Source organism: Mauremys mutica, chromosome 12 (genome assembly GCF_020497125.1).
Source record: "Mauremys mutica isolate MM-2020 ecotype Southern chromosome 12, ASM2049712v1, whole genome shotgun sequence".
Lineage (NCBI taxonomy): Eukaryota > Metazoa > Chordata > Testudines > Geoemydidae > Mauremys > Mauremys mutica.
In genome coordinates this window covers 76725125-76844523 of record NC_059083.1, presented here as the reverse complement: position 1 = coordinate 76844523, position 119399 = coordinate 76725125, and the positions used below count along the sequence as shown (strand labels likewise).

The following is a 119399-nucleotide window of genomic DNA, read 5'->3' as shown; positions in this document are numbered from 1 at the left end:
CAACTGAATGTAAGAGGCTTTAATCTATTAGTAATTTAACCATTTTATAAAAGCAAGTGATGTTTTTTCTTTAAGACCTTCTTTAGAAATAATTTATTGCCAATTCTGAACTAAAGCAAGGAGAGCAATGTACAATATAAAGATGCTGTTAGCCCCTGGAAAGTTATAAAAGATACACATATAAAAACTGTAAGCCACAAACATTTATACAAAGCTAATACAAATCTTGATTGTTAGATAAAGGATCTATGAGGTTGTTACAAAATATTTTTTCATAAGGCTTCATGGAAGGTAAGCTCTCTCTGCTATTGAAAGCACAGGAAAGCAGTTTTAAATATTCTGCAATTTAATTATTTGTTGTCAAGTTCAAGGCAAAGAAAATTGCAAATGGCACTGTATTGCAATGCTGTGTAATTTAAAAAAAACACCTTAGATTCATCTACATCATGGTACCATCAAATACAGAGAGACCCAAAAAGTCATCTTGTGACTATTTTAGCATGAAACACTGATTATTCTGAAACAGGAAATGCTGCTGTTGGAAAACAACTTCTGCAACCATCTTTAAAGATAAATGCCTAGAGATTCTTGACTAGCTTGGCAACCAGCAGGAAAGTTGAAGACTGTGATAGTTGTGCACCCCTTTAAGTGGCAACTTGCTTATAAACTCATAGGGCCATATCCCAAACAGTGCTGTGTTCAGAACAATCAGGTGAGGGTTTTTTTTTTGTTTTTTTTAAAAGTTTTACTTACATTAGCAGCAGGATGGAATAAAAGCCCATTAGTTAAAAAGTTTCTGCTGAAGTTATGCGGAGTTTAAAATACTGACTCAGTATTAGCCAAGAGTCAGGAATACTACAGACATGCTCAAAGCCTTTTAGGTTTGCTAGAATCCTGGATGGCAGGATTAAAAACCCTTTACCAAACGTTTATTAGCCGAAGGACTAAGCCTATTAGCCAGAGGCCTCTCTGGAAAGATGAGAGGGGCCAGAATTTTCTTTTTAAAAATGAGAGTTTACATTGGGCAGGAACTGATGGCCTATTCCTCCTGAGAAATGTGGGGACCTACTCTATTGGTAAGTGGATTTTTTCGTGACCTGGTGAACAGCCATCATTTATTTTCAGGTATCAAACAAATTTAAACTATGCAACAAGGAACGTTTGCTAAAATGCCATTTTCACCTTCAAGTACAGACTGTACAAGATAGTGGTATATAGAAATCATAGCTCAATGCAGTTACTGATCATTCAGTGCAGCAGTGTCTAGCAAATGATCCTTGGAAAATTAGTCCTGTTAAAAGTAGCTTTTTTTTAATTAAAGTCTTAGGATTTTTCCTGCATTTCCACTTCTACTGGAAATTTAAGTCCTGACTTTGTACCATACTTACTGGTTTACACTCAGTCTTCACTTTTATTAGTTTGATTTTGATCACACATTTGCTTTAGCTTCAGTACATATATGGACAATCTCTGTTCAGCAATATTAAATTACTACACCTTGCATCCAAATTATACATTTCAAAAAAAATACATCCAGTAACAAATCCCAAAAGAAATAAAGCAGCCTAACTGGTGCTTTCTTTCAGTGTGTCTGCAAGTAATAGGTACAAAGAAGATGGAAATGCCCAGTAGTTTTGAGCCAGTCTGTCACATAGGAACAAATATATGTTTCAAGGTTAGTTTTCGGGGGGGGGGGAGATACCAATGATTTACCTCAATACAATTGTCTTAGATGGAATTAGTCTGAGTGCAAGTTTCAGATGGAGAGAAAAGTTTCACACACTAAATTTCCTACCCTGTCTTGATGTCAAAGTTCAAGGCTGAGTGATCCAAGGAGAGAGAGTGGCTAGAACTCTAGTTAAGAAAACAAGACCTTTCTGGGAAGAACAGACATGACACTTAACCAAAACAAAGTAACATGTATTTTGGATTAGTCCAAGGTGCATGGAAGCATTTTGAAAAGCAGATTTACTCATTGTTAGGGACTCTTCAGAAACATTTACTTAATCAAGCCCTTGGACTTCACTTTATCCTTAACATTCACCTCCCATTGACTTCAGCCGGACTTGTGGGTGCCTGACACTACTGAGAGACAGGTGCTGTTCCTGCATGGGTATCAATTTTTACAAACAGATCCTGTGATGTGAAATTCAGTGTTTCAAATTTTTTTAATAAGTGAATTTTGGTTTAGACTGACAGAAATCCTTGGCATAAGAGTATTTTGCATTTCTTTAGCACTGCATCCACAGATTTCTAAGCACTTTACAGTGGTGGGTAAGCACTATTCTCATTTTACTGATGAGAGAATGAGGTACAGAGAAGTTTAAATGACAGTCACAGGAAGTCAGAGGCAGAGTTGGGAACAGAGCCCAAGCTTCCTCGACTCCTACCAAAATGATCCCATCTTCAATGCAGACTGTTTTAAACAATTAGAACGTGTCAAACCATTGCCACACATGCAGTGCATCTATGATAAAACCCACCTTAAAAAATTGCTCTTCCGCCACAAGAATTAACCTGTTCTATGGGCCAAGTAGCAAAACAGAACACTGGCAGGGGTAAACAGAACTACTTGATTTGTGCAGTAGTGACCTGGACTTATTTCTTTAAAACACCAATTGGCCAAGCTTTATTTCATAACATGCTCTTTGGCATACAAAGTTTCAGCCAAAAGTATATTTTGCCCCGCAACCAAAGTGAAACCCCACAAGAGTTAGTTGTAATGGAACTTGGGGCAGTATAAAACTGGTGACAAACGGCATCTCTAGAAAACCTTATGTAGCATGTTTGGCTCAAGTATTCTTATGATAAAAAAATACTAAGAGGATCAAAAAATGCCACCATGGCTAAACAGAATAAGTAAGGCAGTTGGATAAAAAGGCATCCTTTAAAAATTGGAGTCATACCCTACTGAGGACAATAGAAAGGAACACAAACTTTGGCAAGTCTAGTGGACAAGTATAACTAGGCAGGCCAATAAAGAATTTAAAAAGCACCTAGCAAAAGACAAACTAACAGCAAACATTTTTTCATTACATCAGCAGCAGGAAGTCTGCCAAACAATCAGGAGGGGCCACTGCACAGTCGAGGTGCTAAAGGCACATTCAAGGAAGACAAGGCCATTGCAGAGAAACTAAATGCATCTGTCTTCACTGCAGAGGATGAGAGAGATTTCCACACCTGAGCCATTCTTTTTAGGTGACAAATCTGAGCAACTATCAGAGACTGAAGTGTCATTAGAGGCGGCTTTGGAACAAACTGATAAGCTAAACAGTAATAAGTCACCAGGACCAGATGGTATTCACCCAAGAGTTGTGAAAGAACTCGAATATGAAATAGATGTACCAGTAACTGTGGTACATAACCAACTGCTTAAATCAGCCTTTGTATCATATGACTGGTGAATAACTAATGTAATGCTGATTTTTTTATTTTTTATTTTTAAAAGGATCCATAAGCATTCCTGGCAATTACAGGCCTGCCAGCCTAACCTCAGTACCAGGCAAACTAGTTGAAATTACAGTAAAGAACAGAATTATCAAATGCATAGATGAACGTATGTTGGGGAAGAGTCACTGTTTTTGTAAAGGGAAATCATGCTTCACCAATCTATTAGAATTCTTTGAGGTGGTGAAACATATGGACAAGGCTGATTAAATAGATACGGTATACTTGGACTTTTAGAAAGTCTTTGACAAGGTCCCACGCCAAAGGCTCTTAAGCAAAGTAAGCAGTCATACTTTGGGATAAGATGGAAGCTCCTCTCATGGATCAGGAAACAAAGGGTAGGAATAAATGTTCAGTTTTCAGAGTGGAGAGAGGTAAATAGCAGGGTCCCTTAAGGACCTGTGCTGTTTAATATATTCAAGTAATCTGGAAAAAGAGGTAAACAGAGGGGTGACAGTTTGCAGATGCTACAAATTTACTCAAGATAATTAAGTCCAAAGCTGACTGCTAAGATAATACAAAATTACTCAAGATAGCACTCAGCTTTGGACTTAACTAAGAGTTATAAAGGGATCTCTCAAAACTGGGTGATTGTGCAACAAAATGACAGATGCAAAGTAATGGACACTGGAAAACAATGACAAATATACACATAAAATGAGAGGTTCTACATTAACTGTTACTACTCATGAAAGATCTTGGAGTCACTGTGGGTAGTTTTCTGAAAACATCAGCTCAATGTGCAGTGGCAGTCGAACCAGTAGGAAGGGGACAGAAGACAGAAAATATCAATGCTACTACGTAAATCATGGTAAGACCACATCTTGAATAGTATGTCCATTCTGGTTGTCTCATCTCCAAAAAGATTAGATTTGGAAAAAGTACAAAGAAGGGCAACAAAAATGACTGGGGTATGGAACAGCTTCCATATGAGGAGAGATTAAAGACAGACTGTTCAGCTTCAAAAGGAGACAATGGGGGAGGGGGAGAAAAGGGAATGATAGAGCTCTATAAAATCATGAACAAGGTGGAGAAAGTGAACAGGGAAGTGTTATTTACACAATACAAGAACCAGGCGTCACCCAATGAAATTACAGGCAGCAGGTTTTAAACAAACATAAGGAAGTACTTCTTCACACAACCCAGTCAACCTGTAGAACTTGTTGCCACTGGATGTTGTGAAGGCCAAAAGTATAACTGCTTTAAAAAAAGAATTGGGTAAGGTCCTGGAGTACAGGTCCATCAATGGCTATTAGCCAAGACTATCAGGGATGTTCCTAAACCTCTGACTGCCAGAAGCTGGGACTGGACAACAGTGGATGAATCGCTCAATAAATTGCGCTGTTCTGTTCATCCCCTATGAAGCATGTGGTACCGGCCACTGCAAAAAGACTGGATACTGGTCTAGATGGACAATTGGTCTGACCCAGTATGGCCATTCTTATGGTTCTTAGGGATTTCTAGACCTGATTCTGACAGATTCTCTGAAGTTTTCAGACTTTAGCATTTACTATTGTGACAGGTTATGCTCATCTTACTGTACAGACTTTTGGCTTAGTGGTGTTTGGCCTATTTACCCATATCTGCATAAGGCCACTGTCTGGGGAATTTGTCTTCATGTAAGGCCACTGAAAACACTGCAGAAGGAAAGACGACCGGAGGCACTTACGTTTGCAAATACTTCTGTGCATTAGTGAATGCTTGTTGATGTAAGGACTAGGCACACTAAAAGTTATGGTGAAAAGATACAAAAGCACTTCAGATCAGCCTAAACTCTGGGGCAAGCTACCTGGATGTAAGCTATTCAGCACAATGACAAAGTGAGAATACAGACTCTAAAGCGTAGTTTGCTTCTTCCCACATAACATTTCAGATCATAGTGCTCTGTTATAGCTCTAACAAGCAGAGTACTTAAAATATGCAATAAAAAGTGAAGTTTAGACTGAACTGTGCCATTTACTAGTTCTTGAACATATTAGTCTTTACACATTTCTGGCAGAAGGTATTAATGCTGACCGTTCCCAGCTTTTCTGTATTTCCTGACCTAAAGCATACCCTACGCTCAAAAACCCATGCAAAACTTTATATTTAAGGCAGGAAAGGCTTTATTACCAAGTATCCTAGCTTCTAAAATGGATTCCAACAAGAAATTTATGGAATATCTATCCAATGAAGGACCTGAGAAATCAAAGTCAGCTATATTATCACAGTCTTCATTATAGTTTTAAGGAAGAGGTGAAAAGGAACAGTTTTCAAAAACTACTACTATAAGTCTAATGTAATTCTGATGAATGTTACACTGAAGTCTGGACTTGGAATTTTGATGGTGGAGTGTGTTTTCTAGATAGACTTTTTGCAACATACAAGCACTAGAGGTCAAGTTTAGTCACCTTACAGGTTATTTGGACTTAGGTTTGCTATAAAATTATAACTGAGTCAACTCAAAGCTACAGTGGAAGAGATTAAAGCCTCAATTTCAGCAGAAATTGGCAATAATGTGCTCAGCAGCAGCTTTCAGCCACACATCAAGAAGTCTGACAGGACCTGGATTTTTCTTCCTTTGTTGTAAACCACAATTTAAAAAACACAAAAGGTATTCAAATAAAAATGTCTTTTTGCACATCACTGTAGCATAAGCTGCTTGAGGTTGTCGTGAAGAATGGTATCCTTGACGTCACGGAAAACCAGCCGGATGTTTTCTGTGTTAATAGCAGTGGTGAAGTGGTGGTATAGGGGCTTCTGCTGTTGGTCCCGACGTTTGGTACGAAAACAATCCACCAGGAATTTTTGGACGTCTGTTAAGCAGTGGGGATCCCCTTCGAACTCTGGGAAATAGTTTTTGATGCTCACTTTTTGTACTTTTTCCTCAAGCAAGTCTGTCTTATTTAGAAATAGAATGATGGAGACGTTGCTGAAAACCCGGTTGTTGACTATTGTTTCAAAAATGTTCAGTGATTCTGTAAGGCGATTTGTTAGCCGATCCTCCATGAGCACCTGGTCGAATTCACTTGAGGAGACCAGGAAAAGTATCGATGTGACACTGTCGAAGCACTCAAACCAACGTTTCCTTTCTGATCTTTGGCCTCCTACATCAACCATCTTGAAGGGAACATTTTTTATTTCGAAGTCGTACTCATGAATCCCTTTCGTGGGTCTTCGTGCCAGCAGAATATCTTGCTGTGTTGGAAGATAATCCTAAAAAATAAAGCAAAGTTTGCCAGTTAGGGAACAACGAGCATAGTGGCTTTAGCAGGCTTCTGACCTAGAAAAGCTGGAAGGAAAGTTATTTTTGAACAGAGTCTTCATGCACTATTCCATTTTTAAAAGATTTCAGTTGCTAAAGCTGGGATTAACACACCCAATCCTAAAATGAGAATCCCTCTAGAGCAGTGTTTCTCAACAACCGGTCCGTGGACTGGCATCAGTCCCTGAGATCTCCCTGATACAGTTTAAGGTGGCAGCAAGCTGGTCCTTGGTATCAAAAAGGTTGAGAAACACTGCTTTAGAGAACTGAAACTTTCCCTCTGCTACATATCAAGTGACCTTGGTAAACAATATTGGAAGGAGCATTACCCGTTTCTCATGCCATCAGCTTCTTTTATTCCCTCACTACAGAATCTTGTAACAAGTCCCCTTCCCCCATCTGTTATACAATATGCATTTGTTGGCTGCCAACCTTTACCCCAAAGGGCTGCATTAGAATAATTCTACCAATTCTAACAGTAAGCACTCATTCACTAACTTTCCGCTCTTTGGCATATTGCTCAGTTGATCATGATTCATAATTAAAGAACAGAACCACTGTCTGACAAGGTATTGAGACTACCTAAGTTTTTATTGAATCCACAGATGCCATCACAAAGAAGCCAAACACAAGGAACTCCTTGATGCCTGCACAGCAACCTGTTGCCTCTCTCCCTCATGGGTAACAGGCAGCATGAGAAAGCTTCTAGGCGTTCCATTATGAGTAGTGACATCCAATGGAATGAAAATATTCAGTGCAAGAAAGAGTTATGTTTCCAAAGTGTAGGAATTTAAACAGATGAATCCAAAAGGCCAAAGTTGTGGGCCCTGATCTCTAAAGAAAGCTAATGCATTTTTGGCTTCTCCATTTTCACAGGAGTCATTTTGCTGATTTGTGCATTTAGCAGTTTGCTAAATTTTATGTTCACAGCTTTGTTCTCCAGGTATATATAAATCCTTTGTTATACTTCACTGTTCAGACATGTCATGCTTTGGTATTCATGGCAGTTTTGGGAAACAAGCTATGTTTGAAACCTTGAGAAGTTTAAAAGCAAGTCTCTCTTCACTTAATCTATTCAAAGATCTTTTCCTAATAATCCTAGTCAATGAAGGGCTCACTGCTCAACATGAGACCTTTGGAAAAACTTCTGAAGCAATGTCAAGAGAACTGATTCAACCAACTTCTACTGGGGATAGAAAGAAACCCCTGGATAAACATAGTTAAATAAACAAAACTAGAATTTAACAGTAGTACAGTTCAGATTCTGAAATGCCCAAACATGCCTGTTTTGCTTTAAATTACAGCTATACAAAACCTGAATGTTTAAATCTTTTCAATAAGGAACTGTTATAAAATTTCAGACAAACTATTTAAAAACAATTCACGAGAAGATATATCATTGCAAGCTTTTACAGACAGGGAATTATGGGATTCTATTTTAATAGACATTTGTTAAAATGAATATTTAAAAGGGTTTAAGCTCAACTTAAAACAAAAGCATTGATAAAAAATTACAAATTAGGTTAAAAATGGGTTTGAGGATTTTAAGGAGCACTTTGTTTTAAAGCATGAAAATCAGAAAGTGAAACTAATGAGGAAACAGCAACCGTTTTGTCTAAACTCTTGATTCTTTTATTCAAGCTGGCCACAACTGAGATGTATGGGTGATTCTGATAAAAACCAGTTACCAAGAAACTTTCTGATCCACCACAAGGCTCCCCTCTTTGCTCTCATCTTTAGGTTCTGACGTACATCCATGACGGTGCGACCTAGTTTCTCAGAAGGAAAGCTGAAGCCTTTACAACTCCACCTACTGTCTTAAAAGTGACCCATGGAAGAAAAAGCTGGGCTTTTGCCCTTTTTTGCCTCTTTCTCATGGATAAAAGCAGCCTGAACGGTTAATAAGTTTTCCTGCTTGCTTTACAACATTAAATTCAGGTCTTGTCTGCCAGGAAAAGACTAACACGGGAAAATCTGAGAAATTATAACATCACAGAGACTGAAACTAAGAAACTGAGAAAGGATTTTTAGTTAGATTTTAAACACACACTTAACTGCAGTGCCTAATGAACATTCGGGAGAGCGGCTGTCATTGCTGCAGAGTGACCACCACCACCCTTTCTCTGAAGGAGCAAAAGATCAAACACATTCCTGAGATCAACTCCCTCTCAAAGAGGTCCTCCATCAAAGCCAGGGAAGACCAGACATTCCTGATATTTCTAAGGTAAAAGACAAGCAGACTTTTTAAACACATATTTCAAATACACAAAACAGGGCACAAAGCATATTTCTACAATTCCTTTCCAGCAGATAAAATGCAAGACCTTGACCTCCTTGCTCCCAAGATACATGTGCCTGCAAGAGCACCACCAGTGACCAGGACACCTGGGTTAAGCTCACAACCGGGCATTAACGTTCCGCTTAAAATTTCTATCACAAAGTGTTTCACTTCCCCTCTTAAAGGCTGTTTAGCATTACTGGCACATGAAAGCCACCACATTTTACTTCACAATTGGCTACATTTATTCAACTGTACACAGTCTGTAAAGGGCAATGTGAATGTCAAGTAGTCTGTGCACAGCTGAAAGCACCACCGACTGAGAAGATTCCCATCAATTCCCATCTCCTCATAGGTTTCCTAATGCCTGAGCATGGGGAAAAAGCTGAATTTCACCTCCTTCCAATTCCTTTCTCCATCCCCACAGTCTGATCCACTCTTCCCTGTCATACATGCAACCACAGGGCACCAATTCCTTCCTTTCTATTTCACTTTTAGACTTGTGAGGCCTTCTTGCTCCTGTACAATTTCTTAAGTCATCCCCCCCTTTCAATCCTCACTGCCAACATTCTGGATCACACCATTGTTCTTTTAGCCAGTACAAACGACACTCCATCACAGGCCTCCCTGAAACATCCCATGTCATCTCCTCAGCCTGCATCTCACCTCCTGTCACTCTCAACCTAGTCCTTAGGACTCCACCCTCTTTCTCAGCTTTGCCATTTCCTTTTCTCCTGCTCTCCCACACTTAGACAAAACAAGCGAGGTCGGAATAGGTAATATCATTCCAAGGAGCCAAGCATCTTCAGCTCCTCCAAATGCCTCCTCAAAACCCACTACTTTGGCCTTATTTTCCACCCTCTACCTCCACTTCTGAACTGTCTGCTCTCCCAGCCTACTTAGAAATATCAGAATGTGTCACTTGCTAGTGTGACTCACTGTGTCTGCCTAATCTGGATTGGAATCTGTTCAAGGCAGGGACCATGTCTCTGAGGATATGTCCATGCTGAGGTAGGGATATGATTCCCCTGCTCATGCACACATGCTTGTGACAGATCAATGACAGCTAGAATGAGTACAAATAGCGGTATAGCTGAGGTAACACAGGAAGCAGAGAGACGACTGAGCTGTGCTGAATACGTACCTGCCAGCTTGGCTGTGCCTCTGCTGTTGTTGCCTGTGCTACCTGGCTACGCTGCTATTTATACTTGCATTAGTTCTCATCAAGCTGCTACATGTGTGTGTACATGAGCAGGGGAATCATACCTCTATATTGTAGTGCTGACCATAGCCATAATCTAACGTGCTAGGCAAAGCCAAGGTCCTATATAAAATGTTTACAATTAATATTCTACTTGACCGATAGTGAGAAAGATACGGAAAAATAGATAAAATTACAATTCAGCTTTGAAATAAACATGCCTGGTTATAATCATGTATGTAAACAAGAACAGATTTCCTTATTCTGTTGACCTGGTCAAGCAATCTAACGAGCAGGTTTTAGACATGCTGATCTCTCTAGCTTCCTTATGTTAAAGGAGAAAAGACCATAGTCGTGTCTGTCCACTAACAATGTAACTTCAAATCATCGGTTTGCATGAGACAGGAGTAGTGAGTGCTTCTACCCATAAACTACTACAGTGCCAAAGTACAAAAATAATCTTTAACCGCCAGCAAAAAGCTGTGCTCTAATACAAATGGGAAATAAACCAAAAGCTATATTTACACAAAATTACCTAGCATTTGCCTGAATATATCTAGTCATTTCTGTCAAAAGATAATGATTTTGAAGAAAACTACACCTCTTAACATTTGTGATTTACAATTAAATACTATTATTCAACTTTAAAAGTCACCATTCTGATAAGTGACTAAAATCATTTTAGTTCAAGATGCAATTGCTAAAGAAATGAAGTCATTTATTGTATTTATAGCTAGAGACTCTAAGGCAGAGTTAACTGGAATTTCTTATATTGCTATCATTCCTTTTTATAGTTCTGATTAAGAACTTTAAGGTGGCTGCAAAACAGAAGCAGCCCTCAAAGTGATGGTTTTAAATGTAATGTGTGGACAGGCATAACAATGGGTGTGAAAAATCTGAACAGAAAGTTAAAAAAGCCACCTGGCTGGTTACTAGAGACAAACAATTAGTACTCCTTTGATTGCTTCAGACAGATGCCATAAGGCAAAAGGCAAACAAGCAGCACTGATGTTGGAACTTCTAAATGAGACTCGATAAGTGATATGTGAGATCTAACCTGATAATCAAGTTAGGAAAGGTTTTGTTTTGGTTCCTCATATAGTTTAAGTTTAGATGATAGCTTAGACTCTCCTCACTCAAAATCATTGCAAAAAAAGAAAAGAATTAGGTGCATGCTGTTCTGATCACCCCATCTGAAAAAAGTATATTTGAATTCTAAAAGATACAGAGAAAGGCAACAAAAATGACTGAGGTATGGAACAGCTTCTGTATGAGGAGAAATTAAAAAGACTGGGACTGGTTCAGTTTCAGAGAGAAACGACTAAAGAAGGGGGAAATAATAGAGGTCTATAAAATCATGAACGGCATGGAGGAAGTGAACAGGGAAGTGTTATTTACTCAATCACATAACACAAGAACCTGGAGTCACCCAATGAAATTAATAGGCAGCAGGCTTAAAAAAAAACGAACAAAAAGGAAGTACTTCTTCACACAATGCAAAGTCAACTGGTGGAACTTGTTGCCAGGGGACGTTATGAAGGCCAAAACTATCACAGGGTTCAAAAAAGAATTAGATAAGTTCATGGAGGATAGGACCATCAATGGCCATTAGTCAAAAGGGTCAGGGATGTAACCCCATGCTCTGGGTATCCCTAGCCTCTTGACTGTCAGGAGCTGGGAGCAGACAGGGAATGGATCACTCAGTGATTGCCTGTTCTGTTCATTCCTTCTGAAGCACCTGACACTGGCCACTATTGGAAGACAGGATACTGGACTAGATGAACCAATGGTCTGACCCAGTATGGCCGTTCTTAGGTATTGGGTGGTATTAGGCTTCAAAGCATTTGTTGAGAACAGAGGTGCTGACTTTGTTTTTCCCCTATGGGTGCTGCACCAAGGCCCGCCCTCGCTCCCCCCCCAATGCCCTGCCCTCGCTCTGCCTCTTCCAGCCCCCAGTCCACCCCCTCCGAGTTCTGAGCCTGCCCATGACTCTCCGCCCTCCCCCCAAGATGTCAAACAGCTGATCAGAGGCGGCACTGAACAGCAGTGGCTGGTGGGTGCTGAGCACCCCCCCCCCCCGGGGTGTGTGCGCGCTCCAGCGCCAGAGCACCCCCAGAGCTGGCACCTATGGCTGGGAATATAACAGAGATGCAGTGTCTCCGCAGTTAGGTTTCATGTTAGCATCCCATTGTCAGGCCAATTTTCATGAATAAGTTCTGCAAAACAAGACCGCTGGATATGAATATACAAACTGACTATACACACAAGCTCATGAGGCAAAAATTACAATCAAAATGGCTGTCATTATTAGGAAGCAATACAATCCCATGGAAAATGGAATGCTGAAACATTTTCCAGAGCAGACACAAAGATTCCATCCCATATTAAATTTATATTAACAGTGTTATATGCCAGGCACATTACAAAATGTAACAGTGATCTGTACAGTCACAATTTCTTGTTCTAGAGGTTTCTTACATAAAAGCACAACGTTTTCTAGCAAGAGGCATCTTTGAGTATCAATAATTAGATCTGTACTGCCCCAGAGCCATCCTGATCAATGGACATACAGTGTTACCAGCAAATTCAGGACACCAAAATACACAATCTGGATAACCACTTTGTAAAGAGCAAATTTTTTTTCTTCTTTAATGTACATTTATGGTCATAAGAATGACTAAAATAAAACCACCCTATTTAACAGATCTGCTCCAGGTGTGCATGGTAATAAACTTACCACTTCTCAATCTGTTAGTAGTGTCAGAAGAAGCTGAGCTGGATTTAAACATGGCTTATGCATCATCCGAGTAGTTAGCTACTCTCTAACATCAGAATCTTTACTGAAAGTGATATGTGAACCCAGTAAACCCAGCTTGACTTTTAGATCCCAGTGGAAACTTGTTAGAAAAAGCCACATTTTTTTCTTTGTAAAAAGAGCATATATGATTTTCAAAATTAAATAGCACTGTTTCCATATTTGTTGTATTTTCACAGACATTTTCAGAACACAGCAGCACCATGTGCTTTCTATGGAAAAATTACTGACTTCATATATTCTGTAAAGTTCAGTGGTGATTGCTTGACTCTGCAATTTATATTCACAGACTTCTCCTGGCCACTATCATACTGTTTTCTGAGGGTTTTACCAGACAGGACAATCACCCTATTCTACTCCATACCTAGAGCCCTACCAAATTCACAGCCATGAAAAACTTGTCACGGATCATGACATCTGGTCTTGTGTGTGCTTTTACCCTATACTATACAGATTTCATGGAGGAGACCAGTGTTTCTCAAATTGGGGGTCCTGGCCAAAAAGGGAGTGGGGTGTGTGTGTGTGTGGGGGGGGGCAAGGTTATTTTAGGGGTGTCACAGTACTGCCACCCTTACTTCTGTGCTGCTGCTGGCAGGGTGCTGCCTTCAGAGCTGGATGCCTGGTCAACAGCTGCTGCTCTTTGGCCACCCAACTCTGAAGGCAGCACCTTGCCAGCAGCAGCACAGAAGTAAGGGTGGCAATACCATACCATGGCACCCTTACTTCTGTGCTGCTGCCTTCAGAGCTGGGTGGCCAGAGAGTGGCCACTGCTGACTGAAGGCCCAGGTCTCCAGGCAGCAGCTCTGCCTTCGGAGCTGGGCTTCCAGCCAGCATCTGCCGCTCTCAGCTCTAAAAGCAGTGATGCCATCAGCAGCAGCACAGAAGGGTAGCAGTACTGTAACCCCTCCTACAGTAGCACTGCCTGTCCACCCCCCACCCCAACTCCTTTTTGGATCAGGACCGCTATAATTACAATAACGTGAAATTTTGGGTTTAAATAGCTGAAATCATGAAATTTAGGATTTTTTAAATCCTATGATCGTGAAGTTGGCCAAAACAGACTGAATTTGGTAGGACCCTATCCATACCCACAGCCACTCATGTTTGGATGTTTTACCAGTCAACCTGTAGGTCATGTAAATTACTAAACCAAGATGAAAGCACTACTCCCCAGTTACCACATACAAGTTACATATTTAAACTGAATCAACAAAATCCCTAATGATATCCAAGACTAACTTGATTTAAACTTCCCAACTAAATTAAACTTACCGATTCTCCAAGTTTATCCAAGTTGTCCAGGAAATATTTTACAGATTCCCCCTAAAAAACAAAATAAACCGATCAGTGTTTTTCACAGATAGCATACTTGGTCACAGCAGTTTGTATTCTGAAGTCCAGTTACTGAAACCAAATATACTTGGTATAAAAGCTTTAGTCGCCGACTTTTATAAATTCTGTATGCAACTATGTAGAGAAGTTTAGTGAGCTTGATACTCATGGAAATTAATATTCAACCATTTAAAAAAGCAGGGACAGTCTAATTTAAAATAGTTCTTTTAACGATTACAAAGTTTAGGATGGTCAGATTTTTATTAGTGCTGTTCATTTGGGTAATCACTGTACAAACGTCAGACAACTTCAGCATAAAATATTGCATTTAATATTTTTTGCTATTCCTGAGTAGTCTGTATATAGGTGCCTGGGTACATAAAGGTCAACTGAGATGAATTCATTTAAACTGCACGATGAATCAGCTCCCATTTCTACAGGCCCTGCTAGCTGTTGAGCATAGCAAGTAGCAGTAGACGGAAAGGTAAAACCATAATGAATGGATGAATCTAAAACATTGGAATAAGCCTTCTTGCCAAAGACCACTCTGGATAAGCACAACTTGTTTAGGAAGCTACGAATAGTGCTCCAAGCTGCAATTCTGTACAATATTTCTTCTACTGAACAGACTTTCAAGTTCAATACAATACCAAACCTTGCATGTGGCAATTGCAATTCTGAACACCCTCAGATGCAAAAACTAAAATTTATAGAAGCTTGAATAATTCTATTTTTGGTCGATGCCAAATGACAAACTTAGAGCACAATAACTGAAAGGCCTTGTTGAGATATTCAGTGTCATAACAAGAGGGCAAAGTTGTAAGTTACACTTCAATTCTTAACTACAAAGCAATCCAAATATGGCTTACTTGGCCATCAATTCAATTAGAGAGCAGTCTATACTACTCTGCCAGTGAAGGGAAGCGCAGGAAGTCAATTAGATTTTGCAGTACATACAATTAATCTGTGCATCAAGAGACTTTAAATTACATAAAATATTCAAGATTAGGAGGTACTACATTTAGTCATAACAGAACTAAAGATAAGGGAGCAGAGTTATCTCTCTGATAAGGTCCCTCACTTAAGAATTAATATTTAAAAAATGATCAAGGTCAGTCTTTTCCAGAGGAGACAGCATTAAAATGTGAAGTCTGAGCAGGCATTAGGACATTAGAGTAACCAAGACACCAGAAACTTCTGGCCAGTTTAACAAGATCAGAAGTTAAATCTCTTTGCCAGCTTTTTCATTTGTAGGTCTAGAGGTCACCTGGTGTAAGTATACACCATACTCACAGTAAAACTGCAGTTTTAAAACCCAAGCCTTTAATTAGACAAGGCTGGGACTTCAGTGTGAGTCATCTTGTGCTTGTTGTACTTAAAGGGACAGACACTGAGGCAAGTATTTAAAGAACCTCTATCATATATTATATCTGGTTTAATGTCACATTTTTCATAAACTGACAAACTACAGTATTGGAAAACAGTAACAGATTTCAAAGTTTGCTGGAGGAAGGCAATGGTTGTTCAGTATGACTACAAGACTTCACACTTGCAATGCCATCTACTACAGAAGCTCACAGTGCTTCATAAATTACAGATACAACCTCACCTCACCTCTGTGAGGGAGAGGTGGGTGGACATTCCTATTAGACAGATGAGGAAACATAGAAAAGTGACTTGCTCGAACACAGGAAGTTTGCAGCCGAACCAGGAAATGCCAGGTCTCCTGACTCCATCTTTTCTTAATCCAAAGCACCTTTTCTACCTTAAAGATTTAGGACAAGATTTTTTTAAAAAGCATGTTTAAAGTTAAGTTCCTAAATCCTTATTTAGGCTCTAACAGGACCTGTTGGGTGCTCAACATCTTTGGAAAAAAAAATCAGACTATTTAGGTACCTAAATATGGATTTAGATAGTCTAATGTTGTCCCAAGAACCTTCAAAGAGAACTTTTAAATCAGACTGCACTATTCTGTTTAAGGAATCTACATTGCTCTAATGAGGCCCTAACTCTTCTGCATTTAAACAAATTTGTTACTACCTTTTCATTTAAGTCCTGAGAGCTTATTGCCACACTAGTGATTGTTCTGTTAACGCACACAACCAAAACCACAACATATAAAGGTCATAGAGCAGCACCAAAAGCTGCTTTCCAGAAGAGGGGATTTCCTGATACCATGAATGCAAAATACATTAGCACACAGTAATGGCAATGCTCTATAGCTACGCATTTGACAGTAAGCTTACAAACTAATGCTCAAAAGCTTCAACAGATGCATTGAGAAAGCTACTTCTACTTGGGTTTTTAGCTTGTTTGCTGCTGTGTCCTGAATATGGCCATTTTGAGAGAGTCAGAAAAAGCCATGAAAAAAAAAACAAAGGGAAATAAATATTCCAGTTACAAGGATGCTTAGATTTTCCTCCCCCACTTCTTTAACCTGAGGGCTTGTCTACACTGGCACTTTACAGCACTGCAGCTTTCTCACGCAGGGGTGTGAAAAAACATTCCCCCCTTCCCCCGAGCGCTGCAAGTTTCAGTGCTGTAAAGTGCCAGTGTAGACAGTGCTCCCAGTGCTGGCAGCTATTCCCCTCATGGGGGTCATTATTTATTTATTTATTTTACTAGTGCCATGGCGACTACACAAGCCATGTTAAAGTGCTGCTGTGGCAGTGCTTTAGCATGGCTAGTGAAGACGTGCCCTGAGAGTCCATTCTCTGGGCTGGAATGACAGCCACCGTATCTACCCAAATCCATTCTCACAACCAGTGTGACAGCAATGGGGCAAATTTCCTGACAATATGCTTCAACCTTATATTACCTCTAAGAAGGTAAGAGTCTTTCAGCTCTTGTGGACTTCAATTCACATTTTCCAACTTGTGTCTCTAGCCTTGGAGTCGTTTCTGTACATTACACAGCTCAAAGTTAGAGTCTTGACTACTGATCATTTCAGCCTCACTTACACCCCTTCAATTTTACTGGACTAAGCACTGCTCTGACTACAGCCCCACCATTGTTCACTTAGTCGTCCATGCTGAATGGGCTAATAGGAAAGAGTTTGTGTAGATTTAAGGATTGCTCAAACACACTATTCCCAATCAGGTGAAGATGGAATTCAGACAACTGCATATTCTATCAAGGCACATTTTCATGGCTTAAAAGTTGGAAATCTATAAATACTTCAGCTGAGTAAAGGGCAAGATGCAAAGCCATTAAATATCACTTTCATGAAAAAATAGAATATCTAGTCCCCACAGAGCACTTGGAATGTACAGGTAAGATACAAGGACAATATGGCATATTTAATAATTCCTTTCAGGGCTACCCTTGTGTATATATATATTGGTATAATAACTGGATATGAGGAGACCTAACGAGGCCAAAAAGACGACAGTATTCTTCACTAATACACTTTTTTTTGTAGTAATACAGAGAATAGAAAAGTCTTATGCATATTATGTGGATTAAAGGACAAGTGTGCCCTAATTGAAGAGGACTAAGACAGCAACTGTTACAATTCTATTTAAAGGAAGACAGTCACATCTCTGTCTCTGTCTAATTTTTTTCTTTACTAGTGTTACTTGTAATACCCAGGATGGCTAAGTGAAAAATTAGGAATTTTTCCCCCCAGTTTAGTTTGCATTTGAGAGAACTTTAGTATTTATATCAGTTTGCATCTAAAGACCCCAAACAATCTTTTTTCCAGTGACATGATGTAAGAATAAGAGTCACCCCATCTAAGCAAGTGCTCTCAGTACTGCTAGAGCTGCACCAGTGATACTAAGAATTAGAAAATAAGAACAAAGTAGAGGGTACACCAAGTCTATGGTAACTGGAAAACTAGTGAAGTGTCATCATGAAAGACCAATCCAAGTGACTGAAAGGGGAACAGACTTTAACACTCATTTAAACTCTAGTGCCTACTGAGCACTTGTGAGATAGGAAACCTTTGTTAAAAATTCAATACCTCTATTTCCTAAACTAAGCTGAAAGCTCATCTATCCTGAGATCCGCTACTTGGTGTCTATCGACAGCTACATGAACATGCAGCTTGCAAACACGGAAGAATACATAGATGGTGCGTTGTCAGGACACCTTGGTGAAGTTTTGATAAGCTGTAACAACGTCCTGTACATCAGAGGAGAAGAAGAAGAAGATGGAGAAATGAGAGAATAAGTTTGTATATTTCTGGAAAATAAAGTTCAGTTAAAAAAACCCCCACACAAGTCCATGAGCAAAAGTCAACAAAAACAAGACATGGATTTCTGATATTTTTAAGGTTAACACAAACTTTCAGGACTTACTTTTTTAAAATCAAAGTTGAAAAACAACCCCCCCCCACCAAAAAAAAACACACAACCCCAACACAAACCAAATTTTCAAGTTTTGCTTCAGGGAACTGTTACAAAACTGAGGTAGGGATCAACTTTGCAGAATCAGGGATGTAATGAGTTGGAAGATTCGCATTCTAGCATGGTTCCCTTAACTTGGGAAATGTCTACACTACAGGCACTAGACCAGCATAGCTATGGCATTGTACCTATGATGGCATAACCACATAGTGCAGACTCAGCCTACACCAATGGACAGGGTTTTTCTGTTGGTATAGGAACACCACCTCCTTGAGCAATGGTAGTTAGGTCGATAGATGCATTTTCTTGTCCACCTAGCTGCATCTATAATGGAGGATTATATGTCAGCATAGATACATTACTCTACAGTGTGGATTTTTCAGCCCCCTGACTAATGTAGCTATGTCAACCTACATTTTAAGTGTAAAGTAGGCATTGGTTTGGTCATACATATGAAAGCAAAATCAAATCATCATCACATGGCTAAGGCAGAACTGTGTTAAGTGGGAGCCTCAATGTACTTGAAATTGAAGTGAAAGCTACTAACTTTGTTCTGACATTTGAAAATATGGAAATTTCAAGCAGTGATCTCCAAAAGCGTGGTTTACATAAAAAAACAATGTGTATATATAATGTATGTATGTATGTACGTACGTACGTACGTACACACACAGCTTGAAAGATGCTGTTAAGCTTTATTTTCACAGTTCAAGGATCTCGCATAGTGAAGGAATGGTTAAGTATAAACATGAAGATGCTAATATCAGTGAAGAGGTAAAACAACTTGATCCAAGGGCAGAATTCTGCATGACAACTTATGTGCTGAAGTGTTTCACTTTGGTGACAAATGTGCTCAAGCAACAAGTGGTGTGATAAAGCAGTATTTTAAAATACACTCACTATGATACAGCAAGATGCATGGCTTTCTGGAGATTAGTTTGCAGGGTGGCCTTACAAGATCTTCCTCTGTTCGAACATCAGCCTTTGCACCTTTGGTACAAAACTAAAATAGACCTCTATCATTCTCTTGGATTTCAGCCAATTGCTCTGAATGCTCATGGATGTGTTCTTTTGTTTAACTGGAATCAAAGTTGTCCAGGGCTCTGCTCAGCTGCAGACCTCAATCCTCCCTCTGATTCAGAAGTCTGTGTAAACCACAGGAAGCTCACTGTTAAATAACTTGATTCATAACTGTCAAATATTCCATTTTCAGAAAGGTTTGATTCAGACAGCTTGTGTGCCTCCTGAAGTCTTGTGATCTCTACTGAAGAAAGTCAAAGCAAACTATTTTTAGTGCAATCACACAAGTCATGTTTCAAACAAATTATGAGGAAAACACCTAATGTTCTTGTGAAGACAGACATTCTAACCACCAGCTTTCCTTTCAGCGTTGTATTAGTTTTTACAAATCCAGCCTGTTTCTATCCAAGTCATAAAGGCACAGTCCAATTTTCCTTCACCAAAAGACAGCAGCAATAACTCGATGTGCTTTCAGTCATTCTTCTTACATGAGAGACTAGTGGGTTATAAAAACTATTAGCAGGCTCCCAAAGTCTAATACACTTCTTAGTTTTAGCTTTTAAGAGGAGTTCCCTTCAACAACAAGAAAACTGCTAACGGCCCAAGTATACGGCTAGCATTTAAAGGAAAGTAACCTTTTTTTTTTTTTAAACCAAAAAATATGTACTAGCTGAAACGCACAGCAAATGAATGAATGCTCCCTTTAAATCAGAATAGTTACTGGGTGGCACCAATTCACTGACAAAAACAAAGTGAGTTAATTTACATGCAAACCAAGTAATCAAAAATTAAAACCAGGCCAAGTTGTTCTCACAATTAAATTGTAAAGGAGTTTGGTAAAGCATGTGTGTTTTGCTATTTGCTCATTAGAGATAGCCCTTAAAGAGCCCTAAGACTTTGAAGTGTAACAGCTTGAAGACACGTCTTCACTGGCAACGTTAAAGCGCTGCCATGCTTGTGCAGTTGTGGCATGGCGCTGGGAGAGAGCTCTCCCAGCAGTCTAAAAAAAACCCACCTCCACAAGGGGAATAGGTCCCAGTGTTGGTGAATGGTCTACACTGGCACTTTAGAGTGCTGAAATTTGCAGTGCTCGAGGGGGGAGGAAGGGGTTGGGTTCACATCCCCCGAGTGAGAAAGTTGTAGTGCTGTGAGGTGCCAGTGTAGACAAGCCCAGAGGCATTATCTGCATTGGAACCTGAAGGACTTCAGCGGTCTGAAACCCTTCTCCCCCCAAATGACAAAAGTTTTGCTGACAAAAAGCAGAGGTGTGAGCAGGGCTTTGTCAGAAGAGTTCTCCTGCCCACAAAGCTACTGGTCGCTTGTTTGGGGGTCAGGGGGAGGAGTTTTTTGGGGACAGCAGAGCTCTCTCCTGCAGACGAACAGCAGCTACACGGTGTGCGTTTTAGTGGCATGGCTGTAGAGGCACAGCTGTGTCGCTAAAAGGTACATAGTGTAGACATAGCCTAAGTGTTCACATTTTTATTCACCTGTCCCAGTTTGGATGCAGATCCAACAGAACAACATTGGACTGATAAGTCTACTTTAAACATTTGGAAGAGGGAAATCATGTCTTACTAATCTATTAGAGTTCTTTGAAGGGGTGGTCAAGCATGTGGACAAGGGGGATCCAGTGGACATACTGTACTTAGATTTCCAGAAAGCCTTTGACAAGGTCCCTCGCCAAAGGCTCTTACATAAATTAAGTTGTCATGGGATAAGAGGGAAGATCCTTTCATGGATTGAGAACTGGTTAAAACACAGAGAACACAGGGTAGGAATAAATGGTAAGTTTTCAGAATAGAGAGGGGTAACTAGTGGTGGTCCCCAAGGGTCAGTCCTAGGACAAATCCTATTCAACTTATTCATAAATTATCTGGAGAAAGGGGTAAACAGTGAGGTGGCAAAGTTTGCAGATGATACTAAACTGCTCAAGATAGTTAAGACCAAAGCAGACTGTGAAGAACTTCAAAAAGACCTCACAAAACTAAGTGATTGGGCAACAAAATGGCAAATGAAATTTAATGTGGATAAATGTAAAGTAATGCACATTGGAAAAAATAAACCAAACTATACGTACAATCTGATGGGGGCTAATTTAGCTACAACTAATGAGGAAAGAGATCTTGGAGTCATCGTGGATAGTTCTCTGAAGACGTCCACACAAAGTGCAGCAGCAGTCAAAAAAGCAAGCAGGATGTTAGGAATCATTCAAAAAGAGAGAGAATAAAATGGAGAATATCTTATTGCCCTTATATAAATCCATGGTACGCCCATGTCTTGAATACTGCGTACAGATGTGGTGTCCTCATCTCAAAAAAGATACACTGGCATTAAAAAAGGTTCAGAGAAGGGCAACTAAAATGATTAGGGTTTTGGAACAGGTCCCATATGAGGAGAGATTAAAAAGGCTAGGACTTTTCAGCTTGGAAAAAGAGGGGGGGGGGGAATATGACAGAGGAATATAAAATCATGAGTGGTGTGGAGAAAGTGAATAAGGAAAAGTTGTTTACTTGGTCCCATAATATAAGAATTAGGGGCCAACAAATGAAATTAATGGGCAGGTTTAAAACAAATAAAAGGAAGTTCTTCATACAGTGCACAGTCAATCTGTGGAACTCCTTGACTGAGGAGGTTGTGAAGGCTAGGACTATAACAGTGTTTAAACGAGAACTAGATAAATTCATGGAGGTTAAGTCCATTAATGGTTATTAGTCAGGATGGGTAAGGAATGGTGTCCCTAGCCTGTTTGTCAAGAGTGTGGAAATGGATGACAAGAGAGAGATCACTTGATCATTACCTGTTAGGTTCACTCCCTCTGGGGCACCTGGCATTGGTCACTGTTGGTAGCCAGGATACTGGGCTGGATGGACCTTTGGTCTGACCCAGTATGGCCATTCTTATGTTATGTTAAGAGGAAACCTTCAGGTTTCCTCCAAGGATCTGGATTATCCTTGAGTAGAGCAAGAAAGAGAAATCAAGGACATTTCTAACTGCAAGTGGTCTTGGATTTAAGGAACTCACTCAGTATCAATTTCTTCACTATCAGTGTTTCCTGTTCCCCTACGTTATTTGTACTTTGAAGAGGAGAAAAGGCTAAGTAAGTAGTCAAAAGCCCTATCCAGCGCTAAGAGCAACAGGTAAACCACAATGTTGATACTATTGGAGGGTGTGTCTGGGGTGCAGATAGTGCACAAACCATGAAAACTAACACAGGAAAATGCAGGTAGCCTGGTTATGAAAACAGGGTTGGGGGTAAGTTAGTCAAGATCCTTAATTCTGTAGCATGCCAACACCTTAATAAACCTCAAAACTATAGTTTAAGTGTGCATGCTTTTGGTTACTGTTTTATCCAAATACATAGATGTGTGGGTTTAGCAAAGCAAGGAGCCTTTAGTTTTCATTTCCCCAAACTCATACAGCTCATTTCAAAGTGGGTTGATCATGAAGCAACACTGCTGCCATCAATGTTAAGTAACATTTGCAGTATTTTGGAATCTTAGCAATAAATATAGTTCAGTTATTGCTGAGTTAGACATTCACCTTAACTCTGAATTTCCTTGGTTTTGTGTTTGTTAGACCAATAAAACTAGGCCAGATTAAAGTCCTTTGTCCCAGCTGTGATCCTGCTACATTTGTCCTTAATTGAATCACTCAATCTTGATGAGAGTTTGCCCTTGAACACCTGATCCTGCATCCACTGAAAGTCATATTCATATACAGCCACAGCTATGCCAATTCCAGCCTCATGGCCTCCTGAAGCCATGTGAACTTTAGAATGTCTAACATCATAGGTAGGCTACTCTGCAGACACTGGTAGGACCATCACTCTCTGGCTTCCTAGTTCAGCCAAGAATCCATTAACAACTTCCCACTGAATTTTCAGGGATTCTATGGAGTAATCCCCCCGCCTCCATACCTCATACCCAACTATTCTCACTCTATTCACTCCTCCCACCTCTCCACAGTTCAGTAGTGGGTTCCTCATGTATACAATCTTTGCCTATTTTTATTAAATTTGTACTGCTTCCCATGTGGAGACTGCTAGAAGTGCCTTTCACCCAACGAATGCAGAGCCTCAGGTGAATATTCCGTTTTATAGATAGGGAAACTGAGGCACTGGAAAGTTAAGCAACTTGCCCAACATCTCACAAGTCAGTGGAAGAAGGGAAACAAGTTGTGTCCCAACTACCACTATTATCCTCTAGCCTCTGAAGAGGCTGTCCCTTCTTTAAACACTGATTTTTTTTTAAAAAGTTAGAAAAAAGTGCTAGCAAGTCAAAGAGTAGTGTTAGTAAAAGCTCCAGTCACATCTGATCAAAATAGCGTGAAAGCCATTCAAGAATACAGTGTGTCAAAACATGGTTACTGCTTGTATAGTTTTAAATGTAGACGTGTCAAGGCCTGAAACTGTAAAAAAATTTGTCTAATGTAATTTAGAAGTAGCTAAAGCACTGATACTGTATATAGAGATCAGATACAAAAAAAATACATCGCTTGTCCCAATTCCTGAATACGTTAGTATGATATTCAGTTTTTAAGTCTGTTATATGCAGTTTAGGGTGAATTGATTTTGACTAAGTGTTAAGACTGGTTGTGTAGCTCCCTAGACAGATAGGAGAATTTCAGTCACAGATTTTTCTCTGTGAAAACAGATTCACCAAAATACTTTTTCTGGGGTAAGCATGTCAGTAACAAGCACATAACAGCTCATCCCACCTCTGCTCAAAACATTATTTTCTTTTCTAGCACTTTCTGTGCACAACATTAGATGCTTCGAAAAAAAGCCAAACCCCAATCAGAACTCCGTTGCGGAAGAGAAGGCTTCACTTCTAGACTGCTTTAACACAACTCCTATCTCAGTATCTGCCCTGAAAGAACAAGGTAAACTTTAGCCTCAAAACAGAATGAAATGTGAATGTTTTGCTTGTTACTGCTCACTGTTCAGTCAGCAGAAAGGAATCAACTCTACTGTTAAAGAGACACTATCATGTAGATTACGCCTCACATTTATTATTTGTTGAAAGGATTTCACAAGAAATAAGCAATGACACTATTTTCCAAAACTCAAACTGTAATTTGGATTTTTTTTTTTAAAAAGAGACCGCCGCAGGATTTGTGACACAACCATTACACTAACTTGATACTACACGAAAACTAAAAAGTTAAACTAAAATATGAGTTAAAGTGCAACTGACAAGGAAAACAAAGAGGTCAAACAAGTCATTGGTAAAACAAATTTAACATTTTCAGTTTGAACACTTAACCATGTTAACAGAAACAAGGGGAAAGAAGTTTTTAAAAAGGAGGTTGTAAACCAGTAATACCTGTTTAATTTCCCATCCACCATTTACTGCGGAATCAGATTAATCTAGGGGTTCCCAAAGCATGGTCCCATGGAGAACAAAAGCTGTTCTATTCTCTTTTGAGCTTTTACGCTACATAAAATATACTAAAAATACACCAAATACTTTCTGGATATTACTCTTCTACAGAAACATCTGCTGTAGTTGCCATAAAGCAATCCAAATTGTTGCAAATAGGAGTAGAAGCAGGGATGGACAGATAGAGACAAGACAGTGATTCTAACCCAGGGATCTGCAACCTTTGACACGCAGCCCGGGCCGGTTTGTTTACCTGCTGCGTCCGCAGGTTCGAGTGATCATGGCTCCCACTGGCGGTGGTTCGCCACTCCAGGCCAATGGAGGCTGCGGGAAGCGGCACGGGCCAAGGGATGTGCTGGCCGCCACTTTCCGCAGCCCCCATTGGCCAGTGGGAGCCACGATCAGCCGAACCCTCGGACATGGCAGGTAAACAAACCAGCCCGGGCTATGTGCCAAAGATTGCCGATCCCTGTTCTAACCTAACATGCATTCCAAAAAAGCACTTCATTAATCCAAGGTGTCAATTTGTTATTTTAAATCCTAAAACTGATTTTGCACTGGTCATTCAAAACTCACTAATTTGAATTTAGTAAACATCTCCTGTAATTAGTCTCAGATTTGCTCCAATTAACACTTTCATTATTTCAGAGTTCACTGAATACTATTCTAATTAACCCCATATAACGCTGTTCAAAGAAATATGATCAAGTTAAGATTTTAAGTACCAGAGATACCATAGCCACAGCTCAGTTTACAATAAAGCAAGCTGTTCCAGTTTTTAATTAGCCTCTCCCCAAAAGACGATCAATAAAGGTTTTCCATTTTCTCTAAAATGCACAAAAAAGAAACCTGCCAGGCGGTGTACAAACAAGCTGTGTTGGTGTGCACTTTGGCAGGGGAGAGGAGGGGGAAGGGGAAAGCTATTTTATTTAAACACAACTTGCAAATTCACTCATTACTGCTTCAGAGTGAGAACAAGCACAATTTTTCTATGAACCAGATGCAAAACTCCAGCTTGTTTTGCAAACTGCCATCATAAAACAGCTTTCAGTCACGAACAACTGAACCAAGGGAGGTCAATGCAGAGTGCCAGTGGGTCTCCATAGGTGCGGGAAGCAGTGGAGGGGCGGGGGAGGAGAAGGGGGGAGAGCTGTTGCACCCATAGGCTTTGCGCCCAGCATGGTCCCCCGCCTGGGGTCCCAGCCACCAGCCTCAGGTCCTCTCCCTCTCTCCCTGAGCTTGAATGCTGAGAATCAGCTGTTCACAGGGCTTCGGAAGTGCTGGGAGGGAGGAGGAGGAGTTAGTAAGCATGGGGCTGCTGGCGCGGGAGAGGAGGGGGGAGCTTGGCACCGGTGGATGCTCCGCACCCACTAAGTTTTCCCCATGGGTGCTCCAGCCCTGGAGCACCCACAGAGTCGACGCCTATGCCGGACCACAGATGTTGCCGGACCAGGGAGTGCCAGATTAGAGAGGTTCAACCTGTACTTTCAAGCCAGAGACCCAGACAGCAAGATGCATATCACATTAGAATCACCCAACCAATCTAAGGCTTCAACAAACGTTTCCACAGCTCAGAGCTGTGGAGAGATTTGTACATGCACACAGAGTTTAGAGACAAAATCCAAAGCCTAATGTCTGTTGAGCCTGGAGCAAGTTTTTTCTCTAACAAAAACTTAAGGGATGTAGGACACCACTTGAGCTCACCCTTTTGCCACAGCACTCCTTCAAACTGTGAGGATGACCTCCTTAAGACCATTCCAACCTCTTCCACAGAAGTTCAAATCAGCACAAGGAATATGAAAAAAAATGAGGAATATGCTGGGTATGAGGTGAAGGACTTGCAAGTGCCAGGATACCAAATGATCTATACTAAGCACTCAGCTGTTAGTTTGCCAGATCCAAAACAGAAACTAACCCATGAAAGTAAAGGAATGGAATGTTCTGTCCAATTATTGTTGCACTTCCTTAGTGCAGAAGTTTGTTCATCTTCTCCCTCCATATAAAATCTTAGAGCCATTTATGGAATAAATACCAATATATCATATATGAGATGTACCTAACTCATAGAACTGGAAGGGACCCCGAAAGGTCATTGAGTCCATCCCCCTGCCTTCACTAGCAGGTACTATTTTGCCCCAGATCCCTAAGTGGCCCCCTCAAGGATTGAATTCACAACCCTGGGTTTAGGCGGCCAGTGCTCAAATCACTGAGCTATCCCTCCCCCCAGTACTTGCCTGCAGCGGGTGGGAGGATGGGGCATGGCACACAGGTATTTTTGAACTATGACTATTTGGAATCTCATTCTACAATGATTTGACACATTTCAGGCCAGGGCATCCTGTAACTACTACAGAAATCAACTGGAAACCATGTACTGACCAGGGAGCACGTACTATCCAAGACCAAACTGCCACCTCCCAATTACTATTTATACTCTGGAAGCATCTATAAACTTTGGATGTTTTATGTGCAAAACAGACTGGAACCAGACTGTAAACATTTTTCTTCCCTCAGTGCTCTGACCCACTGGCTCCATGACTTCATGTATTTGCAACTCAAACTGCTTTTAATCTAACCCTGAAGCAGCAGTGAGTCTGCAAGTCTGTCACTCATCATTCAGAACTATGCTCCTTTCCAAAAGCAGCTAGTTTGCAGAGCTTGGCAAGGACTCTCTCAAGTGTGCCAAAAGCATGAGAAGCACTAACCTGACATATGGAAACATGCTAACACTTGCATTAGTATACAAGTTACAAAGGTTAGAATAGTAATAGTGTGTTAAATCACCTTCCCATATTATGAACTGCCAATCTTAAACTAGAAATTGTTACATTTAGTGCTGTGTATACTATGCAGAAGACAACTGCACTAGGAAAGGAGAGCTTCATAAGAATACAGACCTACTCATGCAGTTGGGGTAAGTATCCTTTATGAGGATTCTATTTTATAGCATGAATTCACTCCCCCATTCAGTCTCTTAGGAGAAAAAACGCAGACCAAATACTTTTCATCAGTCACTTTGACTACATCTAGCAGAATCTATTTGAACTGAGTAAGGGAAAGTTCTAATTACTTTGTTCAACAAAGAACCTTAAACCAAAGTAATTAAACATTTTGTGCAACAAGTGTGTTGACTACTTGTCATGAACCTTTTGATTACATTTAAGGATGTGAAATCACTATGGCTTGCAAAATGCACAACAAATCACTATAATTTTGTGCATTAACCATTTAAAAATTGACATAAGAGCTGTGACTACAAAATCCCTGAAATAAAAAGCTAAATATCGAAGTCAAAACGTTCAGAAAATCCTATGCACAGCACCCATATGCCACATAAGGCAACCAACATTTTACATTCTGTTGTGAAATCCCATAACTAAATTAATATACTAAGGCAGTGGCTTTCAACCTTTCCAGGCTACTGTACCCTTTTCAGGGCTCTGATGCGTCTTGTATATCCTCAAGTTTCACTTCACTTAAAAACTACTTGTTTACAAAGTCAGACATTGAAAATATAAAATTGGCACAAGCATACAATTACTGAAAAATTGTTTACTTTCTCATTTTTACCATACAGTTAGAAAATCACTTGGAATATAGATATTGTACATACATTTCAGTGTATAGTATATAGAGCAGTATAAACAAGTCATTGCCTGTGTGAAATTTTAGTTTGTATTAACTTCACTAGTGCTTTTTATGTAACTGGTTTTAAAATTAGGCAAATATCTAGATGAGTTGATGTACCCCCTGGAAGACCTCTGCGTATGCCTAGTTGAGAACCATTGTACTAGGCAAGAATTCATCTGTGCTTTTGGAATGAAAGGTTTAAACAATCCTTATTAAAAAAATCTGAAACCCAGTGTGAGATAGTCAAATAGAGCATAATTCTGTTCATGTTTTATCTGATGTTAATTTGCCAGAGGGCTTCTCACTTTCTTAGCTGGAATTTCTGCATCCACTCCCCTTCAACAGTCAGCAGTAGATGACTATATCTGCGCTCTGACAAGCAGTGTTTTCCTAATCAATTTCAAACTGCAGAGATTCTAGTCACTTTCAAAGTATTGCTGTGGCACTACTAGGGAAGGGATACAATACAGAAGTTCAGGTGTGTTTATGCAAATATGATTAGACTATCACTTTGCTGTATATCATTTCTGATACTGTAGCAGCCCATTAAGGAGATTTTTGAGTCTTTCCAGTTTCTTAGCGACGCCTTAGTTAAGTGATGTTTCCAGCTCTATTTTCCACACTCCCTCAAATAATTCCTTTTCCATTGAAATTTATCATGCTTAGTCTCAGCCACAGATGAATTCAGGGAAAACATTTGAAGAAAGTATGGTACACTGGGTTAAGAGGCTGTGAAAGTGGGTGTTTTATTTGGATGGGTTCACTATCTTTTAGAGTTCAAGACTGCTTGCTTTCAAATATTCAAATCTATCATGGCTCAGGATTCTGTGAGGACAAAGGGGTCATGAGATATTTCATGAGATTTTTAGAAAATACCTTGAATTCTTTAGCTTTCAAAATTCCTTACTCTTTTTAGATGCATGTAACATTTGTCAGCAATATAGGCATCAGTTCCAACACCTCCAGAGATAAATACTCTCCTGCATAACATAGGCCTTTCCTCCAGTTGCCAAGTCCCTATCCCTCGGTCTTTGCATCCACAGAGGACGGCCAGCAACTGTAATTAAGGTTTGCTTTTTTTCCCATTTGTCAATGTAGTAAATTTAGTTTAGTAGGGAGAACAGATTCCCAACTTCAGATGTTCATTAGTAATGATATTTTGGTTACAGTATATTTGACAACCAAAAGCTGCTTATGTTCAGTGCAGAAGTGCATGTTCCAAGATCCTATTATCCATCCTTCCCTCTCATTACTCCATATTAATGGCAAAAAAATCCGGAGTAAATTGAGGCCTAGTGTTAGAATAATGCAAGACTTGGTTGTAACTTACAACATCCAGGATCAATAGTACTGTTACAAGTATTACTGATCTGTTAAGAGTACAAGCTCTGGATCAGTCCTACACTCATACATTTCACAATGTATCAGTAAACAGACCAGCAAAGGCAAACTTAATTAGCAGACCAGTTTGCTTAGGTAAATTAAACTATTTAGTAACAAATGCAGCAGCTATTTTGCTGCCATAGCCAACAGCAGCACTTCAACTGTTCCACTGCTTTCCTCCTAGACAAAGCAGTAAGGTCAGCCATGTTGTTTTCCTCACACTTGCTTTGTGGGTTGGGGAAGATGCTCAAAATTACAACTTCCTATTGCTATGCTAGGTTCGTAGAAGGGTTATGGACTGAACATGGAACATTTTAAATAAAACAAAGAATCTGGTAGAGTCTGGGTCTACAACAAATGTGAAAGCAACTAGCTGTAACACCATGTAGTCGCTGCGAATTCAATGCTCATGAGAAGGTGCAAGTTTGACAGCTCTGAGTACTTGAATCCTATTTATCCATGGAGCAGGTACAGCATGGGCAATAGCAGCACAAGCTTTCCCCCACCAAAAACCACCCTGCCAGTTTGCCTCAATCCTTAAGGAAGTCACTAGACAGATGCAAAGGAGGTTCACTCTCCACAGCCTTTCATTCCTTGGTCTCTGCTGGAAATGACAACCTTGTTCCCAAGTGAAATATTGTTTGACATGAATGACTAGAACTACAGAGACCAAATTTATTCCACCTATACAGTGCAATAGTGAGCTTTGTTACCACCATTTTGGGCTAGATTTCAAATGACAAATTAGAGATAGAGAGCTCTCTATCCAATTATAAATCCCTAAACTATCTAGTCCCCTGGCCACTAACATCTTTACCACTGCAATGCGATCCAACAAGACAGGCTACCTATACCAACATGTGCTACCTTCAAGTTTAGTGGCCAACAAGAATGTCAGCTCTGAATGGATTATTATGCCAACATCTCAAACACTGCACTGAAAGCAGAGTGTGGAAAAGGCTGCTCCAACAGGCTTTCACAAGTCGCAGAAATAATTACTGTGGAAATCAACAGGAGAGACACCTTGAACTATGACCACCGCAAGTAATCTAGTAGCTCTGGAAAATACATCAGTGTACCTTTAACCAGCAGATATTAAAAACCCCTTTCCTTTCAGACAAGGCTCTTTGACCATTGCACAGATATACACAGAATCAAAAGGACAGTCAAATTTCATTTCTAGATTTAGCAAGGATGACTCGATAACAAGTCTAACTTTTTGGTGCTTCTCACTTCTATGACAAAATACTAAGAGAATCTAACAAGTGACTTGCCTGTCAATGGCAGAGTCAGGATTAAAACCTGGTCTCCTAATTGCCACTTGGTGTCATATCACTGGGCTATTATGACATTCTCAAGTTTTATTAATAAAGCAAACATATTGGTTAGACCTCTTTTGGATTAAAGAGGTTGTAGGAAATGTATCTGTGACTGACTTGGTTGTAGGAGTGTCATTTCCAGGATGTTCCAATGGGTGGGGATTTTCACTCAGTGGAGCCTGTATCCTCTCCGGAACCCCCATTTTACGGATGGGGAACTGAGGCACAAAGAGGCTAAGTGAGTTGTCTACAGTGATACCGGAAGTTTGTGGCAGAGCAGGTAATTAAACCTGGGTCTCTCCACATCCCATGTCAGTGCCCCAACCACTGGGCCATCCTTCTCCCCATGAAGTGTCTGCATATGCAAATTAAATGTGTTCCCCTGGCAAGCTGCCAGGGGTGTTCTCGATTGGAAAGAGCTTGCATCTCCCAAGTGTAGAAGCAGCATGCCAACCACAACATTCTGGATACCCAGCCCATACCTACCAAAATATAGTCCATCTTTAATAAGTCCCAAACTACATGTGAACCATTTTATCAGCAGCCTTTACAAAAGGAACAGATGCATCAGAAGGAAACTGAACTACTAGGTGTAAATACAAACCACACTGAACAGACTTTACATCACTGGCTAGATACAAAATTGCAACCACAAGAGGCAGCGTGCAAGATGAACAAGGCCACCAGGAGCACACTACTGCTTGCTCAGAACACAGCATACCAACTTGCAGCATGAAATTTATTTTCTATGTATTTTGAAAACGTTGTGCAGAACAAACTGCTCTATAATGCAAACAAAACCAACTCTCACTATAAGATCAATGTGCTATACCACACTAGGACTCTGCAATTACTTTAAATTTTGTAGCTAAGTAGAAACAAGTCACAAGCAAGGAGGAAAGAATGTTGGATAAGGAAGGAATGCAGTGCCAGAATGGAGTTACTGCAAAACTTACATGTCTGAAAGGGAAACTAGCCCCATTTTGGAAAACGAGGAAAGCCGGCACTTAAATTAGCATGAAGTATCACTGGAATGAAAATTATTCAGAACAATAAGTGTTATAAAAATCAGAGTATCTAGTTGTTTGCATAAGCCTAGTCTATGCCTAAAACTTAGTTGACCTGGTTATGGCACTCAGGGCTGTGAAAAATTTCCTGCTGTGTGAGATACAGTTATGTCGACTTAACACCCATTGTAGACACCGCTAGGTCAGGGGTCAGCAACCGGTGGCTCGCGGCTCGCCAGGGTAAGCACCCTGGCGGGCCGGCCCGGTTTGTTTATCTGCCGCGTCGGCAAGTTCGGCCGATCGCGGCTCCCACTGGCCGCGGTTCGCGGTCCCAGGCCAATGCGGGAGGCAGGAAGCCGCGGCCAGAACATCCCTTGGCTCGCGCCGCTTCCTGCCTCCCGCATTGGCCTGGGACCGCGAACCGCGGCCAGTGGGAGCCGCGATCGGCCGAACTTGCCGACGCGGCAGATAAACAAACCGGGCCGGCCCGCCAGGGTGCTTAGCCTGGCGAGCCGCGAGCCACCGGATGCCGACCCCTGGGCTAGGTTGACGAAAGAATTATTGCATCAATCTAGCTACCACCTTAAGGAGGTGGATTTACTACAGCTATGGAAAAAACCCTGTTACTATAGTAAGAGTCTACACCATCATGGTGTAATTGCAGCACTGCAGATACTGTGGTGTATATATACACCCACAGAAATTAAGGGGCCTGGAGAATTGCAAACATTTGTGGCCAGAGGCCCAGAATACTCTAATATGGGAATTCAGGCCTCTTCACATTGTCTAAAACTAGACTTAACCCAAATGTGATGTCCTGTAATCAAAATCAAATTGTGATATTTTAAAGTCAATTTGTTTTTAAAGAGGGAGCATACGTAGAAAATTCTCAAGAACTTTAAAACCCTTCTGAAGATCTGAAAGATAATTTGGAAGTGGATTGTCTCCCCCACTTCACAGAATTATAGGCAATGTAATTTTTACTGCCACCCCCACCCCTCAAATGGGTAGCATAAATGGCAATATGTAGTGTAGTGTATCCTGGTCCCAAGATATTAGAGGGAAAAGGAGAGTGAAGTAATATCTTTTATTGGACCAACTTCCAAGCCAGTGACCGTGAGGAGAGGTGTTACCTATCTCACTATCAATCTCTTCAGCAACCTCGTCCCAAAAAAACTAGTTACAGTAAGTTCTGTTCACTACTCATCAGGCCATTTAGGGAATCACTCCTTCCAGAGAGAAGCCTATCAGGAATCAGGATTACTTGTAACATTTTATCTCCTCATAATAAGCTGAATCAGGCAGAGAACTCAGTGTGGACCATATCCCATTAGATTTTCCCCTCTCCTTTGCAACATGTAAAGCTACAGAGAAACTGTAGCAAAACTAGCAAGAAAGATTCTAACTGAACACGCCTTTTCCGGTTTTCTATACTGTAATCTGATCTCGCTTAGAGGCAATGCCACAAGTAAACAGGAATCCAGAGGTAAAATACATATCCAGTTGTTTCCACCCTGTTTCAACACTCATATTAGCTGCAGTTCTCTGTAAATGGTGATTCCACAGACCAAGGTGGAATTACTGCATCCATGCACTTAAAACTGTTTAGCCCTGCCACTGCCTGTCAAGTCACAAGTAGGGCAAAAAATCGTATCTCCAGATTATTAAGGGAAATGTTGGTGAACAGTCACTCAAAGTATGTGAAATGGGAAAAGGATACCTCACTAAGTGCTGATACCAAAACTCGAAATCCATCTCAAAGTTTTTTCACCTGATGCAATTCCTTTAAATCTGAGTCAAAGTAATGATGGGACTGAAAAGTTGAGTTTTCATCTTGGTCCTGCCTATATCGCAAAAAAACTGGGAAAAATCCCAGAAGGAAATCCTGCCTGGAGATATTCCTACCAGAGTACTTCCCCACCATGCTGGGAGCTTGCTTTCCCCTTAATCTGCCCTAGGATCCTTCTACTAGCATGCACTCACACTCCCTCTTCTCCCACCTGTGTTCTTGCACAGAAGCACCTTCCTCAGTAATAAAAGCAAGACAATACTGGCACTAGAAGTTTCCTCTTCAGCTGCCAGTAACTTTGAAGAGAGCCCCCACCCCCCAAAAGAGCAAACAGTTTAAATTGAACAAGCAAATATTCCACCAACACAAGCATAAAAGCCAGGAAATCCCTAGTTAAACTGTCAGCCACCACTTGCAATCTATAACTATAATTTCACTTTCTCCACATTACCTCTTCCACATCTACCACCCACAGAAACACATGCTTCCTCCCTCCACCTCCACACAAAACATAGCTAATTTCACTCCCTCCAGTGGAGTGGTTACAAAGGGAGGTTTTGTAACTGATTGGAATGTTGACTTGGTATTGCATTGAAGGAGACTGTTAGTGTATATGGCATAGATTTTAGCTGGTTATGTTTACCTGAGTCATGTAGGAAGACAGATGGAACAGTTTATAATAGAATGTATTGGCTTAGAAGTTTGTAATATTTATTAGGTGATAGAAATGTGGGATGTTGTGGGTTTTCTCAACAGCCAATGATTGTGGTCAGTTAGCATTGCATGGTTTGAGCAGAGGGAAGAGGTGGCATGAGTGCGGTGGATGTGGGAAGGGAACATGATGAAGGCAAGGAATGGCTGAGAAGTTAACTAGGAAATTCCTGGCTTTATAAACTGTGTTAGTGGATTAATCACTTGAACAGCCTGAATTGGGTTTTAAATGAAGTTTTTTGTTTGAATGATTATAATTAGTCATTATAAAAGCGCTAAATATTACATAGCTCTTTTCATATTCAAAGCACGGTACAAGTATTAACTGATGGATCTTCATAAGCACCTCTGTGAAGTAGGCAAGTAACATCCCCATTTTGCAGCTTGAGAACCCCCCAGTTAATGATTTGCTCAAGACCACAACAATTAGCATTAGAGCAGGGATTAGAAGTCATCAGTTCCAGAGTAACCCTGCCTCTTATTAAGAAACTGCAACTGAGTTTTAGCATCCCACCAGCACTGCTATAAGTAAAGTTAAGTTAAGTTGATTCTTCAATGCCATGCTCCCATCTCTAGCTCTAATTCTCTCCTCAAAACCTTCCTTCCCCCAGGTTTCATCAATTTGTTGTAAGGACAAACTCAATGCTCTCTCACAAGAGCACTTCTACTGTTGCAAACAAGTTTGAGGTGTACTTCTGATGACATTCTCAACCTGCCTTTCTTCTCAGTACTCACCCTCCACATTCTGTCACTTAACTCAGTTGATCTCTCCCCTCCACCCTTTTCTTTGGGCAATCTTCACTGCTTTCACTCACTTCATTTCCTTCACTGCTCTGCTCTCAGCCTGTTTTCTTCTGCCTTCATGCACACAAATTCCATCCATTCTCATAGTTCCAGCTTACCATGTCCACACAGATGACTTCATTCTTATTCACTAACCTTTTTCCTTCTGTCCAGTCTCATAACTACATCTGCAACATCTCCTCCTGACTGTTGTTCCTATACAACCTCAAATTCAGGGCAATGAAAACTGAACCCCATCTTCTCTTGAAAACTTTGTTCGTGACCTTTAAACTTTCACTACAGTACCTCAAAATGTCATATTCCACTCCTTTCTCCTCCACTTTCACCAAATCCTGTCATTACTTCTACATCTCCAAAAAGCCAACTCTTCCAGCGCCATATCACCCCCACCCCCCAACAGCCTTTGCCCATGCCTTGTTCACCTCACAATTTGTGAAGTGCAAATTTTTCTTGTATGCATCTCATCCCACGCTCCTATCAAGTTCAAGTTTCTAGTCCTTACTTCCAAGGCCTTGCACAACTCATCTGTCTACCTCTCTACTCATGTCTTCACATTCTCCCTCCCACTGCCTTAGTTACTCCTGAGACTCCCTCCTATGCAATCCTTCCATATCTTCCTCCCACACCATGTCCATGCTTGAACAACCTTCCTCTTCAATCAATCCCACTAAAAAGACCTCTACAGAGTCTTTCAGCAATGACACAGCAAAAATCTGTACTTTACCAAACTGGCATATCATACAGATTGTTAGGCCAGAAATGTAGCCTCTTTAACAGATGTACATTCATACAGATTCTAATTTGGGGACAGTTTAATCAGTCTTTCTGGTGACTTTTAGAAGAGTGCACCTACTCTAGCTCCTACTCAAAACAAAACTGTGCATATGTCACAACTCTCGTCAAAGCGTACTTGATGGACTAAGGAAGACATGAAGATAGCAAGGGAGAGGAGTTCTTCAGCTTAAAGACTGATTAAAAACACCAAGTGTGACTAATGAAAAGATTTTCCATGAAAGGTTTTCAAGATGAACTATTTGATCTAAAGGACTGAGCATATTCATTAAAAACTTTTTTTTTTTTTTTAAAGACGGCTGTGTCATCCATAGTAAATACTTTATCAGGAATATCATCTCCACACCAGAAGAGAATCCTGAGCACTGGGAAAACGTCTACTCCTTTATAATTCTTTCTGAAGACAAAGCCATGTTTCACTTCAACTTCCTTTGCTGGACCAGACTCCCTTTACAGCCAATCACACTTGCCTCAGCAACAATCCAACATTTGTTAACACAGGCAGCATGTTTGCCAGGAATTAGTCTCATATAGTATCACTACTAAGCTGGTCCACAATATTCATACTGCCTGAATACTCACCCAATTTACATTCTCTGGAAGCCAATCTAGCTTCAGGCCAATACATACATACATACAAACAAGAGTATTCACACAGCTTATGTTAAATCAGTGTATACAATAGCCCATAAAAGCTTAGAAGACATCATGGTCTATTGCTCATAAAAATAACCCCCATATTTGAGGTAAGACTATGAAATTAACAACCTAGGTTTGTGTATTTTAAATTGTAACAAGACTGCAAGTGAAAAATCAAGTTAAGAAAATGTTAGCCTTAATCTACCTACAGTAGTGGCCAAAGAGTGCAAGCTCTGACATCCCTATGTACTGCAACAGTTCACTGTCACAGGCTAGTCCAACAGCATCAGCTTTAACTTTGAATTTTCATTTTGTTTCACAATATCAATGTAGGTAGCAGAACTTTGTCACCTGAGATATACTAATAAAGAGTTAAATATAGAGTTCCTGTATCCAATACTGAAGTGGTTTAACTTTTTATATACAAACCAATACAATACAAAAAGCAAATACTTAAAAAGCACAATAGTAACAAGAGAAACTTGGTGTAAATGAATGAAATTGATGGGTTAACATATCTTCTCTCCTCTAAATTTATTCCACTAGAGATGAGCAAAAATCAAATCGTGCTTGCAATTTAAAGTATTATATATTCCAAATGTCCCTTCTAAAACTACACAGTGGAATTATGGTTCTGATAAATTTATCGCCCTGATAAAAGTTCCATCTAGCTCTCTCATTTTAGTGTTGAGGGAACTTTTAAAAGTCAAATTTTACAGATGTCTGAGCTTAAATTTTGATTTTTATTTATTTTTTAATCAAAGAGGGAGAGGAAAGGTTAAATTTGGCTGAGAGAGTAAAAAAAATTGTCTAGTCCTTAAACTTGGTGTCTAGTGAGTATGCATTGTCAACTACTTACATAATGTGTAGTGAATCTGAAAATCCAAATCCCCTGAAGTCAAAACGAATCAGAGAATTACACGGGATACACAGTGCAATCTCAACTACACAGTTATTACTTAGCAAGTGAAGACATGGAAGCCCATTGTTACTAAGCATGCAAAACTAGGCAAATTCACCTACATACTAAAAAGTATTTTAGAAGGGATCAAGGTTACAAATGCACAATTTTTATTTGCAAGTTATATCAGAACTTCCACTATTTAGGAAAATCACCTTAAAGTTGTTATATGCTAGAGTTTGATTTTCAGTCAGAACTAGGCTTTTCCTCGCTTAAAGACACAAAAAATTGTCATCTTGTATCTCTTTTCCATATCACTTACATTAAAAATGCAACTTCCAATGGGTTATCACCCTGTGTTTCTTTTGCCATCCCACACAAACACCTACCCATCCTAGAATCAAGCTAGTCAACTAGAAGTCCATATCTCCAACTGAACTTCAACAAAATAGGTGATCACATGAAAACAACACACATGAAATGAATCAGGAAATGCAGAGGGAATGCTTGCAAGATTGCTCAGATTGGAATAGAGAAGAGAGTAGTTTAAAAACCCTTTTTCTAATAAAAATCAAGTGTATAACCACTTTTTTTTAAAAAAGGAAGAATAATCACATAAAATACTAGATATTAATTCTCCCCTCCACATCATTTAAAAAAAGTTTCAATACACCAAAGAGGAAGAATGGTCTTGCAGTTAAGGCACTGGAATGAGACAAACCATCTAGATTCAATTACTAGGTCTGCTACAGACTCAGAGCATGACAGCAAGTCAACCTTACTGAACTTCACCTCTCTCATCCGCCAAGTGGGGACTAATACTTCCTTATGTTTTGTTTCAGCTCAATCTAGCTTTCTTGGTTAAAAGTAAAAGCTATAACTAGTCTGCAATTCCATGGGCTAGTATTTTAGGTAGGCCTCATGATATACGTCAATGATAACAGCCTGAAGGAGGCAGATTTAAATTAGTGTTTACTGAAAAATGATACAGGAACAATGCATCATACAGATGTCATTGACGGTATTAAGAAAGCCACAGCTTACCAGTTGGAATTCTCTGCGTCTGTCATAGGCATGCTGGATTCCATTATCTGCCCACAGTGATTTTATTGCTGGAAGGTACTGTAAAAAAACCTGAGTCTCCACCATCCCTTGTGCCACCATTGTTGACCGAGTATCAAAAGCCATCATCTTATCCCCATTATTCTGGTTGTCAGGATCTCCCCAGGGAATATGAAGTTTCTCTCGAGCATCTACGAGGACTCTCACACCTTGGAGAAAAAAAAATGGGAAAGTGCCATGATTAGATACTTCCAATATCTGCTATGTCTAGTCATTACACTAGGCCCTGAACCTGCAAAGACTTAAACACACATGTAACCGTATGCATTATGTGTAAATATTTCCAGGGCTGGGATCCTAGCTATTAATGCTCTGTATCTCAGGATAATATGACAGCTGTCAATTTTCTGATTGCAGATATTAAGATCCTTATGAAGAACAGAACCAGCAATACTGTAAGGTTCCTATTACCAGGATTTTTTTTATCTTGTATTATGACTAGTATGGATTGTAAATAATATTCTAAACGACAGAGTAAGCAATCTAAGCTGGCAAATGAAAAATGTCACAAAACCTATTTGTATGCAGCATTGTAGCCATGTTGGTCCCGGGATATTAGAGACAACTTGGGTGAGGTAACCCTCTTTTATTGGGCCAACTTCTGTCAGAGAGAGACAAGAGACACGGAGTTAGTTTCCCAGACCTGAAAAAGAGCTCTGTATAAGCTTTAAAGCTTGTCTCTCTCACTAACAGAAGTTGGTCCAGTAAAAGATATTACTTAACCCACTTTATCACTTTACAAGGCCTATTTGTCACTTGTCAAAATTCTGAAGCCAGTTATGGCAGTTGACTTTACCTGGCAAGAGCCCAAGATTTCAGGCCTATAAGTTAGTTATGCTAAGCACCATTTCAGAATACAATGAAGTCTCTAGTATCCTGCTTTAAGGCATCTCCTTGTTTCCATATATTGTAATACACTTGGTAGATAAGAACCTAAGAACGGCCATACGGGTCAGACCAATGGCCCATATAGGCCAATATCTTGTCTTGCAACAGTGGCGAATGTCAGATGCTTTGGAGAGAAAGAACAGAACAATTATCAGAAGAAACAGAACAATAATCCACCCTCTGTTGTCCAGTTCCAGATTCTGAAAGTCTGAGGGTTAGGGACACCCAGAGCATGGGGTTTCATCGCTCATCATCTTAGCTAACAGCCACTGATGGACCTATCCTCCTATCTTGACAAAGTGGGTATTCACCCACAAAAGCTTATGCTCCAATACATCTGTTAGTCTATAAGGTGCCACAGGACTCTTTGTTGCTTTTTACAGATCCAGACTAACACAGTTACCCCTCTGATACTATCCTCCATGAATTTATCTAATTCTTTTTTGTACCCAGTTATACTTTTGGCCTTCACAACATCCACTGGAAAGGAGTTCTACAGGTTAACTGTGGGCTGTGTTAAGAAGTACTTCCTTATGCTTGTTTTAAACCTGCTGACTATTAATTTCACTGGGTGACCTTTGGTTCTTGTGTTATGTGAAGAGGTAAATAATATGTCCTTATTCATTTTCTCCACACCATTCATGATTTTATAGACCTCTATTGCATCCTTCCTCGGTTGGCTCTTTTCCAAACTGAACAGTCCCAATATGGAAGCTGTTCGATAGCCCTAATAATTTCTGTTGTCCTTCTGTGTACTTTTTCCAGTTCCAATACATTTTTTGAGATCAGGCAACCAGATCTGCATGCAGTATTCAAGGTGTCAGGGTACCATGGATTTATACAGTGGCATTATGTGATACTGTGTCTTATCTCTTTCCTAATGGTTCCTAACATTGTTAGTTTTTTTGATTGCTGCTGTACAGATGTTTTCAGAGACCTAACCATGAGGACTCCAAGATCTCTTCCTTGAATGATAACCAGTAAGATAGATCTTATCATTTTCTACGTATAATTGGGATTATGTTTTCCACCACACATTACTTTGTACTCAAAACTAAATTTCATCTGCACTTTCTTGCCCAGTAACCCAGTTTAATGAGATCGCTTTGTAACTCTCTGCAGTCAGCTTTGGATGGAACTATCTTGAGTAAATTTGTATAATCTGCAAATTTTGCCACCTCACCGTTTGCTCCCTTTTTCAGATAATTTATGAATATGTTGAACAGCATTGGTCCCAGTACAGATCCTTGAGGGTCCCCACTATTTACCTATGTCCATTGTGAAAAGTGACCATTTATACCTACCCTTTGTTTCCTATCTTTTAGCCAGTTATTGATCCTGAGAGGACCTTCCCTCATCTCATGACAAATTACTTTGCTTGAGAGCCTTTGGTATGGAACATTGTCAAAGGCTTTCTGAAAAATCCAAGGACATGATATCAACTTGATCACTCTTGTCCATATGCTTTTTGACTCCCTTCAAGAATTCTAATAGATTGGTGAAATATGATTTCCCTTTACAAAAGCCGTGATGAACACAATATGTTGAGGAAGAGTCATCTATATATCTGATAATTCTGTTCTTTACTAGAGCCAGTATATCTGGTACTGAAGTTAGGCTTACAGGTCTTTAATTGCCAGGGTCGCCTTTGTAGCCTTTTTTTAAAATTGGCATTACATTACCTATCCTCCAGTCATGTGAGGCTGATGTGACATTATAAACTACTAATTGTGGTATATATTGTTTACATCTGAGTTCCTTCAGAACTCTTGGGTGAATACCATTTGCTCCTGGTGACTTATTAAAGTTTAATGTATCAATTTGTTCCAAAACCTCCTTTATGCCTAAAGACAGTAGAAACACTGAGATTATAGATTTCAGGGATACAGTTAGTCAACACGTTTACCAATGTGACATTAATCAACACTTTATAAAATGTAAATTTCTGTTTTTAAAGATACTCTGATTTGATTAAATGTACACAATAACTAATCATGTTTAGTACCATTATACATACAGTATTTCCCTACTCTTACTTTTTACTCTGATGAATTCTTAGAGAAGAAAAGTTAATTAAGCAATTTAAACTAGTTTAATATTTGACCTTTTAAAATCCATCTACGCAGCAGTAGAAAAAAATAACGACTGAGGGATTATGCTACCATTAGATTTACTGATAGATAGGAGAAAGTATGAAAAGAGGAAATCAGCATGGTGACGCAAGTACAGGACAGGCACATGGGATCAAAATATCTTGATGTGAGAACCACTTTTATGATAAAATTAGACATTTTTCTTATGAGGGTGATATACAAACTATTTTTAAAATGTTCATTCTCTTCAGGTAATACTTAACCATACCTTCCGGATTGGCAAATGGAAGAAAATTAAAGTATTAGAACATTCATCTGCAATCCTTATTTGCATACTGTTTTACAGCAGTAGAACCACCTGAATTTACAAATAGAACTCTGCCCCGAGCATCTGCCCAATACATATTTGCTCAGGGTAAGGAAAAGCATTATTATTTAGTTTTTTGCAGCTCCTGAACACATACTAGGCAATTGATGGAACAAAGACTAGGGGTAAAATTTTCAACTGAGTAATTATTTTAGGAGTCTAGGTCCCTTTTTCAAAGGTGACTTTTAGACATAGTCTAGTTTTACTGAAAGTCAATGGAACTTAACTCCTAAATCACAGGCACACTTTGAAAATGGAATTTAAGACTCCTATATCACTTATATATTTTGAAAATCTTATCCCTGGTGTCTGCCTTGAAAACTTTATAGTCTAATCTGAAAATGAGATGAAGATAAAAATTTAGAGGGGCTGGGGTAAGAAAAAAATAAAAGGATGACAGCAATCATCGGACACACTCATTTAAGTCACATGCACATCTCAGTTATGGCACTCTGGCTCTGGAGGGGGCACAGAATGGGATGAGTATGTGGGCTTCTCTTAACAACTAGGTCAGTTTAAGTTTCCACATTTACAGCAATGCAGCTTCTACTAAATCAATTTGATATGCAAATCCCTCTCCACAAACACAGGACACGTCTCTTTATATAGATAGATATAGATATGTATATGTATATATAAACTTTCAAGTGCACTGTTTCCTCCTTTCCATGACTTATCACACTGGGACACCTTACTAGGAAGTGGTGAGGCTGAAATCTGTCTGAATGAAATTTTTGTGTATGCGTTTTGCATGAATAAAGCTAGGAAAATACTGCACGATAAGCTAGAATCCCTCAATATCGAACCTCGCATCAGAGAGTGTCACTGGTTGCAGCCCAGACTACCTCTACTTCCTGTAGGGTGGCCCGCCAGTTCGGAGACTCTCCCCTCAGTGGTTATTACATAAACTAGTGCTGGGTTGTATAAAAGTGTGAAGTGATTGAAATAAAACCAAGCCGATCAGGCAGAAAATGATCGGACGGTAAGAGACAGGGCTGCTCCTTGGACACATCTGAGGAAGGTAATAGTCTAGTGGAGGAGGAGGAGGAGGAGGGGTTTCTGTGCCCCACCCACTCCCTACCTCCCCCGCCCCACTCTCATTCCCCCCCCCCCGCCCCGGCTATGTCCCCCCACGATCCATACTCTCTTGCCCCCCACACACCTCGTGCTTTCAAGGCCCCCCCTCCCTGAGGCCACGCCTCCCCACACCATCCTCTCTTACCCCCACCTTCCTCCCTCAGGGTCCAGACCCGCCCATGCTTTCTCTCTCTCCCCCCCCCCCCCCCGGCAACACGCCCTCGGCACAGCCCCGCGCGCTCTCTCCCCCCCACACCTGGAGACCAATTACTACGGCTCCCCCCCCCACCACAACGCGCTCTCACCTCTCCCGGATCGTCCCCCCTTCCCCTATACCTCCCTCACCTGCGGGCCAGACCCCCCTCTCGGTCCCCCCCCCCCACGACCATACCCCAGCGCCCACTCCCCCCGCGGCCGCCCCTCAGACCTTCCCCCTCCCGCCATCTGACGCTACTGTCGACACCAGGCCAGCGTCCCGGGAGGCCAGTCGCCGGCCCCCGGCCCCGCCCCCTACCCCGGCCCCGACAAGCCCAGCGGCCGCGGCGGGGCCCGGCCCGGCGCCCACCTTTGATCACGTTGCTGTAGATGGTGGCGCGGAACTCCTCGCGGGCCGTGCGGTCCCAGTCCTGCCCGTGGATGATCCGCATCTGCTTGAGGAAGGTGGACTTGCCGCTCTCGCCCGCGCCCAGCAGGAGGATCTTGACGAGGCGCTTCACGTAGGTCTTCTCGCGGTTCAGGCACTTGTCGATCTCCTTGGACTTGCGCTGCTGCTCGGCCTCGGTGCTGGTCAGCAGGCAGCCGGGGAAGCAGCCCGACAGCGCGGAGCGGGACGGCAGGAAGTCCGCCATCTTAGCGAGCACTGCCAGGGAGCGGCCGCCGCGCGCCGCAGCTGCTGCAGCCCAGCGCTCCCCTCGGCGCGGACGCCTGCGCATGCGCCTCGCAGGCGGCGGCAGCTGCCGCCGCCCGGAAAGAGACACGTGACCGCGGGGGCGGGCCTCCCCTCACACCCGCCGCGTGACTGGGCTGCCCTATCCGCCGCCGCCTGCCCTTCGTCACATGATTCGCCTTCCCCTCGGCGACCCAGCGCCGTCACGTGGCGGCTTTGCCGCCTATTGGGTTTCGCCTGTGTGTACCTGGGCGGGGCTAACGTCGTCGCAGGATGTCGCGAGATCCAGGGTATTTGGGGGCGAGTCCGCCTTAAACAGCGGCCGGCCGCGCGCCTCTGTCTGCGCGTGCGTACTCCGCTCGCGCGTGCAACGTGACACCCCGGGCCCGCGTCCCGTGGCACGCGCAGGGTACGAGCAGGGCAGGGCCCCCACACAGGCGGGGCTGCTAAGCGTAGGTACTCAGTGCACCTGTGTGGCAGCCACACAGACCTAGCCGTGCACGCACGTGTGGATTTGCACACGCCTGCTCTGACACGTCTGTGCACCCACGGACAGTCGTGCAGGCACAGGTGTGCCCAGGGCTGATGAGGGAGATTGGGGGCCGAGGGGACCATTGTACCCACAGCGGAGCTCGGGGCGGGCTTCTGCACTGTCTGTCACTGGGACTCCTGGGACACCGAGCCCCCCAGGTCTCTCCCAAGGCCTGACTGCACACTCACCCTTCTCTTGTTTTACCAGATTCTGCTGCCCTTTCGTGGTAACTTTGCTGCTGTAGTAAGCGTGTCATTTGGGGCTTGGAAAGACTCAAAACGTGGACTTTTTGTGGGGTGGGGCAGTTTCTAACGTTTTGATCCAAATAGAGACTAGTCATTGGAAAAATGGCATCATGTGGCTCCATTTTTTTTCCTGTTTACTTTTGTTTTTTGGTCTCTCTGTGATCCCATATTATACATCTTTAATTTACAAGTAAGATTTTTTTTTTTCAAACATCCACTACTGCAAATTCAGCCTGGAATCAGAATGTCAAAATGGGTTCTGTCCACACATTTCAGTAATAATAAATATTTTGCAAATACATCTTATCTGGCAATTCTGTTGCAGTTACATTAGCCAGACCAAAATGTATACCAGTCCCGCTTTAGTGGTTCAGATCTAACACATCTTATAGGACTAAACATGAATCAATTTAGTTTACTAAGTAAAGTAAGTCGATTAACACAGAGACACCAGATCTGTGGAGTAAGAGGCTGCCGTTTTTACAGTCACTTTTTGGATCATAACTACTACAATAAAATAAGTGGCCAGATTTTCTGTTGCAGCTGAGATCCGGTTGATGCAGCAGAAGAAAGGCTACTAGGGAGCAAGTCACTTTGCTCAGCTTTCCCTTTCCCCAAGTCTGGTCTTGCTAAAGGTTAGAGCAGGGGTCGGCAAACTTTCAGAAGTGGTGAGCTGAGTCTTCATTTATTCACTCTAATTTAAGGTTTCGTGTGCCAGCAATACATTTTAACGTTTTTAGAAGGTCTCTTTCTATAAGTCTATAATATATAACTAAACTATTGTTGTATGTAAAGTAAATAGGTTTCTAAAATGTTTAAGAAGCTTCATTTAAATTAAATTAAAATGCAGAGCCCCCGGGACTGGTGGCCAGGACCCAGGCAGTGTGAGTGCCACTGAAAATCAGCTTGCGTGCTGCCTTTGGCACATGTGCCATAGGTTGCCTACCCCTGGGTTAGAGCATCTTGGGTGGGACTGTCCACCAGCTCAGGATAATCATAGAAAAACATGCTCTGACCTTTCTTACACATGAAGGAAATGATGTAGGAGCCACTACATCAACTCTATTCCTGCTGGGGAGATACAATTAATTGTCACTCTCTCAGGCCAGAGCAAAGGGAACATAATTGTCCAGGGAATCTTGCACGGTGTGTTTGCGTAGGCATAGTGAAGCAGGTGGTATCACTCATGAATAGGCAATTAATTAAGGAATGGGGATAATTAGAAGCAGAAGTGTACGGGGTGCTGGAACAATTTGTATAGTAGGGGTACTGAGAGCCATTAAACCAAACTGTAAACCCAGTATATGAGGGAAAGCACTTCAAGCCAGGGGGTGTGCCAGAATCCCTAGTTCCAGCACCTATGGAAGTGTGTACATCAAACTGATGATGGAACAATTCAGGCATTTATTTGTATCTGTAAATGCAAATCTCTCAAGCATTTAAACACAATATGCAGGGCAGCTCTTCGTCTGTGATGGTTTGAAGGAGCATGATTTCAAAACACTGTGGGCCAAATTCAGCTTTGTCCACAATATTCTGGGATGTTCTCAGTCTGTGACAGTCACTTTGATAAAAGAAGAGGAGCAATATCGTGATTAGAAGGCTTTGGAGGCTTTCCTGGCAGTTGGGAAGTGGACAGCTGGAAATGTGAAGTGACTGACAGTTGGGACTGGGAATGTCAGTAGGGTCTGGGGAGCTGAGAGTGACTGCTGGAAATGGACAATTGGATGGTGACAGTCAGAACTGGTCAGCTGGGAGTGGGCAGCTGGAGAGAGAAGGAGACTGAAAGAAGTTTGACCTCCTGGAGCAGGACAGGGAGTCGGGGAACAGGCAGTGAGGAACAGCCAAAAGACTGTAGGAATGACTGTGTGAGAAGAACACAGGGTGAGGCATGGGAAAGTGAAGTGATGCAAAGCGAGAGAGGAAGGAAAATGATGAAACCAACAGAACCATGGAGAACTAGACAGAGAGTGAAACAGTCTGTGAGATCCCGCTGGAAGGGTAGTGTCAGAGGCCTGGTTCTTCTCACTGACGGAATTGGGGAGCAGGCTTGAATTGCTTGTTTTATTGTTAAAACAATGATTTCTATTTCCCCTCCGAGTAAATTCTCATCTATGAGATGGTAATTCATTCTGGCGAGGGGAAAATCAGATCGGGAGGATGATATTGCTGTTACATGTGCAGGGGATACACTGTGGCAGTTGTGACTTTCAGACCTGGGGACTCTGGCTCAACCATCTTCGTTTAAAAATGAATACAAGATTTTTAAGTGCAGGTCAGTAGCTTGCCTGACAGACAGTAAGGGCTGAATCCTCCAAAGATTTCCATAGAAGTTAGGAGCCTCAGTAGAAGTTAGAAACCTAACTTCTTTTGATCATAGTGCCTTATACTCATTTCCCTTTCTCCAGAAGGGGTTTTTTGTTATCTTGCTCTGCTGGGCAACCGTGATTTTCCTCGCCTGCTTCTACCCCTTTCTTGTCTCTCTGTGCTGTTTACCAGCAGGCTCAAAAGGAGCACTCAGAAAAGTAGGCCCCGCAAATTCATGGCTCTTTGGACAATGTTTACCGACATTTACCGATAAAATCTAGTACTTACGGAATCTAACCCTGATAAACTCACTGCAAGACTTCTGGACAAACCATACCCAGTATTCTAGAATGTGAACTTTGATACTTTTAAGTATTGATTTAAAGGAAATAGTTTTTCCAATAAACTGCCAAAGTTTCCCCACATGAAAGTTGAGTCATAATTTCCACAACCATTTCTCCCCCCCACACACCGCTTTTTTTTCTTTTCTGAACTTAAAATATTATCAAGAGAACAAAAGGGAGGAAAGTATTGAAAGAGGAAAAAGTGCTGGATACCCAAGTTAGGGATTAGGGAATGGGGAAAGGATAGAGAAAAGGAATGTTTGATATAATCAGTGATTAGGTTTCTGTAAAATGATCCATATATGACCATGTCTGAGTGATGTGAGCTGTGTATGCGTGTGCACTTGCATGTGTCTGAGTTAGATGACCCATGTGTTTGTTTTACTGTGATGTGTTTTGTATGTGTGTGCGCCTTTAAGGAATATGACTGATCCAAAAATGACAAGTAACTGTAAAAATGGCACCATGTAGCTCAGGTTTTGTTTTGTTGGTGTGTGATTGACCAGTGTGTGCATGCATTTTAACAATATTACTTTTGTGTGTATGTTTGAGCAATATGACCCAAAATATGCCACTAGTGAAACTGTAAGAAAAAGATGACTGACCTTTTTGCCCTTTAACCTTTTGGGCCAGATCTTCAGCTGATGTAAAGCTGTTATATCTCCAAGTCAATTGAGTAGTAGCAATTACCCGAGGAACTGGCCATACATTGGTAGGTTAGCTTAAATTCCCATTGTGATGTACAGATGATAAACAAAAATGACCATGACCAAAGCTGAGGCAGATCAAATATGTGATTGCAAACTCTGCACACCCTTGAGCCTATACTAACCACTCCACTTAGCAGTTGTAGGGTTTCCATCCGTAAATGGGGACCATTCCTGTAATATGAGCTAATAACCAAGTCTTAAAGATGTTAAAGCCCTTTCTCCATTTTTGATAAAATGCTAATAAAAGAACGAAATGTTTCATTTCCTCTTTGTTTCCCTCCCATCCCCATCCTTGTGTAAACATCACAACGGAAGCCTGAGCCTCCTCGGATTACTCATTCTAATGTCATGTTCCAAAAACTCCTATCTGTTGTTGCACTTCAGAGGAGAGTGCATGATAAATACATTCCAAGGTTTTACTTTTTGTTCAGAGGACTTTAACTGGACCATTGTTTTTACTACCAGGGGTGAAAACTCCCTAGCTACTCAAGTCTCTTCCTACACCATTTGGCATAACAACTCCCCCACCAGCTTGTTTGCTTCTCTGTCTCCTTGAAATGAAGCTTTAGGCCTTGTCTATGGGAAAGTTTTACCAATTATGTGGTTATATAAATAGAGATATTATACACACACACACACACACACACACTCTCTCTCTCTCTCTTAAACTGGAATAAAAGTGTTTACAAGGGGGGGTGTATAACAATACCAGTTTAAATTCACACCTTAGATTCAAATCTTTCCCATGTAGATAAGGCTTTATGCAATGTCCAGTCCAAGGAGGGATTTTACCATGACCCCATTACCGCCACTGAGTGAGTTCTGTGCCTTCATTACTACGTGCCTCCCAGACCTGCCAAATCCCACTCATCCGATGGAAACTCCATCCTTTTGTGTCTATTTCCAAATCACTTTTAAAGCCTCTCCCTGTTGGAATGAATGATTTGTTTTTGCTTTGTTTGTTGCAATGTGTGTGTTTCAGTGAGATTTTACATTCAGCCTTTGTTAGGCAGGCACAATTCCCAGTGAAGTCAGCAGGCGCTGTGCCCACTTATGCCAGCACCAAAGCTAATTCACTACTCCTGCCAGGGGAGAATGGAAATAGACAAGCACAGCCCCTTCCTGCTCGGAGATTTTATGTTGCTGCTGTAGAAGCATCTTCATTTCTGCACTATGGCCTAGCAGATCAAGACCTAGTCTGGAACAGCGGCGGTGTGAGTTCTGGTCCTAACTTTTCCCTTGACTGCTTGGGTAAATTGCTTACTTCTCTATGCCTCAGTCTTCCCATCTGTAAAATGGGGATAATGATACTGTCCTCCTTCATAAAGAACTTTGAGATGTACTGGTGAAAAAGCTAGGTAATGAAATTCAGTCTGAAATATATGCTTGACATGCTTACAATATCATTCTACTTGCTTCATTTCTACTATCCCTCAGTTCCTCAGATAAGAAGGGGGTCACACATTGCATGCTTTTGGTGTTGCAAACTGTGATTTATGAACCAAAAACAAATACTTTGTTCTTAAAAAAACAGAATTAAAAAGAGTTCCTCTTTCAAACATTGTACTATTCATTCAGAGGGGAGACAGCAAGGAGAATTGACTAGCTGGATGTGAATAGACTGAACAGATTTGTTGAGATTGATTTTAATTTCAATGCACTTTAACATCAGGACAATGACACAAAGTTAGGTTCTGATGAGATCTTTCCCTGGCATTTTATTGGATTAAGCTGCTGTGGAGTTTTTATTATTATACATTTTGTCTGAAGATCTAGAGCATTTTTCAATCATTAAGGATTCAATTTTGTCGTTAAGGCATGGTGCCTCATAGGGTATGGTGTGCAGTTATTCACCCCAGGCAGGATTCTCTGCATTATTCTGCCTCCTGGCATCTAGCAAACTGTACTGTCTCTGTAGCCGCATTCTGCCCTCTCCTCGACAAAAAGAGATGAGGAAGTGGTGGTATCTTGTGGCACGTTGGTGGACACACAGAGGAAACAGTTTGTGGGCCCTGGCGAGTCCAGGATCTGCAGTTGCCACTGCTACTCAGGGATCTGTAGACCAGCAGGGCAAAATCTGGCCCTAATAAATGTAGCTTCCCAACACTCTTATGAGGCACATAACTACATAAATATAACAGGCTCCATTATAAAATTGAGACACAAGGAGAGAAAGTGATTTCCCCAGTGAGTATGTCTCTCGACTGAATTTGCAGGGGTGCAGCAGGTCAGTACTGACGTTCATTGGCAGAAATCAATGAATGGGAAGGAAATCAGCAGAAATCAATCAGTGGGAAGGAAATTTTGCACAGTTCCTGCCTTAATTCTGCCTGGCTCCCTCCAGTGGTTTTAGCCCCTTGTTTTCATGCCCAAGTCCCAACAAACTCACACACAAAATCAAATCAAGGAAACTCGGAATCTACCCAGCCACCACAGGCCAGGATTTACTGATTTGTTGCTCTCTAGTCTTTGGTAGTTAACTGCCACTTTACACCTGATCTAAGAGGACAGCCAGGTGTCTGCTTCTGATGATTCTGCTTCAGCAAGGCAACCTTTCTGGCCCGCAAATGAAGAGCAGCTTTTCGGTGAGGTGCCCAGACTTTTCTGACTCACAGCATGGAGCCCTGAATCCATTCCTGATTTTGGCTCTATTCTTTGGATGCTCCAGCCTCCTCAGGGTGCTTCTTCATATGCTGATTTTGAAGCACATGTTTTATAAGGAGTTGGATCTAATGGCGGTTGAGTAATTGTGTCATCATTTAATAATGTAAGGTAGGAAATATCATTATCTGTTGATGCCTAATCAAGAGAATGGTTTGGTGCGTAAGTAGTTTATTTCCTCTCCCTAGTTTTAGGCCCTTACATTTAAATTGGACTTCAAATTGCAACCTTAACTATGGAGTCACTAGCCTTCCTCCATAATTAGTATCGAAACTCTTCATGTTGCCTGCAGCCCACAGTGCTGTAATCCCAACAGGTCTCCTTGCAGTTCATCTCTGACCTCTTGTGTGCTTGCTACCTCTCTGACTTTGGTGTCATTTGCAAAGCTGAACTCAGCTGAATTTACACCAGAGACTCCTGACCAGGGGCGGCTCCAGGCCCCAGCAAGCCAAGCGCGTGCTTGGGGCGGCAAGCCACGGGGGGCGCTGTGCCGGTCGCTGGGAGGGCGGCAGGCGGCTCTGGTGGACCTCCCGCAGCCACGGGACCGGCGACCGGCAGAACGCCCCCCCGCGGCATGCCGCCATGCTTGAGGCGGTGAAATGGCTAGAGCCGCCCCTGCTCCTGACAAATGAAGACATGAAGCAACCATGCAGGGGGGCACAGAGATGCATGTAGATTTTAGTTTCACCAATCAGAAAACTTCTAGAAACCCTGAAACAGTCCTGGGCTGGGTTTCTGTGAGGTGAGGAAATGTCTCTGCTGGAACAGAGCAAATCTGCAGACCGGTTTGGGAACTCCTGCTACGTATGGGCCCAGTTTTCAAATGTGAACTCTTTAGTAGGATAGTTGTGTCCCTCAGTGGGACCTTAGATCAGCACTTAATGGTGTGAAATCATAGAAACGTAGGGCTGGAAGGGATCTCAGGCAGTCCTGCTGCACCGAGGCAGGAGTCAGTAGGCCTAGAAGACCATTCCTGACAAATGTTTGTCTAGTCTGTCCTTTAAAATCTCCAGTGATGAGGATTCCACAAACTCCAGAGCTGTTCCAGAGCTGAACTGTCCGTAGAGTTAGACAGTTTTTCCTAATATCCAGCGTAACTCTCCCTTGCTGCTAACTAAACCGATTACTTCTTGTCTTGCTCCTGGTGGCCTCACCAGGGCATGGAGGGAAGGGGGAGGTTCCAATTCCTCTGAGCCAATTAACATTTAATTATTTATCTACAGTGGAACAGCTTCAACAGGAGGTTGAAAGAGACATGGTCCAGAATACCCCATAGCTTAGTGGTTAGGGCACTCACGTGGGAGGAGGGATACCCAAGTTTCAAATCTCTTCTCCGCGTGAAGCAGAGGGGGGAATTAAACCCCAGTCTTCCAAATCCAGGGTACGTTCTCTAGCCGTGGGGCTAAACATTACAAGAGGGGAACTGGCAGCTTAGGTGCCTAGTCCCAGAAGAGGGTTCACAGCTCGGAATCCCAAACAGAGACCGATGCCTCCCTCTGGGCCAGAAGTAGGCACCTAAGTCACTTAAGGGGGCGTGGCTTAGGCAACACCGCTCTCTTCACTACTCTTCCCCTTCACCTAGGGCATGTCTGCACTGTAGCGGCTGGAGTGGCACAGGCATGGTGCTAAAGCAGTAGAGCTGTAGTGTAGATGCTTCCTACATCGACGGAAGGAGTTTTTGCATCGGTGTAGGTAATCCACTTCTCCGAAAGGCGGTAGCTTGGTCGACGGAAGAATTTTTTCATCTCCCTAGCTGCGTCTACACCAGGAGTTAGGTCGACCTAATTATATCACACAGGGTGTGAAATTTCGCAGTGTAGCTAGGTTGACCTAAGTTTTAGGTGTAGACCAGGCATGAGTCTACTCTAAGTGCTTTGCTTCTCCTGCTGATTGCCCTCAGGAGATTTCTGTGCTGCTAGATTTTCTGTCCTTTTGTCAACTGATGAGGATTTCCAGTAGATGAACTCCTTTCGGAAAAACAACAATGAGACAATTCAATCGTGAGAGGATGAAAATAGGTGAAAAAAATCCCTCCCGAACCCCATGACAATCAGCTAATGCCCTGAAGTCCGAGATCTACTTCCCCTGGCATTCACAGGCAGAACTACAAATGTCATTAATACTCATTAAATCACGCAGCAGCAGGAAGCAGAGAATTCCAGAGGAAAAACACCTGTAAAGCAAGTGTACTGACTGTCATATGGTTGGGAGAGCTGCCAAAGGGAGGCAGTTCACATGGGAATCTTCATGAGTAGAGACAGGATATGGGAGGAAAGCCTGCTCGTTCAGATGCTTCCGAAGAGCTGCCATGCAACTGAGGAGGTCATTAGTGCCTTTAGGCTGTTAGTGGAGAGACAACATTGCAATGAGTTCAGAGCCAATGTACTTTACTGAAGTGTAGGAGCCGTGATGTCATGGAAATCACAAAAGAGTGTAATGCTGAGAGTGCCATGAAAATATATCGCTGAGATGTGTTTGACTGTAGTGTAGTTTACATGTGCATCTGTTTGGTGTGCATATATGTGTATAGTGTATGTAAGTGCTTGGTCTCTTTGTGGGTGCATCCACATGTATGGTGTGTTGGCACTTGCATGTATGATATGTATGTGGGGGTGAAGCATGTATGTGAGTGCATGCAAAGGAGTGTGTGCATAGTGTATTCATTAATGTGTGTGATATGTACATGCTTTTGCAGTGTGGATGTGGGTGTATGCACACATGGCATGGTGTGAGTGATTGTGTCTATGATGGGTCACTTGCTGGAAGATTCTCTGCACCTTGAAGTCTTTAAACCATGATTTGAGGACTTCAGTGGCTCAGACACAGGTTTGATACAGGAGTGGGTAGGTGAGATTCTGTGACCTGCATTGTGCAGGCGGTTAGACTAGATGATCATAATGGTCCCTTCTGACCTTAAAGTCTATGAGTGTATAAATGTGCATGTGCTTGGTGTATGTGCTGTATGTATGGATAAGTGCACATGTGAGTGTATGGGCACATTTATGGTGAGTGTGTGTATGGCATGTATTGGGGTGTGTGGCCTCATGGATGGCAGGTGTTTCTATGAAATGTATTAGATATGAAACCTGGCACAATTATTGTTTTCGTGTAGCACCAACGTCTCTCCTCTGTCTCACCCACAGAGGCTGTCCCTCCTGATCAGGGCTGACGTGCATCACTTGGGAGAGATGAGGAAGTTTGCATGACTATTGCTCCATTGTACCTGTCTGGATAAATGAAGGATTTCAGTCTGTCAGTCAGACATCATTCACCCATCAATCAGTCCCGGAGGAGAAAGCTCAATCATGAGGAGACTCTGTGTGATTGTAGGGCCTTTTTTGGAGTGCTTATTCAAGCATGCATTGGGCAGAATTCCCTTGGTCGCATCCCATGACATGATCTCGGAGTGGGCTGTGCCTGGGTCCCCATGTTTTGTTCCTCTGACTCCACTGCTCTGCACTTTTTCTTTTATCCTAAGTACTCAGCTGGCGTCATTCTTTTTTGGGTCCCTTTCCTTCCTTTTCCTCTCCTGAGGCGCGACCTACTACTGAGGTCAGCTAAGACACAGCCCTAAGAGCCTGGTCTTGCAAGGATCACTTTCTATCAACCCCGTTAACTTCCGTGGAGTTGAAAACATTCAGCATTGTAACAGGATCAGGCCCTCTAGAAATCTGTTGATTTCATCAACATTATCCCTTCATGATTTTAAGCTCCAGTCTTCTAAACATGAGTAACTTTACTCACATAATTAGATCTCTTGACCTCAATGAAACTACTCACATGAGTAAAGTTTCTCACATGCTTAAGTGTTCACTAGGCTGCAGCCCTTAGAACCTAATTGTTGTCCCCTGTATGTGGCTGATTTAGGATCCTACCTTGCTTCTGAACTGACTGGGAATTTGGCCACTGACTTCAGTTGGAGCCAGATTGGGCCCTTTGGCTGGGAACTCTTTAAGGCAAGGACTTGTCTTTTTTATTTTCTGTGGAATGGTGTTTATACAGAAGTCCTACATGAATAATAAGAAAAACGATCTAAATATAAAGTGGCATTTTGTTATTAATAGTAAAACATTTTATTAAACAAAGAAAATATTTTTAAATGTTTTCCAGTAAACACTAAGAATGTTGACTTTTTCGCAACTTACTACATTTAAACGCCATCAGGAATGTTGATTTTAAAAATACTTTCCTATTACACTTAGGCAGAAATGTTGGCAAAGGCACTTTTTATTAAACAACTGAAAATGCTGATTTATTTTTTTAGAAATGAAATGTTAACCATGGGCAGAAATATTTATTTTTTTAGACTGTATTTTAAAGCAACTTCTGATCACTATACATCAGCAAAATATGTTGATTGAAAGACAGTTTTTATTACATCTCTTTTACATGGTGCAAAGTTTTTAAAAAATCCTTTTAAATATCATCAAAAATTGAGGTGACTAGTTGGCATTCCACAGCATGTAACAATGTATAGGGTTTGGAACGTTGAGACTCTGGAAAGACCTGATTGGCTGAAGACACGCCCTCTTCCCCTCCCCCCCCCCAGCCTTTCCTCCCGCTGTGTGTGCAGGCGAGCTCCCCCTAGCGCTGAGAAGGGGGCAGCGCTGAGGCCGGTAGGCCATGCAAATCAGGTCCTCGGAGCTGCTTGTTGATTGGCTGTGGCGGAGCAGTGTTTGCTCACCGCTGTCCTTAGTCTCTAGACTGGGGACTGCTCCAGTTTCCAGCAGCAGCAGCAGCAGCAGCTTCCCTGCAATTGAGTAGAAACCTGGCTTTTAATTGTTTTGTTGTTTTTAGTTTGCTTTCTTTGTGGCTGTTGCCTTGACTCAGTGGGGCACGATGACTGTCAAACGGGTGGACCAAGGGCAGCATTACAGGCCAAGAATGGCATTCCTGAAAAAGGTAACATGGTCTTGAAAAAAATAATAGCAATTCTACCTGATAGCATGAACATCACTATCTATTGTAAACCCCTGTTTAGGACCCCTAAACACATCTGTAAAATATTTGCCGCCTGTATGGCTAATCAAGGGGGCAGTAGGACGGGTACAGTGTTAAGAGGCATTTTGTTATTATGTATGATTTATAATCGTTTGTTGAATTAAACGTCTTCAAGGGCACTTGTGTGACTTATTGGTTATTAAGTGTTTCAAAATCCTTTTTAGTTCTCTTTTTCCTGCTCTGCTGTTACTGAGGGATTCGAGGCAAGTGTCCTTGTTTTCTGCAGGCTCCAGAGGAAGGCAACCTGTTACATGGCACTGTTTGCATCATGGGAGTCGTAGAGGCATTGTATTAAAACTGAGCAGGAGGGGGTGCTTAATATGTATATTAAAAACAGCCACAAAAAACATTAATTCCGCTAATCATGCAATTTTATACTATGCCTCCTATTGGAAAGTTGTTGTTTTTTTCCCCTGAGGGCCATTCTAACTATATCATTCACTGGGATAAAAATCATTATCCTAAGAGTTCGATTCCCTAATTCTGCTTTGAGCCATAATCTGGTTTATTTTCCCTCCCAGGAGTCACTCTTTGCTATATATGTCATATAGCCAATGTACATTTTCAAAGGTACATCATGCCAAAAGGTTTGTGGTCTGGCTGCCATGCAGCAGTTTGGAAGGCATGTGTATTTATAATTGTTAGACTTTTACAGAGCATGATGATGAAAAACTATGGTTTGGATGAAATGTATGATTTTGTCAAGTGTTTCTATTTTTTTCAACATCCATTTAAAAGCATTTTAATATGACCATTATTTGAAAAGATTTTAAAAAGGATAGGTATTAATCCAGCTTTTCTCCCATGAGTAGTCTGTCTTTCTTGTCTGTGGCTTATCCGGTTGAATGGAATTAGCTGAATTTCCAGTGACAAGTACAGCTGTCTGGTTTAGGTTTGTGATATAGGTAACTCTCCAAAACAAACAGGGGCAGCAAAAAAAAAAAAAAAAAAGTATATACATCAACTCTTTTGGCAGAGCATGTATGTAAACACCCAAACAAGACGAGATGGTGGGAACACGAATTTAAAGGTGAGATGAGATGGAGTGTGAATTTACGCAGTCTCACAATGTGAGTCCTATAGCAACTAACACTTGCACTTTTCACGCTGAAGGAGGTACACACAATACTTCCTTTGGGGCTGTTTGTTTCTAGTGGCTTTGGCAGAGAAGCTCTGTCCTGTCAAGAAGAAAAAATAGTGAGCCAACTTCAGGGTTGATTTGTACTCTGTGAAATTCTACTAAAGATGATGGGAAGGTACAGAGAATTGGCCTATATATGAAAACAAAACCAAGTGGACAGCATTCGGTTACCCTAGCTGCTAGATGGGACTGATGCTGCTTATCAACCTTTGCAAAGTGCATTGAGATTCTAAAACGGAAGGGTCTATCTAGGTGCAGTGAATGCCAGTACACTCCTGATTATCTGGTTAGCAGGGGGGACATGGATTTTGTTCAGATAATCTGGGAGTTAGGCTAATCAAGAGGGCAGGAGCCATTCAGCAGCGGGGTGACTTCCCCTGCAGCGTGGTCCTCCTCCTTGCAGTCCTGGCCAGGGGTCTTTGCTCTGCCCTGCTCACTCAGTCTTGTGACAGCAGGGCTGCAGGCGGCTCGCTGTGCTGCAGGAACCATTCAGCAGCAGGGTGGCCTGCTCCCTGGCCAGGGGCTCCTCTTCCTCCCACTCCTGGCTTGGGGGGTCTCTGCTCTATATCCAAGCCACTACATTATCCGAATCGCTTCCTTGTCTCCCAGCATAAGCTGCACAGGGGAGAAAGATGGGATGTGGATAATGCAGAGCTTGCATAACAGGGTTTTGGATGAATAGGAGAATATTGTATTATTATACTGGGCTATGTACGGCCATGCATCATTATCCATGAGGCTAGTCGTGACTATAGTGCTATGCAACATAAGCAACGGTGGCAGAATCTGGCCCGTTATTATCACATGGGGGTACGAATATGAAGTACACATTTTTAAAGGAAGTAAGACAGACCTTTAGTGGTAGCTGTTTCAGTGTTTGGAAAGCTTGCTATCAGTGGTTCCATCCTGCACATGCAGAGCGGTGTCATTGGCTTCAGCTGGAGGCGAGGATGCTCCGCACTCGTCTGAAGCAGACCACTAGTGTACCAATATAGAGATGACAGTAAAGTTTCCTTGAGGCTTCGAAGGTACAGAGGCTTATATGCCTAGCTTTACTATACACACTAATTTACAGCTATCCTGGCAAGTGCTGCTAGCTCTTTTAAAACACAGCGATAAGTATCTGAGACATACTGAGCACAGCTTCTGGCAGTTCCGCTGGATGACGCTCCCATTCGCCTCACATGGGGCTGATCCAAAATCTACTGAAATCAATGGAAAGACTCTCAGGGGATGTCAGGGGACTGCAAGAAAACCCTACGGCAGTGAGGGTCAACTGACTTGGGCTTGCTCTACGGGGTTAAAAACAGCAGTGGAGACATTCCCACTTAGGCTGGAATCCAGTCTCTGAAACCTGGGGGAGAGCAAAGGGTCCCAGATCCCGGGCTCCAGCCTGAGCAAGAACATCTACACTGCTATTTTTAGCCCTGTATTGTGAGCCCAAGTCAGTTGACCAGGGCTCTGACACTCACTGTAGCCCTGGTGCAGAAGGGGCACTCTGCTGCCTGCACCGGGACTGATATACAGTTTGGGGGGGGCAATGCTCCCCCAGTCTCTGCCCATGTGCTGAGCACCTTTAACCTCACTGACAGCAAGACTTGAGGATACTTGGTAAGTGTCTGCTCAACACCTTGCAGGATCAAGCCCATAAGAAGCTGAGATACCGCATAAAGTCTTCATTCATTGCTCAAGTCTGTGCAAGTGCCTTGCCATCAGCTGGCACCCACACCAATCACGTATTCTCCACGTATGTGTTTGTGCTAGCCAGGCGTAGGGGATTTTCTGCTGATGTCACCACGCTGTTGGTCTTGGTAGCAGCGTGGGAGTTGCAATCCTAGTGCCTTTGACGGTGCCCGTATGGGCCGCCTATCAGCTTGTTACTGAAATGTACACAACGTGGGGCGTATGTGACGACAGATTATCTTCCCCCACGCATGAGCTTTGTAGCTTCTCCGTGCAACTGACGCGCATCTGAAATGGCTTCACGCTGCACAAGGTTGGATGTGAATGAAATGACACTACTAAGCTAACTGTGTGCAAGGGAGCTGGGCTGTCATGCTCCAGGCATAGGGGTGTGAAGCAACATGCTGTAGCAATGCATCCAGAAAGCAAATGCAGGTCGCACGCTGCTGCTACTTCTGCTGTGAGTAACCACAACAACAGCTCTGCTAAAACTGAGGGCAAACAGCTTGCTAAAGGAATCACCAGCAGCACCAATTAAAGCAGCCAGTAAAGGGTTTGTGCCCTTTTTTGGACTGAATGATTTTTGGGTTTAGTTGCTTTTATCCTCCTGCTTGGTTTTTTAGGATAGAAATATCCGGCGGGTCTAGTTCTGGGCCTGGAACATGAACAAATGTCCACTGGGCAATTGGCCTTGAGCAACAAACTCACTTTCATTTCTGATCTAATTTATGGTCCATCCCAGATCCCCAACAGGCAGCGCAGTAACCTGACCTCAGGGATTGCTACCAAACGGGTGGCTGATGATGTTGCCTGTTTTTGACTTTTGCGTATATCGTTGTAAATTTCACGAGGCAGCAGTGTCACCGTGGTGTGGAGTAATCTTGAGCAAAGAAGGGTTCTGTGGCAGAGGCTGTTAATTTCCAGGCTGGTTAGCATTTGGGGGTAGGATTCCTGTAGCAAAAGAGCAATAGTGTGCAGTGGGTGGGTGTGAGTGGACTGCAGGGAAACACACTTTCCATCTCCACTTTTTTTTTTAATAAAGTTTCAGTGGGTTAACAAGCTCTGTAATGTTTGTAAAAGCACTTTGTGACCCTGTCTCGATATGTGATTATTAACTGCAGGCCCAGAAAAGAATAAAATTAGCAGGATGATGCTGGGATTAAGATGAAAGGGTGCATTACGGCCTCAAAAATTGGAGCTGGGAGTGTGTTCTTTACAAATAGGAGCAGGGAAGGCTGGGTGAGGGAGCAGAATTGGGCAAGCATTTCTGATGGAGTAGATGTTTAATGTTTAGTTAAACAAACAGGTGTTTAATTAGAGCACTGCAAGTGGGTGCCGGCGTCATACAGAGTCTACTGGGAGTGTGTCTTACGAGGGGCTTGGCGTTAGAGCCTCAAACAGCATTTGACTCCTGGGTTAAGGTGTTGGAATTTGGAAATGTCGGCTCTGAGGGCAATTGCTGTGTAATCCCAAAGCCTATCTCCACATGGCTTTACAGTCAATCCTGTTTGCATAAGCAAAGGTCAATTAGGCACAGTGCAGGGAGTACACACATGGCAAACAGCACAGTAATCCAGTGGCAGTAGTCCATCCACGTTATGCCTTTAAAGAGGAAGGGAGCTGTATTGTGGATATATCCCGAGAGTTCATTTTCCAGCATCAAAAATGTATAATTGATTGTGGTCTGTTCTTTCAGCCCGATGCATGGGCATAACTCCGAGTTTAGTAGTGCATTGAAGTGTATCTGAGAGGAGCAGGGAACTATTTTCTCAACTCATCTGTGTAATGAACGAGGGGCAATACTGAGTTGATACTGGAGCAGTTGATCTGGAACTTCTGGCCTGGCACTGTGATGCTCACTGCAGTACAGTCACTTGAAATATCCTGGGGACAGCAGGGATGGTGGAACTCAGATCCTTCTGCTCCAGATACACAGGCCCTGAACAAAACATCTCCATGAGCCGTTAGCAGCCTATGACCTTAAGTGCTTGTCTATACAGAAAGTTATTCAGAAATAGCTATTCCTGATTAACTCTTCCTAATTAACTCCATGTGGATACACTTATTCCAGAATAAGTGTGTCCACAAACATGGAGTTAATTAGTTAATTCTGGAGTGCCTTATTCTGAATTAGTTTAATCCAGTTTCCATTGCTCTTTTCTCCCAGCACCCTCTGTGTGACTCCTCTCTACTAAGTTTCATTTATTAAATTACAGTAGAATCTCCAAGTTACAAACGCCTAGGGATTAGAGGTTTTTTGTAACTCTGAAATGCTCGTAACTTTGAACAAAATGTGATGGTTCTTTCAAAAGTTTACAACTGAACATTATCTTAATACAGCTTTGAAACTTTGCTATGCAGAAGAAAAATGCTGCTTTTATAGCATCTTAATTTAAATGAAACAAGCACCGAAATGGTTTCCTTACCTTAGTTGTCAAATTTTTTTTTAACTTTCCCTTTATTTTTTTGTAGTTTACATTTAACACAGTACTGTGCTGTATTTGCTTTTTTTTGGTCTCTGCTGTTGCCTGACTGTGTACTTCTGGTTCCAATGGGGTGTGTGGTTGACCAATCAGTTTGTGCCTCTGGTGTTTGTAACTCTGAGGTTCTACTGTAAACCCTTCTAAAAAACTGAAAGGGAATGGATGTGGGGAGGGAAACCTGTTAAGGGATGAGATTGTAGTTTTATATTGACCATGGTAGGACGAGCAGTGTGGTGTAGTGGCTAGGGTACTGGGCGAGAAGTCTGTAGACTTAGGTTTCACTCCCAGTCAGCCAATTATTTGCTGTGTGATCTTGGCCTCTCTGTGCCCTGTATCTCCTCCTACCCTTAAAGCCCGTCTTGACTATTTAGATCTTCAGGTCAGGAGCTGTCTCTGATTATGTGTGTGTTCAGTGACTGCTTCAATGCAGCCCTGATCTTGGTGGAGTCCTATAGGAGCTATTGTAATACAAACAATACAAGAGTTGAAGCAGGAGGTGAGCATTTGAAATACGACTGACAATCCTACAGGGACAAAAAAATCCCATTTCCATACATTGCCTTCCAATAAGGCTATTTTTCTGCAAGGAAACAAACCTACATTTTAAAGCAGCATTAAACACCTCCGCCTCCATAAGGGGAACATGCTTCTCTATTTCCTGTGGCTATCTGCAGGGGGTTCTTATACTATATTGTTGTAGAATCAAATGCCAGATGGAAGAAAAGGAGCAATCAGAGGAGATCATGTTGGAGAAGACTTCTTGTGCCCACCGAGCTATCTTGGAAGTTTCCTACACTGTGGTCCAGATAGCCTGGGAGACTCCTTCAAACTCATTTGTTTTCTGTGTCCCTTTTTGATTTCCCGGAATAGTTGTTACCCACAGATGAGTAAAAACAAAACAGCCCCAAACCTCAACCCCGTAATGAAAGCTGTGGCCAATGTCATGAAACAAGAACTAACCTGCCTATGAAGGCAGTTGTGCCCTTAAGCATTTGAATAAGCTACTGTATCAACGACTTAGCCACAACAATGAGCTATAATCCTCACTGAGCCAAAGAAATTGACATAGTGACTGTATTGAAGATGGAGTGCAGAAATTGTGAGTTGAATCATTTGTATTTGAGGATGCCCCCAAGGACCAAAACTGAGTGCTGCAGCCAGATGTCAATGGGGCTGGGCTGGTGACTCATGATATGCAGGAGATTGCTCCAGAGACACTTGCTCGTTTAGCACTTGGAGGCTGCTTTGACTTGCAGAGGCCTCTCCTTATCAGGATTTCCAAGCAAGGGGGAAAAGCAAAGCAGGTAACGAATTGGAGGATTAAATAGCTGACCCTCAAAATTCTGTTCTCTGTACTACCTCCTCCTCCCACCTGCCTGCTTCCCACCTGCTGCCTCCTGCACTTAAACTGTATGCTCTCTGGGCAGGGACTGTTTGCTTTGTTCTTTGTCTGTAGAGTGCCTAGCAGCTTGGGATCCTGACCCTGGACTGGGACTGGGATTGGGATTCCCATAAAACAAATAATAAACTTCTTCCCTGAGTCCTGCGTTCAGGATTCTGCTTTTCCTCTTCACAGTTGATGGCCTCCCAAATACAGACCAGGGAGGCTTTCCCAGAGATGAAATTCACCCCTATGCAGAGGTCATAGGAACCATTGATCCTCTCAAAACAGGACTGATGAGGGTCTTCAATGGTACTTATTCTTTGTGCTGACTCTTTGCGCTGTGGTAAATTTCACCTGCTGTGAATTGACCTCAGTGGCAGCCTTCACCCGTGGACCAAGGCCAAGACGTGGCTTCAATATATACAAAATGAAAACCATCCAGAGAGCTCTCCTGGGCAAAATCATGTTACAAAATGTGACAAAGCTGCAGAAAAGAAAGCAGATGTCCTCATTGTATTTTAAACAGCCCTTCTTGGCTCCTGCTGACAAGCTGGTGCTGATGGCAACTTCTAATCTCTAGGAATCCCTAATAAGCAGCCGGTTCCCTTAGGAGAAGAGGAAAAGACCTGCTGAGTTTTGATCAGCAAAGTGCGCAGTTTGCAGCCGAATCAGCAGGCACCACCCGATGGTAGCTCCCTAGCTTGTCTCGCTTGTTTCTTTTGATATATGTTATTTCTTAAATGACCAGAGGGTGCTCAGCAGGGGTAGGAAAGCTACATGTCTCCAGAGCTATTTGCTCATTAGGGAAAGAGAACATCCTGCACCAGAAGACTGAGTGGGTTTTGTGAACTAACTATTGGGTCTTGACTAGGAAAGGCCCAGCAGGGAGATGCTGAGAGCCCTGTACAGCCGCTCCAGACGCGAGGGGTCAAAATGGAACATGCGCTAAACAACAAGCTGGCTCAAAGGACCAGGCCTTGAAAAGCGCGGCTCCCACTGAAGCCACTGGGACTCGCAGGGGTCAGAACTATGGGGCATACGCAGCTCTGTAACTTACCTGTCATGGTCTTGTTTTCTGCGCACTGCACCTTTAGATTTCTGCACACCTGCTATCTTCAGTACGTCTACACCCCCAGGGGAGGCTCCAGGCACCAGCACAGCAAGCACGTGCCTGGGGCAGCAAGCCGGGCGGGGGGGCGTTTCTGTGGGAGGTCTGCCGGTCCCGCGGCAAAAAACATAGAGCTGTCCCTGTACACCCCCATTGCTACACTGTCAGAGGACCTCACCATCTTCCATGTATTTTTCTTCACAACACCTCTGGGAGGTAGGGTGGTGGTATCCCCATTTCCAGGGGGAGAACAGAGGAGCTAAATGACTCGCCCAAGGCCACACGGGAAGACTGGAACAGAACAAGGAATTGAATCTAGGTCTCCCAAGTCAGAGGCTAATGCCCTAAGCACGGGACCATCTTTCCTCTCCTCAGAGCAACTGTTCTGTCTTCCTCCATCTTCAGAGCAAAGTCTGGTAGCTAACAGGAAATCAGATCATGAAAGGGAAAAACGTTATTTTGTATTCTTAAAAAAAGGGTGGAGAGGACGATTTAGAAGGTATTTAGATGGCTGAAAATGCAGATAGGCACCTGGGAGCTTATCTGCATCTTTAGGTGCCTCACTTACATTTACAAATCGTACCCGAGGGCCCAGAACCTTAAAGGTGTTTAGTCACATAACTCCCATTGTTTTCAGCTCCCATTGAAATCAGGTTTGTGTTAGTCTGTATCCACAAAAAGAACAGGAGTACTTGTGGCACCTTAGAGTGTTAGTGCAGGAGTGAGCTATTCTCTGTATAAGAGCTCCAGAACAGCAGCAGGATGGTCCTGTTTCTCCTCTCACTTATAGGCATTTTACACTGTTGTTACTCCACTTGCTTCAGTGGGGTTGTTGGTGATCTCGCCGTTGAGAGAGGAGAATCAGGCCCAGTGGTGTTCAGTGGCCCACAAGAAGGGAGGAAGAACCCCAAAGCTGCCTCTTTGCTCAGAGCTGTGCCTTATTTCTATTTCTGTTATCGTGGACGATCCCTAAAGTAGTCAAGAAAAGGAGGACGCCTTAGCCATCTTCCTAACCTGCTGGATGCTGCGTGCTGCCTGAGAGGTGCCGGCCACCCTGAAATCTTTTTGACATCAGGCTCCAACTGACCTGCACTTTGCACAGCCCGTTAGCAGTGGAACGTACTTTTGCTGCTGTTGTATTTTAAAAATCCACCCCAGCTATTCCCTGCAGGCCCTGAAACAGACAGTCTTGGGTTTGGCTTTCACCCAATCTGTGAGGACACCTTTGCTAATTCACTCCATGAGTGATGCACTTTCAAGTGATGCAAAAGGGGATAGGTATGCAGTGGAGCTAGCTGCCTGGCTATTATTCACCCACACTGGTATTGCGACAGTTCTCTTGATGCCCCAGCAAATTGCTAGCAGAACAAAAAGGAACCAATGTTTGTAGTTTGTCCTTGGTCAATATCTCTCCTGAAAAAGCCACGCTGAATTCTCTCTTAGCCGAATTCGTGTGGCACAGCCACATCCAGTGGCCAGGTAAGCTAATCACAGGCGTGTGCCTCTCCTGCCCCCGGGGTAGCCTAGCAGGGAATGATTGCAAGATAGCACTTTGAGGAGGGATTGCCCACTGGGGTTAGCGTGCCTGTACATGTAGCATGTTCACATAAGCAGCTTCTATGAAAGGGGGGAGGGGGTGAGCCCAGCCCCTTAATTCTCTCCCCTTGTGCTAGTCTGGATTAGTTGCCTTTACAAAATGGATCAGGTCAGGCTGTGCTGTTGTTTTGCCCTCCTGTTCGTTCTCACAAAACCGCTTGTACCCATCATGCTTTGCAGATCGAAGCCCTCCTCATGGAGATGCAGAATCCAGACACTGGCATCAGAATGCACACTCAGAGGGTGATGATCACAAATATCCCACATGCTATGACAGGTAAGATGCCACTGGCACTACCCTGCCGTTTTTCCGAGCCTCTGGAGAAGAGCCTGTTTCTTCGTACAATGGGAATAAACCAAAAACTGGCTTCTCTTACTGTTATTCTATTTACAGGCATTTATATGGCTCCCATCACGGTGTATCAGTGCGTAGCTAGGCTAGGAAAATTGGGTGGGCCCCACTTTTGGGTGGGCGGGCAATGATGGGGGCCACTTCCACCTTTGGGGATTATGGTTTGGTGAGGCCTGGGCCAGGACAAGGGGGGGTCCCTCCCACCCCTTCTGATTGCAGTCCCAGTGCGCCCCTGCCATGGAAATGCGGTTGGGGCGTGGCGGCTTGCCCCTCTCTGCCCACCCACCTGGTGCTCCCGCTGGGGAGCGGGTCCGGGCGGTAGGGCTTTCCCTGTTCCGCCCGCCCGGCATTCCTGCCAGGGAGCAGGATCTGGGTACAGGGAGCAGGGTCCGGGCACTGGGGCTTGCCCCACTCCACCCACCAGCCCGGCGCACCCACCGGGGAGATGGTCCGGGTGCAATTTGGGTGGGTCTGGATAGTAAGTGGGTGCCCACCCATGGCTATGTCCCTGTCCTGTATGCTGGTGGTTTCAGGCAAAAAATAAAAAAAACGGGCTTGTGCCCTTCGCCCCCGCCCCCTTTCATTGTCTCGCTCTGGGAGGCATACAGAGCGAGTTTTGTTAATAATAAAAAATCTGCTTGTTGTTTACATCGGAAAGTCAGGTTTTGTCCACCAGGAGACTCTATGGATGATTGGAGAACTAGTGAAATGATTCCATCAGATGAGAGAGGCGACTACAGGCTGGTCAATTGAGAGGGGAAGGCGCTTTTAGACAGGCGGTTTAAAACTCTTGGTTAGCTTTTGTTTACACAACTATTCATCATCCAGCAGGAGGCCATTGTTTGTTAGGGATAAAAATCTCCATTTACCATCACTGGGGAGGAATATTGTCCCTTTGTTAAAGGCTGGATCTGTAGGTGTAAAGGGGGCTGAGAATTCTATCAAACAAGTGCAGTGCAAATGAGCATTTAATATACAATTAACCCCCCGGAGGGGGGATTAACTCTGAGTAGGCTGGGCAGAAACTCCTTAGCCATGCTGGTTTAAAAGTGTATTAACTAATGCTCTAAACCTCTACGCTAGACAAGGCAGTGTGTGCCAGGTAGGAGCCTAAAATGGGCCATGTGCCTGCACAAATACGTTATTTATTTCTGCATGCGCATCAGACATTTGGCCCACTTACGAGACGTGTGTGCAAATATAGGCCTGTTGTTTCATGCACCCATCTCTGGAAATCTGGGCTGAAGTCCTGGCTCCACTGAGTCAATGGCAAAACTCCCATTGACTTAAATGGGCACAGGATTTCACCCCAGCCCTTAAAGCAGCAGATAGGAAGGTCATTACTAGTTAAGAACAAATGACTGCCCATATGGCCTTGACAAGTCGTACTGTGTCAGAACTGAAGAGCTGCTCCCTTCTCCACCCCGTCACGTACCTACTTCAGAGAGATCTTCAATAGCTATGCCGTAAGGTAGTGTACTCGCCACCTGTAGCGTCCCCTTGTGTCGGAGGATAATGCTGCAAGGGGTCCTTGTCCCTGGCATCTCCTGCAGGCCGTCTGTCTCTTGCTGGGTCTTCCGTGGCTCAGCTCTCTGGTCAAGTCACTAAGTTCAGTCCCCTTCCAGGGTAACAAGAAGGTCCAACTGAAAGTTCACAAGACATCCCAATACAAATACATCCTTTGGGGTCACTCGTCAGCCTCACCCCGAGCTCAGTATTGCTTCCAGTGGGCTTGCATGATCCTTCTTGAGGAACTGGTGGGGGAACCCAGGCCCACTCCCCACTCCGGGGTCTGGCCCAGGAACCCTGTATTGAGCAGGCAGGTCAGCTTCTTCAGACCTGCTGCTGTTTGCCTGCCACTTCCTTCCTCTCACCTCCCTCGAGTTGCTTTCCTGCAACTTGTGCCTAACCCAGCCTCCCATTGGTTCCCAGGCCTCTGGATTCTCCTCAGGTCCTCCAAGCTCCTCCTTTCTCTGCTGGAAGAACCATCCTTCCACCTCTCAGCTTCCACTGACCCTACCTCAGGGCTCCCTTCTGACAGGAGCCTGACGTGCTCTCTGGGGGTTTCTCTCCAAAGGAGAATCCTGTCCCCTCTGCAGTCTCCCCGCTACTGAGTTCCCTCCAGTTCCTTGTAGGGGGACCAGATGTCCCGATTTTATAGGGACAGTCCCGATTTTTGGGTCTTTTTCTTATATAGGCACCTATTATCTCCCACCCCCGACCCGATTTTTCACACTTGCTGTCTGATCACCCTAGTTCCTTGTGAAGCCCAGGTATCTAATGATCCTTTCCTACTTCCACTCCCACTGGACAGGAGGCCATCAGTCAGTCATAGGTGCACTCACTGGCTTGTAACTCCACGTCTAACAGGCGATGAGCGTGTGCCCCATCACATCTGGATATACATTTCCAGAAAGAATTAAAATGGGCAGAGTGATACCAGACTGTAATATGGAGCTTTAGAAATGAATAGCAACCAATTAATCTCCCCTTTGAGCATTTTCTGGTAATAATCATTTTTCTTGAATTCACTGGAGAGAAGCAAAATATTCAACCCACTTCTGTGCCTCTAAATTACAGCTTTTCCTCATTTGAATAGGTTGAAGAAGGAACAGACAGGTAGCTGTGCTTTGATGTGCCAAGTTTGTCATTACCGTCAGCTACGAACACACTCTCCTTTTGTATGTGCCAGCTTCTTTCACACGGCGCTGGAAATACGTTATCAACACCTTTACTTCCCTCTCCTAGAAACCATCAGAAGAATATTACACTATAAATACTCACTGCTTTGCACACCTTGTACCAAAGGGCGGGGGGGGGGGGGGCGGCCGGAGCGGCAAAGCAGGGGGGAAAAAAACAAAAACCTGCGGCGTGGCCAGAGCGGCAAAGCGGGGATGGGGGCGGGGAATGGCGCGGCTGGCAAAGCAGGGAAAAAAACAAAACCAAAAAAAATCCCTACAGGGTGCAGGGGGACTCCCTGTGCTGCAGAGTGCGTGCCCGGTCTAATGGGGGGGAGAGAAGGGGGGTGGCCAGGGCTTCAGCGGGGTGCTCGCCCCGCGGCCCCGACCGCCGCGCCGCCTGCCAGGAGGGCTCTGTGCCACTCCGGTCGGCTGGGAGGGAAGGACGTGGGCTGCCCTGCCGAGTTTGCTGCAGGGCACTCCCCTCCTCTGCCTCCTACAGGGCGGCCAGATTGGGGAACCAAAAAAACCCCCAAAACCTGCCGTGCCATCCTAGGATTGGGCGGAAGCCGCCCCGTAGAATCTGCCGCCCCAAGCACAAGCTTGCTCGGCTGGTGCCTGGAGCCGGCCCTGGCCCTTGGGAACCCAGGACTGCAGAAAGTCCTGCAGTTCTCCTGGCCAAACCCTCCTCTCCAGTGATGCCCTGGGGCTGCACAGGGGTAACTGAGAGGAGGAGTTGGCCCTGAAGAGCTGTAGGGGAATATTGCGTTCTCCATTTTCTGGATGGGGAAACTGAGGTAGATAGGTTAAGTAACTTGCTCAAGGGCACAGTGGGAATTGGTGTCAGGGCAGGGAATAGCTGGCAGAGCTTGGGAGGTCCTGGCCATCAATCTTATTCCCAGACGGTGCCTTCTATCCTTCTACACACTATGGGGCAGGCCCTCTGTTTGCTTAAACAGGTGTAGCACAAAGTCAGTGAAGAGATATATAGCATATCTATAGCCCTACGTCTTCCAATAGCACTGTTACCAGAGTGTGTGGTGTAAATGGGCACAACTCCACGGCAGGCAATGCAGAGAGCTTGGCTCTTCGTGTTCAGGTAGGTGCATGCCGAATCCCTAAAAAGTTTCAGAATTTCTTTGCAAGAGGCAGATAGTCACCCATGTTTAATTTGCTTCCTTTAGGGAGAGGACTTACAAACAGAGCTCTCTAGGTATGAGTGACAGAATAATCTTTTAATTTGATCTATTTAAGGAAGCAGTCAGTGGGATAAAAGCTCCAGGCTCCTAGTACAAGGCTAAGTAATCAGTATAATGTCAGGAAAGGTCAACGTTTCAATCCGCAACTGTAGGTGACATTTGAAGAGAGAGGCTAGTAATTGATCAGGGACCGAAGGCGCTTTACTCTGGCCTTGTTTAAATGGCGAGAGCTTCAGAGTTTTGTTTGCGCCTCAGAAGATAATAAAAGGGCTAGTGGCGGCTGACGCTGGCTTTGTGTATGGCTGATGGATACAGGCCACATCACCTTGAGAGACCTTTGAAAGCTGAAGTACATTTCAGTACATGGATCTTGGCTTCCCTCTGGTATGTCTTATGGACCACTCTTGACAGAGACGCTATATTCTAACACCCATTGAACTCAATGACAGAATTTATTTCAAAGGGAATTTTGAAAGAGAAAGCACTTGGTATTATTTGCAAAAGCAGGTAACCAGTGAAATGACTCAAGGGGCTAGCAAAGATCAGTTATTTAACAGAGGTGGCCTTCTAAAGCAGCAACAGCAGAACTGTGCTCTGTGCATTTGGGTGTATCTTTTAAGCCAGGATGTTGCCGAGTGAAGGTTGTCTTTCTTCCCTCATTGAACCCTTTTTATCCCAGATACTCTTTCTAGGGCTGCAGGTCTACTGCTGCCCCCCAGTGACATCGTTTGGCCATACCTTGGCCCATTCTATGAGAGCAGGTGACAGGAAAGCACATGCATTGCATACGCCAGGGAATTTCCAGGAGAGAAATGCACCCCTGTGTGGAAAATGCACACAAGACCTATGCATCACTTACCTCCCATGTAAGCCAGATCCCTGGGGTTTAAATGATTCCCAGACCTCATGTGGTCCCTCTGTACGGGGGTGAGGGTTTAAAACCAAAATACCTAACACAGCCACCCTGACTCATCACATGCCCCTCCAACCACCTCATCACCAACTTCTTTAATAGGGAAACCATAGTTTCCAAAGAATAGCTCTTTTGGGCACATTTTCTTCTAGGGAGTAGGGATTCTTCTTGGAAATATTGGAGCCCTGAAGATCCCTCCCCCCCATTTCTTTCCTTAACACCCCACACCTTTGAGGTCCCTGTTACAGCCACCAGCCTTCTGGCCCAGGATGACTGAGCTGGGTCCCCTTCAAAGTCCATCACTATCTCTCCCTGACCATCATGATAAGAGAGAAGTGGTGCTGATATTGTCATCTGATGATATGAGAGGGTAGTTCCATTTCCATGACCCATTCCATACTTGGCTTTGCATAGGATTGGCCATTTAGTGTCAGTTCAGATGGCGTTTTTTGTGCTGGAGATGTCTGGACAGAGGCCCACAAAACTCATGTCACATAGCCAGCAGATGGTAACAATTCTTAGATTTGAACCTATGACGACCTAAAAATGAGGGGCTCTGTATTAGTCCTGGTTGATATTTTTGATCAAAATATATTGTTGACAAAAATTGCTCTTTGACCAAAGTGAAAAATTTAAATTTTAATTTTGGCTGAAATTTTTCAGTTTTTTTTTAAATTTTGTCTAAAAAAAGGAAACTGAAAATATTTTAATAACCAAAATCTTACAGTTTTTAACATTTTCATTTTTTGGTTCAGTTTTCAGGAAAAACTTCTGGCTTTTGGTTTTTAAAACCCAAACATTTAAATAAAAAAACAATTATTTTTTTTAACAAAAAATGGTTTTAAAAAACTGAAAACATTATTTTTTTAAAACCATTTTCAGTGAAAATGTTCTGTATTTGAAAATAAAAAATTATCATGGAAAAATTTGCAAAACAGATTTTTGTTCCCCAAAACTTCCTGTAGAAAGACATTTTTTAACCAGCTCTACTCTGTTCCCCATTACCAATTCCCCAAGCCGCCTACCTCCCTGCCTACTGAATGTATTTCTATCCAAACGATAAATCCCCTTTCAATTTGGATTCATGAATGCTTTTTATATCACTGCGTTATACATTTCCAGCCTTTGAAACCTGAATTGTTTCTTTATGCTTCAATTTAATTTGCGAGTAAGGATTCTAATTGAGTTGTGTGATTCCTGATGAGCATTCCCTTCCTTTTCATGCTCGCAGTAAAATGTTCCCTATGAGTTCACCTTTACAAAGAACACATCCACTTCACATTTCCAATTATGTTGAGTTTTGATGTGGAGTCTCACTTGCAACGCTGAAAATTGTTCGTCTTTATAAAAGATTTTGTTTGGTTATTGCGGAAAGATATTCATTAAAAATGAATTTCAAAATGGAGGCTTTTGGAGATATCTAAAGGCACAATAGCAGCAGCTAAAAGATGTTTAAAAATACCCTGTGCAGGGACTGGCTGGATGCCTCACGTAATGGGCAATTACTATTATTTGTTGTTTGTGTTGCCATAGCACCTAGGAGCTCTAGTCATGGACAGGACGCCAAAAGAGACAGCCCCAGCCCCTGCCCCTTACAATCTAAGTAGTGGTAATACTTTGCCCTTCCATTGTGCTTCTGTCTCAGGATCTCAAAGCACTTTGCAGATATTAGGCTGAAATTCATCCCCTCTGTCCAGGCCCACTTGAGCCCAAACATGACCTGTGCAAGGCATCCCCAAACAGCAAGCCCCATGCTAGTCTAGCAGTGAATTGAAACTCAACTGAAAATGACCACCCAGGCAATTCAACTCCACAACAAAAAATAAACAGTTCATTGCACGCTTCAGTTGAAGGTGCAGTTGGATTGCTAGGCCCTGACCCGGGCATGGGAACTTTGAGTTAGAACCAGAGAGCTCCTCTTCTGCCCCAAATTCAACCCACACCCACCCCGTGAAGAAGCAGGCAAGGCTTCTTATCTCGCCTGATAGATCCTGATTGGCTGCTGCCTCTGTCTCTCCCATCTAGCTGCTGGGGAGGGGAATAAAGTCTTGTTGGTTCTGCAGGTACTAGAGCCTGTGTGGCATCTCTAGGCAGTGCTTGGAGGACTAAACACACTGTCCCTCTTTCCCAAGTGACGTTCTTCCATTGGGCGGGTGTGTCACGATGACGATGCCTTCAGCAGGGCTAGAGGAGGCCTGATACACCCTGTCATAATGCACCATTTAGGGTTTAAGTGGGACTTTATTTGGCTTTCCACATTGAGGTGAATTTCACTGCTCCATGAATGACGGAAACAGGTGTGTATTGTTATCGGTCATGTACACATGGAGCAATTACACCACAGGGAGATTAGGGGCCTCAGGTTCCTCTCTGCATACATGAGCAGGAAAGGTTAGACCTACAGAAGGATGTGGGTATTTTGCCTCTGTGGCATGCTCTCCCTTGGGTGAAATTCACTCCTATTCAGAGAATCAGCACAAGAGGCCTATGGATCGCTGAATTCCCACTAAATCTCTACTTTGAGGGCTTAAATAGTGCGTAGGCCTGGCGTCATCCCTCTTCAGAGGAGTGATTCTCACCCCACTTGCAGCAGGGGTGGCAGAAGCTTCCTAACAGCGGGGGGGGGGGCACCGGCACCTGAACTGTGGCCCCAGCACGTTCTGCCCCTTCCCCTGGGACCCGGTTCCTGCATGGCCTCTTCTCTCTAAGACCCCACCGTCTTTGCCCCCATCACTCGTCCTTAGGGATGTTTAAAAGTGGGGGGCCATGGCCCCTCTGCTCCGGTGCCCCTGACTTGCAGCCGCCCCTCTTGGGTGGCTTCCTGGGTTTCCATCTCTGTGGGGGCTGTAGGAGCGTAGGGCAGAGGAGCTACAGTCGTTGGGCTCCTCTGCACTAGTCTCCCCCGCTGCCCCAAGCATGGTAAATTTACTTCCCAGTGGTGCTGTGCTCACATAATTTCAGAGCGTGCTCTGCTCTCCGGTTAGCTGTGAAGTCCTTCCAAGTTAGTTGGGTGACACAGGAAATGCTGAGAAGACCAGTGGGTGAGATCTGTTTGACAAGGGGAAAGCATCAGATCAAGTACCATCATCAAGGGACAGTGTGATAACAGAATGGCCTGCTGTAGTCTGCAGGATCCCTTTTTACTGCTTGGGTTTGACTCTACATTTACCACCCAACCAAGAGCTGGACTGGCAATTTGCCAGAAGCCTGTGGGTCACACCTGCTTTGAATAAATGGGAATGCAGTGCAGTTGCCTTAATTTCTAATATGTGCCAGTTGCCTGGCTTAAGATAGGGCTTGGCATGCTAGGCCCTATAGTCTTCACAGCCTCCATCTCCATACTGGAGATGATGACTGTAGTGCAGGACTCTGTGGGCTACACACCACTTCCAATTTATAGTGTCTGGTATTTTCTTTGCCTTGCAGGTAGTGATATACTGCAGTGGATTATCCAGCATCTGAAAATCACTGAGGAAGGTAGGAGCGTAACCATCTAATGCTTTTATAGTTTTGAATCGTGAAACTATAATTCGTTGTTAGATGCAACCTACATTCTTCTCTCCTGGGTAGTGGGTTGTTTCTGAATTCTGCTGCAGTCTCTTTGTATCATCAGTATATCTGACGTCTCTTTTTTTAGAGGCACTAAACTTGGGGAATCTAATTGTCAAGTATGGATACATCTACCCTCTGCAGGAGCCGAAAAACCTCACCCTCAAAACAGATAGCAGCCTCTACAGATTTCAGGCAAGTTATATCTTAGACATAGAACGCTGGCTGGACATAATGTACCCTACATCTTGGCTTAGAAACGGAGGCTTCTGTGCTTCTGTTTAATTAAATTACTTTTCCTTGTAGCTTCGAAATGCCAGTGGTTCCTTCTGAATGTATTTTCCCTTGCAGCTTGCACACTAGCAAATGAAATCACTGGAACAATTTCAGAAGACAGTATGATGGGCAAATAGAATACACTGTAGAAACAGGATGTGATAAGCAATTAGGATCATGGTTCATGGTTGGACTTGCCTGCACATACAATGAAAGATTAGGGAACTATCGTATATTTTTCAAATACCAGTTGTCTGGTTCCCTTCGTGTTCCCCAATCCAAGCTCCAACACCTTGACAATATCCAGGAGAACATTGCAAAGTAAGACATACACATGTACTTGGATGTTCTGAAAGCTTGCATGGTTTTGAAAGTCTCACCTTGTTAACAATAACTGATTGTTAAGGCAGAGGAAGTGGATATGTAATTGATACTCCATTAAACCTGATTTAATAACAACAACAAAAATAGCCTTGTCTTATCCTCCTAACTGCTTATGCTGAGCTAAGAAGATGGATATTTTGTGTGTGTGTTGATTCACCCCCTTAAATGGTAGAAGTGTGGGGAATGATAAACTTCTTTTTGTAGCATATTTGCAAAGCAGATGACTCCCTCCTCCTTCTGTTTACACAAAAATACAATGTAGCCAATATGATACCAACAAATACAATGATTTTAAAGAGCCAGATGCAGCTGATGGTGGCGACATGAAAACTGAGGTCTTGTTTTTGGCTTCTTTCTGCAGACACCATATTTCTGGCCCACCCAGCAGTGGGCAGCAGATGATACCGACTATGGTAAGTGTTAACATTATAGCTATTCTGTGAAAGCTGAATGGAGCGTGAGGATGTACAGCACACTCCCATATAGTCAGGTGGATGCTGATGATACTCTGAAGTGTTTTCTCTAGGTCCTGCAGTTCTGGCTACGTAGGGCTGCTTATGAAGACTGGGCTGAGCATCTTGGTTTATTATTATAGGGCTGCTCATGGGCTTTAGGGTACACACTGACATAGGCACCGACTCCGTGGGCGCTCCGGGGCCGATGCACCCATGGGGAAATATTGGTGGGTGCAGAGCACCCACTGGCAGCTTCCCACCCCCCTGCCCCAGCTCACCATCTCCGCCTCCTCCCCTGAGCACGCCGCCGAGTCCTGCTTCTCCCACCTCCCTCCCAGCACTTGCACTGTGAAACAGCTGTTTCGTGCAGCAAGCACTGGGAGGGAGGGAGAAGGGGGAGGAATGTGGTGCGCTCGGGGAAGAGGCGGGACCGGAGATTTGGGGAGGGGTCCAATAGAGGCAGGGAGGGGGCAGAGTTGGGGTGGGGTGGGGGGCGAGCTCTCACCGGCGCCAAGGAAAGTTGGCGCCTGTGCACACTGATTTGTTCATTGCAGGGTTGCTCCCGACACCTGGGTCACCAGCTTTTATTTACCTGATACTTTTGTACCTTCTATATTTGTCCTGGAATCTGAGGGCCCCGCCTTCTGAAAATAACCCAGTTTGGTTTTAGACATTAAAAGAAAATATTTTAAAAGCTTTAGAACAAAAAAAAAAAAATTGCCCCTACATTGGAAAAAAAAATATTCCTAACCTTTTAAGGGTTTGATCCAGTGCCCATTGAAGACAAATTGAAACCCTTCCATTGACTCCAGGCCTTAAGGAAGGCACAGTTTGTTGGCATATAACTGCATAATCAACCACCTCAAGCTCGAGAGTGAGGTAGGATAGCCATTCTTGCACTTCTGTATCGACAAGTGGAGCATCCGTGACAGACTGCAGCCCCTGAGGACATCTTCCTTGAGTGGGCTTCTGTGAGATTGGAGCTTGTGTCTGGGAAAGATGTCACGATGGCCAATGGTTCACTCCTTTGTCATAGGGTCAGTGTGCCAATTACAGGGACCATTTTTATTGATCTGCCTAGTAACTGAACCTTTTTGCTTTTCTCCCAGCAATCTACCTAGCCAAGAAAAATATTAAGAGGAAAGGGGTTTTGGAAGAGTATGAAAAGGTAGGAAGATGTTCTATTGTTTGTTCCTCTGCCAGCTCCGAGCCAGCTGCTCTCGAGATTGAAGGGTGGAAAGTGACAAAAACCTGCCAGTGCACTCCCCACTTCGGTTGCATCAAGCCCCAGTGGCACCTCTGTTTTGTGAAATAGTTGCGGATGTACGACAGTGTTTAAAGTAAATGATCATTTTAGTAGGGCAGTTACCCTCTCCAAAATGTTGGAATGAAGTATTCAGAGCGAATGTAGTTTGTAGTAATTCATTTCAGAACCACCCAGTTTTTCTAGCTCAAATTGCCAGACTATCCCTTGTTTATTTCAGAGAGGAGAGCGTGTTTTTATCATGTTCTGCATGTTGAGAGCCAGAAGCTGTGGACTGAATGGTATTGTTGTCACAGTTTCAGAGCAATTGCACCTGTATTCACCCTCTTTGGTCCACCACTTTAGGCTTCCGGCTCCCAGCTGTCTCCTCTCTCGGGCAGAGACGCACATCTCCCTCCCTCCTGACTGGGGATTTTAAGGCTGCATAGGTCTCTGCCTACACTGTGATATCCACAGCAAGCCAGACTACCTGAAAGGCCATTTCCTGCGTTTTGCTTCCTGTCCGAGGGCAATGACCCGTGTATTGCCTGCAGCTATAAGTCCCCCTTTTCCTTCTAAGGAAGCACATTTAAGCATGACAGAGAAAACATACTAAAATAAGTTAATAATTTAAAATACATGCATGCAAGAAAGCTTACCAGAGATCACCCTCTGATTCCAGTCTTTTGCTCTGGTAGGTTTTAGTCCTTCAAAACATAAAGCTGCTTTCTCTGTGGTTACAAATTCATCCATCTGTCACCCAAAATGAGACGCCAAGTCTGTGCAGTACAGCCATTTTTTTTAATACAACTTGGACCTTTGATCTTGGCCTTCTGTAACAGGTAATCAGCAGACAATGGCCCTCTCTTCAGGGCACAGCTTCAGAAGGCTGGTTTTTGCATAACCAGAGCTGGGGAATTCGCATTAACTTCTCCCTTGGCATTCCCCAGGAAATACACTTCACTCTAATTGTCCCAGAAGTCCATATTTGTCTGCTACATTTTCAGTATAGTCTTTTGAACTCCACAGTCTCACATCTGTCACATCTCTCCTCTAGAGAGGTTACATACAATCCTGGCCTGCAATAATACATAAACTTAGTCTTCCAAGCATATTGCAGGAAATTGCCAGGTCTGTCAAATTGTTCATAATTTTGTACTAACAGGGTTTTTTATTTTTTTAATTTCAGGAACATTACAACTTGCTAAATAAAAAAATAAACTACAAATGGGATTTTGTTATTATGCAGGCCAAAGAGCAGTATAGGTGAGCTCTCTCAAATTCTGTTACCTGCTTCTTTATTTGGGGGCATGAGGGACTATGGGGTGTTGACTTGATGTACAATCAAATAATAGAGTTCAATTAAAAATATTAAATCACTATTTTACAGCAGCTTATTAACAGTCCCTTGGGAACGTGAAGGTGAAAACTGTTTCCATATGAACTGTATTCCTCCACACATGACCTGCTATTCGTCTGACATTTAACTGAGTAATTTTAGCCCACATTTTCAAGGGAGTGGGTAGTGGCCTACACAAATTCACACTCTCCCATTGCACCTGCATTTGCTCTTACACACAAGCATAACTAAATTTGCTTACACACAATGTGGAGTTGCAGTGTGGTTTACATATGCAAAGGAGCATGTGTGTGGGTGTGCATATACCCTCCTTGCATGTGCAAATACCTCTTTGCAAATGCTTCATTGCACATGCAAAAGTAGGTTTTTGCCCTTACATCTGTTACAACTTCTGTTGAAAATGAGGGGCCTGATCCTGCCGCGCAAAAGACCTTACTCAGGCAAAGCTTCCAGCAACTTCAGTACCAGTTTTGCGGGAGTAGGGATTTCCGAATCAGGCCCTTGACCCTTTGGAGTTGTAAAAGGTTCTCTTTGAATCACCATCTGAGTGGCCTGGCCGACAGCCAGCATGAGGTCTGTGATGCCGTCTTCTCTGCTGTATGTGCTCAGCACCTTTGAACTTTGAATCAGACCACTTTTATTTAGGGGCTTAACCCTGGATTCCTGCCTCAACCTTTAGGCATCTAGGCCCTTGCATATAATATGTTGCCCTGGTACCCCAGCACTGGGCATTTCCGCATTACAAAAGTCAGAACAGAATCTATCAGATTGCCTCTTGGAAACATGCCGTCAATTCCTGTTTGTTGCTGCAAATTAACACTTTGGTGCAGATCTGGCTCAGGCTAGGGGGGTGTCGACATTGCAGTCCCGGCGTGTGATTGCAGCTCATGGAGACATACCCGAGCTTGCTTTAATCTTGCTAGTTAGGATGCTGGAGCAGTGGAGCTCTGGGGCAGTGTTGGCTTCAGTGCGGTCTAGTCACCCTGGTAATTACCCAGGTCCCGGGCAGGCTTGGAGAGCCCAGGCTGAAACCCATGCTATCATGGCATCACGACTCCAGGACCCGAGCTAGCTAGATGGAAGCAGGGCCGGCTCCAGGCACCAGCTCAGGAAGCAGGTGCTTGGGGCAGCCAGTGGAAAGAGGCGGCACGTCTGGGTCTTTGGTGGCAATTCAGCGGCGGGTCCCTCACTCCCTCTCGGAGGGAAGGACCCACCGCTGAATTGCCGCCGAAGAATGAAGCAGCGCGGTAGAGCTGCTGCTGAAGTGCCACCGGTTGCAGCTTTTTTTTTTTTTTTTCGCCGCTTGGGGTGGCAAAGAAGCTGGAGCCGGCCCTGGATGGAAGCTAGCTCGGGCAGTCGCACTCCATGGCTGCAGTGTGAACATAGCCCAAGAGATGCAAAGTGTGGTTTTTAAAGCCGACACTGATCCTCCCAACATCTCTGTGAAATTTCACCCGGGGCACCTGAAACAGTGACAGGGGAAGTGACTTGTTCATCACTATGCAGTGAATGCGTTGGGAACTAGCACCCCAAGTCAGAGGTCAGAGGTTTAGACCTAAGACTACCTAGCTTCCAGGCCTGTATGGTGTCCACTATGCTGCTTCTGTGGACAGTAGTTCCCATCAAACCCACCCGTTCCCCAAACAAATGGGTGTCAGAGACATCACCGTTATCTCCTGCACGGTAAAGAGCAGACCCTGTATTCACCTGAAATGTTACAGGGAACAGACATACACGAGGTGGCAGAATTGGGTGCAGGTAAAAGGGAGGAATTCTAACCAATTGTTGTCAGGCTGAACAGAAGAGAATACACCTAATCCCAGCTGAGCTCAGGAAGAGGTTGATTACTGAAAAGCTAGTACCCTGCACTGATATCAGTGGGGTTCAACAAATCGTCAGTTGTAAGTTAGGACAGCACGACGTGCAGTCAAGAAAGAGCAGAGTTTAGTTGTGGCCTGAAGAAGCAGCACACACACAAATGTAGGCTGAATGTAGCCTTGTGAGCCTGTAGGTCAGGAGGCTGAGGAAAGGTCAGAACAGCATCATGTTCTCGCTCTTGCTAGTTTTAAAGGAAAACATTGCAAATTCCTGCGGTGCTGCCCCCATCAGCGGGAACTGTGGCTAACATGCAAGAAAATGTCATCAAAAGAGAAAAATAACCCACATGTTCCTCTGATGGGATTACAACTTACTCTTTGCTTTGCAGGACAGGGAAGGAACGGAAAAAGGCAGACAGGTATGCGCTGGATTGTCAGGAGAAAGCCTATTGGCTAGTGCATCGAACACCTGTAAGTAGAATACCGTCCTCCACAGCTGTAAAGTCTATATTGGAGGTATAGGGTCCAGAGAGCTCAGCCAGGAGCAACTTACTGCACCTTTAAGAAAGTAGCTTTGGTTGTGCTCCAAGGTTGTGCTTGGCCAGCTGCCAGAAATGCAGAGGTGCACTTAGAGGCGAAAAAGAGACTTGAATCCACTCTGCCTACTAACTTTCCGAACCCCTGAGACTTGCTCTTAAAGGGGAAGTAAGAAACCACTCATCACATCATCCATGCTACGAACAGAGAATCCTAACTGCCCCTCGTCCTCGGGGGGCTGTTATTTTGGAGGCATATGTCACCAGGGTGTTTCCTGAGTGAAGCCAGGCTGGTCCCAGCGTGCTGTCAGACTCTGACATGTACCCAGGAGCTAGACTCCCTCATCCCAGTCATAATCAAAGAGCCAGTTTAATGGTGTATACTGAGTAAGTGGCCAGTGGAGAACCCAGCTGTTAACATACAGGGGTGCGTCAAGTCTGAGGCAAATGCCAGCCGGTAATTAGACCTTTGCTTGCAGATAAAGCGGTTGGTGGGAGACTCTTTGCACCACTCAAATACTTTGGCCCCAGTTCATCCCCAATGCAACCCCTTTGGCTCTACCAGGGCTGAATTTGGTTCTTTTGGTTCTAATTTAGACTTAGACTAAGTACTTTTTTTCCTGGTCTGTTTCTCCATTTTCCCCAGAAGAGCTCACTACTGAGATCTAATTAGTGACTATTATCTAACTATGATGGAGCTCAGGTAACTACTCAAAAATCACTTTGTGCCCAAGGCAGACATATCAGTGGTACCATCCTGTCCCTTCTCATTGCCTATATCAAGATGTGTCTCCTCTATATAGATTATTGCTGGATTGAGCATGGTTTTCCCTATATACGTGCCCCTTGTATCACCCTTGATCTCCAATGGCTAGATGTCTCTGGATCTCTCCTGTTAAATCTCTCCTGGATTGTCTCCTGGTGTCACCTCCGCTTGGATGCTTCTTGGTTACCCCTTCTATAGATGTCTCTTGCTCTGTTGGGTGTCCCATATATATTCCCATGCACTCCCAGCCAAGCCCTATGGCCATCTCAGGAAAGATCAGTCAGTGTTTTACCTTTTTCCACCAATTGGAGGAATTATTCATTAGCGGCAGATTTCTGCACGTGACCTAAGATGGTTTTGAAAAAGCAGAAACAAATGTACTGTTGTTTCTTATTTGTAACAGCCAGGCATGCAGGACGTCCTCGACTACGGACTAGACCGAGTAACCGATCCCAATGAAAATAAGGTAAACTAGGTAAGGCTGCTTGCTTTCAAACTTACTGATCGTATGAGGACATGGACAGCAGGTAGATCTACATGACACTCAGAGGCTGTATCTGTGTGCTGCAATCAGAGGTGTGGACTGCACCTCTGCAGTATGTGTAGACATACTTGAACTAGCTTTGATCTAGGTTGCTCAAATTACAATGGCAGCACAGGCTAGTTGCCCGAGTACATACCCGGCTTGTCCAGTCCATGTTGCTGCAGCTTCACTGCTATTAATACTCAAGTTAGCTGTATCAAAGGTACCTTGGGCATACGTTCGCTGGCTGCAGCCACACTTCAGACTGCAGTGCAGACCTACTCATTGTGTGTGAATGGCGCTCCATGGATCTCCAGTGTTGCATGGCAACAGTCTGAATGGGCCATATCGAGCCAAATAACAACTGATAGGCATGTAGAACTATGCCAGAACCAGAACTGTGAAGTCAAACCCATTTGATTTTCACTTCTGTTGAGTGCAGTGGAGTTGCTCTGGATTTGCGCTGGTACGGTGTGAGAGAGAGCAGAATTTGGCCCTAGGAATAGAATCTAGCAGCTTCACTTTGCTTATCAGTTTTTCAGTGGTTTCTTGCCACATTAGTTAAATCAAACAGAGTAGTGCTATTGATCTGAGAATGTAAATGAATGTAAATGATGTAGCCCTGTTGTAGACTTGTCTATATAGCATTGGTTCTCAAGCAGGGCTATGCGTACCTCTGGGGGGGTACATCAACTCATCTACATATTTGCCTAGTTTTACAACAGGCTCCGTATAAAGCACTAGTGAAGTCAGTACAAACTAAAAAATCATACAATGACTTGTTTATACAGCTCTGTATACTAGACACTGAAACATAACTACAATATTTATATTCCAGTTGATTTATTTTATAATGATGTGGTAAAAATGAGAAAGTCAGCAAGTTTTCAGTAACAGTGCGTTGTGCCACTTTTGTATTTTTGTGTCTGATTTTGTAAGCAAGTTGTTTTTAAGTGAGGTGAAAGTTGGGGTATGCCAGACAAATCAGACTCTGGAAAGGGGTACCATAGTCTGGAAAGTCTATAGGACTAAGTGTTTGCCGTGGTAGCTAGAACCGTCCTTATCTTTCACCCATGGCTCTGCTGAAGGTGAACAGTGGAGACTGTGAGTCAGTTACTGTATATACTTGTTCTTAAGCCGAATATTTTTGGTAAAAAAGTGACGCATCAGAGAGCATCAGGGTCAGCTTATAAACTGGTCTACATGAAAATTTGATGATTTTAAACTCTATGGACTCATTGAATTGAATATTGAATACATTGTTGTTTTGTTTACCTGGAGCGTCTGCAGGCATGGAGCCCCTCAACTCCCTGTGGCCGCGGTTCGCCATTCCCAGCCAATGGGCGTGCCACTTCCCATAGCTAGAGGTTCAATGCCTGCAGACGCTCCAAGTAAACAAAATGCCCCAACCCGCCAGCGGCTTACCCTGATAGGCCAGGAGCCAACGTTTTCCAACCCCTGAAATATAGGGTCACTTATGAAAGGGTCATACAGTTTTTGCTATTTTTACCTATCTATTTTGGGGGGTTAGCTAATGAACGAGTATATACAGTATTTCAAGTGGTCCCATATTTACATGCCTAGGGCCTCAGCTGACAGCACTTTTGGCCTGTGCTTGGTGAGCGAAGGCAGATCAAAGGTGATGGTTGCTTTGACGAAGCTCACCCTATCTCCAGTAAACTTTTCATTTTCATAACGGCCCTTAAACATCTCCGCTGTCAGAGGCAGATAATTGCTTTGGGCAAGTGGGTTCTGTTGCCATGGCGACTGAAAAGCAGAGGAAAATGCTAGGGTTTAGTATTTTCTCTTTTTGCTCTAAGTGGGAGCTGCTGAAATGTCCTTTAAAAGGAAATAAAAACATGAGTGGCTGTTGGGCTGGAGGATCCAAACAGGGATTGAAAAGAGTAATAAGATAGACTGTCGCCCACAGTGTTATAGCTGGCATCATGGAAAGAGATCTTTAGGTTTGCAAATGTTTTCAAACGTCATTAACCATCTGATGGCTATTCAGTGGCTTACGTGAAACGAGTTAATGGTTCTCAGTTCAGTTCCTACTGGACGAAAGTCCCCACAACAAAAGAAACAATTCACTAGCACAGTTGACTCCCTTGTTAGCATCTCAGCAGAGAGCCCAAGGAGTGAAGGCCTGATGCAAAGCCCACGGAAGTCAATGTGAGAGTTTCCATTGATTTCACTGGGCTTTGATTGAGCCCTGAATGGGCCATGTGAACTTTAACACCCTCTCAGTTTTCTTGGCTCAAAGCTGGAGTATATTGGCAGGGTGATGGGAAGAGTATACTCCTATTGCCCCTGCTGTGCCTGCTCCATAGATAAAGGAGGACTCTAGGCTTCTGAATTGTTAGGGGGCCCTTTCCAGCAACACACATGCATACAATAAGTCTATGATTGAAACCCCAACCCAGTGTTCCCACGGTCCGTACTGCAATATTCACACATTATCAGGAAAGATTTTACTCTTTAATTTAGGGACAGAAAATAAGCCCCAGGGGCAGTAATAACAGGCAACTGCGAAGAAATCCAAAATTCACTCTTAGCGTACGGCAGGTCTAGAGAATGTCATGGACACAAGCGACCAATCATGAACACTTGCACAAGAGGCAAGGGAGCTGTGCCTCTCACAGTTCACATTATGAGCTGGATTCTCCACTCTTTTCCATCCTGCCAGTGTAACACCATTGTGTTGAGTGGAGTTACTCCTGACTAACACCAGTGGGAGATCAGAACCAGACCCTCTGTGTCCCCTCTCTCCCTGGGCTATATTGCTGCGGCTGCAGTGAGTGGAAGCATTCTCTGGAAAGGCCTCCTACATCCAGTCCAGATTTGCTGGCTTTCAGGGCACCCGACAGTGCTTGTTTATTTCCCCTGACCTGTGGAGAGAGGCAGATGGATTGCAGTACAGCCCGATGTCTGGGGGCAGTATATTGTTTGTGTTCGTAGATGGGTTAAACTCATTGTATTGCTTTTCAATTTTTGTAATTTTTACATCATTGACAGGAGGCTCAGAGCCTGCCTGTGGGCCCTTTTTATTTATTCTAAATCTACAGAAGGCAAATACAGAAATAAATGAAAATGAGTATGATTTGGTAGGTTGCTGTAAGTAACTGAGAGCAGCACAGAGAAGGAAGAGGGCGAAAAGGGAAGAGAGAAGTGGAACAAGAAAAAGGGGCAGAAGGAGAGAGGGAATAGGAAAGAGAAAAGTGGATAAGCAGAACAGTGGGTGTCTGGGGGAGGGATATCTTTGCAATTTTGTGGGTTTTTGCTAAAAAGCAAACGTTTTCAATTTTGAACATCCTCAGTTTTTCAACAAAGACCCAAACCTTTTAGATGCGAATGGAAGTTCCTGAGCGAAGATTTCCGTTTAGTTAAAAATCCATTTTCCATCCATCCAACGTGGATGAAACTCTTTTGAGCAGCTCTAGCAGTTTGGGGCTGTAAGCTGCGCCTCCGGGTGGTTGTCTCTGGAAGTTAATCTTCTCCATGCAAAGTGGATAGGATGCTACCTGTTTCTATTTTTACATTTCAAAGTTTGATTGGAACTAATGCACCAGAACAATTGGCTGAAAGCCAAGACTTTTCCAGCATCTGAGTAGCAGCTTTTCTTGCATTTCACTTGCTGCATATCTGCATGCTGCCTTTGGAGCTTTGTCTTGAGCGACAGGGCTGTGTGTGTGCTGCTTGAATGCCCATATAAACCTCACAACGCAGAACCTTTTGTAGAGCATGTGACGGTCAGATGAGACTGGCTGGAGCCTTTCACTAATTGGCGTTTTGATTTAAGCCTAGAGGGACATTAAGCTTCTGCACTGGATAATTGTGATAATTCACTGGTTGATGGGTATTACTCAATTAATCCGTTTTACACTCATTACGGGAAAATGGTAAATGGCCCTTGGCCGCTGAATGATGTTCCTGTATAAATCCGAGCGAGTGTCGGATTTATCTCTTTGTCGGAGGTGGTGCACGGCAGGTCGGGAGGGTGATTTTGAGTTGGAACGGGGCCTGTATGCGTAGTGGGTTGGGAAAAAGTGGGGCTATGTTTAATGGGTCTCTGAATTCAACCTAATGGCTTGCCTGTGTGGTGCGTTCACACACAGCAAGCTGGGGAGATGAATCTATGATGCACTAGCTGCTGCACAGTTGCTGCTGCTCCGTTCCAAGGAACAGTATGTCAGAGCACACGAGGAAACTTTCAAAGTGTGGCAGCAGGATCCGCGTGGCCAGTGAGTGCCTGGCAAGCTAGTGCACAGGAGAGTCACACCCTGGCTTGCCGGGCACTAAATCGCCATGGAGACAAGCTGTAGGTGGCAGAGGAGAGCCAGGACGCACAGAGCGTTTGCAGTCGCTGGGATGGGTTTCTAGCAGTGAAAGTAGAGATGCTGGGGCGGGAAATATTGTGGGAGGAAGTCAAGAGGAGCTAAGTGCAGCTGTGGGGGCGAGGCCGCTGGGATTCCTTCTTTTGTTGTCTTAAAATGCTTAGTGTGGAGTTAAGGACTGTAAAACGCTGCCAGATTGACAGCTCTGGAGGCTGACGCCCTCTCCCTACCCACATGACAGGTGCAGCACGGATCCTGGCAGTGCACAGTTCCCCTCCCTGCTCCAGCAATGTCCTACTGTTACTTCTAGTGGTGAGAGGGGAGACCAGTCTCAATGGCCCATCCAGTCCTCAGCTTTTTCCTGAAACTCTGAACCAGGGGGCTAATTACGTTGTTGACTGGGGACGTGGAGGAAGGCTTGTCCGCGGGGCGCCGGACTGAGAAGAGCAATTCACTTCCACAAAGCTGGGGGGAGAGACTGTGGATTTGGGGGATCTGTTTGGGGCCCCTCTCCAGGAGAAGGCCAAGTGACCAAGAAGGAAGTTACTTCCTAATGGTTTCATGCCTTTGGGAGGGTCCAGTTTCTGTTTCGGAATCGGTGTGTTTAAATCACAGCCCCCATCCCCGTGTGTAGGGTTGTGTGAATTTATACTCGGGAAAGCCAGGGGCGAATACAGCTGTCTAGAGCCAGGCACAGGGGGCATTATCCTGCACACCCAGCAAAACTCCCACCAGCCTTTGGAAGGGGATGAGGCATCGTGTGTTCCGTACTGTGCCCACCTTTCAATTCATCCCAGATTCAGCGTGCTCAGCTACCATGCCATGTGATGCCCCTGGCACTGCCACCCATCTAGTTTGGACCCTGCCTCCTCCTATCTAGCTGGGACCACCCTCCAGTTTAGCAATGTGAAAGGGGGAGGGGCCATGACCCCTGACACCTGCTTGTGACCCTCACATTGGGAATGGAGGAGATCCCAGTGGGCTCACTGTGCCAACCTCTTTACTGCGGTGACCCACTACGTCTTGCTGCAGGGCCTTCCTTTCCAAAGGAAGGGCACTCCCCCTGCTTCAGACACAAACCCGTTTGTCTTGTCGGCGGCTGGCTCTCCTGCATCCCTGGCACTCCCAACGCTCTCACTGAAGTCAGTACAACAGGGATTCAGGGAGTGGCGGTTCCATCCTGAAATGTGAACCGAACACTCAGGAATACTTTCCAGGTGAATACTGCCAGGTGCTTAGGTAGGACGTTAGTGGGGTTACAACACAGACAGATTGGAGAAGGGCTTCGGTTTTTTTCTGAAGACCAACAATGTCAATTTCATTCATGGATTTATTGCTCTAGGTAACATTTAATTTACTCTTTCCCCCCCACCCTTTTTCTCTTTCCCACCAGTTATTTGTTTCTCCTGCGTGTGGCATGGCTGCCTGCCTGCCTCCGAGGCCCTTGATCTGTTGCGCTGTAGAAGACTAGAGCATCTTAACTTCCATGAAAGCCGTCTACAACCATTCTGCTGGGCATCCTCCTTTCCTCTCTCCTCATCCAGCTGCACTGTGTCTGTCAGAAATACCCATCCAGGATAATAAAGATCAGTGGGGGGCATAGGTGGCCATTGGAGGAGGCTCGCCCCGGCCCCTCCCCTTCTGCCTCCCCCTCCCCTTTTGCCCCCTTCCCCCCGCAGGAGCCCAAAGCAGTCACCCCACGGCCGGCAGGCCCGGAGTGCCAGGCAGCAGCGCTCTGTGCTCTGGGCAGCCTGGTGGCATGGCCAGCCCCGATGCTTCGGGTGGCATGGCCAGCCCCGGTGTGCTGGGTGGTGGAGCCCACAGTGCTGGTGCTCCAGGTGGCAGGGCTGCACGGCCACAGCGCCCCCAGCCCCGGTGCTTCGAGCAGCACGGCCCCAGCACCCGTCACCCTGAGTCCCTGCGGGAGGCAGCCTGGGCCCGCCAGGGCAGAGCACTGGGGAACTGCAGAACAGGGCCTGGCCTGAGGGCGGAGCGTGGGCAGGGCAGTGCTAGGCTGTTTGGGGAGGCACAGCCTACCCCTGCCTACGATACCCGCCGCCCATGGTGAGGGGGCCTTTTATTTAATTTAGAAGATTTTTCTTTCTGATCTAATGGAGTCAACCCACTGGTGTTTCCTAAATTAACCACAGCAGCCACCCTCATGCCTCAGCAAGTGGAATAGTTTAGCCAGCACTTGGTAAATCCCAAGGGTTCTGATTCTGTCTCAGGGCTCCTCAGGAAGATCGTGAACTCCCATTATATATGAAATAGCTTCGTTGGAATAGAACTGTAGTTCTGCAAAGAAGATGCTTTCTAAGGTAGTAGACGTGCAGTGGGTTTCAGTCTGTCCTTTGGGAATGGGTCGAAGCAGATGATTTTCTGCCCTCCATGGCTACAGCAATTGGATCTGAAATAAAGATGACACATGTAGAAATGTGAGGAATCTTTATGTGGCTTCAATAGGTGCTATTTAGCCAGCGGCACCAACTCAGAACAGGAAATGTGTGCAAACCCAGGCTGATCTTTAGCCCCTGTATGTAGTATCCTATCAGCTCTCACAGTACTTACAATGACCCTGATGCTGCATTGAAAGAAACGAGAGTTTTCCCATTGACTTCACCGGGCCCAGAATCCGGCCCAATATGACAGACACAGTGGGTGCAGATTTCAACTAACAATTTAACTGTGTGCGGAATAACAGGCTCGTTGCAAATAATGAGCCTGCAGCCGAGGCTCAAGCAGAACTCCCATTGTCTTCAAGTATTCCAGTACTAATCAGGTGATACCATTGGAGCTTTACATTCCGAACCTGATTCCTTGCATGCTGCGGACACCCACAGGAGTTTTGCCTGTACACAGACAACAGGAGCGATGCCCCTGTTTGTAATAAGCTCTCTCCTTCCCTGTCTTTCACCAGCACGTGCTACTTATCAGCTACATATCTCTGTGAAGTGCATTGGGAGTTTTGCCTCAGTACAGATGCAGCTGCCAAGGTCAAGGCTGGTTCACTGGCGAGACTGGGGTGGGGAAAGGGGGACTTGTGCTGGTCTTGTTGTCCATCCTGTACTAGCTCAGTGGACAAAGGACTTGGGCCTCTAGGGCTGCCAAGCCAGCACTTTGCGCAAGTGCTAGCCTCCCACAAAGCAATCCATGGCATGGATTCTCCCACAGCGTTAATTAGATGGGATAATTCTGGGCTGCAGCTCCAAAGATCACACATGGCAGATTAGCTGCATGACTTTAATGGGAGACTCGGGGCTAAAAAGCCTACGCAAGGTTTTAGAGGCTTGCCTGGAAGATCCCTGACTTTACCCGCCTTTCCTTCTCTCTCCTCCAGTTTATGCAAGACAAAATAACTGTGCTGCGCTTCAAAGGAAGCTGCGTGAATAAACACCCAGCCGTTAATTTCTTGCCTTCAGTTGCTCATTCCTTTGTGGATGACATATAACATAGTCTGAGCTATTCAAATCACAATTTAACCACCTTTCCACCGCAGATATTGTTTCTGAGGCTTTTTAATTGTGGTGTTTATATTTTGCAATGTGTTGGTTCCTGTCTCCTTTAACTAGTATTGAATAATCTAATCTGTGTCTGCTAAATGAATCTATTTTAGCTCCATTAGAATAACCCTGTAATTGAACACACAAAAGCTGTGATGGAGTAGGGGGCACTATACAATACATACATCTAACGGAACCATATATGGTCTGTAGATGCACTTAGCATTAGAATCATAGAATCATAGAATCTCAGGGTTGGAAGGGACCTCAGGAGGTCATCTAGTCCAACCCCCTGCTCAAAGCAGGACCAAACCCAACTAAATCATCCCAGCCAGGGCTTTGTCAAGCCTGACCTTAAAAACCTCTAAGGATGGAGATTCTACCACCTCCCTAGGTAACCCATTCCAGTGCTTCACCACCTCCTAGTGAAACAGTGTTTCCTAATATCCAACCTAGACCTCTCCCGGTGCAATTTGAGACCATTGCTCCTTGTTCTGTCATCTGCCCCCACTGAGAACAGTCGAGATCCATCCTCTTTGGAACCCCCCTTCAGGTAGTTGAAGGCTGCTATCAAATCCCCCCTCACTCTTCTTTTCTGCAGACTAAATAAGAATTGATAATACCCTGATTAGATGAGCTGCTTGGATGCTAGTCTGTATTTGTTTTCAATTGTAATGAGGGTTATATGGGAGAAAGGTGCCCAACAGGGAATCCCGTAACTGCATTTTCTTCTTTTAAAGAGTAGTTTTGAGTACCCACCCAACTTTAATGCTTTTGCTTCATTGTTTTACAGAAAAAAACCATTGATGTTTATAGAAGAGAGGTAATTTGACCTTCACTTCTTTGCAAATATTAGGTGTTTGTCTATTATTATTGTTGGAATTTGTGCTGCATTAGTGCCCAAAGATAGGTGCTTCTCATACACACAGATCAACGTTGTTCCTGCCTCCAAAAGCTTTCAGTCTAATGCATTTTCAGGAAATGTCCTGGCATTACACTGACATCATTGTGAGCAGTGGCGGGAAAGCTCTCAGCGGGTAAAAACACTCCCACCGTTGCTGAATGCTGATGGACCTGCACCAGTGGTAGAGCAGTGATAGGAAATATCCCCAAAGTTGCTAGCATAGAGACAACCAAGTAGCAATGATAATCGCACACCTAAATCCTCCAGACCATCTGTAGGTAATCAGACTCGTGCAGACAGAAGTGCCACTGTAGCTATTATTCCATTATTATAGAGCCTGGGGAACTCCAGCTAATTACTTGCACATTATAGAACATTCTCGAGACATTTGAAAAACCCTAATGAAAATAACTGTGGCGATAAAATAATCCAGTGACTCTGGGACTCCGTGGACACCCACTTCTTAGGGGTGATGCAAAAACTGTTGTAATTGTCCTGCTATCTTGCAGAAGGGATGAAGTAGATGATGACCAGCTTTCACCCAAATGACTGCAATTCTGTTAACTACAAAAACATATCTGTGCCTCTTAGATCATGTACTATCAGCAAGTCATCATGAAGTCCACAGTGAAGTCTTCTGTCTCCCTTGGAGGGTAAGTTCTGATTCCCTTATGCCCATACATTAATTAGTCTTAAATTCTCTTCCGTTAATGAGATGATTAACCTATTTACTCTGACAGCTGGTGAGTCACTAGGGCCGTTAATTGCATGGCCTCACACAGTGTTCTTTAGACACAGTGTCTTAAGGCTGTGTAATAACTGGATTGGAAACTGGTGGTAATACCAAGGTCACTCATAAAGCAGAGAACGCCCTGAGTCCCAATCCTGGCATGAAGGCTCAGTTCTGCAGTGGGAGCTTAGCCATAAACTGAAATGGGAACAGGGTCAGGTCTTTCGTTAAGATTCCAGTTATAATCAATGGGAACTTTGACTAAGCAGGGACTGAGAATAGGTACCCTATCATATTCATCACCACCACCACCATCGTTTTGACAGGCAGTCAGTATCATGACTAGTGAGGCTGAAGGGCCGTGAAGGTAACCCAGGTTCTGGGTTAAAAGGAAAGGATTATTTGGGAAAACAGAGTGGAACAAAGCCCCATCAATAAAGAAAACTCTCTGGTTTCTGCAGTGGAAAGCACCAGAACTACCAGTATGTTAGACAGATAATGTATCTGGTGGTGGAATCCAGCTGTACAGTATCAGAGTGCAACAGCTGCTTTTCACCATCAGCTGGGTGTCAGGGTTCTAGTTCCCGATGTGGGTGTTCCGCAGAATGCGGTGAATGAAGTCACTTGGGGGGGGCACGTCTACACTGCCCAAGCCTCCCAGCCTGGGCCCACAGACTGAGGGTTGCGGGGCTCATACTGGCACTCTATAAATAGTTGTGTGGACAGCGCTTAGAGGCTGAGGCTGGAGCTCGGGCTTTGAAGCCTAAGGAGGGGAATGGGCTTCACAGCCTGAGCCACGACGTCTACATGGCTTTTTCCAGCGTGGTAGCATGAGTCTCCAGAGCCTGAGTCTGTTGACTCGGCGCCATGGACAGTGTGAACAGATCCTGCTTGTCCCACATTGTTAAAATTGGTGGCTGAAAGCTACTCCTCACGGTAGGCTGAGTGACGGACTGTCCTCACTCCCCATTGGGGTCTTTCCCAAACGGATCCCTGATCATGCCAATTACCTGCCGTGCTCTCAGAACAGAAAGGCTCTTGGGATGGGAGACCAACGAATTACAAAGCATGTTTACCAAGCCCTGCTGCTACGTGACCTGGGCGCTGGAAGCTTAGATGGTATAAGATCACCAGTGATAGACACTGACTGAATATCCAGCCAGACTGTCATAAGGACCTAGCTAGATTTGATGTGGGTGGTGCTTGATTGGCAAAGAGGTCACATTCCTTTGGCATTTGCCATGGAGATGATGATGCCCAACCTCAGACATAGGTCACTTATTTTCTTGCAGAGATGTGCTGGACAGTTACGTTGGAGTCCAGTCCAGGCACATCAAGCCTCGCCAGCTGTTTTGCATATAGTGCCACCCTCTCTTGTGATTTTACTGCAAGTCTTGTGAAATTTGGTGTTTTGTCTTAAAGCACCAGCTCTTGGAATCATGTGATGACATCAGACTATCCCAGTTTTCATTTAAACCCTCCCCCCCCGAAGTTTCTGTCCCTCATGGTTGTGGAGGAAAACCTGAGAATGTGACCTCTAGAGGCTCAAAACCCAGAAGGCAGCTCCCTTTCCCCCCAGATGTATTACAGGATACTTAAACATTCATGAGTTTAAACCAATCTCATGATGTGGGGTAGGGGCTCGTCACTCAGGAATTTTGAGTGCTTGGGATTGGCAATGCTGGGACGGGCAGTTATGAGCCTGGGAGATTCATCCATTTTAAGGAGAGAAGAGACCATTTTTGATCATCTAGTCTGACCTTCTGCCTAACACAGACCAGAGAGTCAGTCAGTTGAAAGTGCGAGGGGACGGTGATGTGTCATAGTGGGGTGGTATTTGGAATTGCACACAGACAAGTCCTGCCTTCCCCTGGGGGTGTGGAGAGCACTCAGGCTGTGGGACTGGTGCAGCCCTGAGGATTTGGGAGGCTATGCACCTCTTACCCAGCAGTGCGTGGCTATGGAGGAAGACAGGGAAGGACAGCAGGGTCTCAGAGCCCTAGGCCCTTGACCTTCACACGTCGAGGCCACCATTCCTATCATTGGGCTGAAGCAATCTCCTTTCATTGGCTGTGCGGCTGCTCCATGCCCTCTGGGGAGGATTCATCCCCCCTCTCCAATGTGCAGTCCACCTGGTACTGAGCCATGTTACCTGGGAGCGGATTTCCCCAGGTGGGTGTGAAATGGTCTCATTCTTGAGAAAGGCCTGGGAGGACCAGTGGTTATAATGGGGGAAAGGAGTCAGGAGTTCTTGTTGTGTGCTTGCCTCTGCTTCTGTCTCCCCTCTGTGGCCTTAGGCAGGTCGCATACACCACTCTGTGCCTCAGTTTCCCAGTCTGTGAACTTGCCTACCTCCATGGGGTGCTGTGATGCTTAATTAGCTAACATTTGCTGATGAAACTCTTCACACAGAGTGACTAGCCCTATCTCTATACTGGGTCAAAACCAGTCCCTAGAGCCAAGCTTCCCTCAGTTTTGAGGAAATGTGGACCTTGAGCCAATCTCAGAGATTGGGCCTGACTCTAATCCTTATTGGTTAGGGCAGGATCAGTCTGCAGACAGTATGCACACATCACAGTGCTTTATTGATCCAGGAGGAGCTGGAAATGCACTGTAACCTGAGCTGATGGGTTCAGATTTGCAGCTCGATTTGAATATATGGCTTGGACTGAACGATGCGAGCGCTGAATGCCTTAGCATTTCCACTGAGAAGATAGTATCAAGGGTGCTGGTGTCAAACCCATAATATGCTTTGTGCAGCAGCCTTGTATAGTTATAGGATCTGTGCCAAGATATCTGTTAGCGTCACTGCTGTGGACAGCACGCACCCAGCTTTGAACACGTGAGAGCAGCGTAGCCTGGGATGAATTTTAAACACAGAAACCCGATGAATTTTTCAAAAGTGAAGAAGGGGGAAAAAAAACCTTTCACAGCGTGTTAATGAAATTGGTTGTAATTACAAGTCTGGCCGGCCCCTGAACTGGAGGTGGGACATTAAATATTTCTCTGCTTTGCTCCTACTAGAACAGAAGAGACTTTGGCTTCATACCTAAAGCAGCTCAAAGTGCACTGCAGAGTAATGAGCTATACAGTGGAGAGGAACGTGATAGCCAGCTGGGGCATGCTCAGCCATGTCCCATCTACCCAGGGTTCACTGAGACAGGCTGCTGGACAGGACAGCCCCTGGGAGGGAACCCATTGCAGCAAAATTAAAAAGGTGCCATTTTTGTAAGGCAGCCGCTCAAGATCCTTCTTGAAGTTGTCCCCGAAGTCCATCAGTCAGGTTATCTGGATCCCAGTTCAGGTTCATGCAACATCCGTTTTCCTTTCTGTCTGCTCCCTTCCTCTCATATCAAAGCAGCAACCATACTGCGAGGGAATCTGAACTCCTGATTCCTGGCTTCAATTCCTCGCTCTGCTTCTGAAGTCACTGTGTGATCTTGCGTGTGTCTTAAGTTCAGCTCCCAAACACTGGGACGCCCCCCGCACAAGATCACTGGCCACTTTTGAAAGACAACATACAGGCCTGCATTTGGTGGGTGTTTTTGTGGCGTGTTGTGGCTGGATGGGAAGAGATTCATTGTTCTTATTAATTATTATTCGCATTGCATTAGTACCCAGAGGTCCCATCAGGATCCGGGCCCCATTATACATGCACTTAGGAAGAGGTCCAAGCTCTACGTAATAATTTCCTTAGGTTTATAAACATGTTGGTTGAAGTGCTGCCTGCAGCCGATCATCTTGGTTTCATCTGAATTATTTCCAGGCTTGTGAAGTACAGTGAACAGTTCCTCTCCAATGATCCCATCATGTCTGGATGCCTTCCCAGCAACCCCTGGATAACTGATGACTCTGAGTTCTGGGAGCTCAATGCAAAGCTGTATGTATTTACTCTCCCACCAACTTGTGGCTTACAAAGCCTTTACGTTGCGGGATATTAAAAAAAAAAAAGAAGCACTGACCTACTCATGATATCCACTCTCCTGTGCTAAGTGGCGATGCTTTCCTGTTCTTCGCATGTGAGGTAGCTTGACAGTGGAAAGGTCAGTGGTCCCTGGGCAGTGTTGACATCTGTACTTGCAGTATCATCTGCGTTCTCTTTAAGTGTTGTCTTCCTTAATGGCATGGGAGTTAATACATTCACACCATGCCTCTGGGCCTAATTCTGCTCTTGGATGAGTGTGAGGGACTCCCATTCACCCGAGAGCAGAATGTGGCCAATTATGAGCAAGGGAGCAGCCTTAGCTAAGTTATAGGTGTGGACCCCAGTCTTGAGGTCCTGGGCAGCAAAACTTTGCCAAGAGATTTCCCCGCCTAAGGCCTGAAACATCAGCCCCATTCAGTGCGTCCCCTGACGGATCTATTCCATTGCAAACACACATGAACTGGTCAGTTAGACTGGGTATACCGCTATGTTGTGTTGCTGACGGGCTGCAATGATGATATTTTGTGTCGGATTCTAACCTCATGCCAATGTAAATCAGCAGTTGCAAGCCAATGGTGTGGCACCAGTACAGAACTGGTGTAAATCAGAGCAGAATCGGCCTCTCTGACTGTCATTCCTGATCCCACTGTGCAGAAGGTTGTTTAATTGCCACTTACCTAGTGGGCTGACCTCAGGAGCTCGTTACAGCAGCCCGGAAAGCGGACAGGGCTGGGAAATCTCTTGGCACGGCAGCGAAGGGCGTTCTGTTGTTAATTAATATGCCCAATCCCGCAGTGAGCTGACTCCAGAGGGAAATGGTGGTGTTTGTGCTCAAACCTTTGCAGAGTGGAAATCCCTACCAGGATGCGCGTGGAGCGATGGGCCTTTAATTTTAACGAGCTGATGAGGGACCCGAAAGGCCGGCAGAACTTCCAGCTGTTCCTGAAGAAAGAATTCAGTGGTGGGTCTGTGTTCCTGTCCCTCCCCCATCACCCTCTCAGCATCGCTACAGCATATTTACAACACGCCGTGGCAGCTGACGGGGTATTTTTAAAAAGCCGTTACCTTATAATAGGGGCAGTGATCTGAGACAAAAATGGGAAGTCTTAAGAAGTGACGTTGATGGCTGGAGAGACAGGCTGTGGAGTCAGTGCATGCAATACCATCTAGTGGCAGAGGACGTAAAATGCAACAGCAAAGCACCCACTCTGCAAAGTGAGCTGGTTTGTTGACAGAGCACCTACAAATCAACTGATGCTAATAAGAAATTGCACACGTCAAATTTATATGCACTTAGGGTGAAATTCATCCGTGTGCAGAGAGCCATCAAAAAGCCTACGTCAAACAGAAGGCCTCAGGGTGACTGTCATAATCGGAGAGTTTCAGGCACACAGCCAGCAAATATTGAATCAAGTGAATTCAACTGAGGGTTTTTATTTCACTCAGCCATCATTTTCTTTGTTCCTCTCCCACCCTTGTCACTGATCCCTCATTATCTCTCATCAGGAGAGAACCTGGGGTTCTGGGAAGCCTGTGAGGACCTGAAGTATGGAGACCAATCCAAGGTCAAAGAAAAAGCCGAAGAAATTTACAAGTGAGTGTTAGGACGCCTTGGTTTTCAGTCCATCTTCCTGATGTGTTGCCATCCCCATCCTTGTCTTGTGTTGCTCTCCTCTAGGAAAAGTGTATTGCTGAGTATCTGTCAGGATTTCCTTTGGGAGCTGGCATGAAGCTCGCATGTGGGATAGTCCCACTGTAGGAAGGAAGCCCCTTTAGATAAAGAAAACAAACGTTGTTTTATTATAAAGCAACTTTCCCCGTCCCCTATCCACCCAATGATTCATACAAGGGAGAGGGTTCGTCTTGCTGGGAGACAAAAGCTCTGGGTTCTGCCTCAGTCTTATTCTGTGATGTTCAGCTTCCTCTATCCGGTCGGGAGAATGGGGATGGTATTATGTCTGTACTTCTCATTAGTGTTATAAGGCTTCATTAATTAATATTTGTGAAAGCGCTTGGAGCTTTCCAGATGAGAGGCTGACCCAAAGCCCATTGAAGTCTATGGAAAGACCCATACTGGGTTTTGGAGCAGGTCCTGAGTGCAAAATATTGTTAATACTGTAAATTTGTGGCATCAAAGCATGTGATTGTAGGTGGTGCCGGAGGCGTTTATTCTGGCAAAAGGGAGGTTTACTACCCTAGGGTATGACAAAGAACCAGTGGTGAATTCTGGCTGGCAGTTGGACGCACTTTTCTTTCCATCCGTGGAAGCAGAACAGTCTCTGTTAGTTCTCACCTCATGACATGACTGTTTCTGGTTTCAGACTCTTCCTGGCTCCAGGGGCCAGGCGCTGGATTAACATTGACGGCACAACGATGGGCATCACAGTCAAAGGTCTCAAGCACCCTCATCGCTACGTTTTAGATGCTGCTCAGACTCATATTTATATGCTCATGAAAAAGGTTTGTTATTTGCTTACAAATCCGGAAGGCATTCCAGCTTGTCTGTGCCTTTCCATGTCTCTAGTCAGTGGACAGAACTCAGGGCTATGAGCTAGGGAGTCCCAAATTCAAATCTTAACTCTGCCACTGACTCACTAAGCCTTGGACAAATCACTTAGCTCCTCTGTGGCTTGTTTTTCCTATCTGACAAGTGGGGATGATAATACTGGCCTAGATTATAAGGCTAGGAGTGACCATTATCATCATCTAGTCTGGTCTCCAGTATAACACAGGCCACAGAACTTCCCTGAATTAATTAGCGTTGTGAGGCTATATTAATCCATCTTTGTACAGCACTTTACGGTGCTATCTGAGTGTTGATTGTCGTTATTGTTTTGTGGTGTTACAGATGCCCACCCTGTTCGGTATCTAACATTTTGCATCCCAGATCAGGTCAACATGTGGGAGGAAGCCCCTTTTAGCATAGCGTGTTCCAGCAATAATTGTGGGAAGGTTCAGAATACTGGGATACAAATGGGTGACTTTGTGCCAAGAACATATGCTGTGGTGCTGCTCCTGAAAAATACCCTTTTTGTCTTGTGTTTTCATGCACTTTCCCTTGCTCCGTAGGCAGGCACCCTATTGTAGATCTGATGTTTGACTCACAGATAGATCAAGTCAGTGGAGTCCACTAAACTATGGTAACAAGAAATACTGCCCCAGCTGAGACCTCCCCTCACTTATGAGCTAGACAGGACACTTAGAAAAGAGGGGCACTGGGGGCCAGATCTGCATCTGGGGAAAACTGGCATCGATGTCAATGGAGCTGTGCTGTTTTGCACCAGCTGAGGACATGGCCTAGCACTAGATCGTGAAGTCACTGCCATGACAGTGAGGGGACCTCTACACTGCAGTAAAAGACCCCTGGCTGGCCCAGGTCAGCTGACTCAGGCTGGAGGGCTACAAACGGCAGTGTAGACGTTCAGGCTTGGGTTGGAGCCCGGGCTCTGAAACCCCACGCGAGGGGTGGGACTCAGAGCCCAGGCTCCAGGCCAAGCCCGAACATCTATTTTTAGCCCCACAGCCCAAGCCCCGGGAGCCTGCGTCAGTGGACCCGGGCTCTGAGACTCGGGGCCGTGGGTTTTTTATTGCAGTGTAGACGTAGCCTAAAAGACCTTAGTCTTGAGCTAGGCTCATCCATCCCCTTTTCGTTCTGAATTCTCCATCGGGGACTTTCCTGTGGGATGAGAAGCTGCTGGTTTCAATGAATAAGATCTGCTGGGCAAGATTTCTGATTTCTCAGCCTCACTGGCTCCTGAGCAGCTGCACTCAGAGATGATTTTAATTAGGCTGTTTGCAATCCATAACTACCGGTTTCCCTTCTTCCCCCAGTAGGACTCCTACGGTCGCTATTTAAAGTCTCCAATATACAAGGAGATGTTGGCCAAAGCCATTGTGCCCCAAGAGACCGTGAAAAAAAGGCAAGTAAATTGGGGTATAATTGTGGGCAATGTGCTTTTTTATTGTACCGGGGATACAAAGAGCCTGAGTTTCAGCGAAATGACGGTGATTTAGACATTTGTCTAATTAAAGTGGATTTAAGTCTTGCTGGTTTGTGTGTGAACCCCGTGGAAATGGCTTGTGTGCAGTCACAGCCTGTCTGGCAAGTGCTAAATCCTTTTTTGTCTGTTGCGTCTGCATGGAAAGGCCGTGACTGCTGAGCTAGTAATGACCTGCCCCCAGAGAGGTGCTGTACATCAGGCCTGAGAGAACCTATGCAGGGTTAAAGGGATCCCATCCAAAGCCCTCTGGGTTTTAAGGCGAGATGGGGTAACTATGTTCTGCACCATGGCACTTGGCATTTGTGTGTTGTTAGCGCTCACAGCCCCGCACCCAGTAGCTATTTACACCCAGTGCAAAGCAGAGCAGAGTAATAGTGTCTGACACTCCCTTTTGCACTGGTGGGAGCGCTGGCACAAGGTGCGAGGCACTGGAAAATCCGGCTCCACAAGACTGTTTCCAGATCAAATGCTGGCTTCTCGCATCAGCTGGCACAGCAGTTTCAGGGACTTCAGGCAGCCTGGTTTAAGTCTCATCGGGCCAAACTTGCCATGTCGGAGCCAAAAGGGGGGGCTGCTGCCTCTGGGACAGGGAGCTCCTCTCTGTGCCCCTGACAGCCCATAACCCAGCAAGTAAGAAGGAGGGGGTCTCACAAGCTCTGCTCTCATAGGGCCTGATCCACAGCCCATTGAAGTCAATGGAAAGACTCCTGCTAACTTCAATGGGCTTTGGATCAGGCTGTTACTGGGGGCCACCACTCCCAATGGCAGGTGGTGTTAAGGCCATTGAGGAGCAGATACAGATGCCAGATTACTCCAGGCTCCAAGGAAGTTAAGATCCCTGTCAGGAGATTGTGTTCATCTGCAGAGACACCAGCTCTTGATTTGTTCTTGTGCCTTACCAAGCTGTGCAGAATCCTGATCCAGGGCTCTTCCAGGTACTACTGCAATAGTAGATGATAATTGATCAGGATTCTTCCGCCCCCCCACCCCCCACCAGCAGATGCAACGTGCAGCTCTGTAACACGTCCAGCTGCCACCACTGTCTTGCTGCCGTGCCGCACATCCCGGGGAGGTCACTTGTAATTCTGGCAAATGCATTCATGTTTGCAGCTAGCTGCTCCCGGGATGTAGTGTTCACACTTCAGACAGCATCCAGCGTATGCTGAGAGAGAAAAACACATCAAAGGCTGCTTATTTGAGACTTGTTTTCATTGTTGTTGATAATGGTTCCATCACGGAAAAGCAAAGGAAGTGGAGAGAGCGAGAGAGAGATCTGTGCGTCACAGAGGACATGAAAGCTCCTGTTTAAACAGCCAAAGAGGGCCATCAGAGCACGATATGCCGTGCGAGCAGAGGTTAGAGAGGAGACTTGCTCTAAGGTCTGCTCAGGATGGCGTAAGGCGAAATCTTCAGGAAGGGAAGGAAGTAATTTGTAGCCAAACAGGCAGTGCATTTCACTACAGAGCATTTATGGCGGGGTTTGAGAACATAAGAACATAAGAATGGCCGTACTGGGTCAGACCAAAGGTCCATCTAGCCCAGTATCTGTCTACCGACTGTGGCCAATGCCAGGTGCCCCAAAGGGAGTGAACCTAACAGGCAATGATCAAGTGATCTCTCTCCTGCCATCCATCTCCATCCTCTGACAAACAGAGGCTAGGGACACCATTCTTACCCATCCTGGCTAATAGCCATTTATGGACTTAGCCACCATGAATTTATCCAGTCCCCTTTTAAACATTGTTATAGTCCTAGCCTTCACAACCTCCTCAGGTAAGGAGTTCCACAAGTTGACTGTGCGCTGCGTGAAGAAGAACTTCCTTTTATTTGTTTTAAACCTGCTGCCTATTAATTTCATTTGGTGACCCCTAGTTCTTGTATTATGGGAATAAGTAAATAACTTTTCCTTATCCACTTTCTCAACATCACTCATGATTTTATATACCTCTATCATATCCCCCCTTAGTCTTCTCTTTTCCAAGCTGAAGAGTCCTAGCCTCTTTAATCTTTCCTCGTATGGGACCCTCTCTAAACCCCTAATCATTTTAGTTGCCCTTTTCTGAACCTTTTCTAGTGCTAGAATATCTTTTTTGAGGTGAGGAGACCACATCTGTACACAGTATTCGAGATGTGGGCGTACCATGGATTTATATAAGGGCAATAATATATTCTCAGTCTTATTTTCTATCCCCTTTTTAATGATTCCTAACATCCTGTTTGCTTTTTTGACTGCCTCTGCACACTGCGTGGACATCTTCAGAGAACTATCCACGATGACTCCAAGATCTTTTTCCTGACTCGTTGTAGCTAAATTAGCCCCCATCATGTTGAGCATTGGTCTAACGGTGTTTCTCCACCTTTTTGATACCAGGGACTGGCTTGCTGCCTTCCTAAACTGTCAGGGAGCTCTCAGGGACCAGCGCTGGTCCATGGACCGATTGTTGAGAGATGCTGGTCTAACTGCCCCCATTGAAGTAAATGGTAAAGTGCCCATTGACATCACTAGCAGTTAGGCCAATGTAGAGAGCACCTGTAAAAATCTCACCCATCATTCCCATCCCTTCTAGCACATGTCTGATGATTAAGGACATAATGGCCCCGATCCTAATCCCATTGAGGTCAGTGGCACAACTCCCATTGACCTCAATGGTTCAGGCTCACTGTTAGTTACCTTCCGATGTGTCTAATGGAGAGGTAGTTTGCTACTCCCATATCTTGGGCTAGGAGCAAGGACCCTTTTGTTCTGCTGGCAGCTCTGCAACTGATTTGTGTGGCTTCAGTCCATTCACTGAGGCCATGTTTGCTTTTAAAATGGGCACGCTCCATACACCTCTTACTTTGCACTTGCATTTTCCTAATTGGCACAGGGGTGGAAATGGCACGTGAACTAACGCACATTTACAAATCAGGCTCGTCATCTCTCTGTATCTCAACATATCCTCCTGTGAAATGGGTATTATGTCACCTGTCTCCCGGGGCTGGTGGAATTCATAACCAGCTGCTGTTTGAAAGCGCCTTGAGATCCTTAGCTGAAAGATGCGATCAAAGTGTCAAGTATCAGCATCATATGTTATCTCATACATGCACTGCCTTTGTTCAGACGCTGTGACAGGAGCCTACACGCACATCTAATGCATAGCCTCAGGGATTTAATTGAATGGGCTGTTTCTGTAATTGGTATTTCTTCTCTACCTGGGGCCATCTGGATGCTCAGGGATTTCAGCCCAGGCGCTTCTTGCTCAGCAAATTGCTGTGTTATTTGCTGTGTATCGAAAACACGTCTGTTACTTTGGAATAATTGGCACCAGCCAAGGGAAATTTAGGGGTTATTGTTGGACTTGGGATGGTGTCAGAATTTAGGTGTTTCTGTATCCAGTGTCCTCTCTAAGAGAGTCTAAATGAGACAGGAGAGGGGGCTTGCTACTATTTTACAGCCATTTTCCTTGGTTAGGGCCAGATTCTGCCACCTTTATTCATGATAAGTCAGCCCTTCCTGTGCAGATAGTTCCACTGATGTCAGTGTGAACTCAGAGTGATTACAGGTGGCAGAACTGGGCCCTCATTGACTAGAGTTGGACAAAATATTCCCAGCATAATTTGAAATCCGTGGCTGATTCAAACCTGGTCCCATTTTCATGTCGTCTTCATGGCACTGTGGAGTCTTTCCCAGCTAAGGAGTTTACAGGAAGTGTCTTAATCCTGCACAGTCTCAGCATCACGTTACTGCTTGTATGAAATTTCATAACAAAGGAACATCTGGGCGGCGTGAAAACGGGCCGGGAGGACGAATCTGCAGGAAATGCCATGGGAAAAGTCTGCTCAGTGCATCCTGTGGCTGAACTGCACTGGCATCGGTGAGACAATAGTCATGTGCAGACATAAACGTTTGCAGCATCAGGGACTGAGTCTGGGGCCCTGCCTGGCTCCTGAAGAAGCTAAGGGGAGTTCTGATATCGATGTTAATTGTGTCTGGACTGGGTTCTGCTGGGTTAAGCAGGGCGTTTGCTCCAAATGGAGGACACTAACAACCGCCCTCTCTCCAAGCAGGTTCCTTGGGCTTTTGGTGACAGGGACCCATTTTCTAGTCAGTTTTGCCTCTCTGTCCCCCAGTAACTCCCTGCTTCTCTCTCCCTCTCTCTGTGCTTAGTTCCAGTTTCCCATTCGCACGCCGTCACCTCCGCTCCAGCCCCAGCCCCGTCATCCTGAGGCAGCAGGAAGAAGAGGCCAAGGCCAAAGAAGCAGCAACAAACGTGGATATTACCCAGGTTATGAGCAAGCTGGACCGTAGGAACCAGCTCAAGCAGGAGCCTCCTAAGTAGGCTCCAGATCCTTGTCTAGGGCACAAAGCAGGGGAACGACAAGCCAAGGGGCTGCTGGCAAGGCCGGGGCTGAGATTCCTGCCCCCCACCTGCAGGTGTCAGTGCTGCTTTACCTTTCCAGCCCCCTTTCTCCCTGCAGCCTGCAGGTTGCCATGGCATCTGTAGCAGCAGATGTCACGTCACAGGCACGGTGAGGCATGAAAATGCTGCTAGAGTCAGAAAGCCGGCTGTGTCCGAATCGCATTGTGGGTCCCATGCCATGTGCTCCTTTTACAAGTCCGGGAAGGGGATGTTTTATAACTCCCCAAACCCTGCCCAGGATCCAAAACTCCATCTGTGTCTCTCTGCCTCTTAAATCCCTGCCCGCGACCCAGAGAACTCGGGTCGTGATTCTGTTACGATGCCCAAGGCAGCACAGAACTCAGCTCCTTCTCCTGTCCCCGTCCTCTGGGTCAGGTGAGGGCAGAGCCACCCCACCCCAGGGGGAGCACAAGAAGGTCCAGCACCTCTTGGCGCTCTCAGGCATGCTGTGGGTGCATGACCACCGCTAGGACCCCAAGCATTGCTCTGTGCAGCTGGCCAGCTCTGCCACGGCTCCGCTTCGGGTGTCTTGCACCCAGGTGGCAGTAGGAGGGAGCACATGGAGGCTGCAGTTGAGCTCGGCTGCTGTGCAGAAGGATGGGGGTGGATTCCTGCTGGGAGCAACAAGGTTAACATTTCCAAAGGCACCTAGGCGGTTTTAATGGTAATTGGGCCCCCATATTCCCTAGGCAGCTTTGAAGATCTCAGCCTAGAGGTGGTTAGCTGAGACCTCCAGTCAGGGAAAGCGATTTCTCCTTGTCCCTCAGGAACTCACCCATGTAATGAGTTATGCACGGGCCAGGAGGGAAGAGCAGCCTCCCGCTAGGACAGGGGGGTGGAGGAGCAGTGCCTGGCTCCTGATGGGTTTCCTTTAGCAACCCTGTCTTGCTCTTGTCTTGTCTGTGCCCTGCGATGCTCTTTCCCCTTGTTAAAAATGAACAAACCTCAGCTTCCCGTGGTCATCCCGGCTTGTAGCCAAGAAGCCGCTGTGATTGGGAGAGGTCAGAAGGGCTGATTCAGCCACTCTCTTGTTCCTTTTTGGAGGGGATGGGGAGTGGAAATTACTTCCTGAAACCTAGACCCTGCAGTTAGGTACAAAGCACATTTCAGGGAGATACCAAACCTGGGGCTGGACCAGCCAAGGTCACCAGGACACGATGGGATTTGTGGAAAACCCAGGGGCGGAAGGTGAAGAAGTTTCCTCCTCCTTCAGAATTTAGTGGATGCTGGGGGATGGGCAAACGTTGAGGCTCAGAAAACGTTTTAATCCTTTCAGTCTTGCTCCTCCACTGCTCTCGCTGGGATGATTTTTCTGGAGGCAGCGAGAGCAGGATGTGGCTGGCAACAGGGCTGAGGTGCTGTGGAGGTGAAGAATCTCAGAAGCAGTGTCTCCTCTGTATCTGGACATGAGTTTTAGCCCGAGGGCCTTTCTTCCCTGGGGGCAGAGCCATGCCAGCTTCAGCCAGCCCCTTGCAGCTTCACACTTGTTCAGTAGCCAGTGTAGTTCAGCTCCGAGAGCATTTGTCAAGGTCACAGGCTCAGCGGCCGTTGCTCAGGAGCTCTGTGCTGCATCCACATCAGGCTGTCACCATGCTGTGCGGTGGTGCATTTCAGAGAGACGCCATCCGTACCATGTAAGGGTTTGGAGCTGTGAGCTGGGGAGCATCCAGAATTCCCCGTTATCACCTTGGGCCACTCCGTGAGGTCCCTTCTCAGGCCAAACTCTTGCAGGTTGACGGGAGCGGGTGCACCGTTGTTCCACCCACGGCTTTATGTCTCCGAGACAGCAGCCAGTCCTAATGTCCTGGGCAGTGCGGGGAGGGAGGAGGCGAAGGGAAGTCCTTCCATCTCTCACACACATTGCTTCTATTCTGGGCTGCTTCTTTCTTTTACTGTTACCCCCACTCCTCCCATAGAGATGCCCTCACCAGTCAGGGGCTAACAGTTGCCTGAGCGGGCATAGAGAACCCTGCCCTTGGAGGCACCTCATTGACCTTCCCAGGAAAAGCCAGGTTCCAATCAGCCTAGGGGAATTAGGCACACAAATCCCATTATTAATGACCTGACTTCATTAGGCTCCTTTAAAAATCCTAGCTCAAGAGTCCAGAATGTGCCAGGTTCTGCTCCCACTCTAGCCTATACTGTCACCATTCTGCTGCAGCCCCTGTCTGAACTGTGGTCAGATCCCATTACATTTGTCCAGTCCTCGCTTCCTCCTGGGCATAGGTGAGAATGTGCCAAAAGTGCACATCAGAACATGCTAGAGTGCCACCTTTGGCATGATAGGTAAGAAACTTGCAGGTAAGAACAAACTTTTGTTGTAATGGGAACATGCAGAGTTAGAACAATAAGGATTAAAACCCCCGAGTGTTTTGGAAGGGATATAAATTGTCATGCATCACGGTATATGCCAGCCTCCAAGTAACAGGGGTCAGGAAGAACCTTTCCCAGGGGACAGGTTACTCCCCATCTGCCTCCTACAGGATTTCTTGCACCTTCCTCTGAAGCAGCTGGTACTGGCTGTTATTGGAGGCAGGATACTGGGCTCGTTGGACCGCTGGTCTGATCCAGTCTGGCAATCCCTGTGTACCATTATGGTATCACTGTAAAATGAGAGGAGCTCCTCTTCTAATGTTTGGTTAGGGTGCAGGCAGCTCTCCTGAGCTGCAACAGAATGACAGCTAGGCCTTCCTAGAGGAGTTGAAACAACATGGGGTGTGTTTGGTTTGTTCACTCTGATTTGGGTGCCTGCCTGTTAAAGCTCTGCTCTTGCTCCTGTTGAAGTCAGTGGCACTATCCCCATTGCTTTTAGTGGGAGCGGGAGCAGGCACTACATTCTCAAACGTATCCCACACTTGGCAGGCCCAGTTCAGGTGCTGGGCACTGTCAGCTACTCTCCGCTTACATGGTTATTGAGGGCACTCTGCAGTTAGCAGGGTCAGTCCGAGGCAATGTGGGATCTCCTGTAAGCTTATGTACAGCTAAGAGAAACCAAGGAGCATGTGAGCTCTGTAGTCTCTCTATAGGTTGTACAGTACCTAGCACAATGGGTCCCTGATATATGATTGGGGCTCCTAGATGCTGTTCTAACACCAATAATAAAATAGGTTCCAGTCAGGCGGCTTAATTAATGGATTTTAGTTCTCATCTCCATTGATTGGTTTCCCCAGATTTTATCTAAGTCCCAGCACCATCCAGCCATCATTTCTACCCTGCAATCAGAGGCGTGACTGCAGCCTGGGTAGATAGAGGTGTAGCTAGCTCCAACAACAGCAGCGGGGGCTGCTCAGCAGTACGGGCTGCTTGCATCTGTACCCAGGGTCCTGGGTGGGCCTGACCAGCCCATGTTGCTGCAGCTTCACTGCGCCGATATGTGTTTCAGTCACACCTCTGATGCAGTGTAGGCAGACCCTGTGAGTTTGAAACATCTACCCAGGACTGGCAAGATCATGACCAAATACCAGCAGTCTTAGAAGTAAGCTCATTTTTTGGTGCCCTATCTCACAGTGTATTCCATTTGTAGCTGGCTGCGTTCACCCCTTGCTCTTCATCTTCTCTGAGCAGGACTGTTTATCGGCCACCCCCCTCAGCATGCTATGAATTGAACTTCACTCCGTATCTGTCATTGGATTTCGTGTACATTGGATTTCATTGTATTCCAATGGATCTCCATTGATTTTTAGCCACCATTTCCATGTTTTATTTGCTTTAGCTCATCTGTCTAATAAAAGTGTATGTGCAAAATGGAAAAGACCATTGTGTTTGTCCTTCATTGTGTTGTCTCTTTGCATGTGTGTATTTACTTTTTGTGCTGCTGCTTTTAACATTTTTGTTTAAACAGTTGAGCATATTTTTGTTACTGCTGGTAGAGACTTATTTAGAACCCTATGGGAAAGCCATGCCTTGGAGAAGCCTGAAATGCATCATCTAAGATAAAACCATTGGCAAATTATCCTTCTGAGCCTGTGTAACCCACAGGTGGGTGCGCACTAGGTCTCCCGCGGAGGTCACAAGACGGTTACAGCCACAGCTAGACAGCCGTGATGCTTGTTAGTTCTGGAGGTCCCTGGGTCAATCCTTGAGGAGTCAGCCAAGATGGCGTCCGTCACACAGGCACCTTCGTCAGATCTTAGCCTGGTTATGCCATCCGTAACCAAAGTCCCGCCCTCACTGCATGCTTTAACCATGTTGTAACGGATTTGGGGGCTAACCGGGTTGTCACTAGATATGCTCCCCAGTTGTAACTAGCAATAACAGAGCCTTATAGTGTCCCAGAACTCCCTGCTTACCACTAATCTCTTTTTAATGAATTAGGTAAGATGAGCTCCCTTATAACAATCTGCCTGGTAACTGGGGCCCAATCCACCGGTTGTTGAAGCCAATAGGAATCTTTCCAGTGACTTCAGTGGATCAGGCCCCAGGTGCCCTCTAGCTCCCCCTTTTGGTACATCAGTGGACATGCTGCAGAGTAACTCTGTCCTAGTCACTGAAATGCTGAGATATTCCGACTCTCTGGAGAGCGATGATTTCCCAAAGGCAGATTGGGATCTGGAGCTCCATCATCTGGCCCATCCATTCTTCCTGCTAGCTCATGGAGACAGACCTTTACACCCTCACTGAACTCCCTACTGCTGCTCTGATTCTGTGAGCACCTCCATGCCTCACCATCCCTAAGGCCCCTCCTGTGGCATGAAATGAATCCATCATTCATTCTCATTCTGGCCTAAGCTTTGCCCTCATATGTGCAGCCATGGGCTGTTCGGTGCAATCCCAGCTATGCTTACAGATGGCCATATCAGCACGTAAGGGAAAGAAAGAAGAGATGAATTCTTCAATGCCTCATTCCCCTGGAGATCTGCCATCTTCAAGGCCAATGGGAGGGAGTTCGGTGGATGGAAGCATCTGCATAGCTAGGATAATGCTAGTTCTTCTCAGTGCAGCTCAAAGCAACAAGTTTAGAGTTCCCCGAAGTCTGACTGAGCCAGAAGGAGAGATGTCATGGAGGGGACAGCTCCTGCTTGTCAGAAAGCCCTCAAAGCATCCCACCCAACCTGTCCTGAATGCGGGAGGAGAATTCCTCACATCGTGGGGTGTCATGAGTCAGGTTTGCCCATGACAATCAGGTTTGAAAAGTGCTGTATTCAGTGACATGGTGGCAGCAGCATTTGTCAGGGAATTGTATCTTGCTTGTTTTTGAGCTCCTCTGTCCTTTATTCTTCAAGGAGATTCAATCCCTATTCTCTCTCGCCCGCTCTTTCTTATATTACAAACATAAACAAAGATAATAAAGAGTAGTTGATCTGATGGTGTGGAAGCCCACCACAGGCAACAAGCCAGAACAAAACTTTGCATCTGGCTTCCCTCTGGCTCTTTGATGCAGGGGCAGACAGTGGGGGATTGTCCTGTCCCAAATGCACAGTGCTTTGGGCGGAGGATGCTCTGAAGATAACACCAAGTTGTACCCTTTGGAGAGGAGAGTCAGAGTTTGGTGCGAAGAAAAGCTGGCAGCTCTCCTGTGCAGCTAAGATTTGGCTGAGCTGACAGGACAAGCAAAGGCAACAGAGTACAGGCAACTTGCATTACCAATACCACAATGATCTAGGGGACTAGTCCAGGGGTAGGGCAGGTGACTGGGAATCAGGAGATGTAGGTTCTGATCCTGAGCAAGTCACATCTCTATGCTTCATTTTACCCAGCTCTATAAAGGGGATAATGATACTCACCTGCCTTCGCGAAGCCCTTTGTCATCTTGGGGTGAAAAGTGATAGATCAGAGCTGAGTTGGCTGCCCTAAGGCCCTGCCAAAGGCAGTGAGAGATGGGGCTCAAGGCAATCCCCCAGCTCAGCACTCTGGAATGTCTGGACCCACGTGTGGATACGTTTCTTGCCATCCAGGTCCATCTTGTTAGAGGTGAGCTCAAGCTTCCAAAGTCTGGGTCTGGAGTCAAACCTTCCTCCGAGCTCGGTGTGTTCTTGGTGGGATTTTGGCTCAGACCATTATTAATGGCCTGTGAAATGCAGGTACTGACCCAGGTCTAAATTCCTCCAGGGTGCATTGGGGGTGCAGTGAGTTTGGGCCATTCCTGTGGAAGCAGTTTCCAGCGTTGGTTTGGTGGAGCTACCGTGATGGTTCGACCCAGCTGCCACCATCTCTTGTTGGTTCTGCCCCTTTCCCTTCCCTCCTTCTGGGTTATTTCCTGTCCAGTCTCTCTCTTTTGTTCTCCATATTTTCCCTTTCCTTTGCTCTGCCCTCTAGCTGCTCCCTTTCTCAATTCCCTCTTGGCCCCATGGGCTCCATGCTGCTCAGCTAGGGATGCCCCTTGGTGGCTGTAGGAGCAGACAGCAGCTTGAACTAGCAGACAGGAGCCTCTTGGAGGGGACACATCCGGGGTCAGGTAGCGCTTCTCCTCTCCACCCATGGCCTAGTCAGTGGCCCTCCATGTGGGGAAATTCTAGCCTAAGTTTTCATCAGCCTCACCTACAGGATGGGCCACAAGCTGTCAACCGGATTCACCATCTGAGTCTTTGCTCTCTGGAGCGTTGTTATTAATAATCCTCAGCATTTCTATGGCACGGTAGATGTGCCAGGGGTAAGTTAGTGCCAGACAGATAAAGAGGTTCCTGCTGTTATGGATCTGACAACCACCATTACTATGTACATCCTGCAGGGATGCCAGGTCCTGCAGATCCAAGAACACAAGCCTCTATCATTTGAGCTAAGAGAGAGCTCTTCCAGCAGCTAGCAGTAGTGGGTCCCTTAGCCTATCTCAGGGCCAGTCACTAGAGGGCACCCTCACACAGTCTCTCACATACACAGTCTACCTACCTACCTTTTGAGGTATTTACCTGACCCACTGTAATCTCTGATCTCCAGTACTACATATCCCCCAAAGTGCTCGTAATCTCTCACTTGCCTTCTCCGGGGGAATTATTTCCAGTTGGTAGCTAGAGGGAGGGTTTCGGAGCTTGGGGTTGTGTATCCCGTGACTAGCAGGCAGCTTTTCCTGCTCTAAAATGTCTCCTTTTCTTCTCTGCAGTTGTGTCAGTTCACTGCTCCGGTCCCTCACCTGGCTGTGTACACCGGTACCTCTGTTCCTTCATCTCCATCAACTCCGCACCCCTCCTGCCACATCCCAAACAACCTGCCTTTCCAATCCCCTGGACACATCGCTCTGCCAAACAGCACTGTCTGCCCCTCACCCATTAGCGTAGCCCTGGACACCACCCCCTGCTTGGAGAGGAAGTGGGACGCCAATGAGTCTAACACTAACCACTTTCCTTCTATCACTGAGAGCACAGAGATCTCCATGGACTCTGAATCGGGCACTTGCAACAGCCAGGTGCCAGGGAACGTGGAAGCCAAGGTACTTCCCAAATCCCGGACGACCTTGTCCTTCAGCAGGTTCTTGAAACGGGGATGTCTAAACTCACCGGTTTTTGCCACTCTCTCGCCGAAGTGCCCGGCTGTCACCCACGGAAAGGTCCAGCCACTGGATGACCTGGAACAACAACTGCAGCAGAAGTCCAAAAAAGTGACCAAGTAAGTACACCTGTGGTGTGTGAAGGAACTCAGCTCTGAGTGATTACAGGCAGCCAGCCTGGGTGAGAGGGACTCCCAGGTAGTGGTGTCTGCACGTCTTCTCTCCGCCTAATTATATGTTGCACTCTGGCAGCATGAAGGGGCCTCCCATGGGGCAGACACGGCCCCTGAGAACATCTGGGTGGGCCAGGTGCAGCGGGGGATGTGGACAGAGCTCACAGTGCTACGGCTCTGCTCTCAGAGAACGGGATTGCGAGCCGTAGGGGATAAATTAGCACAGCTCTGAGATGGCTCTAACACGGGGCACTGAACAGTCTCAGAACATGGGGCGTGCAAAGGTGGGTTACCACCCCACCCCTCCCTTCCGGCACTGCACTCAGCGCAGGGCCAGAGTAACTGAGAATGGCGCGCTCTGTCTCTCACCGACGAGTGGAAGAGCCCTGAGAAGTCAGAGGGTCTTGCCAAGATGCCTACAACTTCTGAAAAGCTCTTCAACTTGTCAGAATTTTCAAATAAGGAGACGGGGGGAGGGAAAGAGGGAAATACCCAGCAGGCAAATGCCCCCTCCCACAACACCACCAGCCTTTGGGGCAGGCTCTCAGCGATGACGATCGCCAGAGGCTGCAGCTGGTGAGCCCCGGGGGGAAGACCCCCAAGCTCAGCGGTGGGAGGAAGGGCAGAGATCTCTCCCAGCGTTTCCCAAGCCCCCAGCTCTTGCTTAACTTCTCTAGCCAGGCCCGGCCTGCTGTGCCTAAACCAGTTTCACACCCGCTCCCAGCCAGCTAGCGCCTCCACCTGTCCATTGTGTGCGTGAAACCATCCATCTCCTCTGCTCTTTGGGCCCACAGAAAGCTTGTGGATGGGGTGGGCCTGGGGATGACACCCCAACCCTGTAGAGACAAGCTAGGAAGCCAGAGGAACGACACCCACATTAGCTAACAGAGCGGCCCCAGTTTCCCTTTCAGCCCAGGGATAGGGAGGTTGCAATTCTGCATTTCTGCCACTGCCTGCTGGTGCGGGAGGCTACAGGTGAGCCTCACCTGCAGGGCCAGCTGCCTTCCCCTGGATTCAGAGCTAGCCCGGCAGGGCAGCAGCCCCCAAGGTAAGCCAGTGCCCCGGGCCCGTAGCTCTGCAAGGGAGGGGGCTAACTCAGCAATGTCACTCACTTTCCCTGCCCTGTGCCCTTCTGACCCACATTACATGGGCTGCGGTGCCCACTGACAGCAAATCCCCATGTCAGCCTGCTGCTTGCAATGCTCCTGAGGTGCCCTGTTGACAAGGCTGCACAGAGGAGGGTTTTTTTCGGGGGGGTGGCTGGGACCAAACCTGAAATGGAGCCTCCCCCCCAAAAGAATTACCACTGAGGGGAGGACTGGGGGGTGAGCTGTGTGGGTTACCCCTGCGCCTGTAGCGGTGGCTTGGCTCCTATCCCATGGGGCTGGGCTCATCTCCTGCCCGGGTGCTGAGACCTGGCTCGCAGAGCTGTGACGCAGGTTTGGGCCAACTGCCCTCCGTTGTGACAGAGGCCCTTGTGGGGCAAATGTTCGTGAGGGGCGCTGTGACCCCGCCTGGCAGGTCACAAGCCCGCTTGGTTTGGGGCCCTGTCAAAGGGTTCCTTTTGCCCCTGGGCAGCCCTGCCCGTGGATTCAGCAGGGAGTCCATGAGAGTTCGGTGTGGAGGATTTGTGTCCACCTGCTCCGTGAGAACGAGCTGCCTGGGTTGTTGTGGTTCTGAGGCTCCCTGCACCCCAGTGCCTGAGCGTGTTTGACATACCCTACCCCTTCCTCAGGGTCATCGTCGTCTTTCCTCCTCCTCTCCTCCCTCGGACACAGCTGTATCTGGGGATGTAGTGAGGGATCTTCCAACCCTCTGCTCAGCGCAGACCTGCACAAGAGATGGGGAGATGGGATCAGTGGTTAGGACTTTAGCCTAGGATTTAGGAGACCTGGCTTCAATTCCCTGCTCCGCTACAGACTCCCTGGGTGACTTTGGGCAAGTCACTTAGCATCTGTCCCCATCTGTAAAACCAGGATAATATTGCCTCCTTACCTGCTGGAAGGATAAATCCTGTTTCCCCATGGCCCAAATGGGTAGCCCATATTCAGGGCCTTGCTGGGCTGTTTCTATTAGGAGAGGAAATTGATTGAGTCAGGTATTTGGTGCAATCCTGTTTATTTACAAGGAATGTGGACTCAGCCCTGTTTCCCTGACCACAGTAGAAACAAACAGCAGCAGGCAGTTTCCTGGCTCACAGTTTCCAAGCCTGCCTCTCCAGCCAGTCCTTTGTCCCACAGAGCTCTGTCTCTGCTCCCTCTCAGGGCTGCATTCATGACTGCTTCTCTCACTGTCTCCTGGCTTTTGGGTTCCTTTCACCCACACACAGCTGTCAACCAGTAATAGCTCCAGCCCCCATGTTTGCAATCAGTCTCCAGGGAAACACCTCAGCCCCCAGGGTTTAGCCTTGCTGTGCTAGTCCGTGCCTTGTGCAGTGGCTTCTACTGGGTCAGCTATCATTAAACAAAGGACACTTAATTTCTCCTTCATTGATCCAGCACACGAGTGCTTAGACTTCACCCAGAACTGTGACTGGTGGCAGCCATTAGCATCTTCCAACAGAGCAAAACATTAACATATCTGTGAGGTGCACAGAAACTATGACGATGGAGGGCTTACGAGTATGATAGACAAACAGAGCTGCAGGGACTGATGATGAGGGAGGGAGGCTGCTGACAGATACACACACTGAGCCTCCTCGGAGTCTGTATCCTTCCCGGTCATCTTACCTCATACAGGTCTCTCTGAGCTAATGTGTTTTCCTGCAAGAAGAACTGGGACTCAGGCCCACAAAGGGATTGTTTTACAGTCTAATTGAAAACCACAGCTCAGGAGAGCTTGTTTGGTTTTTGTGCGGCCTGTCTCCAGTCACAGTCGATCTTCAAATGATCCCTCTTTGTCCTGGTGTGAGCACTTTGTTCTTGTGCTGAATGGCCACCTTGACAATAGGCAGAGAGGGTGGCAGCATTGCTGGAAAGATCCAGCACTGGTTGTTGCCCTTAAAGACATTAGTGGGTAATGTCAGAGCAGTCTAGCAAGTAGGCCTCCCAAATCTGACTTCTCAGACTCCGCTGAGTTTCCCAATGCACTCCTATGGCTTTGGTTCCAACACCAGGAGGGCTCTTTCCCTAGATCTGGTTCAGATGTGACCCATGTAGGTGGAAGAACAGATAACAAGATGGGGAGAACCTTATGAGGTGATCTCAAGAGTTCCACCATTTGGGGTCAAAATAGTACAACACCAGCCTATGACCCAAGAGGTGTTGGCCTGGAGATTCCATCATCCTCACGCCTGAGCCCTGGTTCCCCCCCTAGCCTAAAATTAATCCAAATGGAAAGCCCTCCCCTGCCACTTTTAGGTCCATCTCTGCTCCTGACCAGGTAACTGAGCCTAAACTGCAAAAACAGACCCACAAATTCAAGACCTCTTAATTCACTTGACTGTGGAACTGTGGCACTCAGCACTTTTGCTTCAGTGGGGTTGGTATGTACATTCTCCCCTCTTCAAGCCACGTGGGTGTGTGTCCATAAAGTACGCTCTGAGAAATAGAAAAACTCAAAGCCAAACTCCATGCTGCGCGTTGGTTGTCTTCAGAAAGCACTTCAGAAAGTACCTTGTGTATGACGAGTTTTCATTTTGCAACACAGCTTCTTCCAGATAAAAGTGGATATTCCTCTGGAGAGCAGAATCTACCCAATAGACTCTGAGGAGGAAGAGGAGGACTGCCCCCGGGCTTGTAAGGACTCTGTGAAGGAAGTTATCTGCCCTTGGGAGAACTTTACAGAACAAGAGAAAGCTGGATAACAAGCAGCTCTTAAGGCAGACAGGATGTGACCTACTTATAAATGGATATTTTCTTTCCAGGCCCTGACTCTGCAAGGTTCACCACGTACAGTTCAATATATGAACCATGCTGCTAAAAAAGTGCATTAGAATTATGCTTCAGCGTCAAAGAGGCTCAAACCACCCTGGTTATGAGTAATAGACCCAGTCGCGCACATCTGTGTGTAATTCGAGAACTCTAAGTGTCTCCTGACCTATTTTCCTTCATATCTTTAGAAAGTCAGACTCATCTGTTACTGACTTTTTGATAAATGAATCTTATTTGCTGCCTTATAGCTGATAAAAATATGTCCTCGGAGATACTCTCTCACATGTAAGTAGTTTCTTGATCCTGAGATGTTGGTAAGAGCTGTGCTGGTGAAATGTAACTGTCTTGAAGGCCTCTCTAAGACTGGAATTCAGACTTTAAACATCTCCAAAGTTTGGGTGTCTTTGGAATCTGGGTTTGAGTTCAGGCCCATCTCTAATTATTAACAGCTTTGAATTTTAAAGCAATGTAACTTGAAGGCATCTGATGGCTGGGGGATGGGCGGGGGGATCTAAGCTCAGACATCCTCATGGGGCCAACTGTAAGGTAGATGGATTGGTATAACCAACTAGCCAACAATAAAAGTGAACCCCACAGAAAACAAAGAACTTCTTATCTTCCACTTACCTCCAATAGGCCTTCAGTGCCAAGATAGGCCTTGACACCCTGGATCCAACCACCCTTCCGAACGTTTGGGAAGATCGGGATTGGCCCTAGATCCAAACTCAGTAGATTGGGCCCATCTGAATGTGAAATTGATATGTTTTCCCACACCTTAATTGCATCTCTGCCAAGACTGTTAGAAATTACCTTCCTTGTACATCAAGAGAGTCCTCTTCTTCTCAGTTGCTACAGACGAGTCCATGTACAATGGCAGTCCCTAAACATGACTAACCTTGGGTGTTGTTTTGTAAATAGGCCACGTGGTCCGTAGGTGTTGGCGTTTTTTTGTATTTTCTAATGGTATGTGGAGATGTGTCCATGTTGATTTGAAATGGTTCAACACGCTGATTCCTACTGCAGCATTTAAAGTCCTAGCCTCTCCTACCCGCAATAACATGTACCTGATTTCCGTGGCTGGAAGTAAAGCTGCTGTTTAACGCATTGTACTTGGTTGAGCCCAATGCAGTTTGCTGCATTGGCTGCTTCAGCTGAAGATCTACTTTCGAGTCTTTCTCTTTAGTGATGGGCCGATGTGTGAATTCCACCCCCACCCCCCCAGTCCCCACCATAAAGCTCAGGCTGTTCAGATTCACGGTTCTGGCTCAGGCCCATCACCACTTGCTTTTGATTAACACAGATATAAAAGCTGGGGTGGGTCAGAGGGACACCAGTGGCATCACTGAATGGAGCCCAGCTTGGCAAGGCTGTAATAAGACAACGTCTCTTCTTTAATCTCCTCTGAAGGAGCTCATTTTTAAGGGTGGTGAGGGAAGGCGGAGGGGGGAGGGTCTCTGGAGCTCTCCCAGTGCCCCCCACCTGGCATGGTCCTGTCCTAGTGACCCACACTCTTTGCAGGATGTGGCTCCCTCAGGGCTTTTTCCACCCTGCTCCTGTGTCAGGTAGATGTGAGATGCTCCCTTCCCCCTCTTGGGAGCTGCCAGGCTGCCCACAAACAGAGACAGAGTCTCCTCTCAATGACCTCAGTGAAAACCAGGAGGGACCTTGCTGAAGTTGGCACCGGGCAAAATTGGTGTAAATGGGAGGAGAACTGGGCCCCTCATTTAAAGCGTAGTTCCCCCAGCACCACCCTCGGACCCTTTCCTGTGCATGGTCTAAGCCGTGGCCCGTCGGGGCAATCCTGCCAGATTTCACACACGCCTGGTCTCGAACCACACTCCTGCTGGCCAGCATTACATGCAGGGAGTTTTCTAATGCAGGGGTCCCAGCCTGGGCGTCACTGGGACCCTCCCTTTCTTTGCAACTGGGTGGGAAGGTTTCCCACAGCTTCTCATGGGGTCACAAGGCGGCCACCTCCAGAGGAAGATTCTGCAAGACTCTCAGGCCAGTCACGGTCCATGTCTGTTTTTTGTGAGAAAGTTGCTGCCCTCTGCTGGGCACTTTGGTTCAGTGCATCCAGCTCCTGAGATAATGTGGCCTTACAAGGCTCACCATTGAGTTTAAACTGATATTTGGGGAGGAGAGAGAGAGATGGGTGTGTGTGTGTGTGTGTGTGTGTGTGAGAGAGAGAGAGATGTGTGTGTGTGTGTGAGAGAGAGAGAAATGGGTGTGGTGTGTGGTGTGTGTGTGTGAGAGAGAGATGGGTGTGTGTGTGTGAGAGAGAGAAATGAGTGTGGTGTGTGTGTGTGAGAGAGAGATGGGTGTGATGTGTGAGAGAGAGAGATGGGTGTGGCATGTGAGAGAGAGAGAGGGAGGAGTGTGTATGTGTGTGTGAAAGAGAGAGAGAGAGAGGTAGGTGTGCAGGGTGTGTGTGTGAGAGAGAGGTAGGTGTGCAGGGTGTGTGTGTGTGAGAGAGAGGGAGAGAGATAGGTGTGGGGTGTATGTTGAGAAAGAGAGAGATGGGTGTGGGGGGGGGGGAGAGACAGAGAGATGGGGGACAGCACAGAGTGCCTATGTAATATATTGGCTTCAGCCTTAAAACCTTCCAGCTGGGCTTTGCCACCCGGCCCTTATTTCACTGGGACAGTTCCAGTTCCAATGTTTAATTTAGGTATGAAAGAGAGATGGGGGGCGGGGGGCTTCCTGTACTGGGCATTCATGTCCCTGTATAGTGATGGATCCTGACAGACAGCAGCATATGGCAAAGATGGGGGACGCACTTCTGGCCGAAGAGAGAGGGGAGGAGCCAATCAATGCAGCTCCTTCATCAGCCAGGGAGGGCGTGGTAGAACGAGACACCTTCCTCCAACTCCAGGGCTGAGCACGCTTGCTGCCAGCCCAGGGCGCAAGAGGAGGGAGTTAGAATGATACCAGGTCTCCTGCCTGGCAGTACAGACCACAAGGCTACTGGCCTGGCCGTTTGATGCTCACTGAGTCCTGCTGTGAATCCCGAGGACAGCTTCCCCAACCTGTATAGGGGACGAGGTGACCTAGGCAATTGGTCAGACACAGCTGGAGATGTTTCTGAACTGGCCCTACCCTGTTAGAGTTATAGCTGCTTTGGCAGAGAAACACCCCTGTCCAGATCAGGGGTCCCGAAGACCAGAAGGGAATCAGACAGGAGCCCAACGGTGCAGCATCCCTCCTTCCCTTTCCTAGCACTAGCTGCGAAATAGCTTCTCTGAGAAGGAAACCTTCCAGAGAGGAATTGTTACACAGGAGCTGAGCAATAATCCATCTACTCTGGAATCCTGGTCTTGGGCCCCGGCAAAGTACTCAGTCATGTGCTTAAGTCCCATTGGTCTCAGTAGGATTTAAGCACATGCTTAATGTTAAGTCCTTTCCTGAACTGCGGCCTTGGACAAAAGGCAGTGCCCAATGAGTAACACTGTACCAATTTTCTAGCTGACACTGATTGTTTGTGAGTTTATGCCTTGAAGCATGATGACTGATGGCTCCCTCACCATTTTATCCTAGCAAGTGTCACTGCAGATGTTCATGTTCATGTACTTTTTTAAAGCGCCTCCTCAGCTGTTTTCCTCCCTAACATCCTACAGCAGCGAGTTCCGCAGATTTGTGGTACATTGCATATAAATGTATTCCCGTCTGTCTGCTTTAGACGTGTTGCCTTTTAATTAGCCACGATCGTTTATGGTGACTCCCACTGTGATACTGAGTCCTTCTGGCAACTCCCATTCCCACTTGTCTCTTTCACCCCTTCGTGAGGAGGGGAGCTAGACCCCTGCTGGAGTCTGGAACCCTCCAAGATTTTGACCTACTTTAACTGCCTCCTACATTCAAGGCCACTATCCCCGTGTCTGAAGAATAGCGGAAAGGGACAGGGCTTTGTTCAGAGCCAATCAGCAACTCCTCCTGTGCCCTGCTGGGTAGTGGAAAGCCGCAAACACCGACTTGGCTTTTCTAGCTATTCTTAGGTAGAGACAGTTTCACAAAGGGAAGAGGGGAACTGGTCAGCGGCTGGGCACACGTCTCTGTTCAGAAGCCGCTCTTAGCTGGTTTGTACCACTCCGCCTGCAGTCTTAAACTCAGGTGGAAGTTAGCGCAGTCATTGTTGCAATGAATAGCTTAAGCCAACAGCAACACAGCCTACACCTGGCGTCTCACTGACCCTGTGCAAAACAGTCACTGTTTACCCTTCAATTATGAGATTAAAAAATATTGTGCAAAGCTCATCTACAAAGAAGAATTGCGCTTTTATAACACTGGGTTATGTCCTGCTCTGACCCCACCTCTCATTCCCTTCTCCCAGAGGCTGAGCATATTCACAGTCCCTTCTGTTCAAAGTGTCAAGCCGCTGGCACCATGATCCAACGTTTATTTTATTGTGGAAAAAATATC

At 45.1% G+C, this 119399-nt stretch overlaps 2 protein-coding genes and 1 long non-coding RNA gene across 9 annotated transcripts; 1 reads left to right on the top strand and 2 right to left on the bottom strand.

The window, feature by feature from the left end:
• Positions 1–4650: 4650 nt before the first annotated feature.
• GNA13 (G protein subunit alpha 13) lies at positions 4651–44511 on the bottom strand. Its single transcript, XM_044982157.1, has 4 exons — positions 44155–44511; positions 39087–39313; positions 14258–14308; positions 4651–6642 (listed from the first exon to the last, which is right to left on the bottom strand). Exons 1-4 carry the CDS (start codon positions 44435–44437, stop codon positions 6070–6072), a joined length of 1134 nt encoding a protein of 377 aa, XP_044838092.1. The 5' UTR covers positions 44438–44511; the 3' UTR covers positions 4651–6069.
• A 99-nt stretch (positions 44512–44610) lies between these two features.
• On the top strand, positions 44611–115854 carry RGS9 (regulator of G protein signaling 9). Of its 6 annotated transcripts, none has more exons than XM_044982153.1 (20): positions 44910–44931; positions 54420–56176; positions 65851–65947; positions 74239–74289; positions 74450–74556; positions 75383–75434; positions 76586–76644; positions 77909–77985; positions 80286–80367; positions 81602–81664; positions 90349–90378; positions 91051–91112; positions 94956–95069; positions 95960–96075; positions 96621–96708; positions 97436–97574; positions 98949–99034; positions 103263–103380; positions 110552–111054; positions 114757–115853. In XM_044982153.1, the coding sequence occupies exons 2-20, from the start codon at positions 56114–56116 to the stop codon at positions 114911–114913; spliced, it is 2064 nt and encodes a 687-aa protein (XP_044838088.1). In that variant the 5' UTR covers positions 44910–44931; positions 54420–56113; the 3' UTR covers positions 114914–115853. The 6 variants fall into 6 exon arrangements, with proteins under 6 accessions (XP_044838091.1, XP_044838090.1, XP_044838089.1 ...); XM_044982151.1 differs by lacking the exon at positions 44910–44931 and adding an exon at positions 45067–45233 and having other exon boundaries at positions 54418–56176; XM_044982150.1 differs by lacking the exon at positions 44910–44931 and adding an exon at positions 45833–45920 and having other exon boundaries at positions 54418–56176.
• Positions 87427–88823, bottom strand: LOC123345363. Of its 2 annotated transcripts, none has more exons than XR_006572773.1 (3): positions 88624–88823; positions 87752–88462; positions 87427–87610 (listed from the first exon to the last, which is right to left on the bottom strand). It is a non-coding gene; the product is annotated as an uncharacterized LOC123345363 (long non-coding RNA). The 2 variants fall into 2 exon arrangements; XR_006572774.1 differs by having other exon boundaries at positions 88182–88462; positions 88624–88820.
• Positions 115855–119399: the final 3545 nt, after the last annotated feature.

Bases quoted from the DNA above. Each gene is read 5' to 3' on its own strand.
- GNA13 (XM_044982157.1), bottom strand. From the start codon at position 44,437: ATGGCGGACTTCCTGCCGTCCCGCTCCGCGCTGTCGGGCTGCTTCCCC. The intron at 39,314-44,154 runs GTGGGCGCCGGG...TTTTTCTCCAAG, and splicing joins CTACAGCAACGTGATCAAAG to GTGTGAGAGTCCTCGTAGAT. The intron at 14,309-39,086 runs GTAAGCTGTGGC...TTTGTTTTTTAG, and splicing joins GACGCAGAGAATTCCAACTG to GGGGAATCTGTAAAATATTT.
- RGS9 (XM_044982153.1), top strand. From the start codon at position 56,114: ATGACTGTCAAACGGGTGGACCAAGGGCAGCATTACAGGCCAAGAATG. The intron at 74,557-75,382 runs GCAAGTTATATC...TTCTTTCTGCAG, and splicing joins GCAGCCTCTACAGATTTCAG to ACACCATATTTCTGGCCCAC. The intron at 99,035-103,262 runs GCAAGTAAATTG...CTCTGTGCTTAG, and splicing joins CAAGAGACCGTGAAAAAAAG to TTCCAGTTTCCCATTCGCAC.